The sequence below is a fragment of the Cricetulus griseus genome, chromosome 7 (assembly GCF_003668045.3).
Source record: "Cricetulus griseus strain 17A/GY chromosome 7, alternate assembly CriGri-PICRH-1.0, whole genome shotgun sequence".
NCBI classification, from domain to species: Eukaryota; Metazoa; Chordata; class Mammalia; order Rodentia; family Cricetidae; genus Cricetulus; species Cricetulus griseus.
The window spans coordinates 100,980,451-101,091,444 of record NC_048600.1 but is presented as its reverse complement, the minus strand read 5'-3'; the positions used below and the strand labels follow the sequence as shown (position 1 = coordinate 101,091,444).

At 46.9% G+C, this 110,994-nt stretch overlaps 6 protein-coding genes and 1 pseudogene across 9 annotated transcripts in view; 6 read left to right on the top strand and 1 right to left on the bottom strand.

The window, feature by feature from the left end:
• The first annotated feature begins 5,350 nt into the window (after positions 1-5,350).
• LOC100750777 (olfactory receptor 4D2) lies at positions 5,351-6,286 on the top strand. Its single transcript, XM_027426119.1, has one exon. The coding sequence runs from the start codon at positions 5,351-5,353 to the stop codon at positions 6,284-6,286; it is 936 nt and encodes a 311-aa protein (XP_027281920.1).
• Positions 6,287-9,564: 3,278 nt separating this feature from the next.
• On the top strand, positions 9,565-10,555 carry LOC100751363 (olfactory receptor 4D2). Of its 2 annotated transcripts, none has more exons than XM_027426302.1 (2): positions 9,565-9,644; positions 9,679-10,555. In XM_027426302.1, the coding sequence occupies exons 1-2, from the start codon at positions 9,565-9,567 to the stop codon at positions 10,553-10,555; spliced, it is 957 nt and encodes a 318-aa protein (XP_027282103.1). The 2 variants fall into 2 exon arrangements, with proteins under 2 accessions (XP_027282103.1, XP_027282104.1); XM_027426303.1 differs by having other exon boundaries at positions 9,565-9,651; positions 9,692-10,555.
• A 9,470-nt stretch (positions 10,556-20,025) lies between these two features.
• On the top strand, positions 20,026-31,067 carry Epx (eosinophil peroxidase). Its single transcript, XM_035447846.1, has 12 exons — positions 20,026-20,110; positions 20,214-20,301; positions 20,480-20,655; positions 20,835-20,952; positions 21,034-21,163; positions 22,676-22,882; positions 23,817-24,135; positions 25,558-25,718; positions 26,029-26,284; positions 26,650-26,820; positions 29,714-29,951; positions 30,866-31,067. Exons 1-12 carry the CDS (start codon positions 20,026-20,028, stop codon positions 31,065-31,067), a joined length of 2,151 nt encoding a protein of 716 aa, XP_035303737.1.
• A 1,054-nt stretch (positions 31,068-32,121) lies between these two features.
• On the bottom strand, positions 32,122-43,299 carry Mks1 (MKS transition zone complex subunit 1). 2 transcript variants are annotated; one of them, XM_027426304.2, is made up of 18 exons: positions 43,171-43,299; positions 42,630-42,739; positions 41,340-41,410; positions 40,758-40,913; positions 39,632-39,729; positions 39,323-39,451; positions 38,981-39,085; positions 38,288-38,405; positions 37,626-37,682; positions 36,314-36,356; positions 36,037-36,102; positions 35,425-35,495; positions 35,007-35,076; positions 34,802-34,909; positions 33,829-33,962; positions 33,259-33,341; positions 33,076-33,173; positions 32,122-32,981 (listed from the first exon to the last, which is right to left on the bottom strand). In XM_027426304.2, the coding sequence occupies exons 1-18, from the start codon at positions 43,248-43,250 to the stop codon at positions 32,893-32,895; spliced, it is 1,686 nt and encodes a 561-aa protein (XP_027282105.1). In that variant the 5' UTR covers positions 43,251-43,299; the 3' UTR covers positions 32,122-32,892. The 2 variants fall into 2 exon arrangements, with proteins under 2 accessions (XP_027282105.1, XP_027282107.1); XM_027426306.2 differs by lacking the exons at positions 32,122-32,981; positions 33,259-33,341; positions 33,829-33,962.
• On the top strand, positions 43,249-50,974 carry LOC118239198 (annotated as a pseudogene).
• A 10,481-nt stretch (positions 50,975-61,455) lies between these two features.
• On the top strand, positions 61,456-69,542 carry LOC100757792 (myeloperoxidase-like). Its single transcript, XM_035448054.1, is given in 13 exon segments — positions 61,456-61,534; positions 61,537-61,599; positions 61,602-61,633; positions 61,635-61,698; positions 62,152-62,275; positions 62,368-62,497; positions 62,577-62,780; positions 63,542-63,860; positions 65,939-66,099; positions 67,103-67,358; positions 67,541-67,711; positions 68,468-68,705; positions 69,338-69,542. Coding segments are annotated over 13 exon segments (2,046 nt in total).
• Positions 69,543-96,650: 27,108 nt separating this feature from the next.
• Lpo (lactoperoxidase) overlaps positions 96,651-110,994 on the top strand; it is a 15,286-nt gene continuing 942 nt past the window's right edge. The window contains exons 1-11 of one of the 2 annotated variants that reach the window (XM_035448284.1): positions 96,651-96,726; positions 97,775-97,862; positions 100,739-100,899; positions 101,414-101,531; positions 101,836-101,965; positions 102,631-102,837; positions 104,239-104,563; positions 105,093-105,253; positions 108,561-108,813; positions 109,581-109,754; positions 110,900-110,994. The exon at positions 110,900-110,994 is cut by the window's right edge and continues 143 nt beyond it. In XM_035448284.1, coding sequence (XP_035304175.1) covers positions 96,651-96,726; positions 97,775-97,862; positions 100,739-100,899; positions 101,414-101,531; positions 101,836-101,965; positions 102,631-102,837; positions 104,239-104,563; positions 105,093-105,253; positions 108,561-108,813; positions 109,581-109,754; positions 110,900-110,994 — 1,788 coding nt within the window. The remainder of the gene's footprint in view (positions 96,727-97,774; positions 97,863-100,738; positions 100,900-101,413; positions 101,532-101,835; positions 101,966-102,630; positions 102,838-104,238; positions 104,564-105,092; positions 105,254-108,560; positions 108,814-109,580; positions 109,755-110,899) is intronic. The other variant, XM_035448285.1, reaches the window with a different exon arrangement.

The window sequence follows — 110,994 nt, the reverse complement described above, 5'->3', positions numbered from 1 at the left end:
TGTGTGGTGTGTGTGTGTGTGTGTGTGTGTGGGGGAGAAAATTCCCTAGAACTATCTCAGTAGAATTCTCCTAGGACCCAGTTGGTCCCCATTGTGGTCACCTCAGTCTGTACAGAAAAGGAAAGGGGAATGGCTAGCCTTTCTTCCAGGCCAAACAACAGTGTCTGCATGTGGTACCCAAGAAAACAGAAGAGACACAATTGTCTTGAATAAGAAGTCCTGACCATGAGGAGCAAACACTACTGTGGACAACAGGGGTCACCAACTCAAATGCCTGGTGAAGCTAACACATAGCATGGCAAGCTGAGAAGACCAAGGAAACCTAAGGTCAGCTGCTGAGAGTTCATACAGGCCAAGGGAGGGTCTCCCTCCTAGTCCTCACCCTGCTGCTGCAGAACTTTGAGATGTGAGTGCTAACAGCGCCTTTTATTTAGAGATGACAACAACAAAAAACAACCAAACAAAAAACAACCCAGGTGTACAGTTGCAAAAGGTTGATCATGGAGCTTCTCACAAAACAACTGACACAACCCCAAGCCCTGATCACACCCAGCATCCCTGATCACACCAGCATCCCTGATCACACCCAGCATCTGGTGAGCTTGTGAGTGGTTTGAGTTCAAATAAATGTTTAACCGCATATCATCAGGCAGATGAAAAAGTCTTCCACCATGAAAGACAGATACTGAAACACAACAAAACAAGAAACCGGAGAAAGAAGAAATGTCAGGAAACCAATGGCAAGTCAAGGAAGAGAATACAACTTAAACTCTTCCACACCCTCCGTGTGTGTGTGTGTGTGTGTGTGTGTGTGTGTGTGTGTGTGTGTGTGAGAGAGAGAGAGAGACAGAGAGAGAGAGAGAGAGAGACAGAGACAGAGAGAGAGAGAGAGGGAGGGAGACAGAGAGAGAGAGAGAGAGAGAGAGAGAGAGAGAGGGGGGGTTTAAGATAGGGTGTTTCTATGTAGCCCTTGGCTGTCCTGGAACTTGCTATGTAGCTATGTAGACTAGGTTAGCCTTGAACTCACAGAGATCCTCCCACTTCTGCTTCTCAAGTGCTGGGATTTAAGGCATGCTCCACCATGCCCAACGTCAAAAATGTTTTTAATTGAACCTTTTACTTTAAAAATTGTACTTGAAGATGTAAAAAAATATTAAAGACCTTTCTACTGTAAAACTTTCCAATTTCTTCTCATAGGAACTGTTACTGATATAGACTTTTGTTTTCTCCCCAAATTCACATGTTGAAATCTAATCAAATCCCAGTGGCTTTGGAGATAAGGGATGCCATTTGACAAGATAGGTGCAAATGTCTATTCAGTTCAGACAGAGCTCCAGGACAGACCAAAGGAACAATTGCATCAGAGTCTGTCTAAATGGTGAGCCAATGGCCCTATTAGGATGACTCACAGGGACATGGGTGACTGCATAACTGAAAGGCTCATCCAGGAACAGGTGACGACTCATGAAAGGCGAATCCATGTAGGTTCCCATCCAACTCTGGCAGAGCCTCTTCTTTCCCAGAAACAGTGTCCTGTATGGTATAACCTGGGGGAGGAGCCTTGTGAAATTGTCAGTTTCCCCAGTCTTCTCTCCTGGTGGAACGGATTTAGCTGGGAGGAAATAGTTACATGGCCCTCCTCTTCTTCCAGCTCTTACATTCCTTCTTCCCCTTCTTGATCTTCTCTAAGCTTGGAGGGAGCAAGATAGAAGTCTGATTATTGTCTTGCATTTATGGCTGTTGCTTGCAAGTCACTCAGTCCATGGTACACCATTGTTAGCGGACAAAACACACTAAGATGAGGATCTTGCTAAACCATGGTGTAACGCAGTAGAATATTAATGCCACTCTGAAAGAGACATAGGATGGGGAACTTAACAACTGTGATGCAAACTTGTGAAACAAGATTATAATGATGTTTTATATAGGTACAATCAGAGAGCAGGAGCAGTGTCTCAGAAATCATACCTATGGCTTGTGGCATATGTGTTTTTCTTAACTGGCCAGGCCAGCTTCTTTTATTCAATAAACTTCCTCAAATATTGACCCACCTTCTTCTCACTAAAAGGTGTAATTCTGCTGTCTTTGTTCTAAATCTGGAAAAAACTTTGTCATAGATATCACATAGTTTTAAATTTTAAAGTGTGTGTGTATGTGTGCATTACAGGTGCCTACAGGATCAAGAGGTATTGAATTCTCTGGAGCTGGAGTTACAGGTGGTTGTGAGTCACCTGATGTGACTTCTAGGAACTCAGGTCATCTAAGAAAAGTACAGTCTTAACTACTGAGCCAACATTCCAGTCCCCATTGAAGACCATTTTTGGATCTTAGACTGTAAAACCTACATCAAGGGAATCACTAAAATTCTCAATATTCTTGGTGTGTTGAGCCACCAAGGATGACCTCTTAAAGAACATGCATTTTTGAGATAGACAGAAACTTTTTAACAAGTCCCATTGCTGCACTGTCCCCAGGAGTAATGAGCCCAGCTCTGCCTCCTGAGCCCTGCCCAATAGGTTCACCCCTAGGACATTCCCTGTGCCTCTAGGGTTCCACACACTGAGCCCACATGAGGGATGGCCAGGACTGGAAAGCTGAAGCCCTAACAGAGGACCTCCAAGACGTAAGCCATGAAGTCCCATGCTGGGCTGAAGTAAGGCGAGAGAAAGGGGTTTGCTTTTCCATACACAGGCCGGCTGTTAGAAGGGCCTTGCAAACAGTCACCAGTAGGTAAGAATAAATGAGTAGCCCTGGCTTGCCAAGAATCAGGCTGAAGTGTGAGGGGAGACTGGAGGTACAGCAGGCATGGTGGGTGTGATGTTAAAAACAGGAGTTCCATGGAACAACTAAGCTTAGAGCTGACCCTGCTGTTGGGAGGGACAATGCTGAGAGCAAAAGACAGAAAGGATGGGCAAAAGCACCACACAAGTCTCCACACAGTCTATAAAGCAAGGCCACGTAAAACAGTTACATCAAGTGGGAAGATGTCGAGGCAACTTCTGAATCAGAGTGGCTGTCATGGATGCTGCTACTGGATTTGAGATCTGGTTGAGGAGGTAACAGGAGAATGATCGGTGCTGTCCCAGGGATGCTTATGAAGTGTGGTTGGAGCCCGGGTGGATGGAGAGTTAGTTCTTGTGGGAGATGCAGGGAAAGGAGCCAGGGAGAAGGTACATCTGGGTTCCTAGGTTGGATTTCTAACAGAACTTATTTAAGGAAGCAGGAGCTCTTACCAAAGACACAGGTTTAGGTGAGTGGATGGTATATGTAGAAACTGTGAATTCCATGGATAGCTATTGGTTCTTGGGTGACAGGGACACTGATTACAAAGGTGTGGTATGTGGGAGGTGACCTTTTTAGCCTCACAGGGAATGCTGGGTGTGGGGGCTGCATGCACAAGAGCAGACTTTTGTTCTTTGCAGTTTCTATGTGCAGACATTTGTGCAACTTGTAAGAGTTGCATTTAAGCTATGAGCACTAGATGGTCATTCAGTCTATGACAGGAAAGGAGCATGACCATACCCCATTCAGAAAGGTCTCCCAGGCTGCTGTGTGAATGGAGACAGGAGCGGATGAACACAGGAAGAGAGAGAAGAGAGACAATGGAATCCAGCAGCTCACAGAGTCCAACAGGCCAGAGGGGGAAGGAGGGAGGAGCTTGAGACCGGGCAGGGATGGGGAGACCCCCTGCCCTCACTTGGTCCCTGTATCTGTCCCACTTGACTTTCCAACTCCCATTTTCTCTTCAACCTAACAATTCTCTTTTCTTCCTTCACCTACTCTATCCCCTTGTTTCTTTTTTGCCATTCCCCTTTACTTCATCTATTCTCATTTCTTTTATTCAGCTGCTCCCTTTCTCATCTAGCCCAAAAATTTATGTCTGCTAAATTCCACCTGCTTCCAGAAGAGCTCTCAGAGTCCCGTCTCACAGGACTCACCATCTATGTCTTAGTTTCATGACCCCTTCAACACCAGCTCACTCTTGCCTGAATATGTGGTGTATGGAACCTCACAAATGAAGGGGCCTCTGTGCTGAGGCGTGGGAAGTAGCTGGATAGGCCTGGGCTCCAACTGTGTCCACTGACTACTTGGCAAGTGTGCTGGCTACTTTCATGCCAGCTTGACACAAGCCAGAGTCATCTGCAAACGAGGGAACCTCAATTGGGAAAATGCCTCCATAAGACCTGTCTGCAGGACATTTTCTTAATTAGTGATTGATGGACAAGGGTCCAGCCCATTGTGTGTGGTGCCATCCCTGGGCTGGTGGTCCTGGATTCAAGGACACAGACTGAACACGCCATGGGCAGCAGCCAGTAAGCAGCTCCCTTCCATGGCCCTTGCATCAGCTCCCGCCTCCAGGTTCCTGCCCTACTTGAGTTTTTGACTTCACTGCTTTTGATGGTGAACTGTGAGATAGAACTGTGAGTGAAATAAACCCTTTCCTCCCCAAGTAGCTTTTGATCACAGTGTTCCATCACAGCAGTAGTAACCCTAAGACAACAAGAAACTGCATATGCTATAACTGTTAACCCTGCCCCCACCAACAGTTCATGTTAAGGACTTTCTATTACCAGGGCCTGGGCAATTCTGGGAACAAATAAATTTGTAAACCAAACCCTTGTTCCTAGGACCATGTGATTGAGTTGAGAAGGAAACACTAGCAACATGAAGGGTCTGTTAACACTGGATGTGCTAAATGTTACAACAAGGGAAGCCTGGATAGGGGAGGATGAAGGGACTGTGAGACTCATGCTATTCCAGGCATGGTGACAGGGATTTCATGTGTGCCTTTCTATTCATTCCACAGAAAATGAGAAATGGTAACTATTTTGTTGTTGTTGTTCCTACTTTACTGATGTGCCAGTTAGGATCCTAATAAAACAAGTCACCCACTTTTGGTGAAATCTCAAGGAAAATAAAACCTGAAATTCACCTGAGAGAGTCTCTCTACATGTCTTCCCACAGCTAGGCAGATTTGGACAGGCAATTTCCACTGCCCAGCTTTAAGATAGTTCATGTGCTAGGCATGGAACCACACAACTGTCATCTTAGTGTGGGGGAGGCTGAGATTGAAGGCTCTTGAATTTGACGACAGTCTTGAGACCCTGTCTCAAGAAACCAAGCAAACAAATGCAAAACCAAAATACCATCTCCTGAATGTGTGTACCAACACCTACTTACGGACTCTTCAGGGACAAGCCAGCAGGCGGTATCACGGCCATCACATGAGAATGTGCATCATATGGACTTGAACAACTCAGTCTGAGCTCTTGCACACTAAAAAGGCAAGGAGTCGCCTCATGCATTTGTACCTGTCAGCCATTTCCTTTAAGTGTATGCATGAGACACCATGGAGCCAGAGAACCTCACATGGGTGTCAGAGTTCATCTTCCTGGGGTTCTCACAGAGTCGTGAGCTTCAGCTCTTCTTGTTTCTGGTGTTCTTGTTTGTCTACAGCACGACCGTGATGGGAAATCTCCTCATCATGGTCACTGTGACCTCGGAGGCCAGGCTCCACACACCTATGTACTTCCTACTCCGCAATCTCGCTGTCATAGACCTCTGCTTCTCCTCAGTCACTGCTCCCAAGATGCTGGTGGACTTCCTCTCTGAGAGGAAGACCATCTCCTACAAAGGCTGCATGGCCCAGGTCTTCTTCTTCCACTTTCTGGGAGGGGCCATGGTCTTCTTCCTCTCAGTGATGGCCTATGATCGCCTCGTGGCTATCTCACGGCCCCTCCACTATGTCACCATCATGAACACTCAGCGCTGTATGGTACTGGTGGTGATAGCATGGATAGGAGGTTTTGCCCATTCCATTGTCCAGCTGTCTCTGATGCTCCCACTGCCCTTCTGTGGCCCCAATGTCCTGGATAACTTCTATTGTGATGTCCCCCAAGTGCTGAGACTGGCCTGCACAGACACCTCCCTCCTGGAGTTCCTCATGATCTCCAACAGTGGGATGCTGGATGTCATCTGGTTCTTCCTCCTTCTGATCTCCTACTTGGTCATCCTGGTGATGCTGAGGTCCCACTCAGGAGAGGCGAGGAGGAAGGTGGCTTCCACCTGTACCACCCACGTCATGGTGGTGTCCATGATCTTCATTCCAAGTATTTACCTGTATGCCCGGCCCTTCACCCCCTTCCCCATGGACAAGGCTGTGTCCATCAGCCACACTGTCATGACTCCCATGCTCAACCCCATGATCTACACCCTCAGGAACCAGGAGATGCAGGCAGCCATGAAGAAACTAGCAAAGCGCCTAGCAATTTGCAATAGGGAATGAGATTTAAACAGGCTGGCTTCACATCAGAAATCTCTCTGAACTTGTGTTAACCCAAGTGAAAAGTGAAGGAAAGTCTTTCTTACCTACAATAAATCAGATTGCCCCAATATTTCTTGATGCCCCCTCACTTTATTGCATTCCTTCTTATAAAACTGACAGCAGATATGTTATTATTATATTAGATGATGTGGGGCCACTGAGATGTCCAATCAGGGAAAAGCAATTGCTGAAAAATCTGATAACCCACATAATGGAAGGAGAAGGCTGACTCCCGGAAGTTGTCATCAGTCTCTGTATGCACGTGATGGTGTGTGTGTGTACCCAAGCATGTGTGAGTGCACTCACAAATTAACATAAGTGAGAAAATATACAATTAAATTTTAAAATAAAATGAAACAATTGACAAATAAGAACATCCAGGGTATGGAGGTAATTCTCTCAAGGTTAAGAATTACTGTCTAGGGGCTGGATCAGAGGCTAAGAGCACTGGCTGCTCTTCCAGAGGTCCTATGTTCAATTCCCAGAAACCACATGATGGCTCACAACCATCTGTAATGAGATCTGGTGCCCTCTTCTGGTCTGCAGGGACACATGCAGACAGAACACTGTAAACATAATAAATAAATAAATCTTAAAAAAAAAGAATTACTGTCTAAGAGACATATTCTTCTTAATTCCCAGAGAGACTTTTCTCTTGAACACCCTTTGTCCTTTCGAATGTGGTCAACAAATATTACCTTACACAAATCTCCAAAATTACCAATGTAACAGGTGCTCTGAATCCCCAAGGAAGTTCTCTCAGAGAGAATGTGTTTTGAGAAAATACAGAAACTTTTTCTTTCTTTCTTTTTTTAACAAGTCCCCTATTGCTGCTCAGTCTTCAGTAGTAATGAGCCTAGGCCTGCCTCCTGAGCCCTGTCCAATAGGTTTCCCTTGGGATAGTCGTTGTTCCTCTAGGGTCCCACACATGTAGCTCACCTGAAGGATGGCCAAGGACTGGAAAACGGAAGGCTCAGTAAAGGACCTCCAAGAAGATATAAGCCATGAAGTGTCATGCTGGGCGGAAGCCAAGGTGAGAGAAAGGGATTTGCTTTTCTGCATCCGGGTCAACCATTGGAAGGACCTTGCAAATGTCTGTCAATTTGTGGAAGTAAATAAATGACTAGACTTGATGAGAATCAGTCTAAGTGTGAGGAGAGACTGCAGGTACAGACGGAGTGGACGGTGTGACTCTGTTGGTAGCAGGTGCCCAGGTTAAATGTGAAAACAACTGAGCATAGAATTGGCCGTAGGTTTGAAAGGGAGGATGCCGAAAACTAATCAAATTTTTTTTCAGGAAAATCAATACAAAATTCTCTACATAGCCACATATATTATTAATTATTAATTATAATTATAAATTATTAATTGCTAATTCACGAAGTTAGCTAACATTGTTGAAACAACTTCTGAGTCAGAGTTGCTCTGGTTGCTGCTAGGTTTACAGTGTTACAGGATTTCAAATGTAGTTAATAGAGGCAACAGAAAAATAATTCTAAGTGCCACGATGGGGGTGGGGTTGTAAAGTGCTTTTGAACTCCAAAGAAGAATTTATTCTCTCACGCAGGTATTTTTTTAAACAGGAATTGCTATCAATGATATAGAAATAATCAAAGAAACAGCACATGTAGAAACTGTGCATTCTTTAGACCACAAATGGGTCCTAATGACATGATTGGGAAGGTAAGTGGGGCAATGGTTACAGCCTTGTAAGGAACACTGAAAGGGAGTCTGTGTGTGTGTGTGTGTGTGTGTGTGTGTGTGTGTGTGTGTGTGAGTGAGTGTGTGTAAACATGTTGTTCTGTCCTAATTCTATGCCCAGAGCACCGTGCACAGCCTGTAGGAGTTGGAGGTTTAAGCTGTGGGCACTAGACAGTCTCTGAGGACTGTAATGAGGAAGTACTGTCCGATGCCCATTCAGGAAGGATTTGTTCACCCAGAAGGCAGTTGTGTGAAAAGAGGATGGGCATGGAAACACATGAAAGTGAAGAAGACAATGGCCCCCAGAGCTAATAGATTGCAGGTGGCCAGAGAGGAGGGTTTAGGATAGATCGAGACTGAACGGAGGTGTTAGGAGCCCTCACCGGATCAATATCTCTGTCTCTGTCTGTTTCCCGCCCCCTCTCTCTGCACCATCTTATCTAATTGTGTCCACTCCACCCACTCTTTCTGCCACTTTCTGGTCTTTTTTCCTGCTCTATCATTTGTCTCCCTTCTTTGTAATTTTCCCGTACTTGATCTATTCCCATTTCTTTGCATCCAACTCCTCCATTTTTCTCAGATTTTGTAACATCTCGTAAAAAACTGATATCCTGTCAGAATAGCTTCGAGTGTCCCTTCCAATAATTCACAATCTATGCTTTAATTGCTTGGACCTCTCGACCTCCGTCTCACTATTGTCTCCACACCTGTCCTGTGGAACCTCACCAAGCAAGAGGCTCCTGTGCTAGGGAATGGCAGCAGCTCCATATCAAATATTCAGCTGTATCCAGGAGTTCCTCTATAAGGACCTATATGTTCTATGATTATTCACCCCCTGCAAGCAACAGCAGATCCTGAATAAATACTGCCTATGACCAGGAGGCCCACTGCTGGGAACAAATGGATTTTGAGATCCAAATCTATGTTTTCAGGATCTTGTGACTTGTACAGTAAAAACATAGACACAGAAAAGTCTGTTAATATGTTGATGTTATAAATGCTATGTGAAAACAAGCACAAAAATCTTAAGACAATGGGGAGAAGTGCTGAGATACACAGAGGGCAGCGGTTGTTGCTTCTCTCAGGCACCACTTGTAGGAATTTCAAACATGTCATTCTACCCAACCCAACAGAAAACTCAGGGAAGAAAGCCTTTTTTATTCCTAGCTGCATATGTCAGAGCTGAAATCCCAGGGAAGTTAGTTACTCCTGGTTAACTCTGGGGAAAAAAAAGAACATCTGGAATTCATCCTAAAGGATCTTACTCTAAGTGTCTCCCATCACTGTGCTGATCTTGGGAGGGAAAACTACATATTCTTCCGGACAGCTTAAAGATAACTCATGACTGTATATTCCAGAACCTGCTTGTCAACTCTTTAGGGACAAGCCAGCAGGCGGTATCACGGCCATCACATGAGAATGTGCATCATATGGACTTGAACAACTCAGTCTGAGCTCTTGCACACTAAAAAGGCAAGGAGTCACCTCATGCATTTGTACCTGTCAGCCATTTCCTTTAAGTGTGTGCACCAGACACCATGGAACCAGAGAACCTCACATGGGTGTCAGAGTTCATCTTCCTGGGGTTCTCACAGAGTCGTGAGCTTCAGCTCTTCTTGTTTCTGGTGTTCTTGTTTGGGGTTCTCACAGAGTCGTGAGCTTCAGCTCTTCTTGTTTCTGGTGTTCTTGTTTGTCTACAGCACGACCGTGATGGGAAATCTCCTCATCATGGTCACTGTGACCTCGGAGGCCAGGCTCCACACACCTATGTACTTCCTACTCCGCAATCTCGCTGTCTTAGACCTCTGCTTCTCCTCAGTCACTGCCCCCAAGATGCTGGTGGACTTCCTCTCTGAGAGGAAGACCATCTCCTACAAAGGCTGCATGGCCCAGGTCTTCTTCTTCCACTTTCTGGGAGGAGCCATGGTCTTCTTCCTCTCAGTGATGGCCTATGATCGCCTCGTGGCTATCTCACGGCCCCTCCACTATGTCACCATCATGAACACTCAGCACTGTGTAGTACTGGTGGTGACAGCATGGATTGTGGGCTTTGTCCATTCCATTATCCAGCTGTCTCTGATGCTCCCACTGCCCTTCTGTGGCCCCAATGTCCTGGATAACTTCTACTGTGATGTCCCCCAAGTGCTGAGACTGGCCTGCACAGACACCTCCCTCCTGGAGTTCCTCATGATCTTCAACAGTGGGATGCTGGATGTCATCTGGTTCTTCCTCCTTCTGATCTCCTACTTGGTCATCCTGGTGATGCTGAGGTCCCACTCAGGAGAGGCGAGGAGGAAGGCGGCTTCCACCTGTACCACTCACATCATCGTGGTGTCCATGATCTTCATTCCAAGCATTTACCTGTATGCCCGGCCCTTCACCCCCTTCCCCATGGACAAGGCTGTGTCCATCAGCCACACTGTCATGACTCCCATGCTCAACCCCATGATCTACACCCTCAGGAACCAGGAGATGCAGGCAGCATTGAAGAGATTAGGGATGCAGCTGCTGGTTTGCAAAAAAGAGTGACTATTGGTAAGGTCCTTTCTTGTGTTCTGTCCGTTTTGGAAGTGTACATCCTCGCTGCTGTTAGCTTAGGTGTGCTTGCACAGTCTCTTTTCATAAAGGGACCCTGAACAGCCATCCCATAACTCTTTGTTCCTACTCTGATTGATGGATATTTCTCTTTGGTGATGCTGGCATCCCCCCTAGAACAGCATGTCTGTGTATCATCTGTCTTCTAAACATTTATTTTCTATGAGACAGAGCATGGGGGTTGGGCACTCATGATTTGCACTCCTAGTTCTTAATTAGGAGTTCTGATCTTTCACACCAAACTACTGACCATGGATGCCCTACCTCGACTCTCTTCATGTCATGGCTTCTTCACCAAACTGGCATAAACCAACACTGTCGATAATGTCACTGATCTGTTAAGATCTGAAGAGTGTACAAGAGGATTCTGTGGAAGACATAAGACCTGGGAAGAATTACTGCTATTATCACTCTTGACATTTTTCTTCTGTCAGCTGAATCATGCTCTGAAATGACCAGGAATTTCTCTGTGGTGTAAAGGAGACACAAAGAGGTCGGGGACACAGTGAGGGTGACTGTGCACCATGCCCACGGGGTGGGGGTGGGGTGGGGAAACCCATAAGAAGCAGGGTCGTATTTGGTAAGAGTCTGGCTTCTTGTGGCTGTCTACAATCCACGCCCATTTCCAGAGACAACAATTTCTTGCAAATTGTGATCAGAATACCATTAATTTGATCAATAATTCATTTTTCCTGTCATTCTCTTTTACAAATTTGTCTTTTGGGCTGGATGCAGTATTTTGATCCATAGAATACACTGTGCAATATTTTCTTGACTCTTGCTTCATTGATCTCTTTTTAGCTCTTCTTCCTTCTCCTTCCCATTTCCTTCATTGATTGTTCTAAGCTCCATCTTTACAGCTATCTAGGGCTATTCCTTTCCCAATTTACTTGTGTGCTTTGCTTCCCTTTGCCACGCACCTATTCTCTCTTTCTTACACATCAGTGTAGAAGGGTGTCAGGTTGAAGAGAAAAAACAGGCTATGGTTTACATTGCAAAGGAGGCTGTATCTCAGACAAGTCCAAACTGAGAGTTTTGTGTTTTTGTTTTTAAAGATCTATGGGCTAGGAAGAAGGCTCAGTCTATTGAAGACCCAAGTTCAATCCTCAAAACATGTGTAAAACAGCCAGGTCTGGTGGCATGTATCTGTAAGCCCAATGAAGGAGAGGCAAAGACAGGAAGATCTGAGCCTTGCTGGACATCCAGTCTAGCCAAAAGGGTAAGCTCCAGGTTTTATGAGAAACTTGTCCTAAAAAATATAATGTGGAGAGTAATTGAGGAAGACCCAACATTGAACTCTGGCCTTCATATTCGTGCACACACATATATATTTGCATTAGCATATATTCCCATGTATGTATGTAAACACATGAACATGCATACACACATGCCACAAAAGGAAAAAAAGGATTGAAAGGTCTCCTAGATATAAAGTATAGTCTATTGTGGGAGTGAGAAACCATAGGAATGAGCCCACATGGTTCCCTTCCATCTCCCTTCATCCCTCCCTGCCTGGCAAAAATGGGGATCATTGTTCCAAATTGTGACACTTGATTTTTACTGTCTACAGCTGCCTATCTCAGTCTATCAGGCTTCTAATTATCTTTCGAGGATAATTTGATTGGATGAATGTTTTAGTTAAGGTTACTCTTGCTTTGATGAAACACCATGACCAAAAGCAACTTGGGGAGGAAAGAGTTTATTTGGCTTCCACTTCTGCATTGTAGTCCATCATTGAAGGCAGTCAGGACAGGAACTTAAACAGGACAGGAACCTGGAGGCAGAAGCTGATGTAGAGGCCATGGAGGAGTGCTGCTTACTGGTTTGCTCCTCATGGCTTGCTCAGCCTGCTTTCTTATAGAACCCAGGACCACCAACCCAGGTGTGGCCTCAATCACAATGGATTGAGCCTTCCCCCCGCCAATCACTAATTTAAAAAATGCCTCACGGACTTGCTTACAGCCCAATTGTATAAAGGCATCTTCTCAATTAAGTTTCCTTTCTTTCAGATGACTATAGTTTGTGTCATGTTGAAATACAATTATCCAGCACAGTGAGGTTGGGCCATGTGTCCACACTGGCTGGGGAGTATTCAGGTCCTTATAACATAAGTATCACCATATTGTCCCCCTTCAGCAAGGGTTCTGGGTCAGGGTTGTCCCAAGAGAGCAATGACAGAAGTGGAATGGTATCTCCAATATTGTCGACCACAAAAGCAATAAGGATAGCATCCCTTGCATGACACCATCCAATCCATTCATCATTAGCTATGCCCAGATGCTCATGTGTTATATTACTCATTGAATAAGTGATTATTTTGAGTGTCTGCAGCTTGGTCATTCAGTTCTAATTTAGCTTTTCACTGTGGGTTCTTAGAGAAAGTCCCTGGTTTTGTTTTGGCTAATGGAAGAGAAAGAGATGCCATTCTACCCTTGGTCAGATGCCTGAATAACCAAGGTACCACATGCAGTGGTATCCATGGCAGCGCATCCATTAGGCACCCAGAGCTAGAGTTGAGGGAGCTAGGATGAACAGACAGATGTAGGAGATCCTCCCAACACTGCCTGCCATGGAAGCAACAAGAACATCCCTTAAATGACACCATCCAATGACACCAGTGCTAGAGAGGAAGCCACCAGGGCAGTCAAAGCTGATGATTCCTGCCCTGGATGTGCCCCTGACAGATTCTGGGGCACAACAAAGACAGGGAAGGATGTCCCTGTGCAAGTCATATGGGAATCATTTTCTCTGGATAATTCACCATCAACAATAAAACCACAAAAATGCTCTTATTATATTGCCACACCCTGGCAATCCTGAACAATGTCAGATGAGATACTCTCTGGCTAATGTATGGGTATGTGTATTTTTCTCTTCTTTGTCTGTCTGTCTGTCTGTCTGTCTGTCTGTCTGTCTGTCTGTCTGTCTGTCTCTGTGTGTTGTGTGTGTGTGCTGCTTGTGTTATAGTTATGAACACACAAAAACACACACAACACACACACACACACACACACACACACACACACACACTCAGCTCAAGCGTTCAAGGCTTGGTGGCACTATTTGGGAGATTCTGACAACTTTAAGAGGGTGGGCCTGAATGTAGGAAGAAGGTCTCTGGGGATGTGTGTGTCTTTGACAGTTCTAGCTGACATGTCTCCCTTTCCTCACTTCTTGTCTCCTGGCAGCCAGGAGGCAAAAAGAACCTCTCCCACTATACTCTCTTACTGGCCCTTTGGGCCAGAAAGAGCAGAGCCAAGGTCTACACACTGAAATCAGCAAGACCTTTAGGGAGAGAGAGAGAGAGAGAGAGAGAGAGAGAGAGAGAGAGAGAATTTGTGAGTGTGTTTATGAGAATGTAAGGGTGTGAATGTGTGTATGAGAGTGTTAGAGTGTGAGTGTGTGTGTATGAAAGTGTGTGTATATATGTATGTATGTGTTCTACTATGGTGTATGTATAACGCATGACACTAAGAGAACTGAGAAATTCAAAAGAGAATCAGAATTGGATGGTGAAACCCAGGAGCATTCTGGGAAGGGAGGATGAGCAGTGGAAGAGGGGCTTGGAGTCCTCTGACTGATTTGGTACCAGTCAAAGTGCAAGGCTGGGGATGACTGACAGCTGAGGTGAGGGCTGAGAGGGAGAAGGGTGTAGATCCAGATAGGCAGGTCTCTGTGAGTTCAAGGCCATTATGGTCTACACAGTGAGCTCTAGGACAGCCAGTGCTATGTAGAGAGACCCTGTGTTAAAAAAATGAGTTCCTGCACATATATGTGTGCACCATGGTGTGTGTGGGACCCATAGTGGTCAGAAGAGGGTATCAGAGTCCATGGAATTGGAATTACAAGTGGTTGTGGGGACTTTGGCTTTCTGTAAGAGCAGCAAATGCTCTTAACTGAGGGGCCACCTGTCCAACCCTCTATGCCTTGTTTCTTATGTGGATTCTGGGGATCAAACTTGGGTCCCCCTGTTTGAGCAGTAAGCATTATATCAACTGAGCTCTAGCCCTATGCTGGTTCTCTATTAAACATGTGTGAGCCCGGGGGAGTTAAGGAAGAATGCAGGCTTTCCTCCCAGGTTCCCACAACCCTATTCCAGGGGCCTTCTATCCCCACAAGCTGAGCAGCCAGCCCGCAGGATCCTTATTCAGGAGGCAGTGCAGGGAACGTCTCCCCAGGCCAGCTACAGAGATAGTTCTGAACCTTCCTGCCTCTGCTAACTTGACTAGTAATTCAGAGAAGTCAAGTTCTTGCTCAGAGCCACACAGGTCGGGCAGGGGTATGGTGGAACGGGGTAGTAGTGCTGGACTTCCAAACCCAAGTTGCATTTTCAGGACTTGCTAAGTAAAGGCAAAGTACTCAGAGCTGCCTCTTTCAGGATCCCATGGTACACATAAGCACACACATATGAGCGCGCGTGCCGCCGCCCCCCCCAAGCTCCTGGATTCCAGCACAGTGTGGTACCACTAAGTTTTAAGCAAACCCCTTTTCCATGCACATCTCAGTGTTTTGAGACACTAGGATAAACAACCCCCTTTGCAAAGAACCCTTTGGGGCAAGGGTGGACCTGCTGAGCCCGGAGCCTTGCTGTGTCCCCTGTCTTAATGGGACAGTTGGAGCAGAGGAGATAAAGAGATCCAATCAGGCCTGTGGCCAGCAGTTCCACCATGGCGGGTGGACGGTTCTTGTGAAAGTGGTTGCAGAAGTTTGAGGTTTCATACCTCCCAGGGAGGATGGGAGGGGTGGTTCTCCAGTGCTGCAGCTTAAGGTACCTGAGAAGGAAGCTGTCCTGGTGGCCTAGGGCAAAGCCTGCTCTGTCGAAGCATTCATTGTCCCACAGCTAGTCTGGTCCAGGGAGAAAAATGGCCCTTACCAAAGGTACTGGGTCCTGACATGTTCAGGCACAAGTTCATCCTCTGACCCAATAGCAGGCAAGGTGACAGCAAACACATCCATTCCGTACATCCGCTCAGACCAGCCAGGCATGCTTACGAATGAGGCTACTGTGAGCAGCAAACTTTCCTGTGTGGCTCTACCTGACCATCAGGGAAATGGAGGAGCAGAATCAATTCATTGGTGCATAATGGAGTTTGGAAAAGAGCTGTGAGATTAACGACTGAAGGCCTAAGCCTGCTGAGTCATGGCTGGTAGTGGGAGGACGAGAATTCTCTATGGATGGATGGGACCTGGGGACTCAGTGGGAAACAGCCAGGATGAGAAAAAGAGCCCTTATGGCTTATGATTCCTGTCTGGGGAGGGGGGTAGATTTTGCTATCCTCTGGCTGAAAGCCAGAGTATTTGGAACACAGAGGAATGCCTAGAATGTTAACCCCCTGCAGGCAAGGCAGGACCAGATTGTGCAACCCTCCTCCCTGTGTGCCTCTTTGTTTAGGAGACCACTGGAGAGACCGGATGCTGACTTTGGCTAGTGGAACCATGGTCTCATAGTCTCACAGCCTGAGATGGAGGACGGGCGGGGAAGCAGGGAGCACCAGCAAGCAGTTGAGGGCCTGGCTGGTCAGAGCTCCACTTCCCAAGCACTCTATGAAGCCTTGTCATCTCCTGTGACCCAAGAGCAGTACCCTTTTCCTCTGCCTCCTCCTTCCCCCTCCTCTTCTTCTCCCCACTCCTCCCCCTCCTCTTCCTAGTCTTTCCCCTCAATGCTGGACATGGAACACAGCCTTGAGTCTCATCCTTGCCCTAAGCGTGGTCCTCCTGATTGGTCCTGAGTGGGTTAGCCTCAGCTTGTTTCGGCCATTTTCCTTTCTGAGAAAGAAGAGCTTGGCCCTGTGTCTCCCCAGCCTGTGGTTCAGGCAGGCCCGGGAGGAAACCTAACCATGCCCAGAAGCAGACTCAGGAGTCCACTTGCTGAGGGAAAAGCTCATACCAGCCTCAGCGAGAGCCAAGCTTCCCAAACACCCAACCCTTCAGGGTATCCCTACTGATATCCTCAGCATGTATCGGCAAAGCCTACTTTAACTTCTCTTTTCTCTGGCAGTTCAGACTCCTGGATCTGTGACCTAACTGGACCCTGGAGAAAAAAAAGAGAATTTGAGAAATTCCCGCTACATTAGGGAGGGGATGTGTTTCTCTTCCCAGGGTGGACTTAGGGGGTTAATCAAGAATGTTGCTCATTTCTGAGACCCAGCCTAGCCCTATGCTGAGTACTGAATATACAACAGACAGATCCTATGTGGGGATCTCCCCTCCCATCCATCTAGAAGATGAACATGGTGACACCATTCCTTCAGCAAGGTTCAATATGTGCTATGATAAACATCATTGTGTGGTGTCCTGTTGATCAAAGAGAGTCATCTGCGGTGTATTTGGGGGTGAGCAGGAAATGGCCATTGGAAGGTTCCCTGGAGGAAGCTGGAATAAGATGAGTAAGTTATTCTGACAAAGGGGAGTACATAGGACCTAGAGGTGTGTGTGGGTGGTGGAGGGCACACAGTTAAGGCTGGGATGTGGTGGGCAGGAATGACAGTAGACGCTAGAGAGATGCTATAAGCCCGAGGAGGTGTGGAGATATCGGGGCTCCCGCTGCTCGAGAGAAAAAGTACATAGACTCCTCAGGGTGATCCCTCCCCTAGGACTATGCACCTCTGTAGGACAACCTGTGAATGTTGTCCCTTCCCCAGGTGCTCAAAGCCCAGGGACCCAAAATATGTGTAAGGGTGCATGTGGAGGGACAAGAAAGTCTTGTCACTAATGAAGGATCAGAGCAAGCTGTTGACCCTTGTACAGAAAATAAGAGGTTCTAGGAGCTCACACATAGTCATTACACAGATAATGGGCCAGGCGACCCATGGTCACCCTGCAATTGTCACTCTAAATTATTTCAGCAATAAATTCTCTTCCCTAAATACAGTTTGTGTTGCTCCATGTGCTAAGCTTTTTTGTTTGTTTGTTTGTTTGTTTGTTTGTTTTTTGAGTCAGGGTTCCCTGTGTAGCTTTGGAGCCTATCCTGGAACTAGCTCTTGTAGACCAGGCTGGTCTCAAACTCACAGAGATCTGCCTACTTCTGCCTCTCAAGTACTGGGACTAAAGTCTTACACCACCATCATCTGGTTCTGTGTGCTAAGTAATTGCTGCAAATACTGCTTAACTTTAATAAATCCCGTGATTTCTTTTATTGCTCATTTCTTACTGCTCATAAGCACTGTGGTTAATTTAGAAAATTCCCAGTTTTACTATGGCTGCCTCAGCTGTGTGCATTTACTTCAAGAGTAAGGACTAAGCTGCGCAGTCTTGCATTTTAACATTTCATTTGGCTGGGGGTGCATCTCAGTTGAGAGAGTGTTGCCCAACATACACAAGACCCCTGGGTTCAATCCCTTGACACTGGTCAAGCCTCAGCTACAAGGAAAACAGAAGAACACCAGTGAGATCCCATGAGAAAAGGCCCATGGGGAAAAGCACAGGGCCCCACCGCCCTTGCCTACACTCCTCTTCTGGTCCCTACCCTCTTTTGGTCCCTTCTGATTATTGTGACTACAGAAAAGTCAAGGTCAGAGCAGACCACCATGAGCACGGGAGGACCCTGTCTGTCCTTTAGACCTGTTTCTTTGAGAAGGCCACATTGGGCACTTCAGCTGGAGAATCTCATTGAGGGCTCCATCCCTTCATCACTGTCCCACCCCTTAGGTTTGAGTGTCCCCAGGTCAAAGAATTGGGAGCCAACACCCTCACTTTGGAGGCCTCCCCTTCAGAGATCCATTCCTGAAGAATCAGAGAAGCTTTTGTATTCTTCCCTCCTCCCACCAAGCACACTCAATTCTAGCCATCTCAAAGGGAAGGCAAGCTCAGCTGAGCGAGTTATGGTTTAAGTCTCTTGGGATATCTGTTCTGTCTCACAAGTTTGGAAACTGAGGTCTAGCAGGTGTCAGGAGGGGACCTAGTGGACTTTCATCCTTCCCTGTAAATTTTTATCCCTTGGCACACAGGTCAGGGCCTCTGTCAAAGATGGGAGATAAGATAGGGGAGGCCTGTCAACTGGAACTTGTGAAAAAAAGGTTGCCAAAGCAAAGTGGCTGTTTCAGGGGGAACTGTTGAGGCCGGTTGGCAATAGAGGGAGCATGGCCATGGGAGGAGGGGCAGGGGAAGGTATCGTGCAGTTGAGGTGGGCAGGGGTTGAAGAGCCTGGGGAGAATCTCCTGAGGTCTGGAAGGTACAGGGTCTGCACTGATGAAGGAACGGACATGGCCCCCTGAAGGGACCAGGATAGGTTAGTTGTAGGCACAGAGGCAGTGGCTTTGAAACCTAGTCTAGAGATGAACACTAACTGTCCAGGCATGTGGGGATGGGGTCACCAGGCTCTTCTGGAGAAGGACCTGTCAGGAAGAAAGGCATGGAGGTGTGAAGGGGCTGGGGCTGAAGGACTGAGTTGAAGTCCGCACTGAGGATGAGGGAATGGAAACCCACCCAAGATCTGCCTGCAGGGAGGGAGCCAGACTGAGACCCAGGTCTGTCTGGCCTAACACAGCAAGCTCTTTTAGTCAATCCCAACTAGCACCCGGTAAATCCACCATTGCTGTGCACTGAGAAAAGCCCAGGGCTCTCCCAGAGCCACAGTGGGACTTGAGCGCTATGCAGGATGCCACCAGAGCTCACTCACTATGTGTTTTACCTGTGACACCTTACTGTGATTCCAGGTATCCCCTGATGTATGTCTCTGGCACCTTGGAGGGAGCTGATAGCACTAGAGGGGTAAGGGGAGAGAGAGAGCTGGATCATTGACTATTCATTCACTCTACAAACATTTAATGAATACCTACTGAATGAAGCCTTGTGCTGAGTATGGGGGATATGACAGTAAGTCCAGATTCCATTTCTGCCCTGGTGAGGGAAGAAAGGAGCCTTTCCAAACATCCACCCAATTCCTATTTTAGAGATATGAAAGTGAGGTCTGGAAATGAGGAGTGACTTCCCCAGGCCACAATCAGTGATGGGGCCAAGCCCTGTCTTCTTGTCAGTACCTTGGTCATCCATTATTCCCTGGGTGCCATCTACAACCCAGCCACTGCTTTGGACTATGGGAGAAATGCACCCGTGGACCCAAGAGTAGAGGTGGATTGGAACAAGGGGGTAGGTGGTGCTGGTGGGGGGATGGAGGGACAATGTACCCGTGTGGTGAGGAGTAAAGCAAGATGGAGAGTGTTAATCACATAGTTCCCCTGAAAACCAGAGCAAGGAGCCAGAGCTCCGCCCCAGGGGCTGGGCTTCTGTGCACAAAGACCTACCCCCTCTACCCCAGGATGGGATATAAAGTCTCTTAGCTCCTTCCAGAGAGTAAGCAGAAAGAAACCATCTCGGGTCCTGTGGGGGGAGAAAGGAGTGGGACACTCACCTGTGGGATCTGTGGGATTGCTTACCTGCTCAGCTGTAGCAGGGATTCTGCTTGCATGATGAAGCTGCTACTGGCCCTGGTAGGGGTCCTAGCCACATTCATCCTTACCCAGCCCTCTGAGGGCACTGCCCCAGGTAAGAGCCCCGTGGATGCCAAGGCAGAAGATGAGTGTGGAGGGAAAAGCACTTAGATCTGGGGAGTCTGCGGCTCCCTTGAATACTGAGTCCCCATGCCTTTGAACAGCTAGTCAAGTGGAGGATTCAGTCCTTCGAGACTGCATAGCAGAGGCCAAGTTGATGGTGGATGCTGCCTATAATTGGACACAGAAGAGGTGGGCCTGGGTCTGGGGCTATACCAGCCTGGAGGGCCAATGAGGGAGGACAGGCTTTTGGCAAAATCACCTTATCCAACCTGAACCCCTGAGCACTATGAGTCTCCCTGCTCTGCTGGGGCCCTGCTGGTAGGCTGCACCCCCTCCAGCCTCCTCTTTCTCCTTCTCTTTGTGACAGCATCAAGCAACGCCTTAGCAGTGGCTCAGCCAGACCCATGGACCTCCTGGCTTACTTCAAGCAGCCAGTAGCAGCCACCAAAAGAGTGGTTCAGGCTGCTGATTATATGCATGTGGCCTTAGGGCTTCTAGAAGAGAAGCTTCAGTCACAAGGATCCAGATCCTTCAATGTCACTGGTACTGTGTTTCCCTTGGAGCCCCCGAGGCCTGCCCTATCCTGGGAGTGGAAGAAAGCCAGATGTGAGGGGTGGGGTAAAAAGCCTAGGGGGTGTTAGAGATGCTAGAGGGATGGAACTGACCAGCCCAGGAAGGAACTAGGACTCTGGGACTCAGAACCTTGCCCCCCTCCTCCCCAGATGTGCTCACAGAATCACAGTTGCGCCTGCTGTCCCAGGCCAGTGGCTGTGCTCTCCAGGACAAGGTTGAAAGGTGCAGCAACAAGTACCGCACCATCACGGGGAGATGCAACAACAAGTGGGTGTCGGTTCTGCCTTTCCCTCCTCTCTCTGGCTCAGGCCTTGCACCCTGCTAACACCTACCTGTTCACTACCACAGGAAGAGACCCTGGCTGGGAGCCTCCAACCAGGCCCTGGCCCGCTGGCTGCCAGCTGAGTATGAAGACAGGAGGTCACTCCCCTTCGGCTGGACCTCTGGCAAGAGGCGCAATGGTTTCTTACTTCCTCTTGTGAGTTGGAGTGGAGGGTCTGGAAAATGCTTTCTCTCTTTTAGATGCCAGAGGGTAAAACACAGCCCTGAGTCACCAGGCAGGTAGAGCTCAGATCTGTCCAACTGACTTGATGAGTGACTTTTGGTAGAGAATACCACTTTCTTCCCGAGTCTCACTTTCTTCACCTGTAAATTGAAAAACTAAGCTTGTGTGAATGGAAGTGAAGTCCTGGGCACAAAAATCTGTATAAACCATGATCTATGGTACCTTTGCTACTTGCTATGGAATGGAGTGTTTTGTTGTTTGCATGATTGACCAGGTGTCAAAGCATCTCTCTCTCTCTCTCTCTCTCTCTCTCTCTGTGTGTGTGTGTGTGTGTGTGTGTGTGTGTGTGTGTGTGATAAGTGTGTGGGAAGCCAGAGGAAGACATTGGATGTCTTATTGTTTCATGTAAGCTGACTGGCTAGTGGGATTGACCTCTCAATGTATGGGCTACAGGCCCATACAGCCATGCTTGGCTTCTATGTAGGTTCTGAGAATTTGAATTCAGGTCATAGCAAGCATTCTTACCCATTAAGTCACCTCCCAGTCCCTTTTGTTTTACTTTTTGAGACAAAGTCTTATTCTATAGTTTATACTGTCCTGAATTTAGGATGTAGCCCAGGCTGGTCTCAAACTCACTGTAATCCTCCTACCTCCTATGGCTGGGATTATAGGTGTGAGACTCCATGTTTAGATCAAAGTATTTGGGCAGGGGTGGGGTGGGGGGGTGGTGGTTCTGAGACAGGGTTTCTCTGTGTAGCCCTGGCTGTGGCTGTCCTGGAACTAGCTCTGTAGACCAGGGTGGCTTAGAAGTCACAGAGATCCGCCTGCCTCTGCCTCCCAAGTGCTGGGATTAAAGGCGTGCACCACCACTGCCCAGCCTCAAAGTATCTTGCTAAATATAAAGTTCTATGCATTTGAGAATCTATGATCTGCAATTTTACATTGGTCAACTTTCTATTGATATACTAATATAACAATTTCCTACCTGCCTTAATACTAATGCCAAATATTCTTCAATTGATCCATCTGTTTATCTAGCTCTCTATTTCTTATCTACAAATTTAGTCTTGTATCTGAAGATCAACAGTTCTCTAACCTATCTGTCTACACACTGATCTCATATCTCGGGAAGGGCTGGTGAGGCTGACCTGCTGGTCTGGACCGGCTTCCTCTTATCTGTTGAGCTAAGATTTCTATGTAGTTCAGATTGGCATGTAACTCACTGAAATTACAATCCTCCTGCCTCAGCCTCACAAATCCTGGGATTATAGGCATGTACCACCAGAAGTCTCAGGCCAAGCTGTATACTGTCCTTCTCAGATGACAGCCACCACAAGAGGGGGCTGCATCTCTAAGAACAGGAGAGGAAGGGGTGGATGGAAAACTGCTCTGGCTGGGGATTGGCACTCACTGAGTCTTGGGTTGGTCTCAGCACCTGGCCCAGATCATGAGCCCAGACTCAGGCTGACTCTACTTCCCCACCAGGTCCGGGCTGTCTCCAATCAGATTGTGCGTTTCCCCAGCAATAAACTGGCCTCAGACCAGGGCCGGTCCCTCATGTTCATGCAATGGGGCCAGTTCATCGATCATGATTTGGACTTTTCGCCAGAGTCCCCAGCTAGAGTGGCCTTCACTGTGGGTGTGGACTGTGAGAAGACCTGTGCCCAGCTGCCTCCTTGCTTCCCCATCAAGGTACCCTCAGTCAACTTTCTGGGGCCCTTGGGTAGCCTCCAGCCCAGAAAGAGGGATATGGGGGACCCATCCAGACACCAATTAACACAGATGTCCCCCTCCCCCACTGTGTACGTTGGAGGGGTGGGGATGGCTGGGCTCTATTGGAGTTTCATGGAGGAGGAGACATATCGGAGACAGGCCTTGACCCATGGGTCTGACTCCAGCAGAGGAGGCCTCTGGGCCCCTACTATGGAGCCTATTTGGGTCTTACTTATCTTCTCCCCTTCCTGGACTGGCGCAGGCCAAGAGCCCTGCAGTTCTTGCCAACTCCTGGGGTTGGGCTATAAGCAGGGTCCTTCTCCAGGCTGGAAGGCAAGGACGGTGTGGGTCTAGGCAAGAAAACACAGAATTCAGGGAGCAGAATCTCCTCCGGGAAAGGACACGCGCACGGACACGCGCACGCGCACGCGCACGCGCACGCGCACGCGCATGCACTCTACAGGTTTGCTTGCTTGCAGTAGGTAGGGAGGCACTCAAAGGGGGCTGAGTGCCAGCAAACCCCTTTCCTCCAGCCGTGGTGCAGGGGCACGCCCCCTGTGGAGCCTTCTAGATCTTCATAGCACAATGTTAGCACTGGGCTTGTATAGCAAGCACAGCAAATGCTGCCTCCCTTGATAATTGCTTAACTGCACGTGCAACAACTTGTCTCTCAGGGGCTCAACCTCTCCTCAGTTAGATGAAGCTCTTCCTCATTTCAAGAGCTTCATCCAGGGTTGGGGCTCATCTCAGGACATCACTTGCCCAGTGGGCACAAAGCCCCGGGTTTGAGTCTGAGTGAGTCCTGGAGGGCTTCCTGAAGTTTCGGGTAACGTCAAAAGTGAGTGGGGGATACCCCATGTCAGTGAGTCTGATATGGAGAAGCCCCAGAGTCACTGAGCGCTCTTCACTCCAGATACCGCCCAATGACCCCCGCATCAAGAACCAGCGTGACTGCATCCCTTTCTTCCGCTCTGCGCCCGCGTGCCCACAAAACAAGAACAAAGTCCGAAACCAGATCAACGCACTCACATCCTTCGTGGATGCCAGCATGGTGTATGGCAGCGAGGTCTCCCTTGCCCTGAGGCTCCGCAATCGGACCAACTTCTGGGGACTGCTGGCCACCAACCAGCGTTTCCAGGACAATGGCCGATCCCTATTGCCCTTCGACAACCTGCATGAGGACCCTTGCCTCCTCACCAACCGCTCTGCACGCATCCCCTGCTTCCTGGCAGGTCAGTCTGCAGGGGAGTTAGACTCTTCCCGGGATGGAGGGGCATGATGGGGTGTGGTGAGGAAACACTACCTGGGACCTCGGGGGACCCTCAGTATGGGGGCACACCATAGGAGCAGATCTGTGCAGTTATTGGGAAAATTGGTAGGTATGAATGGGTCCCTTTGCCTATCCCCTGGCTGTGGTCAGATATCTCTGCTTTGGTGTCTCCATTGGTGAGGGGCTCACCACCTGGGTGCATTCCAGCCAACTACAGCAAGGGTCACTTTTATATTGATTCAGTGTCTGCCCATTGCTCTTAGTCATGCTACTGGGACCTGAGAGAAGAAAGAGGCTGACCCCTTCCCCTGCCACAGAAAGGGACTATCTCTTCAGTTACCTGAAAGCAACTGTTACCTGTACCTCAATTTTTCCCCTTTAGGCTGTTTTCTTATCCCATGCCTTTCTTCTTGTTACACAGTTATGCATTTAAGTGGTACCTTCCTCGGATATATAGTTTATGTTCTGTTCATTGTCCTTACCACCACAACTCTCCCACCCCCCCACCCCGCCTTCCTGTGTGGTTTATGGTAATGATAATAATCACTTCTGGGTGTTTGAGATGTCCAGATGGGCCATCCCTGAACCTCACAGCAGCCCTGAAAGGCAGGCAGTATCATCCTCAACTTATACATGTGAGGCTGAGACCCAGGAAAGATGCCTGTGTTCAAGAGGGCATCTGAGGGCAGACCCTGTCACTGACTGGGACAAAGTCAGTGTAGCTCCTAGGCCTCCCCTCTTTATGCTCTGCCTCACTGCTTAACTAAAACTCAATCTGCAAGGATTGTACAACTATGTACCCTGGGGGAGCAGCATTTATCTTCATCAGAGGTCTCCACGAGCTCGGTCTAAATAAGACCTGGGTGAGAAGCCAGCGGGTGGTTGAACTCGCTGTCCTGGCCTGCCCATGCGGAAGGTCTGGGTACAAAAGAGGGCCCTGCCCAATGTGCCTGCACCCTGCTTCCTTGGAAGGGCAGCAAGACATTACATTCAACTATGGGAACAGGTAGAGCCCTTAGTGGAGAAACAAACGCAGACAGGGGGTATGTAGTCCCAAGGTCAAGGTTCCCAGGGTCGTCTCCCACCATGTATGGTCAGGGCTGTGGGTCTGGTCTTCTTGCAGAAGACAATCACCAGACAAGGAGACCAGCATCTGCTCTGTGTATCTCCCTTAGTCTTAACCTGGTCCAGCCACTTAGGGACCCAGGAGCCCACTGTGCCCTCCTTCTTGGGGAGGAAGTTGTTGGTCAGTAAGGAGCCGCATGGTCCAGTTGAGATGGACACACAGCTACATGAAGTATGCCTCACCTGGTCTCTGGGTCACAGATCTCAGTCTGCCCTTACTGAAAGACCCCCTGATAATCATGAACTTGGGGTTTTCAAGGTGACACCCGGGCAAGTGAAACCCCTAAACTGACATCCTTGCACACGCTCTTTGTGAGAGAGCACAATCGGCTGGCCACTGAGCTGAGGCGCCTGAATCCTGGCTGGAGTGGAGACAAGCTGTATAATGAAGCCCGGAAGATCGTGGGTGCCATGGTCCAGGTAGGGGGTCCAGAGGCCAGCACAAATCTGAAAAAGTGGCTCCTAACCTTCCTGAACAGGGTTTTGAGTCTGTACCTCAAGACTGCTGGGTCTGGATGCTTGAGGCACATCTCTGTCACCCCATCTGTGGCATTCTCTTTGGGTTTCAATATCTCATCCTCCAGTGGGAGATTAGTGTCGATATACTAATCCATTCAATGGCAATAGTGGCTACTGTGCCCCAGAAGCCCTTTGAAAAGCAGGAGTCTATGCAAGGGGGTGGGGGCTGGGGGTTGCTCAGGTAACACTCCTCCCTTGTCATCTCTTCCAGATCATCACCTACCGAGACTTTCTGCCTCTGGTTCTGGGCAAGGCCCGGATCAGAAGAACCTTGGGTCCCTACAGAGGGTATTGCTCCAATGTGGACCCACGCGTAGCCAATGTTTTCACCCTGGCATTCCGCTTTGGCCACACCATGCTGCAGCCTTTCATGTTCCGCTTGGACAGCCAGTATCGGGCCTCACAGATCAACTCCCATGTTCCACTTAGCTCTGTATTCTTTGCCAGCTGGCGTGTCGTACATGAAGGTGACTGGGTTTCCCAAAGGCAAAGGGGGTGAGGGTCCAAGCACCTGCTCCAAGGTGGGCTGTGGAATGCTGGTTGGGCCTCTGTAAATGCCAGTAGAAAGAAGGCAGCCATCTCACGTCTGGAGAGAGCGCCCCCCCTCTTCACTGGGAATTAAACCTAGGGCCTTGTGCATGCTAGGAAAATTCTCTACTGTTAAGCTATATCCTGTCTCTTTAACTTTTAAAATAAGAGCTTTATTAAAAGTAGCCCAGGCTGGGCGGTGGTGGCACACACCTTTAATCCCAGCACTCGGAAGGCATCATGGATGACCCCAGGAGCTTCTGAGAAGTTGGTCAAATCAGTGCCTCTCATTCCCTGCAACCAGGTGGCATCGACCCTATCCTCCGAGGTCTCATGGCCACCCCAGCTAAGCTAAACCGGCAAGATTCCATGATGGTGGATGAACTCCGGGACAAGCTGTTTCAGCAAGTGAGAAGGATCGGGCTGGACCTGGCAGCTCTGAACATGCAACGCAGCCGGGACCATGGGCTTCCAGGTGAGGGGGCACCTCAGATAGGGCTGTTTTGGGGGTTCAGAGCAAATCTCGACCCTCTCTTCTGACAGGAACAAGATGAGCAGTAATGCAGAGCAGGCAAGGCCCATGTTGATGCCCCCATAATCCCTTGCTTGCTAATCCTTGGGTCGTGTCCACCTGCTATAGGGGCTCCAGCTTTAGGTTCACCCCAGGGTCAGGTCAGTGGACTGGGAGGCGTAGAGAGGAAGTAAGAGCTTTCTGAGCAGAGAAAAGCAATAGACTTAAAGGGCATGGATGATCTCTCTCTTCCTCACTGCACTGGTAACTAAGAAAAGAAGGTTATAAAAAAATTTCTAGGGCCAAAGAAATGGCAGGGCCCTTGGACCCCGAGGAGTGAAAAAGCCAAGGAGCCTGAGAGATGGGGAACAAATAGAATAATATTAAGACCTCATGGGGCTGTTTGACGAGGACTCAGAACTATCACAGGAGTGAAGCGAGAAGGCACTTCCATTTATTTCATTCCTAGTTCCAATGACTTTCAGCGGCAGCTGTTCCCGCCATCCTATACGTGTGGGAGTAAGTCAGACATGGCTAGTAATATGCTCAAAATTCACCTAAGTATGAAGTAAAACTCTGATTTCAAAATGTCTTCATTCTTCCTGTTGTTTGACCCCATTCAACACCACGAAGAAGTTTCAGCCCCGGCTTGCCTTTCTTCTTTCCAACTCCAGCCTCCCTCTTTTAGATAGAATCTGAAGCCTATGTGTCCTGGCCGACGCTCACGCATGGGTAAAGGAGTTGGGGGATTTCCTGCTGCTACTCTGCTCACTACAACAACAGACAGGCACATGGCAGGCACTGAAGAAATCAGGGCGTCCCCCCTCCCATGTGTGTGTGACCCGCATGGAAGCTAGAGGCCAATCTCTGGTGGCATCTTCAACTGTCTTCTACCCTGAATTGTTTAGGCAGGGTCTCTCACTGGCCTGGAACTTGCCATGTAGGCTGAGCTGGGTAGTCATCAAGCCCCAAACCTGCTTATCTCTACCTCTCCAGCACTAGGATTATAAGTGCATGGGACCACACCCAGATTTGTTTTTAAAGTGGGTTTTGGAGATCCAATTCAAGTCCTCATATTTGTGTGGCAAGAGGCGCCATCTCCCCAGCCTTTTCAGTTTGACGCTGCTGACAGCTAAGGAGCTGTGGGCGCCGCCTGCTGGAAGACTGGCAGTGCTAGCCACTCAAACTGCTACACTGTAATTTTCTATTCCGTACAAAGGGCTGTTCCCTACAGGCTATTTCAAAAGTAGTATCCTGATACTGGCCTTTGCAGTCTCCTCTAGTCCCTTGCCCAGTCAACAACAGATTTGGAATTGTACTGCCTGCCTTGAACTCCACTTAGTACTAAATGACCTGGAAGAGATGATGGCTGGCTGGATTTAACTGTCCATACCTCAGGGTACTTCACAAAGGCACTGAGAGATCACAGCAGTGCTTAGGTGATGACAAAGCATGGCATTGGTTACCCCCTTTGCCTGGAAGGCAGTGTTTGTAAATGGTCGATCAATGGATGCCACAGGCTGCTGTCTCTTCAAGTCTGACAAAGCAAAGCCATGGCTCACCTCGAAGGCAGCTTTAGCACTGAATCTGGTCCTGGTGTAGGATCCTGAGAGCTGAGGAATCAGCATGGCTGGTTTGGGGAGGTTCTGAGATGAAAGGTTCTTGCTTGTTTGCTTTTAAATCTATTTATTTATTCTGTATACAGTGTTCTGCATGCATGCATGCCTGCACACCAGAAGAGGGCATCAGATCTCATTATAGATGGCTGTGAGCCACTATGTGCTTGCTGGGCTCAGGTCCTCTGGTAGAGCAGTCAGTGCTCTTAACCTCTGAGCCATCTCTTCAGCCGGAGATGAAAGTTTTAAAGCAGCTTTTGTCGAGGTTAACCCACCATCCAGTTTCACCCTCGTGAGTTCTATAAGAAACAGCTGCACATTCAGAGTTGTGTAGCTATCGCCATGATCTATCTACACTCGTTCTTAGCCAAAAGGCTGAGAAACCATGGCCATGACCTAATATTTAAACATTTTCATTTCCCTTCAGAAGAAACTCTGTAGCAAAGGTCACTCCTTGACCCCGCCCCTTGGCCCCGCCCCACCCCTGGTGACCACTGCCTTCCATTTGGATCTTACACATCTATAGAACCATTCCGTGTGTGGTCCTTTTCTGCTGTGAATTTTAATCTATGTTTGTCATTTGTTGTTGGTTTTCTCATTATGGTTAATGGCTAAACAAATGGCTAACCATTTGTTTACTTAGTCTTCAAACCTGATTTTTTAAAAAAGTGTTCCAAGTATTGTGCCTGTAAAGTGTGTATGAGCCCAACGATAATATCATTAAATGTCAGGTCTGTGGAGCTGAGTTGGTAGAGTGGCTGCTTTGTAAGCCTGGGGGGCTAAGTTCATTCCCTGCAAACTACATTTTTTAAAAAAAGGCCAGGCTTGGATGGCATGCTTTTTGTAATCCCAATGTTTGGTAGACAGAAGACAGGCAGGTGTCCGGGGTTCTCTGGCCAGCCAGCCTAGGTTACTTGATGGGTTCTAGGCCAGTTTAAAAAAAAAAAGACAGCATCTGAGAAATGAAGCCTAATTTTGACCTTTGACCTCCATATGCATGGGCACCTACACACATATGTAAACACATTCACAATATCAAATTTGTGTCTGTGGGGTTTTTACATGAGGACACACTCTTCAGTCCGACACACACGAAACACAACTGTCCACCTAGAGTCTAGAGAGGGCTGAGATCTGGTACAGACCTGTAGGGGTCTTTTGGTTCCATTCAGGATTGATCAAAGAATTTACTCTGGAGGATTATGGGAGACTGACAGAACTGCTTTCTGCCTCTCCTGCAGGGTACAATGCCTGGCGGCGCTTCTGTGGGCTTTCCCAGCCCCGAAACTTGGCCCAGCTTAGCCGAGTACTAAAAAATCAGGCTTTGGCAAGGAAGTTCCTGAATCTGTATGGGACACCCGACAACATTGATATCTGGATGGGGGCCATTGCAGAGCCTCTTCTGCCTGGGGCCCGAGTGGGTCCTCTCCTGGCTTGTCTTTTTGAGAACCAGTTCAGAAGAGCCAGAGATGGAGACAGGTAAGTGACCCCCTGTAGGGGACAGTGTAAGCCATGCCTGCTAGGTGTGCCTGTCAGGGCGTGGTCAAGATGAGGTCAGGATGACACATGGTAGCCTTTTAAGGGGCTGCAAGGCACATGGGAGCCCCTTCTCTCTGGCCTGCCTGCCTTGCTGCCCCTGGCACACTCTGGCTTGCGTTTGGCTGGTGTTTTTCTAATAAAGGATATCTTTATCCCAAGCTCTTTTTATTTCTTAATAACCCCCAGCACCTGAAGTAGAGGACAAAGACACAGTACTGTGTGACTGAACAAGGGAGAAAGAACTTTTTAAAGCTCAGTGGTTAAGAGCACCGGCAGCTCTTTCAGAGGACCCAGGTTCAATTCTCAGCACCCACATGACAAGCTCATAACTGTCTGTAGCTCTAGTTCCAGGGGGGAATCCAACATTCTCACACAGGCATGCAGGGAAAACACCAATGCATATAAAACAAAAATAAGTTATTAAAAAAAATTTTTTTTAAGTTTCATTTCTCCCAAGGTCACAGGTCCTGAGACCAGGGGCTTCCTCATGGGAAGTAGGTCTGAGGGAAAGCAATGCTGACCTAGGCAAGGCTGACACAGTCTGAGCTAGAGCCTCCTTGGGCCAGAGCAGCAACCAGTCAGCCTCACTGTCCTGGGTTAGCAGATCCCAGAAGGCATGGGCAGAAAGAGCTAAATCTGGTTTCTCTCCAGGGAGCTTGTGGCTTAAGACCTTACATGGATGTGGCATACACTTGGTTCAAACCCTTCCCTGGCTACCTAGATTTCTGTATACTTACTTCTGGGCAGTTCACTGGGCAGAAACTGGCAGGAATGGCATGGAAAGTGCCGGACATGCAAAAGGTGCTCACTGCACAGTAACTCCCCAACTGTCTCACGTATCTCTTGATCTACAGATTCTGGTGGCAGAAATGGGGAGTTTTCACCAAAAGACAACGCAAAGCCCTGAGACGAATTTCTTTATCCCGGATTATATGTGACAATACTGGCATCACCACTGTTTCGAAGGACATCTTTGGGGCTAACATCTACCCAAGGGGTTTCGTGAGCTGTAGTTGTATTCCCAAGTTGAACCTGTCAGCCTGGCGAGGCAAATGAGGCCTCAGCAGGTAAGGGGAGATTCGGGATGGGTCAGAAGCTCACATCTCTCCCTGAGATAAGACATCCCATCTGCTAAGCAGAGACAACAGAATCTGTCACTAGGAACAGAGTACTCTTTTCTAATGGCTTCCAAGCTTCTGCGCTTAAAGCTCTGGGGTCTAGGACTTCATAGGGTAGGACAGGAACAATTAGTGTTCAACCACGAGCAGGGCGTTGGCTCACGCCTTTAATCCCAGCACTCAGGAGGCAGAGGCAGACGGATCTCTGTGAGTTTGAGGCCAGCCTGGTCTCCAGAGCGAGTGCCAGGATAGACTCCAAAGCTACACAGAGAAAAAAAAAAGAAGAAGAAGAAGAAGAAGAAGTGTTCAACCGCCCTCAGTTTTGCCATCAATGTCCTAAAATAGCTCTTTGTCTGGATACCCAACAAATCCCTACTCACTTACTTCTGCTATTCCCACAGGATCCCATGCCAAGCCCTCAAGTCTTGGAGACGAGGGTAAGGGGGAGATCATGAGGCTGCTTTCTCCCCACAAACCATTTTCTTCTGGAGCTTTTGCTGGTTACGTTTTGCTGGCTTCATTGGGTCAGAGTGCCAAGGATGCAATGGCAAGAGGCCCATTAACCTTGGCAATCTCTGAGTAAGTTATGAATCAGCACTGGGTATAAGAGCCTTGAGTTAAGCCATGAGGTCCCAGCAAGAGACTGCAGGAGGCTTTTCAGCACTTTCTCCTGCCCCTGCCCCACAGCATGACTGGAAGACCACATGATCCTGGCTCTTAGCCATGCCACAACCTTCCTCTGGGCCTGCAGGAAGGGCAGCACTCTCTACTTCAAGCAATAAAGCAATGCTGAGGGCAGGGCCTGCATTCTCTGTGTTGGGCTGGGGAGAGCGTGGCCTTGGTCTCAAGCTTTGCTCCACACACTGAAGATGAGGGCTACTAAGATGTAGCCTCGGACTCGGACTCAGACTCGCCACACTGTCTCTTCTGCGAAGGAGGGAAAGGCAGAAGAATTTGGGTCTCAGAGTAGAAAGAGTGACAGTCCACAGAAGATCAGTCAATATAAATACTTTTTATATGAAAAACAAACAAACACAATGAAAGACCTTACGTAGCTAACAGGAAGGGCAGAGAACTACTCTAGGCCACATCCTAAACTCGGCCAGACATACACTGTAAAATGAAGTTGCCTGAGAAAGGGGGACAGAAATTTAGTTAGGAAGTTGAGGCCTCTTCGCCTCCACTTTTCTTGGAAGATGAGAGAGACTGAGCCCTCTTATACATCTTTCTCCTTGGATGATGCCAAACCCCATTTTGCTGGTGTGTGTTTGTTTTGAGACAGGGTCTCACTATGCCACTCTGGCTGTTCTGAAACTCACTATGTAGACCAGGCTGGCCTTGAACTCACAGAGATCCACCCGCCTCTGCCTCCCAAGTGCTGGGATTAAAGGCATGTGCCAAACTCCATTTTTAAGGGCTGTAGGAGTTTTCTACAGCCCTCTGCACTGAGACTATGTGACAAACCAGAAAAGACATTGTGTCGAGGACAGGCTAATCCTGGGCTCACACCACATGAGTTTCAGACTATACAGCCTGCCTTGTTTTGATGCCCATATTTGGTAGCCAAAACATGAAGAGGGGGACACATGGGGCCCCAGAGTCTCTGGCTTTACTTCCACAGGGAAGAAAGTCCTGTTGAAGGCTACACAGAGGAGCCATCTGGAAGCTTCTAGATCATCCAGTTTGGTAAGACCAATGTGGTCTCTAAAAAGCAAGATGAAGTGAGAGTATTCTCTTGCTCCACAGGCCAGGGCTGCAGAGAGCTAGGCCAGTGTTCCTGAGGGGCTCACAAGGTCCTGGGGGAGGCTCTCTCGGGCCTCTTGCATGCGGCGCCGGGCTCGACGGAAGGCTTCTGTAAGGGGGGGAAATATTGACACCTAGTCAGCTACCATGGTGTGGAGAAGAAAGTGGCCCTGGGTGTCCAGTTGGGGGAATGAGGAGCCCACCTAGCACATTGTGTGTGGAACTCTGCTGGCTGAACCCTTCCAGGCGGTCCAACACACTCCGCATCTGTTTCCGTAGGGAGTTGGATTCCATGAAAGCCCTGCAGGGAAGCCCAACAACACACAGTCAAGGGTGCTCTCCCACCCTCAGGGACAAGGAGCTGGGAGGGGGGCAGTGCCGCTCACCTGGACTGCAGCAGGCAGTGCAAGCGGAAGGTGACGGTACCTGTTGTCTCAGTTCGGAATCCAAATCGGCTCAGACGATCCCCCTGGGCAGACAGCAGAGACAAGATCAGTGTGTGCAGACTTTAGACCAGAGCCTTTGCAGCCATTCGTAGTCCTATTCTTGGCAAGTGTAGCATTAATAAGGAAACTTGATTCTGACCCAACACTACAAGGGTAACACCAGGCTCCCTTCTTGTAACTCTGGGAACATTCCACCCTTGTTGGAGGATGAGCAGGTTTATATGCTTTTTGCAAGTCCACCCTGCATCTGATTACCAAGGTCTTCAGTGACGGAAGGGGCCAGTTATCTAATGGGGGTAAGGGAATCTCTAAATGCACTACTTCCGAGGGACCTACTAGTACAGATATTTGAACCTGTAAATATGGGCAGGAACTGCAGTATGAGCCACAGGAAGGAAGGGGCTACAGAACATGAGTGCAATGAACATCAAGGGTGGGGGTTGGGGATGTTAATCCAGACACGACAGGAATGGAAATACTCAGCCTGAAGTCTCCCCAGAGATAAGTCACCTTGAAGGTTCCCGGTATCCTCACGTAGGAGGGGTCCTCCAGCTCCAGGGAACCACCGATGAAGAACCTCCTTAGCTCTGCCACAAGGCCCAGCTCCATGGGCCTCCACGTGGAGATGGTCAGGGTGTGTGATCCTGTGCAAGCAAGAGGGGCCAGGGGCCAGGTTCCATGCCTGACTTCCCAGCAGTGACCTGGGTTGGTGATGACTGGACCTATGTAAAGGTTATCACCGTGGGTGACAGTGCCTGACTGGAAGACAGTAAGACAGGACTTCTAATCTCAGCTACTCCAGGGATCACTGTGTGCTTAAGGCAAGCTTGTCAGCCTCCAAGAGCCTCCTTCTCTTTTGACCTGGTAAAAATGTAGAAACAAGTACAACATAGGCCTCACAGAGGCCTATGAGATTGGTACACTGCCTGGCATACATCAACAAGCCTGAACTTCTATTTCAAAAGGAATGCCGACTCATTCAATACTGGCAGGCTGAGAGCCCACTATTACGATCAATTACTAATACGTAGCCCGTAAGATCAGGATATCTTTAATAGGTAAATGCCAACCAACAGGAAGACAGAGTGTGCCAAAGCAGCAGGGAAAGAGAGAGCTACCATGTGCCTTGCTATCCCTTTAAACCTTTTCTACGTCACCCTGACATCACTTTGACCACACCCTAAAGGGTGTGGTCAGGCACACCTGTAGCCAGCCCTTAGGAGGCATGGTTACGGTGTCTCCCTACAGCCCACTGACTGTGTAGCTTCTCTGTCAAGGCTGTGGTCTAACTGGAGGAGGCTTCTGGACTTCACAGTGTCTCTCAGGGGAGGAGAGAAATTCCACAAAGCTACAAGCAGTCTTTCAAGTCAGAGCCTGATCCCTAACCACCTCTACTTCTCATCAGGGGGCTTGGAGTCTTCTGGAAGTGCTGGTCTTGTTGCTAGGGCCGAGGACATCGGGAAGGGCAGGGACAGGAGGTTACCTGGGGTGGCAGGCAGCACCGCAGCCCCATAGCCTTCCACACGGTACCTCTGCCAGAAGTCCAGGGAGAGGACCTTACAGTAGAGCACGGGCCATTCCGGGAGAGTGTCTGGAAAGTAAGCGAGGTGCCACTCTGGTCACGGGGACCTGTGCTACAAGAGGGCCCTGGGAGAGGAGAAGTGAGGCCGAGGACCGTAGGTACTCACCAGCCGACTCATCCTGGTGGAGAAAGAAGGCTTCAAATGTGAATGGGTAGGAGAAATAGGCCACCTTGTCCTAAAAAAAAAAAAAGTGTCATTTTCAGTTCAATGGCACAGGGCTGACAAAGCCTCTCTTGGAAGTGGTTCTCTTTGTGTCCAATGACAAGGTCACCTTCACACAGGCGAAAGAAAAACTGTCAGCCTAGTAGTAAGCCAACAGACAAAGGGACAGCCATGCAAGCTGCTGTCACTCTCTTGAGAGATCAAGAGTGACCCTCGCCCCAGCAGCCCTAAGAGCCCACACAGAAACAGCCCCAGCTATGACTCCTCCACAGACTACATAGGGGGGTTGGCCTGATGAAGCTTCAGATGCCACCTGGAGTTGCTATTCCCTTCCAGATAGACCCTCTCTCATCCTCCATACCATTCCCAGGGATTTGGTGGTACAGGTCTGGGTCACTCCTGAGAACTGAGGGAATGATGGGCTTGACCAGTCTGAAAGCCAAAGACCAGATACAATAAGCTCACTAGAGAGGCCAGTAAGTCATTGAGAGAGGACAAAGACCTTTTATACATTCATTCATCACATGTTCACACAAATGTGTTACTCATTTACCATTGACTGAGAGCTTATGCTGATATGTTCTGAGGCTATGTTAATGACCAGGATTGTCTCTCCTGGAGCCAACACTCTAGTGTGCCTATGGGCAGGGCAACAGACATACATGGAATTTAAGCTACAGGATAGATGTAATTGCCTCAGCAGACTAGAGGTAGAGAGTAACAGAAGTCAGGCTGAGCCTCAGATGTGCTCACAGTTTAGGATGAGAAGATGAGGAGGAAGCCACCAAAGAGCCTGATGAGCTCTTGGTGAGAAGGAGGGACTATGGCGCCAGTAGCCAAGAGAGATGCCTCATTAGAACTGGCAATGTGGAAGTGACCTATGACCTTGAACAGTTTCAGTGGGAGTGGATGGAAATGCCCCTAGAACTGCCAGAATAGATATATAAGAAGAAATGCAAGGAAATTTACTTACTAGTAGCTGGCAGCTCCACAAAGAAATGGATGTAGAGGTTGTCATACTCATAGCCTTGGGCTGAAACTTAAGGGAGAAAACAGAAGTTTAGCTTGTTCTCTAACTGTCTTCACCGGGTCATGAAGGCCCCACATGTGCCTTCTGAGGGACCAGGATTCTGTTTCCAGAAAGAACTCATCACTCAGTTTCCCATGTTCAGCCCGGACTAAGCCAAGGTGAGTAGATACTCACAGTTGCATCAGACTCTTGCCTGGCTCCAAGACAAGAAGACACTTACCTACCTCTCCATTTACAAAGAGCCGGAGGGCACCTGGGACGGTCTACAGTGGAGAGAAATGGGAAGGTGTCAGGACCAGAGGGAATCAAGTCCCCGTCGCCCCCAGCCCTGTCCCTGAATCAGCAGAAGACCACCTTACACATTAAACATTACTGCCCATTCTTCTGCCCTGATACATCTCCACAAAACCCGTTCCTATTTCCAAGACTCCTAGAGTAACAGCACATCACTTAGATGCCAGGGAGGGCAACACCAGGACGATTCAGGACACCAAGTTCTCTTTTTTAATTGTTTGTGTTATCTGTCTTGACTTTTTTTTTAACATTAGAATTTGCTGCCTATGCACTATGAAAACAGTAAGAGTCACTTTTCTAGAAACAGAGAGAGTGAAGCCAGTGAGCAGTTCTAGCCTTGTGTGCAGATCTAGAAATTGAATCCCTGGTGAGAGGAAAAACCCAGACAGGACACCAGAGTGACTGACCCAAACTGCTTTGGTTTCATTTTCTAAGATCCAAAAGACTTGATCGGCAGAAATGACATCTTTGCCCTGTCTGAGCTCCTCTGGAACAATCGCCACATGAAGGATGAGGAAGACAATTTTGATCTTTGTATTGTTTTTTAAAAATTAATTGTAGGGCTGGAGAGATGGCTTAGAATTTAAGAGTACTGGATGCTTTTCCAGAGGTCCTGAGTTCAATTCCCAGCAACCTCACATGGTGGCTCACAACCATCTGTAATGAGATCTGGTGACCTCTTCTGGCCTGCAGACATACATAATAAATAAATAAATCTTTTTAAAAATTAATTGTAAGTTAATATGTAGTGGGAATTTGTTTCTGCCAATAGTTTCAGAGACTTAGGGAGTGGCTTCCATGTGAGGACACGATCCCTTATAAGGAAGAGGAAGGGTCACAAGCTCGCTCTCTCTTGGGGTGACAGGCTGATACCTAACCATTATCCTTCACCACAGCATCCTGTGCCTCCAAGGGCAGAAGACTGTGGTGGCGCTTTACCTTTCAGTGTGTGAGTGTTCCCTAAATAAATATTTACTATTCTTTCACTCGGGCATTTGTGAACTTCCTTAATCAACCCTTCATTAATATATAATACATAATATTATATATAATTAATATATGGATGCCCCCGGCATGTGTGTTCCCTTTCAGACCTGTGTATGCCAAGGGTCCACATCAATACGCAGGGTCATGAAATGCTCCTTTGACCTGGAGCCTTTTAAGAGAGGGGCTATTGTGCCTCCACAGTCAGATGCTGTCTAAGAGCTCACGGCGCTGCAGGAAGCCGAGCTACCCACCATCTCAAAGTCTGTGCCCACGAGGCTGCTGAGGTACTCTTTGTGGCGGCCATAAAGCTGAGGAAACAAAGTGAACCAATCATCAAAATGCAGCCCAAGCCAGACCAGGGTTTAGTTCTGACTGGGAGAAAGTCGGAGCAGGACAAGCATCCCAGATACTGACACTTAAAGAGGTGTACAGACCAAGTATGGTGGTTTGCGCTTGCTGTCCCTTATTGTTGAGGCTAAGTCAAGAGGATTGTTGCCAACTCAAGGCCAGCCTGGGCTACATAGGGAGTTCCTGAGTAGTCTGAGTAAGAGTGAGACAGTTTCAACATACACACACATCCCTGCTAAATAAATAAATAAATAAATAAATAAACAAAGTGATGCACTGAAGTTGGCCAGGCTGGGAATGAGCCTGGCTTTCAAGTTTATAAGCTCTATTACTTGGGCCCTTAACTTCAGGGTCCTTGTTTATAAAGTGGTATAAACAACAGGGTTGTAAGAGCTAAATGAAATGCTTGTGATATGCCTGGCACAGCTCACAATCAGGTATGTGGCCACTGGTATTATGCTCTGGTATGGTCAAAACCGCCTGTTATGTCAGTTGTGTTTTCTGGATGGTGGGGGGTTGCCCTCTTCCTCAGACATAGTTTCCTTTCATGTAAACTAGTGCTTACATCCTTGAACACACGCTGTTCCCGCTCCTCCTCCTCTGGCTGTGCGAGGGAGGACACATTGTCGATAGTGTATTTCCAAGAAGAAGTATGTTCCTGCTTCTCTCCCTCAGTCTCGATTCTGTAAGGCCAAAGCCACAAAAGGGATCATTTCTCTTGGCAAGAGGTGTGTGTGGCCTTCCCGACCCAGCCCAGGGAGTCAACATGGCTGGCGTCACAGCTTACTTGAGTTATACAATGAAGGTGGCCATGAGGATGATCAAGAGAGGGAAATAGTGGTGACACAGAAAGGGCTCCAGACTAGACCCCTAGGTTCTGGACCTGCCTTACCTCACAGATAGAGGAAACCCTACAGTGCTCAGTTCTCTTACCTGAAAGAGCGGCAGGTTGGATGAGTTTGGTCTCTAACTCACAGTGCCGTCCTCTCAGACAGCAGAGGAACCGGGACCTGGATTGGCTGAGTCTGAGTCCACTTCCCCTGTTCTAGCCAATTCCTATACCCTGCAGTGCACGAACCCTTCACACTAGCCCTGCGATTCCTGGAAGTTTCCTAAAGGCCTATAACCCAGAACAGAATATGAACCAGTGCCTGGGAACTAAAAGTTTAGGAGCAGATCAAGGGCTTTCTGGGTTCTGCTCAACTAGAGGCAAGAAGGCAGGCAAAGAAGCCTCGACACACTTCGTTCCCACTCCCACCTGTAGGGTTCTTTGATGCCGGTGAAGTCAGGCTTCACTGTGATCACTCCATTGCTGTCCACCTTCAGAATGCAGAGGACATGTTCATACGCCTTATAGCCAAGCCTAGGAACCGGGAAACTGTCATCAAGGTTCGGGGTCGCCAGGGAAAGAGAGAGGCAGTCGGCCACCTCAGGGACAGGACAGAGGGCACAGTAAGAACTTTATGGTAAACACACTTTCTTCTGAGTACAGTAAAAGAGAAAAGACCCACTGCACCAACTGTTCCAGATAGCTGCAACAGGAAGTTGCTGGTGAGTGACAGGGAGAGGACAGGAGCTGGCAGGGCAAAGTGTCACTCACTTTCCATAGGGCCCCAGGTCTGCCATAATGTACATGGTCTGCAGAGGGGTGTTAATGGCGTGGTTGTTCCTGATGAAGTCTTCTGAGGGCTCCCAGGTGATGATGCGAGACTTGAGTTTGCTGCTCTCCCTGGGAGCCATCAGAGGAAAGGGTCAATTCCTGACAGTCCACAAAAAGCCCAAAGGAGACCATAAGGGAGCCCTTCCCAGACTGGGTCTCTAACTGGATGGGAAGTATTAGTCAGTAGAAATTACAAGAACATTAGCCACAAGGCGCCACAGAGAACCCCAGGTCCCCGCTTGCACTCACATCCCTCGCCTGTCCTGGCGCCGCCGCCTGACGTTCGCCATCCGCTCAACCAGAAATGAAGGCACCTCGCTGGCTGCAGTGGTTATTTTCTGACAGTACTGGGGAAAGAGAACTGTCCTATGGATGCCATGTGATCAGGGCCATGAGGGTAAAAACACCTGAGAGGAAGCCTTCCTTCTGACCCCTCCCCCAGGGTGCAAACCCAACCGATAGACACTCAACATATCATGGTTTTCCTTAGGGTTCTAGAAATGAGTTATTTATGCTAATAGTAGGATCTGCCTGCATTCTCTGAACTGACAACAAGAAGTTGGGGCTGTGTGCCTGGTAAATATTGGTGCTAACTAGGTGGTCAAAAATGCCAAATAGGACATCAGGGTTTTCGAGGAAATTCTCACTTGGGTAAGCTAGCAGCAACTACGTTTGTATTTGCTTTTCAAAAAAAGTCTAGAATTTATATGCTGCCCGCTCACAGCTCTCCGGAAGAAAGCAGTCCAGATCTTTCAAAAGACACACACTAATGCCTGCTCCCAGCAGAGCCCTAAAGGATCAAAACCACAAAAGTCAGAAAATAGTTCTACCTTCAAGGAATTTACGCTCTTCCCGAGAAGACATATATAAAAAAAGAAGCCCACAGGGGTACACTAGTGCATGTAAAAAACACAGGCATTCCTCTTCTCACCTGTAAACTTCTGAGTTTTGACTGAATTATTTATTTATTTATTTATTTATTTTCAGACAGGGTTTCTTTGTGCAGCCCTGGCTGTCCTAGAACTCACTCTGTAGACCGGGCTGGCCTCAGACTCACAGAAATCCACCTGCTTCTGCTTCCCAAGTACTGGGATTAAAGGTATGCACCACCACTGCTGACTGGCTTTGACTGAATTTTAACTAGATTATTCTGCCCCCCCCACGCCATGGCCCCCCCAGGACGCTGGAGAGTATAACAGCTATGCCACCTGCAGACTCTGTCTACTCCAGCCTGGCTGCCAGCAGCTCACAGTAGCCTCTAGAACCACCTCTCTCCCTTTCCTGGGCTTCCCACTTACCATCACACAGTACCAGTGAGGCTAGAAAACCAGGGGAGACAAAGAAGGAAGCTATGGTGCTTCAGAAGGAGGAGTACCTCTTCCAAGTCGGTGTATCTATCAGAGTCAGTGTAGGTGAAGATTCGCCGGTTTTTCCTGCCGCCAGAATTCTCCAGCTTCAGGACCTCTTGGCGGTACTGATGATCCAATGGACTCTGACATGCGGATTCGTTTTGGTACAGATCTACTTCAAACTGAAATCACCACAAAGAAACACATTGGCTGGGACCACTGGCTCAGACTTTGGTTCCTAACCAAATCAAATCACTTCTTCTCCAGAGCCAGTTGACATGTTTTGATAACCAGCCATCACTTGTTATAATAATGAAGGGCAGGGGACCTAAGAATGTGAGAGTTAAAAGGAACCAAGCTGATGCTCTAATTCAACTCTGATGCTAGAGATGCTGCAGAGTCCAGAGTTATGGAGTATCTTATCCAGAACACTAAACTGAGCAGTTTAGTTATGTTTCAGCCGTTATATTACAATATCCAAATAAACACAACAGGGGAGAGTATAAACCTCCACAACCTTTTCTGGAAATCAGTTTCACAGCATGAGTCGCCAGCCAGGTGGGAGCAGGTAGGTGGAGGTAGACTGTGGACAGGTAATACTGGCTTACCTGGCTAAAGAGTTTCTCCTGCCACCCAATCACAACCTCCTCCTCCTCTTCTTCATCGGGGCGGTGTCCACCTCCAAACACAACAGAATGAGTCAGAGTGGCAACACGTCTTCCTATGTGGTTGATTATAACCAGCGTTCCTATTCTTGTTTCATTTTGGTTTTGAAAATCCATTAGTGTTGTTTAGGACAGTGTCTCACTGTGCAATGTAGTCTAACCTCATAATCCGGATCCTCCTGACTCAGCCAGAAAAGTGCTGACCTTACATGTGTATACCACCAGGCTTGCCTTCAAAGTCCCTATTCACACGGACCACAAGCCCCACTGGAGTTCAGTGATTCATTCAGTACTCAGTCTAGACAAAAAATGGAGGTGGTGGACATACTTCGGTTAATACTAGAAGCCAAGATTAGGGCCTGTGGCATCTTAATCACTACTCTAATCTGAATAAAATGCAGTCAAGCCTTTCAGGAAATATTTTCTCAAATCCAGTATTAGGAACTGAAATGTGGTTAGACTTGGAGGCCAGCCCTGCCTCAAGCCCGTCTGCATTTGCTAGATAAGGAGCCTCGTGCTTCTTTCATATCTCTGAAGCCTTGGATAGAATCATACATAAATACTAACAGGAGACACGCATCATGAGAGGACGGGGAAAGCAAACAAATGATTTTTTTTTTAAAAAAAAGAACCATATTTAATACAGTCCTGGCTCCATGTGGCTTTCAAAAGATGCATACTTCGAGATCCACCAGTCTACCCTTTCTGCCTAAGAGTATTTCTGAATAGAAAAAGAAAAGACAGAAGAATGAAAGATTATTGGCCCATTGTAAATACCGTGTCCTCTCTTTTGGCTTCTAAGGCAAAGAAAATCACATTTACATGCAAACTCCTGTTTTAACATTGTTTTACATTTGGAGTTTGGAACACATTTCTCTTAGAAGCTCCCCGCCCCCCACCCCCACAAAAGCACAAAAGTCACACTTGGGATGGGTGAAATGGTTCAGCCAGTAAAGGGGCCCATGGTCAACCTGATTTCAAGCCCCAGGACTCATGGGGTGAAAAAAAGATAATTGAACTGACTCCCAAAGGCTGTCCTCTGAGCTTCACTCTTGCACTGTGGCACGGACATGCACACACACACAAAAGTAAATAAAAATGTAAAAAAAAAAAAAAAAAAGATTGCCCAAGTTCAAATGCTCCCACATGCCCAGCTATGGGCAACAAACTCAACCTGTCCGAGCCTTTCCTCAGTTCTCAAGGGGATGCATCACTATCACCAAAAACACCCACTAGCTGCTTGAGGAGGTCTAAAAGTGGCCAAGTCTATGAGGTCCTTCCCCATCTGGGCAGCAGGCTGGTAATGAAGGAAGTTGCTTGATGTGATTCTTTGCAGATGAACTCTGTCAAGAAAAGAGAAGCCCCAAATCCGCGTGTCAAAGACACACAGCCAGGAGACAGACACAGCAAGGATAAGAAAAAAACCCCAGAGGCAGAGTCTACTAAGGCGGCTGCAAGCAGAACAGGGGAGGAGGTGGGTAGGGGCGCCTGCCGGGGCAGTCTGAGAGGGCGTGTTGGGTGGGGGACACAAGGACCTGAGGGGTTTGAAAGTGACGAGAACTTGAAGGGACTTGGGCAGGGGTGGGGTCTGGAAGATATGCTTGTAAGCTTTCGATGGGAAAAGGTCTTGGTAGCGAGATGTGCGGAGATGGCAGAGGAAGTAGTTGGGATTGCAAGCGGAAGTGGAGGGTGGCTCTGAACACCCAAAAGCTTAGGGTGGGATTGTCCGAGAGCATAAAGCTAGGGGGGCCCGGAGCTGGGGTGGTGTGACTACCGGAGGCGTAGGTTGCGCACGGGGTCCCGGGAGCGATACACGGCCTCGCCTGTGTCAGTGCTCCACACCGCTTCCGCCATGGCAGCTGCTTCGCGCCGCGACTGCGCCGGAAAGCGCGGTGCCCCGTTCCCCTGGCAACAGAGACGCTGGATTCCTAGTTGCTGGTGGCGCTGCGCGCGCAGCTCTCCATCCCGGCGGCAGCGGGTCCCCAGTCCAGCAGCGGGATCCTCAGCACCACAGAGTGCTATCGCTATCACTTAAGGCCTGCAGACTGGCTTGTGCTGTGTGGATAAAGCTCACCCACCACCAAATAAGAGTTGATGCACGGCGCAAATGAGGAAACCGCTATTAGCCACTTCATTAGGTGTAAAAATGGTGGTGGGGGCCAGAACCAGGTGACCTTAATGCGTGCTTTCTAACCAAACACTGCCTTCCACTGAACATTTGAAAACTTTGGCCCAGGGGGCTGAAGAAACAGTTTAGGGGTTAAGTGGTTAGTGGCAGCTCCTCCAGAGGAAGTGGGTTTGGTTCCCAGCATCCACATGGCCACTCACACTAGTCTGTACTTCCAGGGAGTCAGACACCTTCTCTTCTTCCAGCACACATGTGGTATGCAGACATCCTTTCAGGCAAAATAATAATAATAATAATAATAATAATAATAATAATAATAATAATAATAATAATAATAATAATAATATAAATAATATATATTTTTAAAAAAAGAAAGAAAACTTTGGCCTAAACGGTGGAGTGACTGAAAGAACACATTCATTTTTCTCAAGGTTCCAGGGACCTATGTCATGAAGACATGAAAACATATTCTTGGAAAAAAAAACAAAACTATGGGACAGATATATTAGTAGCTGTGCATTCTTGGAAGAAAAAAAACCCAAAACTATGGGACAGATAATATTAGTCATTTTAGTATGCAATGAGCCAGAGAAAGAAAAAAACAAGGAAGTCAGCAGTAAAAACAAGGAAGCCAGCAAGATAGAAGGAAAGATGTTTTAAGAACTGGTTTTTCCCCCGGGGCATGTTGGTTCTGGATTATTAGCCAGTTTAGATCCCTCACCAACCCCTGAAAAACCACCTAAGTGACATTCAGAAGTCATGGTTCACTGGAGTACCAAAGAAGATGGTAAAGTTTAATTCTGGCAGTTTGGCAATATCAACAGTAGTTCTCTGACACCTGATGCTCCTTCATCTGAATAAGCAATTGTTGCCTGGACTGAGGAACTTCGTGACGGTTTGGTTATAGGGCATAGAAGTTCTGAGCACCTCCAACTCGTGGTGTACATCAAGAACTCAACACAAACAGCGTCCACTCATTTAGGATCTAATACAGTTTGTTTTATTGACTCTAACCCTCATAAAAACACCTTCAAGAGGTGCTTTATTCTTACTTAAAGATGAAGTTATCGAAGGCCAGGAGTCAAGTAAGGGACTTATAAATGAGCCCTAAGGTGCTAGGAGCTGGATTGCAACCTAGCCTCAAACCTTCCACTGACTTACTGTCTCCCGTCCACCTCCTTAAGAACACACAATTTCCAATTAAGTGATAATTCCAATGGCTGAAGTCATGGAGACTGATTCATTAAAGAGAAAGGCATTCTGGTTTTTCTTCTTAAAAATGAGACATGAGTGCAGGAGGATTTCAAGTTTAAGACCTTATTTCAAAGAAAAGAAAAACAAGTAAATGATTTTTTAAAAAATCAACTAAGGGCTGGAGAAACAGCTCGGTGGGAGAAGACCTTTGCTCCTAAGGTCCAAGCTTGATCCTTTGAACAAGAAAACCATTCCCACAGAGTTGTCCTCTCGCCTGCACATGTACCCTGGGGCATCATCACCAATAATGACAATAAAATCATGGGGGTTTCTTTTTTCATCAAACCTCCTAGGACATTGGCTGTGTTAAGACGAAGCCGAAGATCTCCTTCCCAGACACTGGCTGTGAGGAATCATTGAAGTGGATGATGAGTGCAAAAAGAAAGTGTCACACTTTCTACGAGAAGCTCATGGCCACAGAAGTAACTGCCAATACTTCGGGTGAAGAGTAGAAGGGTTGTGTAGTTCGAATGGGTGGTGGGAATGACAAACACTGTTTTCCCATAAAGCAAGGTGTTTTGGTCCATGGCAGAGTATGCCTGGTGTTGAGTATGGGGCATTCTTGTTATAGACCAAGGAGAACTGGACTGGTCTGTTCACAAATGCCTTGTGGATGCTGATCTCAGTGTTCTCAACTTGGTTATTGTGGAAAAAAAGGAGAGAGGGGTATTCCCAGGCTGACAGATACTAGTGTCTCTCAGCAGCTGGGGCCCCAAAGAGCTAGAAGAATCTGAAAGCTTTCCAGTGTATCTAAAGAAGAGAATGTCCACCAACCAGTATGTTGTCAGAGAGCCCTTAAACAAAGAAGATGAGAAGCCCAGTGCCAAATCAGCCAATATTCAATGTCTTATCATTCCATGTGTCCTGCAACACAAATGTCCATTTACTGCTATGAAGAAGTAACTCACTAAGAAAAACACAGAGGAGGCTGCAGAAGATGCTAAACTTTTCACCAAGAGAATGAAGGAAGCCAAAGAAATATACCATGAAGAGATTGCCAAGAGATGTAGGCTGTCTTCACTGAGAGCTTCTACTTTTAAGTCTGAGTCCATTAAAAAATTCGAGTCTTCAAGAGTAATACATTATCAGACCTTGAAAAACAAAAGGGTAACATTTAAGAATGTTCTTTTAATAGATAACTACTGTGTTCCATGAGCAATAAATAATGATGGAGCCTACATCCACAATTTAATTTTATAACCAAATCAAACTTACTCTGACAAAGCACTCTGACAAAATTGTATACCAAACTGTTACTGTACACATGGTATATAGAGGTATGGGCTATTTGCATAAGTAAGCATAATTAGCATTATTTTGTACAGATACATTGCAGTTTTTAAACATTTCTCCTTGCTCATTGATTCCTATAAATCCAGCCTTTAAAATCGGAGGTCCTGGAGTAGAAGTCCAAGTTCCATCTCTAGGTTTCTGATGGGAACATTTTATCAAAAGAGGACATAGTTTTTAGCAGAGTCTGAAAAGAATTCGAGCTCTGATATCAAGAACAGCTTGGATTTTTATTATCTTGTCATTAGCTTTTTATGTGTTACTTAAGTGTCAGGAAAACACTGCTAACAATCTATTCAATCGACCATTTTGTATCTGTGCGTTTTCTGTCCATAGATCTAACCAATTATGGGTTGAAAATGTTCAGGAAAGAAAAAGTTATTACCTGTGCTGAACATGGGTAAAGGTTTTTCTTGGTGTAATTCCTTAAACAATGTGGTAAAACAGTTATTTCCACAGCATTTACATTGCATTGCATATTCTTAGTGATCCAGAGACAATTTAAAGCATCTGGGGCTGTAGGGATGTCACTCAGTGTACAGAGTGCTTGCCTATCATGCAGGAAGCCATGGGTTTGATCTCCAGCACCACATAACCAGCTATGGCAGAACAAATCTGTAACACCAGCACTTCGGAAGTGAAGGTCAAATTCTCAGGAGTTCAAGGTCATCCTTGGCTGGAAGGCTGTTTCACAGCCAGCTGAGCTGAGACTTGGACTCAGACAAACAAAAACCTAAACAATAAATTTTCTTAAAGAAGTTCAAGTCTTGTCTTCCAAGATCACAAAAGCAAAATAAAACAACAACAAAACAAACCAGAAGGTACAATAGGTTGAGCCAAAGGGCCACATGAAGCCTGCTCACTGCATAGACTGTACCTGATAAGTGTCCAAGGACAAAGCTATTAAGAAGGTCATCATTTAGAGCACAGAAGAGGCCACTGCTGTCATCTCCAAAGTAAACACCTTTAATGTTCGCATGCTTCACAAGCCCTCAATGAAGCGGCAGCACTGAGTTGTGCCATCCAATACTAGGTGGTCAAGAGACAATCCCATGAAGTCCAGAAGGTCCTAACAACCTCATGCTTTTTTAGGCCTGCTGGTGATACCCTATGATGGAGAGAGAGAGAGAGAGAGAGAGAGAGAGAGAGAGAGAGAGAGAGAGAGAGAGAGAGAGACAGAGACAGAGAGACAGAGAAGGAAGGAAGGAAGGAAGGAAGGAAGGAAGGAAGGAAGGAAGGAAGGAAGGAAGGAAGAAGAGACAGATTAGTGTGTTTGCCTGGGGTCAGCAGCAGGTATGAGAATCAAGAGGGAGAAATTATAAAGGCATTTTTGGGGGATGATGGACTTGTTATCTTGATTGTGGGTACTGGGTTTCACCAGCATGCACACGTGCCAGAATGTATTAGTACCGTCTACACACATTTTAAACCTTGCAGTTTAATGTACATCAATTGTACCTCAGTAAGCTGGCACTTTAAAGCTTTAAAAAGTATATTCTGATTCATATGCATGAGTCCATCCTCCTATGGACAGCTGTCTCCCTTAACCTATGCCACCTGAACCCCAATTACCAGACGAGCCACATGAGAACGGGCCCAGGAAAGTCTCTCCTCTCCCATGTCAGTTGTTACTTTATAGTTTATCTGACTCCAGAGGACATAATTCACAAAAGCAGAAAAAGTCACTAGCTGCAGTATGCCGGTGCATCGATTGGGCTTTAGTATGGATCAGCACCCACCTTGGCACTGTGGGAGAACAGCATTTGGAGTCAACACTCTTAGAAGGAACAATTGAAATATAATGTCTGTCTCATCAAAGGAATACATGTGTGTGGGCACATCAGAACCAAAAAGGCAAAAGACAAACAGGGAATCTGAAAAGCAGAAAGAGAGAAGTGGATTCTTGTGCACGAGGGACCCTTAGTGAAATCTGAGCTAAATCCCCATTAGAAACCATGGGCCAGAAAGCAGTGGAGCAGCATACTCAATTAAGACATGGTAATGGCAACGGGCCCACAAAAGATGCTAAACATCACTAATCTGTTGTGGGATATTTGTACACTAGTTGAGACAAGCTTAAGCCAAAGGCCAAGCTTTCATAATTAACAAGAAGTCTTATGTCATTATTTGGAGCTGGTGGCAGAAAATAATGTCCGTCTACACTAATCATCAGGAAATTAAATATTAAAAAGACAGTAAGAGAGGATCTGGACATGGCAGAAATGGAGATGCAGTGTGCTGGGGTGGAGGAAGGCTTCACTGAGTCATTATACATTGAGCATATGCTTGCAACAGGGAAGGACATCCATGGGAGCCACGAGGACTCAAAGGAGGCGGGGCCAGCGAAGAGGCCTGTTCTTCCCTTGTTCTCTGAGATCAGACTCCTGAGTGGAGATGAAGAAACCAGGAACATTCCTGTCCCAGAGAACAAAAACAACACTGAAAGAAAACTGGATGAAGATATCCTGTCCTTCTGTAGAACACTGGGCTTCAGTCTTGAAACTGAGGAGTGTAGAAAGTAGGACACCAAGGATTTTAGAAATAATAGGACTGTTTTACATGGATCTCTGGTGATGGGATACAAGTCATTGCATTTGCTACAACCTAAAGGAGTTAAAAAATAAACCCTAAAACGGGTTTTGTTACAGTTGAGTGAAGTTTTAGACCCTAATTACCTCCCCAGGGTCCCACCACAGGGAATGAATTCTATTGCATGTAAACTTTTGGTTATTAGCAGTCACTGAAAGGTACTTACAATAAAATGCAAACTATGACAGACATACATGCCACAAATGAATCATAACCACACCGAATGGAGCAAGGAAAATAGCAACTGAGTGAGTAACTTTGGAAACGGTGTTTTGACAGAAAGCTGCAGACTAAACACAAAACAAATTGCCTGCCAATATTGAACTCTAGTTAATACATTTCTCTCAGCAGAGTTAGGTTAGCAATTTTAAAACTACTTTATATGCATAGTAGGTTGAAAAATAAGTACATATGTAGTAACTAGTGACACTCATTTCTCTGTCTTAAAAAAAAAAAGATGTTACAAGCAAGGTAAGGGGGAAAGGCAAGAATGCACCCACAGATGCTGGATTAAATGGGGGTTAGGAATAAAACTCACGGCATTTTCTAAAGTTGGTCTAAAGCGAGACCCAGATCAGGATATGGTTAAGTATAGCTATGAATATATGAATGCATAGGTTGGCATACATGTATGTACTTCCTAGCTCTGTACAGAGAAAGCCTAGAAGCAGTCATTTGCCAGTAGGCATGAGTACACTTTACTGCCCAGACCTTGAGTTCTAGATCCATTCTCCCTTATGTGGGAATCAGGGCTCCTTGGAGAACTGATTTCACAGAATGGGCAGAATGGAACCTCTTGGATGCCTTGGCCAGGTAGCTGCCATCACTCTGGTCTCAGAGTGATCCTGATCTGGACACAGGTCCGAGTGGTTAGCAATCAGCAAGCTCGGGATTGGAAAAGCAGATCTGCAGAGACAGCGACAGCTGTTACAAGTACATTTTGGAGGAAATTACTTCAGGAGACAGTAGATGTGCTGGGGGGGTGTTAAACCCATATCTAAACATCAGTCTTGATTTTAAACTTGATTGGGTTGGGCAATGCCCTGATTAGCAAAGCTCTCCTTCATTGTGCCTGTTGATATGTTTCCAAAAACAATTAGATCACGAGGAGTGACCTAATGAATGGTTTGATCCATCAATGGATTCCAGTTTTGAACAGGATATTGGGATATTGGAGGTAGGGCTTGACTGGAAGAAGCAGGTCACTGAGGGTGTGCCCTTGGGGGCCATAGCACTCCCTGACCCTTTCCTGTCCTGTGACTGCTCTAGTCTGCTCATCGGTCACCATTATGTGAGGTGTTCAGTCACCCTCCTACACACACACACACACACACACACACACACACACACACACACACACACCTGGAAGAAAACTCTGAAACAATGAGGAAAACGTTTCTCCCAGGTATTTTGGTCACAGTCACCAAGACTAACTAATCAATTCAGTTTACCTGGGATCTTTCCAAACAGTGTAGCAACAGCAAACATGAGACCACGGAGGCAACTAGCGTCGGTATGAAGATAGATGAGGTTGGCGGGCCAAAAAGCTCAGTCTGAGCAGCAGTTTGCTTGTAGGGCCCAGGCATATCTCAAACACTGTTTCTCAAGAAACACACCAAGCTTCTGGTACTTGACTGATTTTATCTTGAACACTCTAGTCCCATCTATCCTGCAGCGTGTCCCAACAGGTTAGCTCAGGTTTCCACAAACATGTCAAGACCTGGGGCAACAGAGTGTTCTAAATAGTAGGTCTCTGATGATATCGGTTCCTTTCCAATAGCTGTATTTTTTTAAAGAAATACTCAGATTTCCATGATCCTATTTTTTATGGAAATTACAAAAAAGCAGTCTCTTCATCAAAAACTAATAAGTTAACTTGTTTCTTCCAACTCTAGAATCCTTCACGCCCATGTTCACTACGTCTCCATAGACTTGATCAAACCACCAGTGATCTCTTGAAAGTCTACATTCATATACAAGCAATATTTTTTGTGTCCATGTTTAACTATTGTCTCAAAAGAGTCACTTGATGCTAGCTACTGGAGTTGAAACTGAGTGGTAAAATAAATTGTTTTGTGTGACAATTCTTCATAAACCTGAAGGGCTCTACCAGGGCCAGACATGGCAAACATAATACTAGCAGGCCTTGCCCTTTCCTCCTCCTTCTCCCTTGTAACCACAGATTACATCCCTAAAGCTAGCCACCAAGGTCTATTCCCTTATTTGGACACTTTCTTATGCCAGGCTCATTCCTGAGGTTGACTACCACGGTCCAGTTATCAAAGTATTGAAGTTCAGCAATCGCAAGCCTCTTTGACCAGTCCTGCAGATCCAAAGCTGCAGGATTTCCATAACACAGGGCAACAACAGGATAGCCAAGAGGAGTCCCAGTGACAGCCCAGCATCAATAGTGTAGCAGAAATCAGAGGCCTCGAACCAGACCAATGGCACTGCTGTTCTACAACGATGAAAGGCTCTGGAGTTGGGTTGTGATTTCCCCTCCTCCAGACCCAAGCATGTTTGTTTAAAGTTTTCCTTCAAAATCTCTGTCCCTTGTCAGGCAGGCCACCTGACCATGTGACAGAGAAAGGAAAACAAAACAAGACAAAGGGATAGGCTGCTCCCAATGGGGACTACTGCTATTCATCGCATACTCTTTGGTTTTGGTTTAACTCCCTAATACTTTTGCTAAAGTATGAATCTTATCTCAAGATTTATAAGACTGTTGTGTATCAGTACCTTAAGATTTGTAAGTTTATTGGGTATAGTTAAAGATCTGTAAAATCTATAACAAAAAGTTAACTTTAAACTTATAGTTTGAGGAGCGATGGTTAAAAAATTCTATACATTGTGTCTTTGTTAGGGTTTCTATTTCTGTAAAGAGACGAGACACCATGACCACAGCAATTCTCATAAAGGAAAACATTTAATGGGGTGACTTAACAGTTTCAGAAGTATAGTGTATTATCATCATGGTGGAACACGGTGGCATCCTTTAGACATGGTGTTAGAACTGAATACCACATCTTGATCGGCAGGCAACAGGAAGTGAACTGAGATTCTAGGTGTGGCTTGAGCATATATGAGACCTCAAAGCCCACCTCCACAGTGACACACTTCCTCCAACAAGGTCATACCTACTTCAACAAAGCCACATCTCCTAATAGCGCCATTTCCTTGGGGACCATTTTCTTTCAAACCACTACATTCTACTCCCTGGCCTCCAAAGGCTTGTAGCCATATCATAATGCAAGAATGCATTCAGTACAACTTTGAAAGTCCCCATAGTCTATAACAGTCTCAAACTGATTTAAAAATCTGAAGTTCAAAGTCTCTTCTGAGAGTCATGCAACCTCTTAACTGTAAAATCAAACTCAAAAGGCAGATCACATACTTCCAACATATAATGGCACAGGAAATGCATTGTCATTCCAAAACATAAGGAAGGGAGCATAGTAAGGAAATACTGGACCAAAGAAAGACTAAAAACCAGCTGGGCAGACTCCAAACTCTGCATCTCCATGTCTGATGTCAAAGCACTCTTCAGATCTCCAACTCCTTTCAGCTTTGTTGACTGTAACACACTTCTTTCTCTTAGGCTGGTTCCACTCCCTGTTAGCAGTTCTCCTTGGCAGATATCCCACAGCTCTGGCATCTCCAACATCCTGGGGTCTCCAAGGCAATCCAAGCTTCTCCTTCACAGCTTCACATAATGGCCTCTCTGGGCCTCCATTCAGGAACACTCCTGGCATATGCCTGGCCTCAATGGCTTAGTCATGAAGGCAAATTCCATAACCCTTTTCTCCTATCCTTGACTCTAAAGCCAGAGGCATGTGGCTGAAGCAGCCAAGTTCTGCTGCTTACGGGGGCTGGAACATGTTCCCCTTGTTCAATTACATCTTCACCAGCTTTCTGCTTTTAGTGCTTTCCTTCACTGCTTAGGCTTGCTCTGTTAGACCAGGCTGGCCTCAAACTAAGAGATCCACCAGCCTCTGCCATCAGAGTGCTGGGATTAAAGGCGTGCACCACCACACCCAGCTCTAAGTTTTTCTTTAATTGCTTTTCATAAGTGGGAAATTCAGCTATATGAGATCTTGCCCTGAGGTCAGCACTACCTGTATTCCATTTCTTAATCTGTTTACCTCCTTGAGAACAGGATTTAGCTCCATTCTACTTCCTGGTGCCCTTTTCTCCTCAATCTGTACATTTTGTATTTGTCCTTGCTCAGCTTGCTTCTTTTCGTTATAAATCTTTATAAGCGAGAACACTAGCAACCACACGACAGAGTCTATACTAGGCAGTTTTGAGATTTCCTCTGCCAATGGAATTATTCCAAATCTCTTCACTTTAGTCTCAGGCAGACTCTTCAGACAAGGGAATAAAGTAGTCACTTCACCAAAATATCACTAGAGCAATCTCTAGGCAACATATCAAGATTCTTCTCCCCTGAAAACTCTTGAGCCAGCCCCCCCCCCAGTCCAAATCATTCTCTGCACCATTGTCTTTCATGGCCTAACTAGTATGGCCCATTAAGCAGTTCCTAAAGCATTCTACAACTTTCCTAATCCAAACTCTCAAAGTCCAAATTCCTCCAAACCAAAACATGGTCAGGCCTATCATAGCAATACCCCAGTCCCTGGCACCAGCTCTGTCTTAGGGTTTTTATTGCTGTGAAGAGACACCATGACCAATGTGACTCTTATAAAGGAAAACATTTATTTGGAGTGGCTCCATTATAGTTCACAAGTTTAGTCCATTATCATCATGGCAGGAAGCAAGGCAGCATGTAGGCAGACATAATGCTGGAGAAGGAGCTGAAAGTTTTTACATCTTTATCTAAAGGTAACAGGAAAGTAAACTTGGGCGCTGGGGGTAGCTTGAGCATATATGACACCTCAAATCCACTCCACAGTGACACACTCCAGGCAACAAGACCATACCTACTTCAACAAAGACACACTTTCTTATAGGGCCACACTCCCTTTGGGGGCCATTTTCTTTCAAACCACCACAAATAGGTAATCTTAATTTACTACAGCACACTGTATATGTAACTTAGAATCAACTCTTGTTTTTAAAAAATAGATGTTTTAGGGTTTTTTTTTTTTTTTTTGGTTTTTTGGTTTTTCTAGACAGGGTTTCTCTGCAGCTTTGGAGGCTATCCTGGAACTAGCTCTTGTAGACCAGGCTGGCCTCAAACTCACAGAGATCCAACTGCTGCTGTCTCCCAAGTGCTGGGATTAAAGGCATGTGCTACCACTGCCCGGATTTAAAAAAAAATAGATGTTTTAAATAACAACCCAAGTGGCTGTCCTTCATCTTGGCTGATGACCTCATCAAGATAGAAGCAACCACATTACTGAAAGCCATCTTTACCAAGGTTAAAGGGTACATGCCATGTGACTTTACCATCTTCAGATGAGCATGTGGTATTAAACAACAATTATTAAACTTCTTAGTCCTACTGAGTCCTTAGTTTATCATTGAATCTCCCTTTTAGGCTAAGAAAACAATAGGAAGTCTCCCAAATATTTTGGATTGCTATGGATTTGTATGATATTAAAATTACATTTGCTGTAATGCCCTATATATATGAGTCAACTCTGGTTTAAATATGTTTTATATGATGACAAAATTTTAAGGTTAATGCAGTCTACTTAGATTTTAAAAAGCTGATTTAGAGATTTATACTTAACTACTTATTTATGTCTTTATTAACTGTTCAACACCAGGCTTCTAAAGAAAATTTAGATAAATAAAAACATATGTTTGATAAAGTGTATTTGATAAATAAGGTTTACAAATTCCTAAAATCTATTCAGATCCACAGTAATATTTGTCTAGCTTCCTTGTCTTTGCCACTTTTTTGAAGTTTAGCTATTCGGATAAACTGAGTCATACAAAAAAATCTGTAATAGTACAGTATTAAAAAGTGATTTATGCCAGGTGGTGATGGCACACATCTTTAATTCCAGCACTCAGGAGGCAGAGGTAAGAGGGTCTCTGTGAATTAGAGGCCAGCCTAGTCAACAGAGTGAGTTCCAGGACACCTGGGTCTACACAGAGAAACCTTGTCTTGGAACCCAAAAAAACTGGTTTACTACATTTATGGTTTATTTTGTTCCTAAAGGATCTTCAATTAAATTTTCAACTTAAATTTTAAGGCTTGAGCCAGGGTTTGGTGGCTCATGCCTTTAATCACACCACTCAGGAGGTAGAGGCAGGTGGATCTCTGTGAGTTCGAGACCAGCCTGGTCTACAAGAGCTAGTTCCAAGATAGTCTCCAAAGCCACAGAGAAACCCTGTCTCAAAAAAAAAAAGATAAATAAATAAATAAATGGCTCAAACTTAAAGGAATAAAGCTATAAAAACCCCAATCTTTAAAAAAAAAATCCCAATTTTAAAAAACAAGTGGGTATAGCAATCCTAATATCTAACAAATTAGACTTTAAACTAAAAAAAATCAAAAGAGATGAAGGAGGTCATTTCATAATCATCACAGGAGAAATCCATTAAGATGAAGTCTCAGTTCTGAATATCTATGCCCCAAATACAAAGGCATCCACGTTCGTAAAAGAAACATTACTAAAACTCAATTCACATAAAACCTCACACACTTATAGTGGGAGACTTCAACACCCCACTCTCACCACTAGACAGGACCACTGTACAGAAACTTAACAAAGAAACAATGGAACTAACAGAAGTTATGACCCAATTGGGATTAACAGACATCTATAGAATATTCCACCCAAACACAAAAGAGTATATCTTCTCAGCACCGCATGGAAGTTTCTTTAAAATCACATGCTTGGCAACATAGCAAACCTCAACAGGTACAAAAAAATAGGAATAATCCCCTGTATCTTATCAGACCACCATGCTTTAAAGTTAGAATTTAACAACAACACAAGTTGCAGAAAACCTACAAACTCATGGAAATTGAACAATGCACAATTGCACCATTCCTGAGTCAAAGAAGAAATAAGAAAAGAAATTAAAGACTTCCTAGAATTCAATGAGAATGAAGACACAACATACCCAAACTTATGGGACACTTTGAAAGCAGTGCTAAGAGAAAAGTTCATAGCACTAAGTGCCCACATGAAGAAACTGGAGAATAGTCACACTAGAGAATTAACAGCACAACTGAAAGCTCTAGAACAAAAAGAAGCAAACTCACCCTGGAGGAGTAGACGCCAGGAAATAATCAAATTGAGGGCTGAAATCAATAAAGTAGAAACTAGGAAAACAATACAAAGAATCAATGTAACGAAGAGTTGGTTCTTTGGGAAAATCAACAAGATAGACAAACCTTTATCCAAACTTACCAAAAGACAGAGAATGAACATGCCTTAATTAATTAACAAAATCAGAAATGAAAAGGGGGACATAACAACAGAAACTGAGGAAATACAGAGAATCATCAGGTCATACTTTGAAAACCTGTACTCCTCAAAATTTGAAAATCTAAAGGAAATGGACAATTTTCTGGATCGATATCACTTACCAAAATTAAATCGAGAACAGGTAAGCAATTTAAATAGACTTATAACCCCTAATGAAATACAAGCCTCTTGACTATTGCTTAGATTGTTAGAGGGAGATAGAAGAAAGAGAAGGGAGAACAGGAAAGGAGGGGACAGGAGAGAACAGGAAGAACTAGTCAGGGGAAGAATAGAGGAGAGCAAGAAGAGAGACACCATAATAGAAGGAGCCATTATAGGTTTGAAGAGAAATCTGGCACTAGGGAAATGTCCAGATATCTACAAGGATGACCACAGCTAACAATCTAAGCAATAGTCAAGAGGCTCCCTTTAATGCCCTTCTCCGATAATGAGATTGATGACTGCCTTATATGACATCCCAGAGCCTTCATCCAGTAGCTGATGGAAGCAGAAGCAGACACCCACAGCTAAACACTAAGCAGAACTCCTGGAATCCAGTTGCAGACAGGGAGGAGTGATGAGCAAAGGGGTCAAGACCAGGCTGGAAAGACCAACAGAAACAGATGATCTAAACAAGAGGTTGCTCATGGACCTCAGACTGATAGCTGGGAAACCAGCATAGGACTGTTCCAGACGCCCCGAATGTGGATGTCAGTTTGGAGCTCTGGCTAATCTATGGTGCCTCTGATAGTGGATCGGCATTTATCCCTAGTACACAAATGAACTTTGGGAGCCCACTCCACATAGAGGGATAGTCTCTCAGTCTAGACACATGGGAGAGGGCCTAGGTCCTGTTTCAAATAATATAACAGACTTAGGAGATCTCCCATGGAAGGCCTCACCCTCCCTGTAGAGCAGAAAAGGGATGGGATGGGGGTCAGTGGGGGCAGGGGAAGAGGGGAGGGAGAGGGAACTGGGATTGACATGTAAAACAACCTTATTTCTAACTTAAATTAAAAAATAAATAAAAATCCCAATTTTATAAAATCTAATAACTTATTAAGATAATTAAGACATTCAAGCTAATAGTCACCTTATGAATAACCAAATTCTTTAATATGTTCAAAACTATATAGTCATGATTAATTATAGACATAAGCCTTATTTAGCTCCCTGTATATGTTTTTAAGGTTAAACCTAAAGTTAGGCATGCTTAATGGATACTTGGTCCTCAAGTTGCTTTATATGGCATTTAAGATATTCAATAAAAGCTGGGCATCAGTGGCGCATGCCATTAATCCCATCACTTGGGAGGCAGAGGCAGATGGATCTCTGTGAGTTCGAGGCCAGCCTGGTCTTCAGAGCGAGTGCCAGGATAGGCTCCAAAGCTACACAGAGAAACCCTGTCTCAAAAAACAACAACAAAAAGATACTCAATAAAAAAAAAAACTTGCCACAATATGCAGAGACCCCCCCCCTTAAAAATTTTCTAAGGTATCCAAAGAAGACAGATGGGGCAGTGCCCTGACAATGTCACCTGGACTGTGGCAACACTAACCTCTGGTCCAAACTGTCCCATGCCTCACCTGCCACCAGGAACCTGCACAAACTATGGGTTGACTGGGGTACTCTACCCGGTCAAAGTCAGATCAGTTTTTCCAAGTTCTTCCTCTATAAGAAAAATTCAGACCTGGGTCTGATAGCTGAAGTCCCACTGCTCTGTGTGACAACTGAAGAATAAATGTCTGGCATTTATTATGTCTTTTCTGATGGCTACAGACCAACTGCTTCAGTCCCCAAAGAACATAAGACTCAAACAACAGTCTAAGTAAGTCTCTGTCATATTAACTGATACAAAAACCATATAAATTATGCTCCCTACTCAAACTTATCCTTCTCAGATCTCTGATGACATTCATGGCCAACTGTAGCTTTAACAACGGCCAACACCCAGATAGCTGCTCAGTGAGTTTCCCATGTACAGTGTACCTTGCTGAAGGGCTTCACACTACAAAAGATCTGGAGTTTCTGAAGGTTATGAGAAAGAAAAAAGTGAGTTGCGTAGGTCAGAGAAAATGAATGATAGAAGCTTTGCCAGTCTCGGAAAGCAATTTAAAGTACACAAAGATCTAAAAATGTAAAAGCTTAAGTAAGTCGTGAGGGTCCTAGAAAGTGGTTTAAAGTATGTAAATGTAAGTTAGATAAAAAAGATAAATCTAAAAATTCCTCTCAGATCCTCTGCTGCCTTGCTAGGTTTCTCCTTTTCCCATTTCTCTCTCCTCGTTCCCTCACGGCCTACTCCCTTACTAGGAAAGGCTGTTCTCCCGAGACACCTCTACACTCCCTGGCTTTTCTCAGCCTCCATTTGTACAACCTCCCATTCTCCAAAGCCCACACTTCCCTACAGAAGTCAGAAATCAGCCCCTTAACTTCTCTTCCCCACTTAATAAAGGATCTTTCTGTGAAAATGGATGTTTGGGTGTGGTTTGTACCTAACCTGGAGTCCAGGAGGGAGCTCCGTGGGGGTTCCTTCAAATCCTGTCTGCCGCTGGGCGTTGGTGGCGCACTTCTTTAATCCCAGCACTCAGGAAGCAGAGGCAGGTGGATTTCTGTGAGTTCGAGACCAGGCTGGTCTACAAGAGCTAGTTCCAGGACAGCCTCCGAAGCCACAGAGAAACCCTGTCTCGAAAAACAAAAAAAACAAACAACAACAACAACAACAAAAAATCCTGTCTGCCATCATAAAATGCGGTGGTTTCAAGTTTGCCCCACCTCTGGTTAATTAGTTCATTCAGCACATATTCATTGATTGGTGGACTAGGTAGTAGTCTAAACAGTCTCCATTTGCCTGGAGTTTACATCATTTGATCTCACCAATGAGGGGTAAAGCATTCTATAACATATGGTGGGCAGCTCCATAAGGGTCGGTGAAACAAGGGTGGATAAAGAACTGCAGAGAAAAGTCTGAGAAGTCTGGAAATAGAAATTGGGAGACATTCATCTAGATGATATAATTTAAGCAATAAGCCAACTGAAGATTGGGGAGGAAGGAAGCTGTGCAGATAAGTAGCTGGCAGTGGACACTAACAGACCAAGGCAGGGTGGTGAGGCATGGGTGCCCATTATCTTAATTCTCCACTGCTTTGTACCTGTATATGAATTCTTACTGTCCATATTGCTCAATTAAATCTGGCTGAAGGCTCCCCCTCCTTGAAGCTGATGAGATCCTATGCCAGTCTTTGCAATGGTCCTTCTCACTTCCTAGGCTCAAGACAGAGACCTCATGCTCTGGATAGGAGACCCCATGTATGGTGGTCAGCACTAAGATGGCCAGGGCCGATGCTCAAGGCTGAGTGTGCTGCTCTCTTCTCTCTCTGCCCTTCTCTGGGTGACCCCAGAGAGCAAAGCTCTTAGACCCCAGGCAACCATATGCCATCCTGGCATAGGTACCACTCCATTCAGGGATGCTGCATGGGAGCTGAAATACCCTGTCTCTTGTCCTGCATCTGCAAGATAGCCATAATAATTGTTCTGTCTTCCCAGACTCCAGGAATCTGCAAGTCCTGTAGTCTTTGTTTTCCCCACCCCCACTACCATCCCTAGCCAGGTTCCAGTCCTTCTGTGGAGTTCCCTAGTGTTTTCTAATGCTGATTGATTAGTATTTATTTGCTTCTTTAAACAATAACCAGAGCATAAGTGGTGTGTGACTCTCAGGGTAAATCCAATTGTTCAGGACACAAAGCTTTCATTGTTCTCTGGAGGAAAAGTAGAGGAGAAAGTACTTCTGTTTATTTGTGGAGGGGCTAAATGCTAAGGGCTGGGATGATTGGGAAAGTCTGAGGAAGAGACGGGAGAGCAGAGAGACACTTGCATTGGGTGGGGTGTTCCCTCCCATGATGACTGTAGTCTGAGATGGGGCAGTACCAGGGGTGCTCTCCAGAGACCTTCCCTGGGACAGGGAGTTGAAACATGAGTGCTGGGGCAGTGCTTGTTTGGATCCTCTTCCCAGGGAATTATCTTCTTCTGAACTTCCAAGTTCTCAGAAGCCTAGGAGCACCAAACCCATATGGGGCCTCGTGAGGCAAGGGGGAAACAGAGTATAGATGAGGGCAGCTGTTGGCCTTGCAGTGGCCTCAAATGTGGCACGGTTAAATGGTCAGAATCATTGGGAAGTCACAGAGCATCTCCAGGCCCTGGGCACACTGGGCCCACAACACATGTCCTGAGGCAAAGGCTGGGGCTGCAGAGAGGCATCTGCTTGAGACCTGGCCCCTCCCATGGGTGGAAAGCTCCAGGCATTTGCTGTCTTTCTCAGCAGTATTCCTTGCTTAGTGCTGCCTAAGGAAAGGCAGGACCAGCCTCCTAGCTGGTGGGAACCCACAGTGCTCTCAGTTTAGAAGTCTGAAATCTCTGTATGACTGCCCTGTGTTGCCTGGGTGACCAACAACCTGCTTCATGACCTTCAGTGCTACCTGGGCCCTTGAGCACAAAAATTCACTTTCTGGGGTGATGAAAACAATCACTACTCCACTGCTTAGTAGGGGGTCACTAGCCCCTGGGATTACTGAGCCCTCAAAATGTGTTTACTACAGAAACTTAGGATTTAGTTTCAAATTATTTATTTATTTATTTATTTATTTATTTATTTATTTCAAAACAGGGTCTCCTTATGTGTAGCTTTGATTGTACTAGAACTCACTTTGTAGACCAGGCTGGCCTGGAACTCACAGAGATCCGACTGCCTCTGCCTCCTGCGCGCTGGGATTAAAGGCATGCTCCATCACTCCTGGCAATCTATGAGTTTCTTAAAGAGCATATCAGCTCTGTAACCTCGGCCTCTAATTGTGCACTATTTGCAGTGCTCAATAGTGCAAGACCTCCTGGTTTACAAGTAGGTCTTGTTAGTAAGATCATGCAAAGGCTGCAAAGCTCCTTCAGGAAAACAGCTCACGGAAAACAGTCCTGTTTACTATAATGATTTCTTCAAAGCCTGAGTACATCTAAAAACAAATGCTTCATTCTGATGTTTATTCCAGACACAATGACCCTCCTAAGTTCCCATTACACATCCCTAACCTCATTGGGAGGAGGGAGTCTAGTCTTGGGACAGATCTATATTACATTGCCCTGCCCCCAGCTTCCAGGACATAAAAGCTCAATTTTAGTGAGAGGCATTGACAGTGCCTCAGGTGAGTTGAGGAGTTGATCTCTTGGAAACTGGAAACTATAGCTGGGGGTGGGGTGGGTTGTAGACCCCTCACAGAGGCCTTCCTCATTGATGGGACCCATTGCGGTAGGGCTGGGTCTGAAGATAGAGGAGGGCTTGGGAGGCAAGGGTAAGCCTTTCCCAATGCTCTTATCTCTGTCTTCAGATGCTCTGGAACCTCCTGGGCTGGGCTCTTTTGCAGAGATGAAGCTATTCTTGGCCTTGGCAGGCCTCCTGGCACCTCTGGCCATGCCTCAGACCTCCAATGGTACCATTCCAGGTACTAGTGCCTAAAGGAGGGAGACTGGGTATACCGGGGAGATTCTCAGTGCTGTGGCTCCCTTTCCCCTGGGCAGCGGTGAGGGCTGCAGACTATCTTCACAGTGACCCTAGACCTGCTGAAGAGGAAGTTGCAGCCCCTGTTTCCAGGGCCTTTCAATGTCACTGGTCCTGTAACCCTCCCTTTAGTCACCACCTCCTCACCCCCTGGAAGCTTCTACCATGATCCTCCCTAATTCTCCCTCTAATGAAGTGATTTCTCGACCTGAGGGCTATGAATTCTTTGAAGGTCAAATGACCCCTTTCCTAAGACCATAGGAAAACACACATCTTTACATTGTGATTCGTAACAGTAGCAAAATTACAGTTATGAAGTAGCAAGGAAAATAATGTTAACATTGGGGTCGCCACAACATGAAGACGGTGTTAAGTGTCTCAGAGTTAGGATGGCTGAGAATCCCTGCTCCAAAGAGTGTCAGAGGTACCTAGCATTCCTTCTACTTCCCAGCTAGGGAACCTACCCCAGACTCACCCTCACTGGGCTCCTCAGCCCCAGGTTACCTAGCATAGGAAATGAGGTGGGGGAGGGCTCAGGTCTATGATCCTGTTTCACTCTGGCAGATGTGCTGACACCTGCTCAGCTGAATCTTTTGTCCAAGTCAAGTGGCTGCGCCTATCAGGACGTGAGGGTGACATGCCCTGAGCAGGACAAGTATCGCACCATCACCGGACACTGCAACAACAAGTGAGGACCAGGGCAGGATGTGTGGTGTAGTGAGTGAGTCAAGGTCTTGCCTGTGGCAACCACTTGAGCCAGGGCTCTGTGATTCCCTATAGAGGCAGCCCCATGTAGGGAGCCACCAACAGCTCCTTTGCACGCTGGCTGCCTGCCGAGTACGAAGATGGCTTCTCCTTGCCCTTTGGCCGGACGCCCCGGGTCAAGCGCAGTGGCTTCACGGTGCCATTGGTGAGCGTCCAGGAGAGGGAGAAGAGGCTAGTCTGATGGGCAGGACCCAGGCATTCACTGACTCCTGCTGTCTCTGCAGGCTGGAGCAGTCTCTAATGACAATGTACGCTTCCCTAATGATCAGCTGACCCGGGACCAGGAGCAGCGCTCCCTCTTAGCCGTGCAGTTTGGACAGTTTCTGGACCACGACATATTCCTGACTCGCGAGCCAGCAGTCTGGTTCTTCACTGGCCTCAACTGCGAGACCGGCTGCCTGCAGCAGCCACCGTGCTTCCCACTCAAGGTGATACCTCCTTCCAGCCACCAGGCAGGGTTCACATTAGTGGCCATGCCCCTTCTGTGTGAACTAGGGTTCCATCCTAGCCCCTGCTTGCTGGTCCTGACTACTGGGTCCAGAGTCAATACTTGTCTCCCTCAGCAGAGCCAGCTGTCAACCAGGGTAGCACTCTCCTGGCCTATTTATTATGTGCCCTTTGTGAGGCTGGGAGAATTCTGGGATGTGGACCTGACCTGTCTTCTTCATACCTCCCAGTGTGGGAGCACTGACCTGTTCCCCCTCTCTGAGGGGCTTTTACCTAAAACCCTGCTTCACAGTGTGTGTGTGTGTGTGTGTGTGTGTGTGTGTGTGTGTGTGTGTGTGTGTGTGTGTGGGTTTCCCAGTAGTCAGGCTCAGGATTGAGACACCTGCTGTGTAGGGAGGGAGGTGAGGAGAAGGAAGGCAGAGACTGAAGGGGAAGTAAAAGCACAGGAGACTGACAGGGGAAAGGAAAGAGATGGAAAAGGCAGAAACTGCAGAGAAGAGGATTAAGTGGCATAGAGAAGGGGGTCAGAGGACTGGCTTTGCCCAGCCCCTAGGGGATCTCTGCATTCCAGTTCAGTGTGCTCTTTTTCACCCCTAAACCTCAGTATCTCTGCTGGCTGAGCCACACTAATTGCATGGGTCCCCAAGAGTGGAGGAGTCAGAGTTCTCTTCAGCAGGTAATAAGCCATTCCCTCCTACTGTCCATACCAGAAAAGCCAGGCTAGCCTCTCTCTGTGCCACAGATCCCACCTAATGACCCACGAATCAAGAGCCAAGAGGATTGCATACCCTTCTTTCACTCCTGTCCAGCATGCACCTGGAGCAATATCACCATTGGTAATCAGGTCAATGAAGTTACTTCCTTCGTGGATGCCAGTGCTGTGTATGGCAGTGAGGACCCCCTGGCCAGGAGGCTGCGTAACCTCACCAACCAGCTCGGGCTGCTGGCAGTCAATACCCGCTTTCGAGACAATGGCAGGGCCCTGATGCCCTTTGACAACCTGCACGATGACCCCTGCCTCCTCACCAACCGCTCTGCTCGAATTCCTTGTTTCCTGGCAGGTCAGCCTGGGGCCTGGACTAGAGGTGTTCCCTGTGGGAGATTGTATGTGAGCAGCTTGTGGGTTTGTGATGAGCGACTCTGGTCTCACCAACTTCTTATTAGTTCAGTTGCCTTGGTAACAAGTTAGAGAGACACAAAAACAACACACACACACACACACACATACACACACACACACACACACACACCTCTAATCCACCAGCCTAAAATGAAGACACAGGGCTGCCAAGAAGTCTCTATCCTCTCTCTCTCTGTCTCTCTCTCTCTCTCTCTCTCTCTCTCTGTCTCTCTCTGTCTCTGGCCTTCTTCTCCTCCCCCTCCTCCTCCTCTTCCTCCTCCTCCTCTTCCTCCTCCTTCTCTTCCTTCCCTAGACTATGGAGAAGGAAAAAGCTGAGTTGTCCCTTGAGAACAGAGAACTAAAACAACAAAGAGGAATGTGGTGCACTCGCCCTTTTGAACTTTCATATCCAATAGAGCCAGTAGCCACACATGATTATTTTAATGAAATTATTTTAATTAATATTAATAGTTATTACTCACTTTAATTGTTTTTAGCAGGGCGTGGTGGTGCACACCTTTGATCCCAGCACTTGGGAGGCTGAGGCAGGAAGATATTTGTGAGTTCAAGGTCAGTCTGGTCAAGAGTGAGTTCCAGGACACTCAAAGCTACACATAGTGAGACCCTCTTTTATTATAAATAAATAAATGAGTTTAAACTGAATCCAAAGTTTCTGCTGTAACCCCATTTTAAGGGCTCAGTAGTCCCGGGACTAGTGGCCCCCTACTGGACAGTAAGGAGTGATTGTTTTTATCACCCCAGAAAGTTCTAGTGGATACTATCACAGACTATCACCACTTGGTCATTTGGTGTCTTAGGAAGATAGAAGATTGGCTTTCGAATGGAGACACCAGGCAGTTTGAGGATGGGATTGGGCTGGTGCTGTGGCCACACCAATAAATCCATCCCCCTTCTCTGTGATTATGCTGGGTTGTATAGCTAGCCTTAGCTGATGTAGTATTTGCTTTGTAGCCCAGGCTAGCTTCCTGTCTTATTCTCCAAGTGCTGGAATGACACACATGTGCCACCAAGCCCAGACCAGTATGTTTTGATGTAAACATGATGGCGACAGAGGTCTCCTCTTACTCCACTCTCCCTTCTAAGGCTTTCTTGGGGCCCCAGAAGAGAGTCATGGTCACTGTATGCATGGATTTTGGGGGTTGGGCACTCTCTTCTGGGCTAGTCATGGCCTCTGGTTGCTCATCAGATGGAGAAGGTGCTCTCGGGGATATCTTTTCCTCTTAGAATTTCTAGTCTGGACAAGGGCTGGACCCAGTCAATTCTTATAGCAAATGCTCTGGTCTCACCCTCAGGCCTTCCCTGTTGAAGGTTTAGGGAGGGCTAGAGAAATCAGAGACTTGGTTTCCTTGGACAGTCTTATGTGTGGGATCCACACATCCTGTGCCCTCCCCCCACCACAACAGGCCCTACAATTGGCCTATACTAAGCATGCTACTGACACCTCTGTTCAAATAGTAGAGGCTCTCTGGGGTCTTATTTGAGAAAGACTCTGAGTCTAATTTTTGCAGAAAACATGCATGCTACTCTTTGGCTGACACCATATCGAGGCAATAAGCTGAGTTCTCATTCTCAGGAGTGTTCGTGTATTGTGGTGTGTGCCAGTACAGTGGGTGTGTCTGTGATGTGTATAGCATGAGTATGTATGTGTGTGAGGTGTGTGTGTCTGTGGTGTGGTGTGGATATGTATGTGTGTGTCTGGGGTATAGTATGGATATGTATGTGAGGTGTGTGTGTGTGTGTGTGTGTGTGTGTAAGGGTAAAATAAAGAAGGGCACTAGCCTTGGACCTTGTGCTTAAGGAGTTCCTTAAGTCAAACTAATGCTATTGGCCAAGGCTGCAGGAGGAACTGCAGTGTTCTAAGCTCCTGTGTCAGCCTGGAGCTGACATGTGAGGCTGGCGTGAGAGGGTGGGTGGAGAGCAGGCACAGGAGAGCCTCTGAAGGCCTTGGCTGCACAGGGGCTGGGGACCATAGACATGACAAGACTTTGCTTCCTTAAGGGGACATGCGCTCCAGTGAGATGCCAGAACTCACCTCCATGCACACCCTCTTCCTTCGAGAGCATAACCGCCTGGCCACACAGCTCAAGAGCCTGAATCCTCGCTGGAGTGGGGAAAGGCTCTACCAGGAGGCCCGAAAGATTGTTGGAGCCATGGTCCAGGTAGGCTGTCCTCTAACAAGCATCCTGGCCATGTGTTCCTGGGAAAATTACTTTCCCTGATGAACTCTGACCTCTATCCACAATACTGTAAGGCTCAGAGGAACCCAGTGGAAACAGCCAGCAGATGAGACAAGCTTGAGAAGTATACTTCCCTTGCCTCTGTCTTCCCAGGGCTTCTTTCCTGAGGGCTCAGGGACAGTGTTGGTTTGGTTTTCCAGAGATCATTTCTGAGGTTGTTACTAGGGAGGGTCTTAAGCAGAGACGTCACTATCACTATTGGCTCTTTTATCCACTTGTCATCATCTTGCGTTTTTCCCCCTGGATCAGTGTTCCTCCACCTGTTTTCTAACATTTGATGTTCCAGTGACTCCTATTCTCCCAAGAATGTAAATAATTGTCTACATCATACGCGCGCGCGCGCGCGCGCACACACACACACACACACACACACACACACACACACACACATCTTCGCTTGATTTTAGAAGAGAGAGGTGAATTGCTGAAGGTAGAGTTTTGGTTTACATTCACACCCACAAGTGGATTTCATTTTAGCCTCAGAGGCAATTCTAGCTTTGGATCCAGAGTGAGAGAGATTGTTCTGCAGCGTCCCTTCACTGGGAGACATCACACCAGAGAAGATCTCTCTCCTGCTGTCATCCTGCACCAAGCCCTACTGTGTGCAGGCTATTGTGTGGCACTGTGAATAATCTCAGTAATTGCAACTTCCTGGCTCTCCATGAGTAATGAGACACGACTAACAAGGCACTTGTTTAATCTTGTGAGAGAGACAGCGACATTTATTCCTCGTTCACATTTGTGGTTCAGAGAGTTTAATAACGGACCTGAGGTCACATAGCCAGGGACAGCTGAGCTTTGTTCATGTCTTCTAGTGCCACTCTGTTAAGTTCAGATCTAAGGCTGTGGGATGTAAGGGTCTGACCCTATCCAGAGACTGCAGGGAGGAGTCAATAGACGGCTCTTGCAAGTGACTTTGTTTTAGATCATCACATATCGGGACTACCTGCCCTTGGTGTTAGGGCCAGCAGCCATGCGGACGTACCTACCCAGGTATCGAGGCTACAGTGACTCAGTAGACCCTCGAATCGCCAAGGTCTTCACTAAAACTTTCCGATATGGCCACACCCTCATCCAACCCTTCATGTTCCGCCTGGACAATCAGTACAGGCCCACTGGGCACAACCCCCAGGTCCCACTGAGCAAGGCCCATTTTTCCAGCTGGAGAATTGTGCTAGGAGGTGAGTAGAAGCTCAGAGAGACCAGAAGCTGAAGGTGGGATGGCAATGGTTGTACTGTAGAGAGCTAGACTGGGGAGAACTTTTCCCATTCCTTTTTTGGGATCTGGCCTGGCTTTGCAGTTCATTACCTGAAATCTGGTAGCAAGCTAATCCTTCCTTTTACCTTGCTCACTGGTGCCCAGGTGGCATTGACCCCATTATCAGAGGTCTCATGGCCACCCCTGCCAAACTGAATCACCAGAACCGGATTGTGGTGGATGAGATCCGGGAGCGACTCTTTGAGCAGGTCATGAGGATTGGGCAGGATCATCTGGCTCTGAACATGCAGCGCAGCAGGGATCATGGCCTCCCAGGTGAGGGGCCACCCCCAGCCCCATCCCGCCTCCCAGATGGAGCCTGCCTCTCCTCCCTGCACAGGGCCCTTTCTCCAGCTCTCAGGAAGCACCTGAGGCCCGGACTTGCCATTTCCATGCTCCCATGGCCAAATTTCAGCCTCTCTTTGCTTCCTCACATATTGGACTCTTTTATCCTGCACTAGCAGATGAAAAATTATTGTTCTATAATCTGAAATCTGTCTCCTTCATCAGTTCCTTCTGACTCATTCATGAATCAAGGGCAGAAGAGTACCACTGGCAGTTTGCTGTTTTGGAAACAGGGTTTAGAGTGGTTCAGAGCCTGGCTATGTGCTGCAGTCAAGTCAGTGACAGATCTGGAGCTGAACCCAAGCGAATCATCCTAAGAAAAAGCCCATGCCTGTGTTGTGGAGAAGCACAAGTGGCCACACCTCTGAGACCCACTTTGACTCTAGGGTCAGAGGGAGACACATCGGGCTGTTCTAAGGGACAGTGTGCTGTTTCCATGCTTGATCTGGCAGGACCCATGCCTCAGAGTGAGAGAGAAAGGAAAGGACAATGAGAGTTCTGGAGACTCCCAACTGTCCACTCTGGTCTGAACCTGTCATTCATTCAGGGGTCCATTGTGCTTATGGTCTGTGTACTGGTGAGGGCCTTTGAAAGTCTATAGAGCTCCCCTGCTGTTCCCACTCCTCCTCTCTTGACCTTGCAGGACAGGGACCCCTTTACAGCTACCTGTTCTCTGACTCAATGCAGGATACAATGCCTGGAGGCGCTTCTGTGGGCTTTCACAGCCCAGCACAGTGGGTGAGCTTGGAACAGTGCTAAAGAACATGGGATTGGCACAGAAGCTGATGGCACAGTATGGCACACCAGACAATATTGAGGTCTGGTTGGGTGGTGTGTCTAAACCCCTGGAGCCCAATGGCCAAGTAGGTCCACTCCTTGCCTGTCTCATTGGCACACAGTTTAGGAAGCTACGGGATGGTGATCGGTAAGGAAGCCGTGGACTGGCAGGGTGGCACATACATGCTGGGCTGGGAGGCAGGCACAGACCACAGCTCTCATGTAACAACTTACAGAAATTTGGTCCACCAGTAAAATCCAGCCATGGTTCCTTGTCAGCCTTAGAGGCAAGTGCTTTTAACCACTGAACCATGTTGCTGTTCCCAAAATGCCTCTCTTAATATTTCCTCTGGGTTTCTCAGTGTTACTATGGAGCTGCCAGTCACCATGGGATAGTCACAGTTTAGTTCTCCCACTGTCTCCCTTTCATGTCATTCTATCATGGTCCTGTCTAACTCTATGTCTAGTTCTTATCTAGCCTGCATGACACCTTTGGGAATACTATCAAACTGTGTCCTTATCAAGGAGAGCAGATCACAAATGCCACCCAGGCTGTCTTCTACCCTTGTGGTTGCATGTATGACACAGGAGCAAGGGACATATCCAAGTAGCCCTTCACTCTCTTCCGTGCTCTCCTGGACCTCTCCTGTGCTGTAGGGCAGAATCTTCCGTGGCCCTCTCACACTCAGGAGGCAGCTCAAGCCAGGTGATGTCCTCCCAGCCCAGGGTCCTCTGTCTTGGGACATCCTCAGACACTGTGTCCATGATGCTCCCACGCAGGTTTTGGTGGGAGAAGCCAGGTGTGTTCAGTGCACAGCAGAGACGGGCCCTGGCCAGCATCTCCTTGCCCCGCATCATCTGTGACAACACTGGCATCACCACTGTGTCCAAGAACAACATCTTCATGTCCAACTCATACCCACGAGACTTCGTCAACTGTACCTCCATCCCTAAGCTGAACCTGGCTTCCTGGAGGGAGGCTTAGAGGCTGGGTGAGGGCATGCCGTTCTGAAGGGTGTGGTTGTTTGGCCAATGGGAACCACAGAGAGCTCTTCCCTAAGAGAAGCCCTCCATGTGGATGCTGTGGGTGGCAGCTGAAAAAAAGAGATGACTGGATTTTCACTTGTGTGTGCGAATGCATGTGTGCATAGATGCTTGTACATGTCTGTATATGCAACATATGCAAATTAGCATTTCATGTGTGTATTGTCTGTGAGCATGGGCAATTTTCATGTACCCGTATGTATGTCCATCACGTGACTCTCTGCTTATTGCTTATGACAATGCTAAGAACACGGGAGGAAGCAAGGAAAATGAGTCAAGTCTAAACTCTGCAGCATAGTACTGCAATTTGAGCAAATTACTCTGAGTATGAATTCTCTTCCTTACAAATAAAAGCAGTCATGGCTTGTTGGAGGGCCTATTGCATCCTCTATTTCTCCACTCACTGAGCACCTACTATGTGGCAGGCCCTGTGCTAGGCATGGGAAATAGAGGCAAAAAGATGAATGACAAGTCTTTGACCAGATTCTGTTTAGTGGAAACAAGGTGGCGGCCTCTGGGGGGGGGGATGCAGTTAGCTGTTTTCCTGTGTGGCTATGTTCTGGGACTTGCTGGCCTGGCTCAGCCCATGGTTTCTCCTTTCTTACTCTGTTCTTTTGCTTTTCACAGGAGTCTGTCTGGAGAAGAACTAAGGCCATTGGCTTTTCTGTACCATTTGTTTGTACCTGAAGTTCACACTAATAAATCACTGGATTGGATCTGTTTTGTGTTTATGAAGGGGCTGCAGCCTCAGGAGGAGGCTCTCTCCGGCCTGTGAACTTGCATCAGTGTGGTCTGTCACCTTGTGTTTCTAGAGTGATGGTGCTGAGAAGCTGTTCTCTGGCTAGCCCATGTGTGGAGGGCAGCTAGTTCTTAGAATCCTTACGCCAGGCCACACTGAGCAGACCCTCATTGCACTCTGTGGAACAGGAATGTGGCGACCAAGCCCTGAGATTTGTTCCTTGCTCTGGTCATGTTTGCTATCCGATGACATGGGTTCTATTATTGCCCTCATTTTACAAACACGGAAATTAAGACTCGGTGAGATGATTCCCTTGTCCAAGTTCACATGGGGAAATGTCTGGAAGGTGATTCTCATACTAGGGTCCCTACATTGGGGAATGAGAGGGCTCAGGCAAGAGCACTTCCCTGAGAAGACTCACCATCTTTGACCACTCTCCAGGTGGTGAAGAGCTTGTGCAGGGGGAGCTCAGGTTCTGAACTCCATGGCTGATAATTCTCATTCAGGCAGGACATAGTAGAGGGGATCTCCAAGTGACCAAAGGTGATAGAAAAGGTGAAGACATTGAAAATTCTCGGGTCTACAGTTTCTCTGTAGCCTTGGTATTGGGTATTCACTTCTACAGCTTATCACCCAGTAGGATGGAGAGATAGTCCCTAAATGTGATAATCTGAAGGGAGAAACAAGACATGAGGAAAGGACATGAGAAGGTGTAAACTTCTCTTCAATGGGAGACTGGAGAGGAACAGCTGCCAAGAGAATGTCCAATTGATAGCATTGGTACCCAGTTTCCATTCCTATTAAGATGGCAGACATTGCTAATCAATCCTGGCATCCATTCAGCTATTTATCATGATATCTTCACATAAGTTATACTAACTGGTCATTTCAATTTGGTACTCTGTGCTTTAGCAGCACGATTTATGGCTCTAATGTTTTGTATGCAAATAGGTCATCTTAATAATTAAAAATAGGTGTGTGTGTGTGTGTGTGTGTGTGTGTGTGTGTGTGTGTGTGTTATTGTATGTCCCCTTTGGCTTTATAACAGGGTGGTATGGTGTTATTTTCCTTTCCCTTCTCTATTTACTGTAACTAAACATGCTAGAAATTATTAAGCAGAAAATAAGAGGACTCTGATCTGGTGTGGTGATACAAGTCTATAGTCCTAGGATTCCAGAGGCTGAGACAGGAGATTTTCCGATTTGAGGCCAGTCTGAGCTATATAGTGAGACTGTTATATCTAACTCAAAGAAACAACCCTAAAATGAAAACAACAGTAAGTCATAGCTGTGGTGATACACACCTCTAATCCCAGGTGGTGTGAAGGCATGAGAATCCGGAGTTCGAGGTCAATTTTGTCTACACAGTGATTTTGAGACCAGCCTGTGCAACAAGAGACTAGTGAGACTAGATGCATGGCTCCATGGTTAAGAGCACTTGCTTCTCTCCTAGAGGACCTGAGTCCAGTTCCCAGCACCCATATCAGAAGGGTCATAGCTATCTGTAACTCCAGCTCCAGGGACCCCACACCCTCTTTGGACTACACATAGAGACACATAAGTTAAATTTTCAAGAAGATACTCTAAAAGCTAAAACAAGAATAGGAAGTCTGGGTTACCCTAGAATTTGAGGAATGACCATGTGGTGAATTCTACCCCCAGACAGAAGTGGGTACAGAGGAGTTTGGCGGCCTGAAACCTCCAACAGAGATACACAAAAAGAAGCCAAGATATGTCTGCTCTCTTTTGAGAGACTTAGGGCCAGGGAAATCCAGTGCAGACTAGCAGAGAGCTCCAACGCCTGCCTCACACACCAAGTGCCTGAGAGCCCTAGCCAAGCCTTCTCTACTCTTCAGTCCAGGCGACGGACCATCTCAACCTTCTGTGGGGGCAGTGGAACACTGTTTCCTCTCGCCCTTTGCTCCTCACCCAGGTATGGTGGCTTCTGCTTCTATAGGAGGTTGCTTAGCAACAACAAGCAGCCAGAAAACAAACAAACAAACAAACAAAAAACCCGACTAACTTTGGTGCCTAAATCAGCACCAGCAGAAACAGAATGGGAAGGTCACATGCACTGGAAGAATGAAGAGGACCACAGGGCACAGGAAGGACTTGGAACCAACCTGTCACTGGAATGGAAACAAAATCACACTAAAACCTATGTGCTAGACCTAAGCAGGATCAAGACAAGCTAGAGTAAAGATTCAGATAGTATTAAAGTCACTGGAATGTTCAGTAATACCATGAACCAGGAAAACCACAGTTTGAGTGAGAAAAGGTGATCAACTGATGCCAATACCGACAGGAGTAAGACAATTAGTTCCTAAAGATTTTATGCAGCTCTGGGGAGATGGTCCAGTCAGTAGAGCGCGTTACCTTGCAAGCACAAAGACCTGGCTTTGATCCCCAGAACCCAGAGCTGGGGAGGCAGAGGCAGTAGATCCCTACAACTTGTGGGCAGACCAGCCTAGACTACTTTGTAAGTTCAAAGCTAAAGTATGTGTTTAGGTTTCCGAAGGAATGACACATGAGGGAGGCTGACCTCTGGCCTCCTCATACACATGTACACATACATGCAAACCCCCAAACATGTGTGCACACCCCCAAGCACACAGACAAACACATAGTATTTTATTTATTTGCTGCAGTGTTTCAGATTGAACCTAGAGCCTGGACTGTGCTAGGCCTGCACTCTACCACTGAGCTGCAACCCTACTCTACAGATGATAATGATTTTAAAGTCACCAGCTTAAAAATTGCCTCATCAGAATACGGATTTTCCTGAAACCAGTAGGAAAAGGGAAACTTCTCTGCTAAGATGTTTTTTAAAAAAAAGGAATGAAATTATAGAATTGAAAATGCACTACTTGAGATAATAGTAATAATAACAGCATTAATAAGCTTGAATCAATTTAGCAGAATAGTGTAAATGACAGAGGCTAGAATTGGGAAAGACAAGCAGAATTTAGTAATCCACACAACAGGGAGAAATAGGCTAATATAGAACCTCTAGCAAACTAGACCCTAAGGACAGTATATAAAAGGTCTAACTACTTAGCTGCCAGATATGATGTGGAACACTCATGAGCTCAGACCTCAGAAGGTAGAGGCTGGAGTATCAGGAGGACAAATGTGGGCTAAATGAAATCCTATCTTAAAATCAAACCAAATCAAACCAAACCACAACACACACACACACACACACACCAACCTTTCTAAGTCTCTTTCAGTTAGTTGATAAAGCAATCCAAAATCAAGTATGTCTATGGCACATAGCTTATAGAGAGCAAATTTAAAAAGAAGAGAAATTAAGATAGCTGAAGGGTATCATTGCAAGGGAACGGCCCCAAGCATGAGAGAACCTGTGGTCTCCCCAATGGCAATGGAGCAGGCTCATGGAGGGACCACACAAGGATGACTCCCCCCATCTGGAACATGGGGATACATTTTAAAGCAGGGAGCTGACCAGGCGCTTGGAGAGAGCAAAAGAGAGGAAGGAGTGAGGAAGATTGTGGAAAAGAGCATGCAGCTGGAAGTTACCAAACAGAAAGCAGAGGTGGGAGCTGGCACAGGCGGCTGGCAGTGGCAGGTGCTCCTGTCTCCATACCTGTATGAGGGCTCCCATGATTCTCCTGGCTTCCTGATAGATCGTCTCACCATCCCAATGGGGGTTGAGTCTTTTCAGTTCCCTGGCTAGTCGATTGTGCTCCTGGAGAAAGAGTGTATGGGATGTGGCCAGCAAGATCTGCTCCGAGGCTCGGGAGTCTCCTAAAAGTCCCAAAGGCAGGAAGATGGGTTCTCTCTAAGCAGGACTAGGAACCTGCACATAGAAAGATGGGGAGCCCCCAGGACTCTCTCTCTAAAGCCCCTCCTTCAAGGTAGTCTAAAGGAAATCAGGTGGAGAGGACAGACAGATGGGCCGTGAGGTCTGTGGTGGGATTATGGAACTGTGCCACCAAGCTGGGCTAGAAATATGCCTGTGATAGAGAATCCGAGAAAGGTTTGTATTAAAACACTAATGACTGACTTTGGTGGGTGATGGGGATATGTGGGTTTTCTTTGTATTTTTTTTCTGGACTTATTTTGTTCCAAAGTGAACACTTGTTCTTAGATTCTTTCTTCATCTGGGCCCTTCCTCTACTCCTAGTTCAGTGATACAGATAGTGGAGTCTTAGGACATTTTCCTGGAAACATGCTGAGACAGAGCAGCTTCCTTGGATGATCGCTTTGTCCCTTATCCCTGACTTTTTTCCCAGGCTAGACTCACCTGCCAAGAAGCAGGGCACACCAGCAGTGGTGTTTCAATTTCTTGTATATATACATGTCTCTTTGTGGGTATGTATATATGAATGCTGGTGCCTTCGGAATCCTGAAGAGGACATTGGAGCTGGAGTTACAAGTAGTCCTGAGCTGTTGAATGTGGGTGCTGAGAACTGAACTCAGGTACCCCGGGAGAGCCGTACATACTCATAACCACTGAGCCATGTCTCCAGCCCTGTAAACTGTATCACTGAGTACAATTTACCCCACATGTGAAATATTTTACTGGTTTATTTATGTCTTCAAGTTTGAGCTGCTTCTTCTCTTTTAACTTTTTTTTGAGATATTCATGTATATCTCAGGGTCATCTTGAAATTCATCATTGTCCCATGAGCTGGGATGACAGGTGTGTGGCCACCACACCTGCATAGTTGCTGACTTTAAAACTAAAGAGCAAATTGAGAAAATGTAATGATATATTGGATACTAAAACTGCTAGTGTAAGCCAGGTGTAATATTAGGATTTTTGGAGGTGGAGGCAGGAGGATGAGTTTCAAGCCAGCCTGGGCTACATGAGATTCTTCCCCAGACAACAAAACCAATAACAACAATAAAATCCAACTGTAAGTCGATATTTCCCCTTAAGATACATTCATTTAATTAAAATTAATCCATTATAGTTTTCCTATCATATAGTTTGTATGTATGCATTTATTTATTTCCAGAGAGAGTCCATGCATTTCGGGGTGACCTCAAACTCCCTGTGAAGCTGAGGCTGACCTTGAACTCCAGATCCTCCTGCCTCCACCTTCTAAGTGCTGAGATACAGGTGTGTACCATTACACATCAGTTAGTGTGGTGTGCATATGTGTGTGTGTGTGTGTGTGTGTGTGTGCATATAGGTTTGTGTGTATGTGTGTATATGTATGTGTATATATATGTGTGTGTATATAAGTATGTATTTGTGTATACACACAAATATATTTTACTGACATGATTATATATGCAAAGATCAAAGAAAGAGAACTTCTACACATTTCTGGCTATTATTATTATTATTATTATTTGTTTCATTTAATGAGTATTACTCAAATTATTTTAATGGGTAGAGGAGGATACTGAAGGAAGTCCTAGTGTCTGATAAACTTGGTAGACACTGGACAAGCCTCAGCTACAAGGAAAACAGAAGAACACCAGTGAGATCCCATGAGTAAAGGCCCATGGGGAAAGGCACAAGGCCTGTGGCCTTGCCTACACTCCTCTTCTGGTCCCTACCTTCTTTTGGTCCCTTCTGATTATTGTGACTATAGAAAAAAGTCAAGGTCAGAGCAGACCACCATGAGCACGGGAGGACCCTGTCTGTCCTTCAGACCTGTGTCTTCCAGAAGGTCACACTGAGCACCTAGGCTGGAGAATCTCATTGAGGGCTCCATCCCTTCATCACTGTCCCACCCCTTAGGTTTGAGTGTCCCTTGGTCAGAGAACTAGGAGCCAACGCCCTCACTTTGGAGGCATCCCTTTCAGAGATCCATCCCTGAAGGATCTGAGAAACTTTTGCATTCTTCCCTCCTCCCACCAAGCTGAATTCAGTGGCTGCATGAGGGGCAGCCTGGTGTGAACTTAATAAAGATGCAACAGTAGGGCAAAGCAACAGGCTTCTTGGATGCATGGCTGTGCCAGGTGCTGTATGCTCCCTGCCATGTCACGTGTGTTCACTGACAGCTCTACCAGGCAGCCATGGGAAAACCCACTTCAGGAGAAGGTCACCTTTGGGTAGAACAGCTTGCCTACAGGGTAATGGGATTATATCAAGAGTTCTTGGGACTTCCTTGAGCTGCTGCCAGGGGGCTCCTTGGTGCTGAATGAGGGATTTAGGCCCCAGCTTGATTTGTGAGGATTATAACTGGATGGTTTGCATGGTTGGAGACTATGGACAGAGTCCCAAAGGAGGGTAGCTGAATGTAAGATGAAGGAAGCACTTAGCTCCAGGAGTTAGGGAAGCCACATGACAGGCCATGCTTCTCCTTCAGCCTCCTGCATGAATTTTACCAGAACCAAGGACCAACTTTAGCAATGCCTCCAGAACTCGCCTTCCATGGAGTTCTGTAGGGTCCCTTGGAGAGTTCTTACCCATCTATTACCTCATCATTATCCGGAGCAGTCAATAAGCCCAAACCCTTAAGATATCCAAATATCACCAATGTAGCAGATAGGGCTGGGTCTAGATCCAGATGCTCCTACCCCATTCCCCAACCTCACTGCAACCCATGCCAAGGCCACTCTCACCTAACTCGCTGCTGCTAAAGAACCAGCAGGTCCTGTGGGCGAGCACAGACCACAGTGGCAACCTGGCACACACAGTTCCAGCCATCTTGCAGGGAAGGCACGCTCAGCTGTGCGAGTTATAGTTTAAGTCTCTTGGGATCTCTGTTCTGGCTCACAACTTTGGAAAGTGAGGTCACGGTGTCTCTTCACAGCCATAGACACCCTAGTGAAGACACCATCCAAGTTCCCCCCTTAGAAACCAAAGCCAAGTTCTCTCTCCCCTTTTCTCACCAACCCCCCACCCTGTTACAGATCATCCCTCACTGCTTGCCTGGAGCCTCCCCAGTCATCCACATTCTTAAAATATCTCAACTTCAGAACCCACCTGAACACCCCAGGAAAGACCATTCTGAAGCAACAAATGCTTCTCCAATTGTGTTCTCCCCAAAGCAACCAGACCCTGCTTTCTGGTGACAGATGTTCCCCAGTTAACCTGACATAGCCAATCTAAGTTTTCCTGGCTCCTCTCAAGAACTCTCAACAGACTCCAGATACATGTTCCTGCCAACCCACAGTCTGAGTTCTCCTGCCTATTTCCGATTCCTATGGGTGGGATCACCCCCATCCCACGTATTGGGCCATGGGCCCAAAAGTCTCAAATGTACGTACATCCAAGCTAAAACATTTCCCTAACTCCTTAACTTCACCTCTGTCTCTAGTCTTTCTGTTCCAGCAGGTTTCTAACCAGGTACAGACTGCTCCAGCAACTGCAGCACCAGCACCCCTGTTTCCTTGGCATCCACATCCTAGACAGCTCCAAAGTGGCCAGCCCCAGACAGTCCAGCCTCACAGACTGTTCCAACTCGGCCTACACTTCCCTACAGAAGTCAGAAATTGGCCCCTTAACTTCTCTTCCCCACTTAATAAATAATCTTTCTGTGAAAATGGATGTTTGGCTGTGGTTTGTACCTAATCTGGAGTCCAGGTTGGAGCTCCGTGGGGGTTCCTTCAAATCTATCATAAAATGCGGTGGTTCCAAGTTTGCCCCACCTCTGGTTAATTAGTTCATTCAGCACATATTCATTGATTGGTGGACTAGGTAGTAGTCTAAACAGTCTCCATTTGCCTGGAGTTTACATCATTTGATCTCACCAATGAGGGGTAAAGCATTCTATAACATATGGTGGGCAGCTCCATAAGGGTCGGTGAAACAAGGGTGGATAAAGAACTGCAGAGAAAAGTCTGAGAAGTCTGGAAATGGAAATTGGGAGACATTCATCTAGATGATATAATTTAAGCAATGAGCCAACTGAAGATTGGGGAGGAAGGAAGCTGTTCAGATAAGTAGCTGGCAGTGGACACTAACAGACCAAGGCAGGGTGGTGAGGCATGGGTGCCCATTATCTTAATTCTCCACTGCTTTGTACCTGTATATGAATTCTTACTGTCCATATTGCTCAATTAAATCTGGCTGAAGGCTCCCCCTCCTTGAAGCTGATGAGATCCTATGCCAGTCTTTGCAATGGTCCTTCTCACTTCCTAGGCTCAAGACAGAGACCTCATGCTCTGGATAGGAGACCCCATGTATGGTGGTCAGCACTAAGATGGCCAGGGCCGATGCTCAAGGCTGAGTGTGCTGCTCTCTGCTCTCTCTGCCCTTCTCTGGGGGACCCCAGAGAGCAAAGCTCTTAGACCCCAGGCAACCATATGCCACCCTGGCATAGGTACCACTCCATTCAGGGATGCTGCATGGGAGCTGAAATACCCTGTCTCTTGTCCTGCATCTGCAAGATAGCCATAATAATTGTTCTGTCTTCCCAGACTCCAGGAATCTGCAAGTCCTGTAGTCTTTGTTTTCCCCACCCCCACTACCATCCCTAGCCAGGTTCCAGTCCTTCTGTGGAGTTCCCTAGTATTTGCTCTTGCTGGTTGATTAATTTTTTTTTATTTGCTTCGTTAAGCAATAACCAAAGAGCATAAGGGGCATGTGACTCTCCCAGGGTAAATCTACTTGTTTAAGACACAAAGCTTTCATTGTTCTCTGGAGGAAGAGGAGAGGAGAAAGTACCTGTTTTTCTTTTAAAACAGGAAAACATAGAATTATTATGTCCATCGTGGGAAAGTCTCTGGATTTCTTCACATCACTTCCTCTCCAGAACGACCTGTATTCTCCAGACTGCCATTAACTCTTGCCTCAATGACAAATACCCACCTGACCTTCTAACCCTAATATTGTCCCCTCCAGCCCTTCCCCTTATTGAAGCGAAAACAAACTTCTGATAGTCATGATATAAGGATCCTTAAAATCTCTGTCCATTGAAGAACACGATCCAATTCAGGCTGGTGAGGTGGGAGAAAAGGCTTGCCAGAACGTTAGAGAAATTTGTTTCCTTTGAGAGATTCTTTGCTTTTCCTGAACTCCCCAGTCTGCCTTCTTGTTCCTAGAGGAAGTGTGGGTTCGAAGCTTGAGGCTTGGAGAAGGCAAAGCCTTCAGTGTACAGGAGCCCAGAGCCACTGGAGGAAGTCAACTCTCCAACCTGATCTGCCTGTGACCCTCCATGACTTCTGGTGTTTTTTATTTCAGATGTTCAAAACTGTGGAACAAATTTGGATTACACAGTAACCTGAACGCACTGTACAATATGGAAACCCATACTTAAAGCAGTTAAGATGATAGGTTTTTATTGTTTTATTTTATTACAGCTAGGAAACTTTTGTAACAGTAGCAATAAAACTTGGGAACAAACCTCTAATGATCATCACTAAGGCTCTACCAGAAAGAGGCATAGTTAACTTTACACTGGCCTGTGCCTTTGCAAAAATAAAGACTAAACTATGTACAGGTAAAGAGAGGTTCTATATGCAATTTTTTAAAACATGGATAAAGTAGGATAATGTGGCTCTATCTTACCCAACTTCTAAAGGATCTCTTCATTGTTGTCTAAGGACTGAGTTCATGAATGAATTCACTCTAAGAAAAAAGCTCAGGCTGGGCATGATGTAATCCTAACACTGGAGTGGTGGCGGTGTGAAGACTGCAAGTTTCAGAGCAGCATGGGCAACATAGTAGGGCCTTGTCTGGAAAAAAAAAAAGGAAGGGAGGGAGAGAAAGGGGGTGAGAGGAAAGTAGGGAGGGATGAATCTAGGCTACCTTTAGTTCCTGCATAGATGACAACATGTTCCCATCTGACCTTTCTGGCTCCGGTACTGTCCCCTCCAACTCTTACCCAGGAAGGGTGGGTCTGGTAATTAAATAGGGCTTCCCAGTGATGAAATAAATTGCCAGTAAAGCAGTGAGTTCCCACCTCAGGAAGTGTTCAGGCAATACCTTGGCGACTGGTCATAGATCACATTTAATGTGATCAGATGCTATCTATGAATCTTGTCAAGATGCAGCTTCTCAATCGCTAGGTCTGAGATTCCGAACGATAAGCAGCTCCCAGAAGAGTCCACTGCTGCAGGTCCCTGAACCACAGCCTGGGGAACATGGATATAGTACGGGATTCCTAATGCGGGGAAGCTCAGCCAGGCTGGAAGTTTCCAAACGTGCCTGGATGGTAGAATTCCTCAGATGATTATGAGAAATCAAAGGTCTTGTCTCCAAGACCAGATATTTGAATTCTATCAGTTCTATCAGTTGGAACAAACTTTCTACTAACTCAGACACAGCCTTTGAGAGCCACTGAACCATGGGCTCCTTAAATGTTTTTCAAGCTCCAAGTTTCATTTCTGAAGACTCTGACACATATGCCATGGGACAAAACCAAGGAGACTAAACTATGTTCACAGGAATGGCACCAGGATCAAAAGGTTTGCTGTTGTGTGACTCTGAGCTTCCAAAGATTTAAGCATTTTCTAGATAGGATGTATACTGTACTCTCAGCATAGCTTTATTAATGATGTGTCAAGATCCATTGGCCCCATGATCCAATGTGATCTTGTTAAAAAGGGACTTCTGGGGAATGGGAGATAGTTCAGCAGTTAAAACATTTGAATCCCAAGTATAAAGACCTGAGGATGGATTCCTCAGCACCCACAAAGGAAAAAAGAAAAGCCAGTCATTGGCAGCACACACCTGTAAGCCTAGCACTGGATGGGGGCCAGAACAAGGCAGATCTCTGGGGGCTGGCTAGTTGCCATTCAAGTCAATCAATGTGTAAGAGACTGTCCCAAAAACACAAGGTGGAGAATTATAAAGGAAGACAGTTTTGATGCACATGGCTTCTGCATGCGTGTGTGCACATATACACTCATATATGTGCACAGATAAAATAAATAGGTAACATTAAAAAGAAGACTTGGGAGATGGCTCCACAGGTGATAACATTAAGTTCAAATCCCCAAAGCCCATGTAAAAAGCCGAGCACAGCACAATCATGTGTGTCTACAGCTCAAGCCCTGAGGGGTGGGGGAAATGGGCAGAGACAAGAGGACTGTAGGGTTTGCTAGCTGCATGCCTAACTCTAGAGTTCAGTGAGATACCCTGTCTCAAGGCAATTAGCCTCAGAGGGTTAGAGCAGAACACCTGATGTCCTCTGGCCTCTGGGCACACGTAGGCATGAGCAAGAACATGAAGGACTTCCACTTTGGGTTTCTTGGAGAGTTTTTTTTCCTCTCTCTCTCTCACTCACACACACAACACACACACACAAAGGCAAGGAACTCTGGGGTGGTGTGACACACTGAAAACAGCTCCCAAGCAGGAATTATTTAAAGTGAGCTTGGAAGAGCCACAGTTTCCTGCTCCGCAGTGCAGCTATGAAAAGAGAAATCCTGACAACCTATACCAGGGATTAGAGCAGTAGTTCTCAACACTCCTAATGCTGTGATCCTTTAATACCATTCCCCATGTTGGGGTGGCCCCCAACCATAAAGTTTGCTACTTCATAACTGTAATTTTGCTACTGTTATGAATCGTAATGTAAAGATCTGATATGCAGGATATCTGATCCTCAACCCCTGTGAAATGGTTGTTTGATCTTCTAAAAGGGTCACAACTCACAGGTTAAGAACTTGTTTAGAGGGTTTGTGTATATGTGCATGTATAGGTCCAAGGTCTGGAGATCTACATTGGGTGTCTTCCTCAATCACACTCCACTTTATGTTTTGAGGCAGGGTCTCTCACTGAACTTGGAGCTCATCAACACAACTAGACTAGCTAGCCTTTGAGTCCAAGGACCCTCCTGCCTCTGCCTCTCCTGATCACAGACACCAGGCACATGCCATTGCACCTAGCTTTTAGGTGGGTGGTGGGGATTGGACTCGTGGCAAGCATTTTATCAACTGAGCTATCTTCCCAGCCCTGTAGACTTTCAATATTTCAGAGTCACAGGCAATTCCTGTTCTTCATACCCCACTCATCACCATTAAGTCTCTCTGTATCATGGCTACTGTAATGGTTAATCTTTCCTGTCAATCAGATTTAGAACCACCTAGGAGATACACCTTTGGGAGTATCTATGAGGGTGTTCCAGGGAGATTTACACGAGGAGAGAAGATACACTCTGGATGTGGGTGGTATCAATCCATGGGCAGGCAGGGGGAGGCTGGACTGAATAAAAAAAGCAAAAAAGAGTTCAAGCTGGTGTCAGCAGTCACCTCTCTGCTTCCTTGATCCTCAGTGCAATATGATCTCCTGTTCTTGCTACCACAGCTGGGGTCACTCTCACCGCCATCCCGTCCTCACCTCGATGAACTATACCTTCAAGCTGAGAGCCAAAGTAAACTTCTTTAACTTGTTTTTGTCAGAGTATTAAGAAATGTAACTAATACAGAAGGGTTCATGGAGGTGGATGGAGGGCAAGTTCTAGATCTTGGGGGGCTGGAAGTGGTACTGGGGTAGAAGATATGGAGAGGCTGTGTGATGTAGCCTGGCAGGCCGGCACTGGCCAGAGGAAAGAAAGCAGGTATGTTCAGGTAGGCTGCTCTGTCCATCTTGACCACACTCCCATCAAGCCTGGGTGAGACACACCTCCCATCTCCTCCCAGCACGCAAGGGTCTCTCCTACCTCATAAGCTTCCTTTCCTGCCAACCTCCTGGAGCCTACCTCCCACCCTTACCTCAAACACCCCTTGATCAGAGCAGCCTACCTGAACATGCTGACTGTATTGGGCTCCTCATTATCTGTCCTCAGATTTTGTGTACTCCCCCGACATTCCTTATTATCATTATTTATATATCTGACATTTTAGAAGTTACTGTCAACTTTCAGCTCCATGTAGGCAGAAACTCTATCCATCCCGAGATAGCTCAGAACTTACACACCCAGTACCTGCTAGGTTCCTGTTCAATCTGGTAGGTTCCTGTTCAACCAATGACCTTCCTACGAGGAAAAGCTGAGCTCAGTTCACCTTTGTTTCCTGGGGCCATCCAAACAATCTCCCTATGTGTAATTGTTAGAGCTGTGTGAAACTGAATTAAGTTATCTGGAGTGACAGTGGCTAGAAGGTGGGCTGAGATCCCAGGGTTTGGACAGGGGAAGGAAACAGAGGGGCGTCAACTCCTGGATCTCATGCTTAGCTCAGGGTGGACCTCCCCAGGTGTGTGTCGAGGAAAAGGAAACATGTGGCTAGAGAGTCTGTTGTACTTCATTCTGAAGACCTTGCCAGCTCTGCTACAGCGAGGTCCTCAGGGACTCCTGAGAGAAATCCTGCCTCCTGCCTGGGCCACTTGCTGCTCCGGGTTTTATATCTACAAGCTGAGAAAAACAAAACAAAACTTTTAACCCAGGAGTGGCTTCTGGAAGAGATGGGAAGGTCTCCATCATCTGATTTTCTTCTCCATCAGGCAATGAATGAGCTGCCCCCACTATTCACCATGACAGGGGAGCCAGCATTCACCAGGATGGAAAAGAAACCCAGCCGCAGAAGCAGAGAGGGAGCGGGAAAGAGGGAGGGAGGGAGGGAGAGAGAAAGGGAGGGAGAGAGAGAGAGAGAGAGAGAGAGAGAGAGAGAGAGAGAGAGAGAGAGAGAGAGAGAGAGAGTTCTACCTCCCTTGTCGATGACATGCAACCCAGCAATGAGGACAAGGGGTTGAAGTCACTTCCGGTTCTAGTTTCAGCTGATTCAGGCCTACATCAAGATGGTAGATGGAAATCTAAATGCAGTAACTCAAGGGCCAGCTAACCCTGATGTATCTGCTCGACTCCCACAACTCAGAAGCCGCCTTGATGATAAAAATCTCTTACGTGTAATCACGCTGCATGTGTCTGTGGAGGCTTGTCAGCCGATCGTCACAGCACTGTGGGAGGCAGGCTGTAGTTATTATTATCCCTCACCAGAGGAGGAAGCCGAGGGCCAGAGATGAAGAGTGTCCAGGGCTTCCACCGCAGGGGAGCGCGGCCCTGGGAGACCTTTTTCCGGTCCCATTCTGAGTTTACCCTCAGTGACCCAAGCTGCCCAAGGAGTTTTTGGAACACAAAGCCTGGGTTAAATGTGGCATGTGTTTCCCAAACACCAGAGGTCACCAAACGTCAGTTTTAACTTGGTAAGAAGAAAAATTTAAATGTCCATGTCAAAACAGATAGGTTCTCAAATAGGTCAAAAAGTATAAAAAATTTGAAGTTAAATTTTAGCTACTAATATCGAAACAATATTGTTTTACGAAACGTGCCAAATGTACCACATTAATGGAAGATGTTAATGACAGTGGAAACCAGATGTGAGGTGAATGTGCTATTTTTAAAAGGAACCCCATGGATCTATAACAATGCTAAAGCAATGTGTTTTTTTCCTTTTTTTTTTTTTTTTTTCTGAGACAGGGTTTCTCTGTGGCTTTGGAGGCTGTCCTGGAACTAGCTCTTGTAGGCCAGGCTGGTCTCGAACTCACAGAGATCCACCCTGCCTCTGCCTCTGGAGTGCTGAGACTACCACCAACACCCAGCTTTTTTTTTTTTTTTTTTTTAAAGCATGGGCTATTGAGCCACGTATGAACATAGGCCTGTAATTGCCCCACTGGAGAGGTGAGGCAGGAGGATCTTGGGTTTAGAGACAGTCTAAGCTACCTAAAGAAACACTATTTCATAAAAAGTAAGGGTTCCTTTGAAGTTGTATGCCCTACTACTTACCCCTCCCCCAGATGCCAATCTTTATTCTGCTGCAGACTGTGTGTGTAAAGTGAGGAGGTTCGGATCTCAGCCTGCTCCAATGGTCATTGTCCCATTTTGTTTGAGCTACACGGAAGAGGGGGACTAGAATGGATTAACTTAAAAGCAATGTATACCCTTGTTCTCCTGCTTGCTTCAGCTAAAACCCTCTTCCTTTCATTTTAAGAAAACAGACACTGAGACTGGGGACATGGGTCACTGGATAAGCCCTTGCTGAATTCTGTTCCCAGCACCTACATCAGGTGGCTCACAACCTTCTATAACTCCAGCTCTAGGGGATCCAATCTGTCCTCTACAGGTGCCTGTACTCACACGCTCACCCCCCCCCCATGCAAGCATGCATGCATTAAGTTAAAAACTAAAACTAAATCCAGACACTTGTTAAAAAAAAAAAAAAGCCGCACTATATCAGTTCCACATCTGTAAACCTGCTGGCTACAGGGACTGGAGAGATGGCTCAGCACTTAGGAGCACTTGTTGCTTTTGCAGAGGACCTGGGTCTAGTTCCCAGAATCTACATGGTGGCTCACAATTATCCTTAACTCCAGTTTGGGGGAGCTGATGCCCTCTTCTGGACTCCCTGGCCACCAGACATGAAAATGTGCACATACATGCACGCAGGCAAAACACTCGTACGCATAAAGTAAAAGAAATACAGGTAAATAAAATGCTTGTCCCAGGCATGTAGTCAAGACAACTAAATCCACCAGTGATAGAAGGACCAGACTACCCACTGTTGTTCCGCCTATAACCACTGTAAAAACCGTGGCTTGAAGGGCTGTCTGTCTGAAGTGCTAGCTCAGTCTGGGTCTACTGTCATATTAAACCTGTCTTCCCACTCTCTGTGGTCCTTGGTTTCTCACTGATTTCTATAACAACGTGTGCGATTTCCCTGAGGTTGGAGTTGCAGATGGTTGTGAGCTGCCCTGTGGGTGCTGGGAACCTGGGTCCTCTGGAAGAGCAGCTGAGCTTTTAACCACTGAGTCACCGGTAGAGAGGCATTTTTAAGGAAAGCGTTGCTCCTGCTGTATGGCTCGCAGAGCAGAAGGGCGTGAGGTGGTGCATGCTTCCAGTGTTTGTTAAGAGCACAAAGGAGGAAACAGGAAAGATGCCCTGCCTCAGGTCTGTCCTCCTAGTGCTGAGGAGAGGAAGTAGCAAATAGTCACTTAGCTCTCCACAGTGTCCCACCAGAATAGAAGGAATTCCAGATCAAACTTTACCTCATTCCAGCTTCCACCACAATCTTCCAGGGCATCTATTATCCTGATGGTCTCTACAGCATCTGGGTGGAGCCCCAGGAGGGAAAAAGGAGAGAACTCGGCCCTTTACAGTAAGTCCCAGTGAGCACACAGTGTGGTGCCCAGAGGATGTCACCATCATGTTTTAGTCATAAGAGGAAGCCTTCTCAGGGGTACCCATTCCAGGACTCCAGCCTCCATCTGACACAGAGACTTAAGAGGGAAAGATGTAAAGCCAGGAGCCCACTACTTCAGCTGCTTCTGAAAGAGTAGGGGTCCTCGGGAAACCGGCATTGAAGCGAGAGTGGGAACTGGTGTGGGGTAGATAAGCTTGTCACCAGGCTCTCAGATCCCAACTCCCTGGCCCCATTCTGAGCCCACAACTCAGTAATGATACTATCCGTGACAGCTGGGCTTGCTCTGAATCTGTCTAACTTGTAACAGGCTATGTGGATCCTAAGACAGGGGAAAAGGAAGATGAAAGAAAAACACAGTTATCATAGACTCTAGCTACACTCTAAATCACCACACTACTTCAATAAAGCTAGAAAATGGGTCCCTGGGACAGTGTTAGAACTGACAGCCAAGAGGGGAGTAAGTAGGCTAAGCCAGCAAGATACTTTTTATATCAGTGTCATCCCAATCATCAAAGCAAATATTATTGATTGCCCAACATAACTGAGGGCTTCTGCAGAGTTTCTGTCCAGCTTGGGTGATGGGAAAATGGATACAGAAATAAGAGTGCTGGGGATGTGGCTCAGTTCATTGGTACAGCGCTTGCCTAGTTTGCATGAAGCCCTGGAGTCTATCTTCAGCACTGCGTAAGCCAGACATGGTGGTGTGTGTCTGTAATTCCAGCACTGGATAAGCAGAGGCGGGAGGATTAAAAGTTCAAGGTCATCCACTGGAACAAGGCCAGTCTGGGGTGATGAGGATGAGGTCATGAGCAAAGGCACGAATGCCGCAGAGGGAAAGGGATGGAAGCAAAAACCTATGCTGTGGGTTGGGGAAAAACGAATGGATCAGTTCAGCTGGAAGAGTTTAGGTGAAGGAATGGTAAATGGCAGGTTAGAGACATAGGAGTATAAGCGGTACGGAATCTTACTAACACTAGAACTTTGTTTTATGGATAGCGGTGGGCTGACCAAAATGTCAGGGTAGAAGAAGGGTAGCATGGAGGGGCGGGTGTGGCAGGGAGCACAGTGAGGAGGGGATGCGCTTCCAGATGACTCAGGGTGGCAGCGGAATGTGGAAAAAGTGAAGAAGCAACTGAAGCAAGAGACTCTGACCAACAGACAGCACTTGGTCACTAGTGAGATGTGAGGGAGGTAGGCAGAAGAAGGTAGAAGGATGGAGAGCCCAGATGGCGCCCCGGTTTCCAACTTGAGTATCTGCAAAATGACCATGATCCTTATGAAATTGCACTGTCAATGAGATTTCTCCCATTCTCCTGTTTCCCGCTGTCCTTGAGACAAAGGAAAATGACTGAGCAGAAATGACTCCTTCCAGCTGACCCAACAATGGTAGCAAGAACCAGATGACTTGTGACTGCGACAGACTTGTACAATGGAGCAGAGGCAAGCTAGAGCTGGAACCTCCTACAGTAGGTGGTTTGTGACAAAATTCTAGCATTGGATACCCAAGAAAGCCACCACAATCATTTATTGTGTCCACTCCCCTTCACAGACAAGGGAACCCAGGCATCTCAATAGAGTAATTTCTCCAAGGTCACATGGCCAGATTAGCAAGTTAGGACTAGGAGTTGACTTGCTGTCTTAATAATCCAATACTACTTATTTTTCTACTGGTTATTTAGTGGTGAGTGGGATATGCATACACACGTCTTCTTGAGACATGGGCCCCCATCCCTCTTTAAACAAGATCTCATTTAACCCACACTGACCTTATTTATCCTAGACTGGCCTCAAACTCCCTAGCCGAGGGTGAACTTGAACTCCTGATGTTGCTGCTTCTATCTCCCAAGTGCTAGAATCACATGTCCCATGTGTGTGGTGCTACAGATCAAACCTAGGGTTTTGTGCATTCTAGGCAAGCATTCTTCTAACTGAGCTACGTCCTCGGCCCAAAAATGAGACATTTCTTGAAACATCTTCTCTATGGAGTTACCATAAGATACATTATATGGATTTCTCAGATAATAGTTGTAGCAATAATAAAATGGGGGGTTGGGTTTTTTTGGTTGTTTGTTTAAAATCCTGTATTTATCCATGACTTATGATAGTAAGCTCATGGCTTCATTTCTACCCAAATCATCTTAGGGTTTAATTGAGGTAAATTATTTTTTTTCCAAGGTCTGAGATTCGTCATTCTCCTCAGGCACTTCTCTGCATTGCCCTGAAAAGACATGAAACAGATCTGATCCCTTTCTCATTTGAAGCAAACTTATTAAATTCATAATTTGTAAGCTGGCCAGAGTGAGGGAGAAAACAGGAAGCACATAATATTAAGAACTCAATAAATGTCTAAGTGGAAGTAAGAGGCAGAAGGTGGATAAGAATGGCCTTGACTTGAAGGGAAGGTGTTCCATGAATAAAGAACAAAATGAAGTCGCATTCTGCTCACCTACCACGGTAGTTCTTAGGAATTCCCCTTGCCTTCCTCAATGGGTTGGTCCCAGGAAGGCCTTGAACGACACTGACTCATCAGTCCCAACAGGCTGTGCCCAACTGGAAAAACTCACTGCTACTGGGTTTTATGGTCAAAACCCTTATGCTGTGTTATGCCAGTCTCAGAGGCCATTACACAGTTTGTCACTGTCCACTGCACAGCTTAAAACAACCACATAACAAAGCCCACAGAGAAGACAATAGAGCCTCCTCTTGTCTCCAGGGAAACCCACAATCCATTTTGGACATTTCTTTTTCTTGCTCACAAATTCCTCCTCTGAAGTGAGCCATCTGGCAATGTTTCCATTTGTCCCCAGGGTCTATATTGCTCAGGGACACCATTCAGAGTTTTGTTATATTCACACTGCTCCAGAGGCCAGGGGATGGCATAAGCCAGAGTACGAAAGAGCCTTCATTCTCTGAAGTAGGACAAGCAAATGAATCCCTAAGAGGAGACATTGGCATATGGAGCCCTCCACAGGACAAGAGGTCTATTCGTTTCTTGTTCTAGGAAATCAACAAGAGGAAATGTACTTTAGCATGAACAGGAAAAAAAATAGCCTGCCTCAAAAATGAATGATTGCCAAGCCAGTAAGAAAAGGCTGAAACAGACAGTGAGGGAAAAAAGCTGGTTGCCCCAAAGATAGCAGGGATGGTTGGAAGGTCATGGACCAACACAAGTGCTGTGACCACCCCTCGCAAACCAGTCAATCACTGATCATAGGTGTCCTCCCCTCCCCACTTGCTGAAGGTTGTGCATGCAATGTGCAGAGTTCTCCGTCTGGAAGGAAATGGAGGTAAGCAAAATATGTCTGAGGCCACTGAAATCCTGGTGTGTGTGTGTGTGTGTGTGTGTGTGTGTGTGTGTGTCTGTGTCTGTGTCTGTGTCTGTGTCTGTGTCTGTGTGTCTGTTTGTCTTGTGTGTCTTGTGTGTGTCTATCTCTGTGTATATGTGTGTGCCCCTCTGTGTGTGTGTGGTGTGTGTCTGTGTGTCCCTCTGTGTGTGTGTGGTATGCATGTGTGTGTGTGTCTGTGTGTGTCTCTATGCATGTATCTGTGTGTGTGTGTGTGTCTATCTCTGTGTGTGTGTGTCCCTCTGTATGTGTTGTGTTGTGTGTGTGTGTGTGTGTGTGTGTATGTCTGTGTGTCTCCGGGCATGTATTTCTCTCTCTCTCTCTCTCTCTCTCTCTCTCTCTCTCTCTCTCTCTCTCTGTGTGTGTGTGTGTGTGTGTGTGTGTGTGTGTGTGTGTGTGTGTGTGTGTATCTCTATGTATGTGTCTGTAGTGTGTGTGTGGCTGTGTATGGTTGATGCAGGGGTCTACCGTCTGTACCTTGACTTCACAGGGCATGCTCTGTTTCTGCTGTTGCTGTTGTAATTGCTAAAATATCCTGAAATCTCTGTGCTGACTTACGAGAAATTTCTGTAATTTTTAGCTTCTGAACTTTTGGTCTCCTAACCTCTGTTTCTCAGACCAATTTGCCAGTTGTTTTCGGGGGAGACAGCAACTTATGCTAAGAAGGTTTAGACAGAATGAGAAGCCATGTGAACAAGCTATCAGTGTGATGTCTGCAAAGCTATAAAAATACAGTCAGCTACAGGACAATGGCAAGTCCACATATCTTTATGCCAAGTGATACTTCATACCAACATCGAGAATGGACCATACTGGTTTGGTGCTGATGCAGCTCCATCCCTGACCAAACCAAGGACATGGTGCATCAGGTGCAGAGATGTCGGACCTGTATTTTGCTGGTACTGTGACTGGTGTAGTTCACCATATATTATCCAGAGGACACTATGTTATCCCATGGAACATTCTAGAAGGAAGTTCCATCTTGGCATGGCTTGGTGTCCTGGCCTGAGACTGATTTCAAGCACAATCACTCTCAAACAAAATGCATCTGTGGGCAGAGCTTCCTGAACAGAAACAGAAACAGGCTCCAACACTCAGGGAGCGTGGCTGAGGAGTTGGAATGCCTCTCAAAGAAAACAAGAAGAGCCTGATGTCTGTGCCCTTTAATGGGCAGCAGTCTTCCACTGGCATGGCAAGCCCGTTTGCCCGCATTCTTCAAAATGAGGAATGGCCTTTAAGCCTGGGTTCATACCTGTGATCCCAGCACTGTGGCAGCTGAGGGAGGAAGAGTGTGTGACGCTGAGGCTAGCCTGGGCTACATAATGAGATCCAACACAGCTCGGACTACAGAGAGAGACTTTGTTTCAAAAGCAAAAAGAAAGAAAAAAGGAAATAGTCTTTAGATATATTTGAGCCACTAGAGACAGGCTAGAACTTTCCTAAAGGTGAAACTAGTAGTCTGGGTTGTGGTGGACAAATGTCCTCTTTAAGAGTTTCCAATTCAAAGTACGATTTTATACAGCCTATTTAAGTTTTCCACCTTGTAAGACACATTAACGAAATTCTGTTTTCTCTGGCCCATTTCCTCCTTTTTCACTTCTAACACACTTGACTCTTTCCAAGATACTGAGACAAAAGTTATATATTAATCTCTGGGCTTTCCATCAATAATTTCTGGGGCCATTTTAAGGAGACACCCTATAAAAGGCATAAAGTCAAAGAACCATGAAAACCGTCGAAACCAACCTTTGATTTTACCACTGGACGACGCAAGAGACTGGAAGGTGAAGGGACTTGAGGGGACAGCAACCCACCATCCTGATGATAGGTAAGGACTCTTCTTACCTCTGGTGACTCCTTTCAAAAGGTCTTTTGAGATTGTGATTCCCCCAAGATTAATGTTGCTTAATCACCCTAACTACGAAAGATGAGTCCATTGACCCTACAGTGGGTCTGGCAGAAGGTAAGGAAGGAAGTAAAACATGCTGACTAAATGAATAAGGGTGAGATTCATTTAATTAGACCTAGTTAGAAGAGCAATTCAGACCCACTGGGGTTAAGCATGCACAGGGCTTGAAGTTGCACCTTCTGGGGCTAAACCAGGCTGGCAGATTGAAGCTGGAAAGTGGGAAGGGGGGTAACTTTGCCTAGTCAGCAATATTGCATCAACTGCTCCCTGTCATCCGATAGTTTCCTTGTTGCATCTGCCTGGAGTCACGGGGTGTTCCCTGCTGAGCCTGAGTGTGTCCTCTAAGTCACTTCAGCCTCTCAAAATCCTTCCCTCTGGGCCTTTCCCATAAGTAAATTCTTACAGGAGCATATAAAAGACAGATGCGTCTAAGCAGAACAGTCCTCTGCCTGCCACGGGAGGCCAAGGCACATGGCAGGTAAGACGCGCTAACCTTTCCTGGTTCCTGCAAAGTGGATGATGAAACTTCCTAAGGGCTGGAGAACATGTAGTCCTAGATTTAGACTTGTCTTCCCGGGGCATTTTCTGGTGCCAGATTTACCTACCGATTGGCAACTTCTCCGTGTGGGCTGTAGGGGTGACTAAATCCGCTGCAGGGTGAGAAGCCTTTTCTGCACAGGAAACCAGGCAGAGCCATAAACTGACAGGTCTGGAAGGTTCCGTGAACCTTTCTCGTCTGGGCTGTTTGGAAACTGAGGCCCAAGACAGGTAAAGTCAGGAGACAGTTACTGAATGTGGTGTTCTGTGGACCGACGTGAAATGATGGCTCTCCTCTTGTAGTAAGATGATGTAGCTGTCTCCAGGAAGGGGGGGGGTCTCTAAGCCAGCGCTCTCGGATCTTCATCTTCACGCCTGCTGGCTGCAGCAGATCTGAATATCTGGTCAGCCCTGACAGTTTAGTCCCCGGTGTTTTAAACATTCTGAGGTCCCTCTGGGTCTCAACCAAGTACCTGAACTGTAACAGTATTAGATGGGCTTCATTTGCGGAGGGTTGACTTGCATTGCTTTTTATGTAACTGGCTATATTCAGCACATTCCCAGTGCCTCACCTCCAACTGAGGCAAAGGCTTATTTCTGCTGCGGAGGGCTTGAGAAGAGCCACTGAGAATATAGAAGGAAAATAAACTCCATCTCAAACTCAGTTTCTCTTACTGGCCTGTCACAGCCTGCTTCTGACACGAGGTCTGGGAGAATTCCCCACCCACCAGCAAGTAGCTGGATGCCAGCTGGGTGTTCCTAATCCCAGTCAGTTCTGACAGTCTCTACCTGGAGATATCATCAGATCTCACAGGCGGAGAGCTCATCCCCAAGACTGACCCCCGATTTCAGACGCCAGTCACAAGCTCCAGGTGACTCTGCCTGCACTTCTGACTGTGTCCTCACGATGCCTCTTCAAATTTGATCATCTTGCTGGAGATGCTCAGTAACTCAAGGGAACACTTGTGTTGGCTATTTCAAGGGACACAGATGAAAGAGTGCACAGGGCAAGTAAGTACGTGTGAAGGCACATGGAGCATCTCTGCTCTCTCTGGGCACACCACCTTCCAGCAACTTCCACATGTTCAACCATCTGGAAGCCCTCTGGAGTTTTTATGGCGATTTTTATGGCATAAGTACGATAGAAGCTCAGACAGCGGGCTAGACCTACTGCTAATAGGCTGAGCGGGGAATCCCAGCAAGGCTTGTCTGTTGAGATTCTTCTTAGCTTCTCTGAGCAGCATTCCTCCCGCCCTCCCAGACACAGGGCAGGATCCCTTCTGAAACGGGAGGGTTAGGGTCCATCATCCGATGACAAAGTACTGAGAATTTCATGGTCAGTGCCAATACAGAAAGCTGGGTGGGTGGGTGGTAACTAGAGAGTTTCTACGATATTCCTCAGGAAAAAACAGTCACAGTTTCTATATCCTAACTTAGAGAGGGAGTTATGAACCAGGAACTACTGTGGATGAAAATCTCGTGTGTCTGTGTGTGTGTGTGTGTGTGTGTGTGTGTGTGTGTGTGTGTGTACATGTGCATGCATGTATGATCATATATCAAATGAGATTATATAATATGCGAAACATACAGATACATATCATCTATCGTAATATTGCAACTATCTCCTCTATTCTGGAGCTATTTGAAAGGACAAATCGTGTTCTTCCTAGATGGGTTTATTGGTTTTCTAGATGGCTTTTTCCACCATCAACCTCAACAAGGTTCTTGCCATTGGTGGAAATGAATTCCACAATTCCTTCCCACTCAGTCTTCCAACCTCCTTAGTGACTTGCAAATCTGAGAGTCAAACTCTGGAAGGTCACAGTATTCGGTGCAGTGTAATCTTCAGAGCAAAACTATTGCCTGTGGCCTTGCTGAAGGTGCAGACACTGGCCCTCCTTCTGCCACCTTCTAAAATAAAGCCAGAGTCTGTATTTTTCCAAGCTCATTAGATGATTCTTACACATGCTACAGTGTGAGAAATTGGCTAAGAGACTATCAGCACTTTGACCCCATGCAACCTCCAGATGCCAAGCTTCTCCACTGTCACTTACTCAGTATGTGTTCAGTGCTATTCTGTGCCAATGTTATGCTTAGACACACAAGAACCCAAAAGAACTTGCCCGGCATTGGTGGCGCATGCCTTTAATCCCAGCACTTGGGAGGCAGAGGCAGGTGGATCTCTGTGAGTTCGAGGCCAGCCTAGTCTCCAGAGCAAGTGCCAGGATAGGCTCCAAAGCTACACAGAGAAACCCTGTCTCGAAAAAAAAAAAAAAAAAAAAAAAAAAAAAAAAAAAAAAAAAAAAAAAAAGAACAAAATAAGGCATCATGGTCTCATATGAAAACAGACATGGAAAGATATGAGCAAACTACTGAGGTGTGACAGGAGGGGAATAACCTAACTTTTCCCAGAGAAATCTGATATACTTCATAAGGAAGGGGACATCTATCTGGCTCGGGTGTTGAAAGCACACAGGAGTTCATGAGGCAGACAGGACATTGCCTGAATATAGGCTTGGGGTTGTGTCCCCTGCCCCTGACACACACACACACACACACACACACACACACACACACACACACACACACACACACTTGGGAAGAGAAGCTGTGGGTTTTTTTTGGTTTTTTTTGTTTTTTTTTTTTTTTGTTTTTTTTTTGTTTGTTTGTTTTGTTTTTTTCGAGACAGGGTTTCTCTGTGTATCTTTGGAGCCTATCCTGGCACTCACTCTGGAGACCAGGCTGGCCTCAAACTCAGAGATCCGCCTGCCTCTGCCTCCCGAGTGCTGGAATTAAAGGCGTGCACCACCAACTCCCAGCTGCTGTGGGTCTCTCTTTAGAGCATACTGAGTCTCAGGGAAAAATGAAGACTGAGAGGTTTGGGACATGCCTAAACTGAACATGAAGCTATGGATGCAGGTAGACACCTTAAATAGCACAGAAACCCAATACTCTGTATGCTTTACCCAGGCTGCATCCAGCTACAGACAGAGTCTTTCCACACTGTTTGCATACCTGTTTTCCATGGTATGGCCCCATATTTGCCTGGCTCTGCTTTTAGCCCCACACCCTTCCTTCACACAAACCAGGAACCTTGGCCATGACACGGAAAATAATTCAGCTTTGGCCTTGGATTCTTTCTTCCTCTTCCTAGTAAAGAAAGTATGCATGTGTCTCAAAAGAGATGAGTAGCTGGATTTCCTAATCTAATATGGTGGTTGCTCAGGCTGGAAGGAGGAGGAAATGGGAGGGTGGACGCTCAATAGGTCAAGAGCCTCGACTTTACAAGATTCGAACATTCTAGAGCTCTGTTTCAAGCTCTCAGCATTTCTGTATTGAGTGGTTTATACAGTTATGGTGGGAGATATTCATGCTGTTTTTGTAAATACTGTTGAAAACAAAAACACCTCAGCAATACTGTAAAATCACATTTGCTTGACTCAACAGATATTGTGAGAGTTCTCCTGTAGTCACAAAGAAACCGTAACAGAAAGGTGTGGGCACACACCTGTAATCCTCGTACTCAGGCTGAGACAGGAGGATTATGAGTTCAGGGCCAGCCTGGGCTACAGAGTGAGTTCCAGAACACCTGGGCCTACACAGAGAAAACCTGTTTTGAAAAGAAAAAAAGATCTTAGCCAGAGAGATATTTATTCATATCTTACCCTTTTTTCTAAAGTTATCTTATGAAAGATACATTCAACAAGGTGGCGGGGGCGGGGGCGGGGGTTGGGGGATGGAGGTCTTGGAGGGCCAGGCATGCTGCTTAATGGTGATGTGGACAGCCCTGAGTCACCAGAAGAGAAGGGAGGGGGAGTGGGGAGAGAAGAAATCAAGAAAGGAATGGAGAAAGAAGAAACAAAACTGCTCAAATTTTAGTCTGGTGATTTAGGCTTAGCGTGAAAAGTCATGATGAAGGCATTAGTGTAGGAAGTGAGGCTCTGCAGGCAGCCCCAGACAATGGCTGGGGCCCAGGGAAACTCAAGTTTGTCCCGACATTCTTCCATATGTTCCTGCCAAGTTGATTTTTTGAGGGAGGGGAAAAGGCCGGTGGAAATTCTGAGGAGTGGTGTGGTATCCTCTCCCAACCCATGCCCTGTGCCACCCAGGAAGAGCCTGGCTAGCAGGAAACAAGCTGTCTGAAGAAGGGGCGAGAACTCCCGAGGCTTGGAAACATGTCTCCTATCTGTGACGTAACCAGCCCGGGCTCCCCAGGCAGAATGGGGCATCCTGGGTCATTTGACCCTGCCCCCTTACTGGCAGGCCAGTGGCTCAGTGTTAAGTAATTTGCCCAAGCTCCAGGTGCTGGGTGGGGCAAATGCAGAGTAGAACTCAGGGCCTTGAACCCTCAAGCTTCTTTTCCTGCATCTTTCTGGCTCTCCCAGTCTGTGCACACCACGAGTGTGCGTGGCCAGGGCATCTGACTTCACCCCAGCTTTCCCTGTTTTCTGAGATTCCATCTCTTTCCATGGGGCCCCACCAAGGCTCCTAGTATGATCCTGATCTCTTTTCAGCGATGAAAGTCCTTCTGCACCTCCCAGCCCTCCTGGCTTCCCTGACCTTGCTCCAGATGGCAGCATCTACCACTTATGGTAAGTGCCATGTTGTATTTGCTTCTTGGAATAGGGCTGCGACAAAAGCACTAGAAGCTGTGTGGCTGGAGACAATACAGATTTAGTCACACATCCCAGAAGGCTAGAAATCCAAGATGAAGGTAATAGAGGGTCATGTTCCTCCTGAAGGCCCTTCCAGCTTCTGATGGCTGCAGACATCTTTAGTATCCTTGGCTTGTAGCTACCCCTGTCTCTGAATGCCCTCTTTGTGTGTCTTTTCCTAAACCCACCATTGACTGGACTTGGGGTTCACGATAATTAGCACGACATTGTCTGAATTAATCGTATCTGCAGAAACTATTTGGAAATAAGACCACATGCTGAACCTTCCAACCAGACACAGTTCAACCCGCTGTAGTCTCCTTGAAGGGAATAGACACTGCCTCTTGTACTCCACACCCCAACCCGAGGGGATCAAGGAGCCCATCTTTCCTTTAATGTCCTTGTCTTCCTTGCTCCAACATCCTGGCTGTTGGGTAAACTCTGATAGGCTTGCTTAAGGGCCCACGAGACCATCTCACCGGAAACCAGGCAGCCCAAACTGAGTGGTCACACTGGACAGGCCATTGTCCTCTTTCCAGGCACTCCACTGGAATTCCAAAGAGCAATTTTTGACATCTTGTTGAAAAGCAGACTGGACTCTTCCCACTCTGTGCCACCTTCTTTTAAGGCTATTGTTCTCAATCAGTGGGTCGAGACTCCTTTGAGGGGATGAACGACCCTTTCACAAGTGTCACCTAAGACCATGGGCAATATCAGCTATTTACATTACAATTCATAACAATACCAAAATTACAGTCATGAAGTAGCACTGAAAATAATTTTATGGCCGGGAAGTCACCATAACATGAGGAACTGTATTCAAGGATCGAAGCATTAGGAAGGTTTAAGGGGGTCTTATGAAATGTCCTCGATTCCCTACCTGCACTCGTTTGAGAGATGAGGTGATGGCTGAGAGGGAAGCCGAAGTAAGGGGGATTTCAGGAGTGATATGTGATGCCCTGCTTCCTGCTTTTCCCTCCCCAAGCTCCAACTGCCAGAACGGCCACCATCCGTGAAACAGTGGATGAGGTCAGGGTGCGGGTCAACAAGGCCTTCCTGGATTCCCGGGACAAGTAAGTGAGACATGTGGACATGTGTGTGAACTCCCTTCTCAGGCGTCCTGTGACTGACAAGTGCACCTAGACCAGCCCCAACAGGCCAGGGAGCCAAAGCAATTATAAAACTTGCCTTTCCACCACTCTCCATCTCCACCTCCACCAAGTATGTACCAAACAGAAACAATAGCTCCCAAATCCCCAAATCCCAGCTTCTAAGGGCCTTGAGAGGACATCTAGTATAACCCCAAAAGGCTTCCCTCCTTGTGGCCCAGGGTTCCCTTTGGTTATGTCTGCCAGGCTCAGGAAGTTTTTCATTTAACTAATACAGTCTGACTTGGGTCAGGTGCTCCAGAAACAGAACCACAAGCATGGAGTCCATGCAGGCAGTTTACAAGAGACGTGTTCTCACTTAAGTGAGGATGCGGTTTGCAGTGTGGCCTCAGCCTGACCAACCCGCCACTACCCAGAGAGACCTAGAGTGTCAGGTGTACCATGGAGCCTGTCCCACCTTGGAGCAAGGGTGTAGAGCTTTCACATACCCACATGAAAGCTGATGTGGCCCTAGGCTTGGGGCTCTAGTGGCAAGAGTTAAGCATGCTGGTGCTATTACTGGGAACCATTAACCAGGCAGCCACAAGGGCTCAGGAGCTAGTGTCAAACAAGGCTACTGGGGTGGTCCTTTGAGACTGCACCCACAGCAGCTGGACAAGGAGCACATAAAACCTCCTGATGGATCTGAGACACCTGATCAGCAGACCAAGCCACCATTACCCCTTGAAGGGGCTGGGACTCATGAAACCAGCCATTTGGACCAGGTTCTTCCCTTAGGAAGTCTACCTTCCACCAGTAGAGCATCTGAAAAACAAGAACCACCATGTGGTCAACCCTGGTGGTGCAGACCTATAGTCAATCCCAGTTACTTGAGGCTGCCATAGGAGGATGGCAAGTTCAAGGCCAGTCTCTATAGCTGAGTAAGTTCAAGGGCAACCTAGGCAATTGGTGAATCAGTAGGAGCTTGTCTCAAAAGAAAAAGGGAAAAGAGAACTGAGGATGCAGCACAGAGTGCTGGCCAAGCAAGTGCAAAGTTGTGGGTTCAATCCCCAGTCCAGGGGAGCAGGAGTGGCAGACACCTTCAATCCTTCATAGTTCTGTCTCTCAGCCTCATCCCTGGGTGAACTCTCTATTCTGTGATTTTTTTTTTTGGTGACTTTTAGATTGCTTTTAGTCCCCAGAAACAGTATCATTTCATGAGTTCAAAGGTCAGTCTAAGGAGGTAAAGTCCCAAGCTGCCGGCTTCCTTGGCTCTGAAGTGCTTGGGCTGTGTGGTGACAAGAGGGAGCCCAAAGGTCCCCTCCCTTGTTCAGGACTCCCCCCACTCTCCTTGGGGGCTGAGTAGAGAGAGAAGCAGGGAAACCAGGGATGGGAAATCCACTAGTCCCAAACAGCTCAGTGGCTTAGCAGGGCCTCTCTTTGGGTACTTTTCTGAGTATATAAAGAAATCTGATGCCAACTCAAAGACCTGGAAAGCTCTCTGGCCTGCACTGAGGGCTCCAAACCTAGGCTTGGGGTATCTGGCTTTAGACATGACCCCACCCTCTCTGGGGTACTGAGCTACACTGTCTCATAAAAACAAAACAAAAAAAATAGGATGTGCGTGGTGTTGTGTGACTTTAATCCAGGCACCCAAGAGGCAGAGCCAGGCATACATATCAAGTCTAAATATCATGGCTAGCCAAAGCCATTGCATGATAAAGTCTTGTGGGTTTTTTTGGTTTGGTTTGGTTTGGTTTGTTTGTTTTTGGTTTGGGGGGTTAGTTTTGGTTTGTTTTTTGTTTGTTTGTTTGTTTGCTTTGTTTTGTTTTTTGAGACAGGATTTCTCTATATAACAGCCCGGGACTTGCTTTGTAGACCAGGCTGGCCTCAAACTCACAGAAATTCCACCTGCCTCCTGAGTTCTGGGGTTAAAGGTGTGTGCCACCATGCCCAGCTTGTTTTGTTTTGTTTTTAAGGACAGCATGATTCTTTTTAGGCTAGGGCTGACCCTCCCTGTGCCCTTGTTCTCATCTCATCAGGCCCTTGGGATAAGCCGTGACACCCATAGCACTGTAAATGGAGCTAATGGCCTAATATGAAGAGAGAAGGCTGCAATGCCTATTGCAGCCAGTGAGGCTGGCTGGTTTTGTGAGAACCCAAGCCATTTTCAATATTTCAGAGCTTTAGAGACAGAGGCCTCTTAGAGAAATCCTCACACACAAGGAAACTGAGGCACAGTGAGGCAAGAGGACTTTCAAGTCCCTAGCCTCTCTGATTTGCTGTAGACTTCAGAGTAGAAGGTCTTAGGGACTCTTGTTTTACACGTGGAAGATAAAGCACTAAGGCTGAGCTTTCCTGAGACATTTGACATTAGGCTGGGTGCTTTTGGCCACAGACTCCACACTAGCTCTAGGGCTGGATTCTTGGGCAGAACTGGAGGCCCATTCATGTCCCAGTCCTAAAATTATTAGGTTATGGGCCTCGGCAGTGTACCAGGAGTTCTCTAGTCTGGATTCATCCATTGCAGGACCTGGGTGGTCTTAAGATGCCCAGTTGGTTCTGACACAGACATCCAGGTACAATCTTCCAGCTGGAATCTGGGACTCTTTTAATCCATGCCCCAGCTTTACTTAAGGTCTGACTTAACTGTGCTTCATAGCCACAGTGGTTTCCTTCTCCCCAAAGAGGTTTCTCCAGCAGCATCAGACAAGATAAGAGAGACAATGCTGAGAGCCCATGTTTACTTCTCAGAACCCTTGTGTCTCTCCCCTGTCCTCACACTCCCCTGCATTTCTCCTGTGAGCCACCGACACACTTCCACAGAGCCAGCTCATGAGCCCCATTGGTTCCTACTGTAGGATGAAGACTGCCATGACCAGCCAGGCTCCTACTACTCGTCACCTCTCAGGGTATCTCAAGCAAGCCAAAGGCCGGACGCGCACAGCCATCCGCATCGGGCAGGTGTGGGAACAGTCTCTAAACAGACTGAGGATGAAGGTGCCCTTGACCAATGCCACAGGTACAGACAACTCACTAGCCCTCTAATGACAGAAAGGGATCTTGAGTACAGACAGCAGCCTCCAAAAGCTGCTAGGGACTATCTACACAAAGAGGCATGTCTGTCTCCCTTCTTAGTTAAACCCAAAGGCCATACTGGCAGAGCTCAGAGGGCCTACGGAGACAGCTAAGCCAATGTCCCTTTTGCGGATGAAAGAACTCGTGACAAGGTTATATTGCCAACTGATAGAGAAGGGACACCTGTGCTTGGAGTGTTATGACAGTTTGTAAAGCTTCTGCCTGGAGGAAATGCCAAAGTCAATAAACAGGGTTTCTGGCCCCAAACCAGGGTCCTCACTACTGTAGATGAAGAGGAGATGTAAGCCACCAATGTCATAGGCATTGTTGGCAGTGTCTCAAGAGGTTGAACTTCTAGCCTGTTCTGGGGAACACCGAACAGTCACCTCTAGTCTGATTCCCTGCCTGCTGCCAGTGTCTCAGAACTCTGCCCTGTTTGGATTTCTCTTCTGTTTCAGGCCAAGGCCTGGACTTGACTTCGCTCTCTTGGGAAGTGGGTTGTGGTCACCCGGCTCCGACAGTGACTTGCAACATGAGCAACCCTTACCGGACCATCACTGGAGACTGTAACAACAGGTGACCCTACCAGCCACCCCCCAGCAAGCATCTCTGTCCCTTGGACATTGGAGGCACAACTTCTGGATCCCTTTGAAGAGAACCCATCTCCAGTGAGGCCACTGTGACCCACTGGGAGGGGCCCTTTCCATGGAGCAGGAAGTCCCATGCCTTGGGGTTGGGAAATTCAAAACTCCACAGTGCAAAGGGCCTCTCCTCCACATCCTCTTTCCCTCCTGCACAGCTCAGGTTAAGAGTACCAGGGTGAAGGTGGGGTGCCAAGAGGTCACCTGCCAAGGGTGAGAGCTGTCTTGCTGGATTTCAGGAAGAATCCAGCGCTGGGATCCGCCAACAGGGCACTGGCTCGATGGCTGCCCGCAGAGTACGAAGACGGGCTCTCCCTCCCCTTCGGGTGGACGCCAGGGAAGACGCGGAATGGCTTCATTCTCCCGCAGGTGAAGAAGGGCGGGGTGCAGGATGGGAGGCAAGGAGACACAGCACCCTGAAAAGGAAAAGGGGAGGCACAAACTCAAATTAGGACTTGCTCCCTAGCGATATGTTCCCCGAACTGCCACGAGAGGGCGGCAGAGCCCGGGACCCAGCCCGGTGGTGGCGGTAATGTCCCAACTGTCACAAGCTTGATACCCTGGGGTCTCCCAGGCAGATGGTTTCCTTGCTCTATTCTACTTGCGCCTACCCTGTCCCAGCCCCTGGAGTGCACCAGCTGTCATTTTACTGCGGGTCTTATCTGTTGGCCTCATCTGAGTTGACAGCTTCTCCCCAGGGTCCTTCTTCCCATGCCCAGAAAACTGGCACGTCTGTCACAGGCATGTCAGCGTCAGCTTGCCTTGGTTTTCTCTCTTCATAGTAGGGATGCTTGACCACTGTCCAGTCACACAGACGTAGGTTCAATTCCATCCCTACCCCTTTGTAGCTGCAGGACCAGGAGCTTTGACTCTCCTGCTAAGGTCGGGTCCTCATCTACAAAGTTACCAAGCACCCCACCTCACACGCGTCTGTTGGGGATTGCATTGTAGGTCCCCAACAATCTGTGGTTGGATCTGACTCCGCAAAGCATGCTTTCCTCCAACCTAACCCCCCCCCTCCTCTCCATGTGCAGCCCCGTGACGTCTCTAACCAGATTCTTGGCTATCTGAATGAGGAGGAAACTCTGGACCAAAACAGATCCCTGCTCTTCATGCAATGGGGTCAAATCGTGGACCACGACCTGGACTTTGCCCCTGAAACTGAGATGGGGAGTGACAGCTACTCCAAAGCCCAGTGTGAAGAACAGTGTATCCAGGGAGACAACTGCTTCCCCATCATGGTAGGCCTCTGCATCCAGATAGATGTCCCTGACAAGCCCCTTGCAACTTCCACGTAGCACGTATTCCCAGCCCAATGATCAGGGTCTCTCGACAGCTTTGAATGCTGACACCATAGCTTCACATCTATTCATGTGCTTATCCATCCACTCGGTAATTAAGCAATCGCAACCTACTCTGTGCCAGGGAATGATGCGAGCACCAGGGATTCAACAGTAAGATATTGTATTCGTTCTCAAGGACAACAGGCTGATGTGGAAATGAGCAGGTGAACTATTGACAGAGTTGGGAAGTCTGAGCTTGTCTATACCACCCAGCAGCATCTAAGTCTCTTGTCTCCTGGGGGACTTACTTGAAACCCAGAATCTCAAGCCTCCCCCTCCCAGATATTGAGAGATAGAATCTGAATTTTATCAAGACAGATCCATCCATTCTACCCACCAACCCCCTTCCCGCCTTGAGTTCATCCTATACTTAGTTTGTGGAATTCTGTTGTATGTTGCCCCGAAGGAAGACTTCCTTTTCCAGAAGGAGCTGGAAAGCAGATTTGTAGCTCAGTGAGCAGCAAGGACATGGAATGCCCAGCAGGAGAGGGGATTGCAATGGTCTCCTCTTCTTTTTTTTAAGATTTTATTTATTTATTTAGTTATTTAGTTATTTATTATGTATACAGCATTCTGCTTCCATGTATATCTGCACACCAGAAGAGGGCACCAGATCTCATAACGGATGGTTGTGAGCCACCATGTGGTTGCTGGGAATTGAACTCAAGACCTCTGGAAGAGCAGTCAGTGCATTTCTCCAGCCCTGGTCTCCTCTTCTTAACCATAGAGTTTGCCTTTAGAGAATTATTTGTTTACTCGACAACAAATCAAGACTCTGTGTTGTGGTGCAAAAAAAAAAAAAAAATCTGCACCATGGGCTGAGGCTGATCTGGACTTGAGTCTCACATCTTTCCCCCCTAGTTTATGGGTGCTGGGACAAGTTAATTTATTGAGACTGTTTCTCATGTGTAAGAGACTCACAGGCTCTCTGGGGGACAGAATGAGGTGAAGTATGCATTCCAGGCTGGCACGTGGAATTCCCGGGTTGCTATTTCAGGACTAATTAGTAAGGCTCATGTCATATGCTGCTTGCCTGTCTGGGCTCTCAGGAAACCCTGCCATTTCTGAGCTCTTGCTGTGAAAGAATGAATCATTACTTTCTGCTCTTGCACTAATGAACTTGGGAGTGTTATGGGCCCTCGAAGTGTAACGTCAGCAGGAGGCATCGAGGGCCAGTGTCTGCCAAAAGTCCCACAAGAGTGCATGAGCATCTTTTCGACCAGAGTGACCCTGGGAAGGGTGGCCAGGGGACAGATGTTTTGTCCCTGTGCCGTCACTTTCCAACCCATCTCTCTACAGTTTCCTGAGGGTGACCCTAAATTGAAGACTCAGGGGAAATGCATGCCTTTCTTCAGAGCTGGATTTGTCTGCCCCACATCACCCTACCAGTCCCTGGCCAGAGAGCAAATCAATGCTCTAACCTCTTTCATGGATGCTAGCATGGTGTATGGTTCGGAGCCAAGCCTGGCAAATCGACTTCGAAACCTCAGCAGCCCCCTGGGTCTCCTGGCTGTCAATGAAGAGGTCTCAGACCATGGACTGCCCCTCCTGCCTTTTGTCAGTGTGAAGCCCAGCCCCTGTGAGGTCATTAACAAAACTGCTGGTGTGCCCTGCTTCTTGGCAGGTGAGTCTAGCCTAGAAAAAAAAAAAAAAAAGCAAGGGGCTAAGGGGCAAAGGGATCATCCAGGGAAGCTGCTCCATCTCAGCATCTTTTCAGGAAAATACCCAAGCCTCCACTATCTGTAGCACGCCCCAAGCCATTTGTACCACTGAACTAGGAGTAGAGAAAGGGCCCAGATGAAGAAAGAATCTAAGAACAAGTGTTCACTGTAGAACAAAATGAGTCCAGAAAAAAAATACAAAGAAAACCCACATATCCCCATCACCCACCAAAGTTAGTCATTACTGTTTTAATACAAACCTTTCTCGGATTCTCTATCACAGGCATACTTCTAGCCCAGCTTGGTGGCACAGTTCCATAATCCCACCACAGACCTCACGGCCCATCTGTCTGTCCTCTCCACCTGATTTCCTTTAGACTACCTTGAAGGAGGGGCTTTAGAGAGAGAGTCCTGGGGGCTCCCCATCTTTCTATGTGCAGGTTCCTAGTCCTGCTTAGAGAGAACCCATCTTCCTGCCTTTGGGACTTTTAGGAGACTCCCGAGCCTCGGAGCAGATCTTGCTGGCCACATCCCATACACTCTTTCTCCGGGAGCACAACCGACTAGCCAGGGAACTGAAAAGACTCAACCCCCATTGGGATGGTGAGACGATCTATCAGGAAGCCAGGAGAATCATGGGAGCCCTCATACAGGTATGGAGACAGGAGCACCTGCCACTGCCAGCCGCCTGTGCCAGCTCCCACCTCTGTTTTCTGTTTGGTAACTTCCAGCTGCATGCTCTTTTCCACAATCTTCCTCACTCCTTCCTCTCTTTTGCTTCTCTCCAAGCGCCTGGTCAGCTCCCTGCTTTAAAATGTATCCCCATGTTCCAGATGGGGGGAGTCATCCTTGTGTGGTCCCTCCATGAGCCTGCTCCATTGCCATTGGGGAGACCACAGGTTCTCTCATGCTTAGGGCCGTTCCCTTGCAATGATACCCTTCAGCTATCTTAATTTCTCTTCTTTTTGAATTTGCTCTCTATAAGCTATGTGCCATAGACATACTTGATTTTGGATTGCTTTATCAACTAACTGAAAGAGACTTAGAAAGGTTGGTGTGTGTGTGTGTGTGTGTGTGTGTGGTGTGTGTGTGTGTGTGTTTGATTGTGGTTTGATTTTAAGATAGGATTTCATTTAGCCCACATTAGCCATGACCTCCTGATACTCCAGCCTCTACCTTCTGAGGTCTGAGCTCATGAGTGTTCCATATCATATCTGGCAGCTAAGTAGTTAGACCTTTTATATATTGTTCTTAGGGTCTAGTTTGCTAGAGGTTCTATGTTAGCCTATTTTCTCCCTGTTGTGTGGATTACTAAATTTTGCTCGTCTTTCCCATGTCTAGCCTCTGTCATTTCCACTCTACTGCTAAATTGACTCAAGCTTATTAATGCTGTTATTATTACTATTATCTCAAGTAGTGCATTTTCAATTTTATTTCTTTTTTACCTTTTTAAAACTTCTTTGCAGAGAAGTTTCCCTTTTCCTACTGGTTTCAGGAAAATCTGTATTCTGATGAGGCATTTTTTAAGATGGTGACTTTAAAATCATTATCAGCTGTAGGGTAGGGTTGCAGCTCAGTGGTAGAGTGCAGGCCTAGCACAGTCCAGGCTCTACATTCAATCTGAAACACTGCAGCAAATAAATAAAATACTATGTGTTTGTCTGTGTGCTTGGGGGTGTGCACATATGTTTGGGGGTTTGCATGTATGTATACATGTGTATGTGGAGGCCAGAGGTCAGCCTCCCTCGTGTGTCATTACTTCAGAAACCTAAACACATACTTTAGCTTTGAACTTACAAAGTAGGCTAGACTGGCCCGCTCACAAGTTGCAGGGATCTACTGCCTCTGCCTCCCCAGCTCTGGGTTCTGGGGATCAAAGCCAGGTCTTTGTGCTTGCAAGGCAAAGCGCTCTACTGACTGGACCATCTCCCCAGAGCTGCATAAAATCTTTAGGAACTAACTGTCTGACTCCTGTCGGCATCGGCATCAGTTGATCACATTTTCTCACTCAAACTGTGACTTTCCTGGTTCATGGTATTACTGAACATTCCAGTGACTTTAATACTATCTGAATCTTTACTCTAGCTTGTCTTGACCCTGCTTAGGTCTAGCACATAGGTTCTAGTGTGATTTTGTTTCTGTTCCAGTGACAGGTTGGTTCCGAGTCCTTCCTGTGCCCTGTGGTCCTCTTCATTCTTCCAGTGCATGTGACCTTCCAATTCTGTTCCTGCTGGTGCTGATTCAGGGCACCAAAGTTAGTCGGATTTTTTTGTTTTTTTTTTTGTTTTGTTTTGTTTTGTTTTGTTTTTTTTCTGGCTGCCTGATGTTGCTAAGCAACCTCCTTATAGAAGCAGAAGCCACCATGCCTGGGTCTCCTTGGTGAGGAGCCAAGGGTGAGAGGAAATAGGGTTCCACTGCCCCCACAGAAGGCTGAGATGGTCTGTGGTCTGGAGCACAGGAAGGAGGAGCCCCTGAGGAGCAGGGAAGACTTGGCTAGGGTTCTCAGGAGCTCTCTGCTAGTCTGCACTGGATTTCCCTGGCCCTTAGTCTCTGAAAAGAGAGCAGGCATATCTTGGCTTCTTTTTGTATATCTCTATTGGAGGTTTTAGGCTGCCAAACTCCTCTGTACCCACTTCTGTCTGGGGGTAGAACTCACCACATGGTCATTCCTCAAATTCTAGGGTAACCCAGACGTTCCTATTCTTGTTCTAGCTTTTAGAGTATCTTCTTGAAATTTTAACTTATGTGTCTCTATGTGTAGTCCAAAGGGGGTGTGAGGTCCCTGGAGCTGGAGTTACAGATAGCTATGACCCTTCTGATATGGGTGCTGGGACTGGACTCAGGTCCTCTAGGAGAGATGCAAGTGCTCTTAACCATGGAGCCATCTATCCAGTCTCACTAGTCTCTTGTTGCACAGGCTGGTCTCAAACTCACTGTGTAGACAAAGCTGACCTCGAACACCCAGTCCTCATGCCTTCACACCACCAGTCCTGGGATTAGAGGTGTGTATCACCATAGCCATGGGTTATTGTTGTTGTCATCATTTTAGGGTTGTTTGTTCAAGTTGGAAATAGGAATCTCACTATGTAGCCCAGGCTGGTCTCAAATTGGAATATCTCCTGCCTCAGCTTCTGGAATCCTAGGATTATTGACATGTATCACCACACCAGATCAGAGTCCTTTTATTATTTCCTGGTGAATAATTTCCATTATTTATTTACAATAAGCAGATGGTTATAACTGGAATTTCTTTCTTGTCAGGTCCCACCGCCCTTCAGCCTCCAAATAAGCACACAAAGACTTATATTAATTATTAAACTTTTGGCTGATGGCTAGGGCTTCTTATTGGCTAGCTCTGTCTTAATTATTAACCCATTTCTATAAATCTATGTATTTCCATGTGGTCTTGGCTTACCAGAGAATGCCCAGACCTGTTACTCCTTTGGTGGTTACATGGCATCTCTCCGAGGTCTATCTCTGCCCACCTTTCCCAGAATTCTCCTCGTCTCTTAGTCCTGCCTGTCTTCCTGCCTCTATTGTCCAAACAGTGTTTTATTCATCAACCAATAAGAGAAACATATATACAGAAGGACATCCCCATCGTAGGGGAAAAGAAAATAAGGCTATACTACCTTGTTCTAAAACCAAAGACACCCCCCATTTTTAATTATAAAGATGACCTATTTCCATATAAAACATTACAGCCAGAAATCCTGTAGTTAAAGCCAGAGTATCAAATTGAAATTACCAGTTAGTATAATCTATGTGAAGATATCATGATAAATAGCTGAAAGGATGACAGGATTGATTAGCAATGTCTGCCATGGTCATAGGAATGGAAACTGGGTACAAATGTTATTCATTTGCCATTCTCTTGGCAGCTGTTCCTCTCCAGCCTCCCATCGCAGAGAGGTTTACACCTTTTCATGTCCTTTCCTCATGACTTGTTTCTCCCTTCAGATTATCACCTTTAGGGACTATCTCCCCATCCTACTGGGTGATGAGCTGCAGAAGTGGATACCCCCATACCAAGGCTACAGAGAAACTGTAGACCCGAGAATTTCCAATGTCTTCACCTTTGCTTTCCGCTTTGGTCACTTGGAAGTCCCCTCTACTGTATCCCGCCTGGATGAGAATTATCAGCCATGGGGTTCAGAACCTGAGCTCCCCCTGCACAAGCTCTTCTTCAACACCTGGAGGGTGGTCAAAGATGGTGAGTCTTCTCAGGGAAGTGTTCTTGCCTGAGCCCTCTCATTCCCCAACCAGCTTGTAGGGACTCCTGGTATGAGAATCACCTTCCAGACATTTCCATTGTGAACTTGGACAAGGGAATTCATCTCACCATGTCTTAATTTCCATGTTTGTAAAATGAGGGCAACAATAATACTTATGTCGTCAGATAGCAAATGAAATGAGATAGATGTGTAACACACCCTATTGTAATTCCCAAGACACAGGAGTGATTAGTGAATAATAGCTATTTCTTCCTTCCGGCTTCCCATTTGTGTAAGATTCTTCTGTCTTTTCCTACCCTAGGCATTGCTGCACTCTGAAAACAGATTTGTGAGCTTGGTAAATTGTTCTGTTCTAGAACCTTCTACCTCCATGAGGAGTCATAGGCTGAGTGCAGCTTTTTTATTCCTCAGTCAAAATTGACTTTCCTTCCCAGTTAACCAGTCAGGGCTTTTCCTGAAGATATAAGATCATTCTTCCTCTAGGGCAATGTGTAGAAAGCCTCTTGCTATTCATTCACCCATCAGGCCATGAGTGACCTTTTCTGTCACCTCAGAAACTGTAACCTGGACTCCTCATACCCTGGGACAAAGGGAAGGCTGCATTGTGCTCTTTCTCTCCAGTCAGAGCTACCTGGTCATTCCCATTTCCTATTGAGAGAAGGTATCTGGGACAGAGAGGGCCCAGCATGGAAGATGTCCTCACCCTATTCCGATCTGAAGAATGGCCTTTGGTGTCCCTCTGCAGGTGGAATTGATCCTCTGGTTCGAGGCCTGCTGGCCAAGAAAGCCAAACTGTCACATCAGGATAAAATGATGACAGGGGAACTCCGTAACATGCTGTTCCAGCCGAATCACACCATTCATGGCTTCGACCTCGCTGCCATCAACATACAGCGGACCCGAGACCATGGACAGCCTGGTGAGTGGGTCTGGGGACTCAGCTGGTCTGGAGAACTTTCTGGCTACCTACTGAGGCTCTTGGACACGTTCCTCTGGAACTCCAAGGAGCAATTTAATCCTAAAGCTAGAGACAAGCCCATTTTAAAAACCCACATAAGACATCCAGGAAATGAAATCTTCCATTTTCCTAACGTGGAGATGTGAATACACCCCTGCCGTTACCTTAGTGTCACAGAAGAGAACGAGAGCAACAACTAACATTAAACCAGTTTAAAAGCCCAGAATAGAAAGAAGTGCCAGATGTGGTGCTATCAACATGCAATCCCAATACTCCAGAGGCCAGGGCAAGAAGACTGTCCATTCAAAGTTAACATGAGCTCTGCAGAAAAACCCTAACAGGAAGAAGGAGGAAAGGGGAGGGTGAGGGGAGGGGAGGAGGGAGATCTGGTGGAGTTTTTGTTTGTACACATGAAAAGCAATTTTGTTGTGACTAAAAGCTAGATTGCTTGAGTTCAAATCCCAGCCCTGACATTTACTAGTTGTCTGAATTGCTTCTCTCATTTGCTATGATAATATACCTGGCAAACACAACTGAAGGATGGGCTTAAATTGGCTCAAGGTTTGAAGGTACAGTCAGCCCGTCCTGCAGGGAAGGCACGGTGTTGGCAACGTGAGACAGCCGCTCACAGTGAATCCATGGTCAGGAAGCAACAAGAGATGGGTGCTGGTGCAGCGCCTTCCTCTTTATTTTGGTTCACAGGCTATTGCTGCCCAAGTTCAGGGTGGATCTTCCCACCGAAATTAACTCTATGGAGAAACTCCCTCATGAGCATGCCCAGAGATGTCTCCAAATACAGTCTAGGTCTTTTCACATTGGCAATCAGTATCAACAATAACACTAGTTATAGGATTTGAGTCAAGCTTCAACAGCTTCGCTCTTATTGTGTGCATGGCACTTGGTACAGTGAGTCACAGGTAAGCTGTCGACAACACTCGCCCAAGACTGGAGAGCCACAGATGAAAAGACATGCATTATATTTCTCTTATCCTAAAAGCTCTGATGCCAGACTTGCCCAGCTTCTGGAAGTAGAGCGGTTACATCCCCAAGGGAGAACACAAGTGACATGTCCCTGGGATGAGCCAGTCCTATCTTCCTTCCCCTAGGGTACAACTCCTGGAGGGCTTTCTGTGGCTTGTCACAGCCAAAGACGCTGGAAGAGCTGAGTGCTGTGCTGGGAAATGAGGTACTGGCCAAGAAG

Coding starts and splice junctions, on each gene's coding strand:
- LOC100750777 (XM_027426119.1), top strand. CDS start 5,351: ATGGAGCCAGAGAACCTCACATGGGTGTCAGAGTTCATCTTCCTGGGG.
- LOC100751363 (XM_027426302.1), top strand. CDS start 9,565: ATGGAACCAGAGAACCTCACATGGGTGTCAGAGTTCATCTTCCTGGGG. Junction 9,645..9,678: donor CGTGAGCTTCAGCTCTTCTT/GTTTCTGGTGTT, acceptor GTTCTCACAGAG/TCGTGAGCTTCAGCTCTTCT.
- Epx (XM_035447846.1), top strand. CDS start 20,026: ATGATGAAGCTGCTACTGGCCCTGGTAGGGGTCCTAGCCACATTCATC. Junction 22,883..23,816: donor CTCCTTGCTTCCCCATCAAG/GTACCCTCAGTC, acceptor TCTTCACTCCAG/ATACCGCCCAATGACCCCCG. Junction 26,821..29,713: donor CCGGGACCATGGGCTTCCAG/GTGAGGGGGCAC, acceptor CCTCTCCTGCAG/GGTACAATGCCTGGCGGCGC.
- Mks1 (XM_027426304.2), bottom strand. CDS start 43,250: ATGGCGGAAGCGGTGTGGAGCACTGACACAGGCGAGGCCGTGTATCGC. Junction 36,357..37,625: donor TGGGCACAGACTTTGAGATG/GTGGGTAGCTCG, acceptor TCTCCACTGTAG/ACCGTCCCAGGTGCCCTCCG. Junction 36,103..36,313: donor CTTTGTAAATGGAGAGGTAG/GTAAGTGTCTTC, acceptor TTCTCCCTTAAG/TTTCAGCCCAAGGCTATGAG.